This window comes from Ranitomeya variabilis, chromosome 1 (assembly GCF_051348905.1).
Source record: "Ranitomeya variabilis isolate aRanVar5 chromosome 1, aRanVar5.hap1, whole genome shotgun sequence".
NCBI lineage: Eukaryota > Metazoa > Chordata > Amphibia > Anura > Dendrobatidae > Ranitomeya > Ranitomeya variabilis.
The window spans coordinates 756,244,103-756,388,281 of record NC_135232.1 but is presented as its reverse complement, the minus strand read 5'-3'; the positions used below and the strand labels follow the sequence as shown (position 1 = coordinate 756,388,281).

Here is a 144,179-nt window from a genome sequence, read left to right as displayed (position 1 = left end):
ACACACACACACACACACACACACACACACACACACACACGGACGACAATGGGGTACAAGAGGAATCATTATAATAATAAGAGGTGATAAAAAAAGAAAAACAATATGAAAAAATATACAAGAAAAATGCGAGGATATTATGCAAAAGTAATAGCAAGAAGGTAACAAAAAAGGATGATAATCTATATATATTTTATTTTCTTTTTTTCAAAGATGTTATTATTGTTTAACAGTGTCCTATTTGACAAATATACACTACCTACGAGGAAAGAAAAACCAGATTAATGTTATAACCAAAAATATAAAATAAAATAAAAATGTCTTCTTGTTGCAACAGCTGTTTTTATTATTATAATTTAGACATGACAGGTGAGTATACAATGAATAAATAATTGTATAAAGATACATGAATAACAATATTAAGAATGAACGTCAATGCAAAAAGAGATCCGTCCAGCACCCGAAGGGCTGCATGGTTTAATGAATGAAAAGGTTAACACGCACCTTTGCCACCTAGGGTCCATAAAGTACAAAGAGGGGATAACAAATACGCCCCAAGAAAAAGGCCCAATGGAGGGCTGGAGCTAGAAAAATGGGTCTGGAACTGAAAAGAGAAGGTCATAAAGGGCCTTCAGAGATGTGCTGCTATGATGAAAAGACTATATTTTCAAACACAAATGTGCCTAACCAATTGAGAACAAGGAAACAGGCCTCCCACAATGGTCAATGCCATGGCATACAGGTACAGTCAAAAAAGATGTAACACTATTCTGCTCCAATCAACAGTAAATTAGAGAGACCTGCAAGATAACCCGGTGTATGTGCCACAGCCCAATTTCCATAGCCTATTTGAGGATACAAAGACCAAAATTAAGCAAACCAATTCTAATTCCTCCTATGCTTGGGTTCAGATATCCCCTGGGCACATAATTTTCAAAGTTTGAATCCAAAAACAAAATGTCCGTCTGAACATCAGTATGCCCCCTTCCAAAATTCCACAATGCAATGCTGCAAAACACATGTTGCAACTGTATCGGCGCGTGCTGCAGTTACATGCTGCGGCAGAGCAGGGAGAATCGATCTCCCTGCTCTGCTGCCCAGCCCCTATGGGGCCCCTGAGCAGGCGGGGGGGCCCGCTGCCAGCAGTGGGCCCCCCACTGTCATCGGAAGATCAGCTGTAACAGCATTTAGCTGATACAGCTGATCGCATTGATGGGAGGAGCGCTATGCTCCTTCTCCCATCATCCCCCTCTTGGTGTCGTCGACTGACAGCAGGCGCGATTACGTCACTGTCAGGAGATCAGCAGGAGCAGCGCAGGAACCAGGAAGAAGAGAGGTGAGTATTTATTTTTTATGGGTGCTGCTGCCTTATTACAGGCAGGGCCGGCGTCAGCACCCAGGCAAGTGCTGGGGCCCTGAGCAGGCAGGGGGCCCACTCACCTTCGGGGACACTGGCGTGCTATAGTGCCGGCCCCCGTGAGTGGACCCCCTGCCTGCTCCGGGCCCCGACACTTGCAATACTTACCTCTCCTGGTTCCAGCGCTGCAGCGTCTTCCATCCTCTGTGACGTTTAGGTCAGAGGGCGCGATGATGTCACCAGTGCGTGCCCTCTGCCTGAGCATTCGCAGCACAGAGAGCAGGAAGACGCCGATGGTGAGGAGTCCAGAGCAGAGCAGCGTCAAGCAACAAGAGGTGAGTATTTCATTTTTTTTTTTAATATTTGGAGCAATATATGGGGACCATCAGAAGGGGCCCATATATGGAGCATTATATGGGGCTAATTCTATATGGAGTATCTTATGGGGCCAATAATATAGGGAGCATCTTATGAAGCCAATTCTATAGGGAGCATTATATGGGGCCAATTTAATATGGAGCCAATTTAATGTGGAGCATCTTATGGGGCCAATTCAATATGGAGCAGTATATGGGGCCAATTACATATGGAGCAGTATATGGGGCCGATAATATATGAAGCATCTTATGGGACTAATTATATATGGAGCATTTTATATGGCCAATTATATATGGAGCATTATATGGGGCCCATTATACATGGAGCATCTTATGGGGCCAATTATTTTTGGAGCATTATATGGGACCCATTCTGTAAGGAGTATTATATGGGGACCATTCTGTAAGGAGCATAATATGGGGCCCATTCTGTATGGAGCATCATATGGGGCCCATTCTGTATGGAGCAATATATGGGACTCCGTATACTGTATGGACCATTATATGAGGCCCATTATATATGAAGCAATAGATGGGGCTCATCATATACTGTATGGAGAATTATACGTGGCTCACTATACTGTATGGAGCATTATATGGGGTCAATTCCATATGGAGCAATATATGCGGCTCATTCTGTATGGAGCACTCTGTGGTGCCCATTATACTGTATGGAGCATTATATGAGGCTCATTATTCTGTATGGAGCATAATATGGGGCTCATTATTCTGTTTGGAGAAATATATGGGGCTCATTATTCTGTATAGAGGACTATACTGTCCAGTTTCTGAGCTAATGTAGAATGTACAATAGATATCACTCATGTAATGTAAGAACTAAGTGAAATCTTTTGCATTGTACTATACCTATATTTCTCTGCCGTATCGGTGCATTATGAATTGTGGTATGTGTTAAAGTGGCCCACTGGGACTCTTTCGCCCAGGGCCCATGAAAACCTGGAGCCGGCCCTGATTACAGGGGCTGCCTTATTACAGGGTCTGACTATGGGGTGCTGCCTTATTGCAGGGTCTGACTATGGGGGCTGCCTTATTACAGGGTCTGACTATGGGGGCTGCCTTATTACAGGGTCTGCCAATGGGGATCTGCTGCCTTATTACAGGGTCTGCCTGTGGGGGGGCTGCCTTATTACAGGGTCTGACTATGGGTGCTGCCTTATTACAGGGTCTGACTATAGGGGTGCTGCCTTATTACAGGGTCTGACTATAGGGGTGCTGCCTCATTACAGGGTCTGACTATGGGGGTGCTGCCTCATTACAGGGTCTGACTATGGGGGTGCTGCCTTATTACAGGGTCTGACTATAGGAGTGCATCCTCATTACAGAGTCTGGCTATGGGGGTGCTGCCTCATTACAGGGTCTGACTATAGGGGTGCTGCCTCATTACAGGGTCTGACTATGGGGGTGCTGCCTCTTTACAGGGTCTGACTATAGGGGTGCTGCCTCATTACACAGTCTGCCTAAAGGGGTGCTGCCTTATTACAGGGCCTGACTATGGGGGCTGCCTTATTACAGGGTCTGCCTATAGGGGTGCTGCCTTATTACAGGGTCTGACTATGGGGGTGCTGCCTTATTAAAGGGTCAGACTATGGGGGTGCTGCCTTATTTCGGGGTCTGACTATGGGGGCTGCCTTATTACAGGGTCTTACTATAGGGGTGCTGCCTCATTACACGGTCTGCCTATAGGGGTGCTGCCTTATTACAGGGTCTGTGTTGTGAATTCCGCTCTTGGGCTCCCTCCGGTGGTTGTAAGTAGCACTTTTGTGAGTTCTGCTCTTGGGCTCCCTCCGGTGGTTTTGAGTGGTATGGCTGCTTCTTGGATTTAGCATCAGCAGCTGCTTCCACTGATCGTCTTTCTGGCTCGGCTATTTTAGTCTGGCCTTATCCCTCAATCAATGCCAGTTGTCAATTGTTCCTGCTTGGAGTCACGGCTCTTTTGGATTTCCCTGACACTCTGACCTGTTCAGCAAAGATAAGTCCTTGCTTGTCCTTTTGCAGTCCTCTTGTTGTGGACTTTATTGTTCAGCACATTCTATGTTTTGCTCATTTGTCCAGCTTATCAGTATGGATCTATTCAGCTAAGCTGGAAGCTCTGGGCAGCAGATTTTGCCCTCCACACCTTTAGTCAGGTGTGGAGATTTTTGCATTTCTCTGCGGTGGATTTTTTCTAGTTTTTATTACTGACCGCACAGTGTTCTATCCTGTACTATCTATCTAGCTAGAAGTGGCCTCCTTTGCTAAATCTTGTTTCATTCTATGTATATCATTTCCTTCTCCACTCACAGTCATTATTTGTGGGGGGCTGTCTATCCTTTGGGGATTCTCTCTGAGGCAAGATAGCTTTCCTGTTTCTACCTTTAGGGGTAGCTAGTTCTCCGGCTGTGACGAGGTGTCCAGGGAGTGACAGGAACATCCCACGGCTACTTCTAGTGTTGTGTTAAGATCAGGAACTGCGGTCCGTATAGTTACCACCTGCTCAGAGCTAGTCGCATGTCGTTCCTAAATCACCAGTCCATAACAGTACAACTGGCCAAAAATGAGTTGAATGCATCTCAAAAGAAGGAAAAGAAAAAGAGTTCTGAGCCATTTTTTTTTCTTTAGTCTGTTTTGTCTTTTTCCTTCCTCTTAATCTCTGGGTGGTTCAGGATTTGGGCGCAGGCATGGATGTTCAGGGTTTGTTTTCTCGTGTGGATCAGCTTGCTGCAAGAGTACAGAGTATCCAAGATTATGTTGTTCAGACTCCGGTTTTAGAGCCTAGAATTCCTACTCCAGATTTGTTTTATGGGGATAGATCCAAGTTTTTGAACTTTAAAAATAACTGCAAATTGTTTTTTGCTCTGAAACCCCGTTCCTCTGGTGATCCCATTCAGCAAGTTAAAATAGTTATTTCTTTGCTGCGTGGTGACCCTCAGGACTTGGCATTCTCCCTTGAGTCAGGGGATCCGGCATTGCTTAATGTAGATGCATTTTTTCAAGCGCTCGGATTATTGTATGACGAACCTAACTCTGTGGATCATGCGGAAAAAACCTTGTTGGCCCTGTGTCAGGGTCAGGAAGCGGCAGAATTATACTGCCAGAAATTTAGAAAATGGTCTATGCTCACTAAATGGAATGAAGACGCTCTGGCAGCAATTTTCAGAAAGGGTCTTTCTGAAGCCCTTAAAGATGTTATGGTGGGGTTCCCCACGCCGGTTGCTTTGAGCGAATCTATGTCTCTAGCCATTCAGATTGATCGGCGCCTGCGCGAGTGCAAAGTGGTGCACCATATGGCAGTGTCCTCTGAACAGAGTCCTGAGCCTATGCAATGTGATAGGATTTTGACTAGAGCAGAACAGAGGGGATACAGACGTCAGAATGGGCTGTTTTTACTGTGGTGATTCTGCTCATGCTATTTCTGTTTGCCCTAAGCGTATTAAGAGGGTAGCTAGATCTGTTACCATCAGTACTGTACAGCCTAAATTTCTCCTGTCTGTGACCCTGATTTGCTCATTGCAGTAGCGTAGCTACCGGGGGGGCAGAGGGGGCGGTCGCCCCGGGCCCCGCGCTCTGAGGGGGCCCACCCGGAGCTACGCTACTGTAACTGTATCGGCGCTCGCAGCGCGCCAATACAGTTACATTCTGCGGCAGAGCAGGGAGAATCGATCCCCTGCTCTGCCGCTATGGGGCCCCTGAGCAGGCGGGGGGGGGGCCCGGTGCCAGCAGTGGGCCCCCTGCCCGTCATTGCACGGTGAGCTGTATCGGCATCTATCCAATACAGCTCACCGCAGTGATGAGGGAAGGAGCGCTGCGCTGCGCTCCTCCCATCATCCCCCACACCGTCTGACAGCGGGCGCGATGACGTCACCGCACAGCGCCCGCTGTCAGATGAGCAGGGAGCGCCGCTGGAACAAAGAGGAAGAGAGGTGAGTATTTATTTACTGTGTTTTATATGGGGGCTGCTTGATCTGCCTGGGGGGGTGCCTTATTCTACAGTATCTGCCTATAGGGGGAGTGCTGCCTTATACACAGGATCTGCCTGTAGGGGGGGAAGTGCTGCCTTATACACACGATCTGCCTATAGGGGGGAGTGCTGCCTTATATACAGGATCTGCCTATAGGGGGGGAGTGCTGCCTTATACACAGGATCTGCCTATAGGGGGGAGTGCTGCCTTATATACAGGATCTGCCTATAGGGGGGAGTGCTGCCTTATATACAGGATCTGCCTATAGGGGGGAGTGCTGCCTTATACACAGGATCTGCCTGTAGGGGGGGAGTGCTGCCTTATACACAGGATCTGCCTATAGGGGGGAGTGCTGCCTTATATACAGGATCTGCCTATAGGGGGGGAGTGCTGCCTTATACACAGGATCTGCCTATAGGGGGGGAGTGCTGCCTTATATACAGGATCTGCCTATAGGGGGGAGTGCTGCCTTATACACAGGATCTACCTATAGGGGGGGGAGTGCTGCCTTATATACAGGATCTGCCTATAGGGGGGAGTGCTGCCTTATACACAGGATCTACCTATAGGGGGGGAGTGCTGCCTTATATACAGGATCTGCCTATAGGGGGGAGTGCTGCCTATAGGGGGGGAGTGCTGCCTTATATACAGGATCTGCCTATAGGGGGGAGTGCTGCCTTATACACAGGATCTGCCTATGGGGGGGGAGTGCTGCCTTATATACAGGATCTGCCTATAGGGGGGAGTGCTGCCTTATACACAGGATCTGCCTATAGGGGGGGGAGTGCTGCCTTATATACAGGATCTGCCTATGGGGGGGGAGTGCTGCCTAATACACAGGATCTGCCTATGGGGGGGAGGGCTGCCTTATATACAGGATCTGCCTATGGGGGGAGTGCTGCCTTATTCTACAGTATCTGCCTATAGGGGGGGAGTGCTGCCTTATATACAGGATCTGCCTATAGGGGGGGAGTGCTGCCTTATATACAGGATCTGCCTATAAGGGGGGGAGTGCTGCCTTATACACAGGATCTGCCTATGGGGGGGAGTGCTGCCTTATATACAGGATCTGAGTATAAGGGGGGAGTGCTGCCTTATTCTGCTGTATCTGCCTATGGGGGGGGAGTTCTGCCTTATACACAGGATCTGCCTATAGGGGGGAGTGCTGCCTTATTCTACAGGATCTGCCTATGGGGGGGGGAGTGCTGCCTTATTCTACAGGATCTGCCTATGGGGGAGTGCTGCCTTATTCTACAGGATCTGCCTATGGGGGGAGTGCTGCCTTATTCTACAGGATCTGCCTTTGGGGGGTGCTGCCGTATTCTACCGGATCTGCCCATGGGGGGTGCTGCCTTATACTACAGGGTCTGCCTATGGGGGTGCTGCCTTGTGCTATATTGAGGACTATCTGGCACATTATACTATATGGAGGTTATCTATGGGGCCATCATACAGTGTGGGGATTACAGTGTTGGAGCCATCAAACAGTTTGAAGGCTACTAACGGGTCAGTATACTGTGTGGGTGGTACTATACAGTTAGGGGGCATTATACTGTGTATAGGGGAGCTGTACAGGGGGGAGACTCAGGACATTATTAAATGTAAAGTGGGCAGTTATTGTAATATAGGAACTCAGGTTACTGTGACTATCAAAAGGGCACACAGAGGGCATTATTATTTTCTAGGGGGCAAAATGTGGGCTCTGTTTTCTACGGCACTTGCACCCGGCATTACTATATTATAGAGGGGTGCTTTAGAATTTAGAGGGTACAGAGAACCACAGAGTAGGTGCAGTAATAGGGTCACATACGGCAGCAGAGGCTCAGTATTGGGGTATCAGGGGCAGTAATAGGGACACATACGGCAGCAGTGGCTCAGTATTGGGGTATCAGGGGCAGTAATAGGGACACATACGGCAGCAGTGGCTCAGTATTGGGGTATCAGGAGCAGTAATAGGGACACATACGACAGCAGCGGCTCAGTATTGGGGTATCAGGTGCAGTAATAGGGACACATACGGCAGCAGCGGCTCAGTATTGGGGTATCAGGTGTAGTAATAGGGACACATACGGCAGCAGCAGCTCAGTATTGGTGTATCAGGGGCAGTAATAGGGTCACATACGGCAGCAGCGGCACAGTAATGGGGTATCAGGTGCAGTAATAAGGACACATACGGCAGCAGCAGCTTAGTATTGGGGCATCAGGGGCAGTAAGGGACACATACGGCAGCAGCGGCTCAGTATTGGGGTATCAGGTGCAGTAATAAGGACACATACGGCAGCAGCAGCTCAGTATTGGTGTATCAGGGGCAGTAATAGGGTCACATACGGCAGCAGCGGCTCAGTAATGGGGTATCAGGTGCAGTAATAAGGACACATACGGCAGCAGCAGCTCAATATTGGGGTATCAGGTGCAGTAATAGGGTCACATACGGCAGCAGAGGCTCAGTATTGGGGTATCAGGGGCAGTAATAGGGACACATACGGCAGCAGCGGCTCAGTATTGGGGTATCAGGGGCAGTAATAGGGACACATACGGCAGCAGCAGCTCAGTATTGGGGTATCAGGGGCAGTAATAGGGACACATACGGCAGCAGCGGCTCCGTATTGGGGTATCAGGGGCAGTAATAGGGACACATACGGCAGCAGCGGCTCAGTATTGGGGTATCAGGGGCAGTAATAGGGACACATACGGCAGCAGCAGCTCAGTATCTGGGTATCAGGGGCAGTAATAGGGACACATACGGCAGCAGCAGCTCAGTATCTGGGTATCAGGGGCAGTAATAGGGACACATACGGCAGCAGCAGCTCAGTGTTGGGGTATCAGCAGGATGAGGAGTTTGTGCAGGTTGGGAATAGATGGTGATGGCTAGAATGTGAGAAGAGAAATGTGTCTTTGTTGTATTCCCTGCAGCTGAGTCCTTGCCGGAAGAAGTTGTCATGTCGGTCTGGGCCAGATGGAAAAGATGGGAAAAGTGACGATTCCATCATAAAGAACGTCAACGGTAAGTCACCATCTGTAACTGTGGTGTGATCTCTTATATGTTCTGTAGGGCTGGTATTTACCACTGATCATATGGCGGTAATATCCATGTTGGTCGTTATATAGAGATTATCTTCAGTAATAGCGCGGTCATCTGCTGAGGTTCTCCTCCACTATTAGGGTGCGTCACCGAGTTGTAATCAAGGTTACCTGGTTAGGGGCCCACTCAGAAGCTTCGCCCCCCCTGGACCAAATCCCTAGCTACGCCTCTGGCTCATTGTCATCCTTTTCTGTCATGGCATTTGTGGATTCAGGTGCTGCCCTTAACTTAATGGACTTAGAATTCGCCAGACGCTGTGGTTTTTCTTTGCATCCTTTGCAGAGCCCTATTCCTTTGAGGGGTATTGATGCTACACCGTTGGCCAAGAATAAACCTCAGTATTGGTCACAGCTGACTATGTGCATGGCTCCAGCACATCAGGAAGATTGCCGTTTTCTGGTGTTGCATAATTTACATGATGTTGTTGTATTGGGTTTTCCATGGTTACAAGTACACAATCTAGTGCTGAATTGGAAATCTATGTCTGTGACTAGTTGGGGTTGTCAAGGGGTACATAGTGACGTTCCTTTGATGTCAATTTCCTCTTCCCCCTCTTCTGATGTTCCTGAATTTTTGTCAGATTTCCAGGATGTATTCGATGAGCCCAAGTCCAGTTCCCTTCCTCCACATAGGGACTGTGATTGTGCTATTGAATTGATTCCTGGCTGTAAGTTCCCTAAGGGCCGACTTTTCAATCTATCTGTGCCAGAGCATGCTGCCTGTTGTGGATTCTGTTTGTGGGCTCCCTCTGGTGGTTACTGCTGGTACTGGGTGACTTTGGTGGGTTGCGGCCTTTGGTTTCCACCTGTCCATCAGAGGCTGGGTGTTTCCTATTTTACCTGGCCTTTCTGTCATTCCCTTGCCGGCTATCAATGTATTCAGATGTGCTCTGTTTGGTTCCTGCCTACCTGCTCCCAGATCTTTCAGGATAAGCTAAGTGCTGATTTTCAGTTGTTGGTTTTTTTGTCCAGCTTGCTTATTATGTCTCTATGCTAGCTGGTAGCTCTAGTGGACTGAGGTTCTCCCCATGTGCCATGAGTTGGCACATGGGTTCTTGTAATCTCAGGATGGTTTTTTGATTAGGGTTTTTTGCTGACCGCTCAGACCCCTTTTGTATCGTTCTGCTTTCTAGTTTACAGCGGGCCTCAATTTGCTGCACCTATATATATCATCTCTATGTGTGTGCCTTCCTCTCATTTCACCGTCAATACATGTGGGGGGCAACTATACCTTTTGGGGTTCATTCCTCTGGAGGCAAGTGAGGTCTTTATTTTCTCTGCAGTACTAGTTAGCTCTTAGGCTGGTGCGTGGCATCTAGAACCAACGTAGGCACGCTCCCTGGCTATCTCTAGTTGCGTTTGTCAGGCGTAGGGCAGCGGTCAGCCCAGGTTCCATCACCCTAGAGCTCGTCCGATATTTTGTATTACTTTGCTTGTCCCTTGCTATCCCTAGCCATTGGGATTCATGACAGTATAGCCGGCCCACAAAGTGTTAATTGTTTGGGCTGAAGCAGGAGAAAAAGAAGTGTTTAAGGGAAATTTTTTTTTTTTTTTTTTCCTTCAGAGTTTTGCTGCCTAGCCCTTAATTGCTGTCTAGCTGCTTCTTACCTCCTCTTAACCCTTGAATGGCTCTGATATTAGCTGTTTAACATGGATGTCCAGAGTTTGGCTTCCAGCCTGAGTAATCTCGCAGCAAAAGTTCAAAACATACAGGATTTTGTTGTTCACACTCCCATGTCTGAACCTAGAATTCCTATTCCAGAGTTCTTTTCTGGAGATAGATCTACCTTCCTGAATTTCAGGAACAATTGTAAATTGTTTCTTTCTTTAAAATCTCGCTCCTCTGGAGACCCTGCTCAACAGGTCAAGATTGTAATATCTTTCCTGCGAGGCGACCCTCAGAATTGGGCATTTGCATTGGCACCAGGGGATCCTGCATTGCTCAATGTGGATGCGTTTTTTCTGGCATTGGGATTGCTCTATGAGGAACCCAACCTGGAGATTCAGGCTGAAAAGGCTTTATTAGCCCTCTCTCAGGGGTATGATGAAGCGGAAATATATTGTCAAAAATTTCGGAAATGGTCGGTGCTTACTCAGTGGAATGAGTGCGCCCTGGCTGCAAACTTCAGAAATGGTCTTTCCGAGGCCATTAAGGATATTATGGTGGGGTTCCCTACGCCTACAGGTCTGAATGAGTCGATGGCTATGGCCATTCAGATTGATCGGCGTTTACGGGAGCGCAAACCCGTGCACCAGTTGGCGGTGTCTTTTGAACAGGCACCTGAGACTATGCAATGTGATAGAATTCAGTCCAGAAGTGAACGGCAAAATTATAGGCGGAAAAATGGATTGTGTTTTTATTGTGGTGATTCAGCTCATGTTATATCAGCATGCTCTAAACGCACAAAAAGGGTTGATAAATCTTTTGCCATTGGTACTCTGCAGCCTAAGTTCATTTTGTCTGTGACTCTGATTTTTTCACTGTCTTCCATTTCCGTCGATGCCTATGTGGATTCGGGCGCTGCCCTGAGTCTTATGGATTGGTCATTTGCTAAACGCTGCGGTTTTAGTCTGGAACCTCTGGAAGTTCCTATTCCTCTGAAGGGAATTGACTCTACACCATTGGCTATGAATAAACCGCAGTATTGGACACAAGTGACCATGCGCATGACTCCCGTTCATCAGGAGGTGATTCGCTTCCTTGTACTGTATAATTTACATGATGTACTAGTGCTTGGTCTGCCATGGTTACAAACTCATAATCCTGTCCTGGACTGGAAAACAATGTCTGTGTTAAGCTGGGGATGTCAGGGGGTTCATGATTATGCACCTCCGATTTCAATCGCTTCATCTACTCCTTCTGAGATCCCTGCGTTTTTGTCTGACTATAGGGATGTTTTTGAGGAGCCTAAGCTCAATTCGCTCCCTCCGCATAGAGATTGTGACTGTGCTATAGAATTGATTCCTGGCAGTAAGTTCCCTAAGGGTCGTTTATTTAATCTGTCACTGCCAGAGCATACTGCTATGCGGAATTATATTAAGGAGTCCTTGGAAAAGGGACATATTCGTCCATCTTCGTCCCCTCTGGGAGCAGGTTTTTTTTTCGTGGCAAAAAAAGATGGTTCCCTGAGGCCTTGTATAGATTATCGCCTTCTGAATAAGATTACAGTCAAGTATCAGTATCCATTGCCATTATTGACTGATTTGTTTGCTCGCATTAAGGGGGCTAGGTGGTTCACTAAGATAGATCTTCGCGGTGCGTATAATCTGGTGCGGATAAAACAGGGTGATGAGTGGAAAACCGCCTTTAATACGCCTGAGGGCCATTTTGAGTATTTGGTAATGCCTTTTGGACTCTCCAATGCTCCGTCAGTCTTTCAGTCCTTTATGCACAATATTTTCCGTGAATATCTGGATAAGTTTATGATTGTGAATTTGGATGATATTTTGGTGTTTTCTGATGACTGGGAGTCTCATGTTCTACAGGTCAGGAAGGTGTTTCAGGTTCTGCGGGCCAATTCTCTGTTTGTGAAGGGCTCAAAGTGTCTCTTCGGAGTCCAGAAGATTTCTTTTTTGGGGTACATTTTTTCTCCTTCTACTATTGAGATGGATCCCGTCAAGGTTCAGGCGATTTGTGACTGGACACAACCTACATCTGTTAAGAGCCTTCAGAAGTTCTTGGGGTTTGCTAATTTTTATCGTCGGTTCATTGCTAATTTTTCCAGTATTGTTAAACCTTTGACTGATTTGACTAAAAAGGGTGCTGATGTTGCTGATTGGTCTCCTGCGGCCGTGGAGGCCTTTCAGGAACTTAAGCGCCAGTTTTCTTCTGCTCCTGTGTTGTGTCAACCAGATGTTTCACTTCCTTTTCAGGTTGAGGTTGATGCTTCCGAGATTGGAGCGGGGGCGGTTTTGTCACAGAGAAGTTCTAATGGCTCGGTGATGAAGCCATGTGCATTCTTCTCTAGAAAATTCTCGCCCGCCGAGCGCAATTATGATGTGGGTAATCGGGAGCTTTTGGCCATGAAGTGGGCATTTGAGGAGTGGCGTCATTGGCTTGAGGGTGCTAAACATCGTGTGGTGGTCTTGACTGATCACAAGAATCTCATTTACCTTGAGTCTGCCAGGCGTTTGAATCCTAGACAGGCTCGTTGGTCGTTGTTTTTTTCTCGTTTCAATTTCGTGGTTTCATACCTGCCAGGTTCAAAGAATGTGAAGGCAGATGCTCTTTCCAGGAGTTTTGTGCCTGACTCTCCTGGAGACTCTGGGCCTACTGGTATCCTTAGGGATGGGGTAATATTGTCCGCCGTATCCCCAGACTTGCGACGTGCATTGCAGGAGTTTCAGGTGGATAAACCGGATCGTTGTCCACCAGAAAGACTGTTTGTTCCGGATGATTGGACCAGTAGAGTCATCTCCGAGGTCCATTCTTCTGTGTTGGCTGGTCATCCTGGAATATTTGGTACTAGAGACTTGGTGGCCAGGTCTTTTTGGTGGCCTTCCTTGTCTAGGGATGTGCGTACCTTTGTGCAGTCTTGTGAAGTGTGTGCTCGAGCTAAGCCTTGCTGTTCTCGGGCCAGTGGGTTGTTGTTATCCTTGCCCATCTCGAAGAGGCCTTGGACGCACATTTCCATGGATTTTATTTCTGATCTCCCGGTTTCACAGAAAATGTCCGTTATCTGGGTTGTGTGTGACCGCTTTTCTAAGATGGTTCATTTGGTGCCCTTGCCTAAGTTGCCTTCCTCCTCTGAGTTGGTCCCTTTATTTTTTCAGAACGTGGTTCGTTTGCATGGGATTCCGGAGAATATCGTTTCTGACAGGGGATCCCAGTTTGTGTCTAGATTTTGGCGGACGTTTTGTGCCAAGATGGGCATTGATTTGTCTTTCTCATCTGCATTCCATCCTCAGACGAATGGCCAGACGGAGCGAACTAATCAGACCTTGGAAACTTATTTGAGGTGTTTTGTTTCTGCTGATCAAGATGACTGGGTTGCTTTTTTGCCACTGGCCGAATTTGCTCTTAATAATCGGGCTAGTTCTGCCACGTTGGTCTCTCCTTTTTTTTGTAATTCGGGGTTTCATCCTCGTTTTTCCTCTGGTCAGGTGGAGTCTTCGGATTGTCCTGGAGTGGACGTGGTGGTGGACAGGCTGCATCAGATTTGGAACCAGGTGGTGGACAATTTGAAGTTATCTCAGGAGAAGACTCAGCAGTTTGCTAATCGCCGTCGCCGCATGGGTCCCCGACTTCTTGTTGGGGATTTGGTGTGGTTGTCTTCTCGTTTTGTCCCTATGAAGGTCTCTTCTCCTAAGTTCAAGCCTCGGTTCATCGGTCCTTATAGGATCTCGGAGATTCTTAACCCTGTATCTTTTCGTTTGGATCTCCCAGCATCATTTGCTATTCATAATGTGTTCCATCGGTCGTTGTTGCGGAGGTATGAGGTGCCCGTTGTTCCTTCGGTTGAGCCTCCTGCTCCGGTGCTGGTGGAGGGAGAATTGGAGTATGTTGTTGAGAAGATCTTGGATTCTCGTGTTTCCAGACGCAAACTCCAGTATTTGGTTAAGTGGAAGGGTTATGGTCAGGAGGATAATTCCTGGGTGGTCGCCTCCGATGTTCATGCGACTGATTTGGTCCGCGCCTTCCATAGAGCTCACCCTGATCGCCCTGGGGGTTCTCGTGAGGGTTCGGTGACCCCTCCTCAAGGGGGGGTACTGTTGTGGATTCTGTTTGTGGGCTCCCTCTGGTGGTTACTGCTGGTACTGGGTGACTTTGGTGGGTTGCGGCCTTTGGTTTCCACCTGTCCATCAGAGGCTGGGTGTTTCCTATTTTACCTGGCCTTTCTGTCATTCCCTTGCCGGCTATCAATGTATTCAGATGTGCTCTGTTTGGTTCCTGCCTACCTGCTCCCAGATCTTTCAGGATAAGCTAAGTGCTGATTTTCAGTTGTTGGTTTTTTTGTCCAGCTTGCTTATTATGTCTCTATGCTAGCTGGTAGCTCTAGTGGACTGAGGTTCTCCCCATGTGCCATGAGTTGGCACATGGGTTCTTGTAATCTCAGGATGGTTTTTTGATTAGGGTTTTTTGCTGACCGCTCAGACCCCTTTTGTATCGTTCTGCTTTCTAGTTTACAGCGGGCCTCAATTTGCTGAACCTATATATATCATCTCTATGTGTGTGCCTTCCTCTCATTTCACCGTCAATACATGTGGGGGGCAACTATACCTTTTGGGGTTCATTCCTCTGGAGGCAAGTGAGGTCTTTATTTTCTCTGCAGTACTAGTTAGCTCTTAGGCTGGTGCGTGGCGTCTAGAACCAACGTAGGCACGCTCCCTGGCTATCTCTAGTTGCGTTTGTCAGGCGTAGGGCAGCGGTCAGCCCAGGTTCCATCACCCTAGAGCTCGTCCGATATTTTGTATTACTTTGCTTGTCCCTTGCTATCCCTAGCCATTGGGATTCATGACAGCTGCCATGCGGAGCTATGTGAAGGAGACTTTGGAGAAGGGGCATATTCGGCCGTCTTCGTCACCATTGGGAGCGGGATTCTTTTTTGTTGCCAAGAAGGATGGCTCCTTGAGACCCTGTATTGATTATCGCCTTCTTAATAAGATCACGGTCAAATTCCAATACCGTTTACCTTTGCTTTCAGATTTGTTTGCTCGGATTAACGGGGCTAGTTGGTTTACCAAGATTGACCTTCGAGGGGCATATAATCTTGTTCGTATTAAACAGGGTGACGAATGGAAAACTGCATTTAATACGCCCGAAGGCCATTTTGAATACCTTGTGATGCCTTTCGGGCTTTCTAATGCTCCTTCTGTATTTCAGTCCTTCATGCATGATATTTTCCGCAATTATCTTGATAAATTCTTGATTGTGTATTTGGATGATATTTTGATTTTTTTCTGATGATTGGGAGTCTCATGTGAAGCAGGTCAGGATGGTATTCCAGATCCTTCGTGATAATGCCCTATTTGTGAAGGGGTCTAAGTGCCTATTTGGAGTTCAGAAGGACTCTTTTTTGGGGTTTATTTTTTCTCCTTCATCTATAGAAATGGATCCTGTTAAGGTCCAAGCCATTCATGACTGGATTCAGCCCACATCTGTGAAGAGCCTTCAGAAATTTCTGGGCTTTGCTAATTTTTATCGCCGTTTCATTGCCAACTTCTCCAGTGTGGTTAAACCCCTGACTGATTTGACGAAGAAAGGCGCTGAGGTGACGAATTGGTCCTCTGCGGCTGTTGAGGCCTTTCAGGAGCTTAAACGCCTATTTACTTCTGCCCCTGTGTTGCGTCAGCCGGATGTTTCTCTTCCTTTTCAGGTTGAAGTTGGCGCTTCTGAGATTGGGACAGGGGCCGTTTTGTCACAGAGGAATTCTGATGGTTCCTTGATGAAACCATGTGCCTTCTTTTCCCGAAAGTTTTCGCCTGCGGAACGCAATTATGATGTCGGTAATCAGGAGTTGCTGGCTATGAAGTAGGCATTTGAGGAGTGGCGACATTGGCTTGAGGGAGCCAGGCACCGCGTTGTGGTCTTGACCGATCATAAGAATCTGATTTACCTCGAGTCGGCCAAGCGGCTGAACCCTAGACAGGCTCGATGGTCCCTGTTTTTCTCCCGTTTCGATTTTGTGGTCTCATATCTTCCAGGATCTAAGAATGTTAAGGCGGATGCCCTCTCTAGGAGTTTTTTGCCTGATTCTCCTGGAGTTCTTGAGCCGTTTGGCATTCTTAGGGAAGGGGTGGTTCTTTCTGCCATCTCCCCTGATTTACGGCGGGTGCTTCAGGAATTTCAGGCTGATAAACCTGACCGCTGTCCTATGGGGAAGCTGTTTGTTCCTGATAGATGGACAAGTAAGGTAATTTCTGAGGTCCATTGTTCGGTGTTGGCCGGTCATCCTGGGATTTTTGGTACCAGAGATTTGGTTGCTAGGTCCTTTTGGTGGCCTTCCTTGTCGCGGGATGTGCGTTCTTTTGTGCAGTCCTGTGGGACTTGTGCCCGGGCTAAGCCTTGCTGTTCCCGCGCTAGTGGGTTGCTTTTGCCTTTGCCTGTCCCTGAGAGGCCCTGGACGCATATTTCCATGGATTTTATTTCGGATCTTCCTGTGTCCCAGAGGATGTCTGTTATCTGGGTGGTTTGTGACCGGTTCTCTAAAATGGTCCATTTGGTACCTTTGCCTAAATTGCCTTCCTCCTCTGATTTGGTTCCATTGTTCTTTCAGCATGCGGTTCGTTTGCATGGCATTCCGGAAAATATTGTGTCTGACAGAGGTTCCCAGTTTGTTTCCAGGTTTTGGCGGGCCTTTTGTGCTAGGATGGGCAATAATTTGTCTTTTTCTTCGGCATTCCATCCTCAGACAAATGGCCAAACTGAGCGAACTAATCAAACCTTGGAAACCTATTTGAGATGCTTTGTGTCTGCTGATCAGGATGATTGGGTGGCTTTCTTGCCGTTGGCCGAGTTTGCCCTTAATAATCGGTCCAGTTCGGCTACTTTGGTTTCGCCTTTTTTTTGTAATTTTGGTTTCCATCCTCGTTTTTCTTCAGGGCAGGTTGAGCCCTTCTGATTGTCCTGGTGTAGATTCTGTGATGGACAGGTTACAGCAAATTTGGACTCATGTGGTAGACAATTTGACGTTGTCTCAGGAAAAGGCTCAGCGTTTTGCTAACCGCCGTCGGTGTGTTGGTCCTCGGCTTCGGGTGGGGGATTTAGTTTGGTTATCTTCTTGTCATGTTCCTATGAAGGTTTCTTCCCCTAAGTTCAAGCCTCGGTTTATTGGTCCTTATAAGATTTCTGAGATTATCAATCCAGTGTCTTTTCGTTTGGCCCTTCCAGCCTCTTTTGCCATCCACAATGTTTTCCATAGATCTTTGTTGCGGAGATATGTGGTACCCGTTGTTCCCTCTGTTGATCCTCCTGCCCCGGTGTTGGTTGAGGGGGAGTTGGAATATGTGGTTGAGAAAATATTGGATTCTAATTTTTCGAGGCGGAGGCTTCAGTATCTTGTCAAGTGGAAGGGTTATGGCCAGGAGGATAATTCTTGGGTGGTTGCCTCCGATGCTCATGCCGCCGATTTGGTTCGTGCTTTTCACTTGGCTTGTCCTGATCGGCCTGGGGGCTCTGGTGAGGGTTCGGTGACCCCTCCTCAAGGGGGGGGTACTGTTGTGAATTCCGCTCTTGGGCTCCCTCCGGTGGTTGTAAGTAGCACTTTTGTGAGTTCTGCTCTTGGGCTCCCTCCGGTGGTTTTGAGTGGTATGGCTGCTTCTTGGATTTAGCATCAGCAGCTGCTTCCACTGATCGTCTTTCTGGCTCGGCTATTTTAGTCTGGCCTTATCCCTCAATCAATGCCAGTTGTCAATTGTTCCTGCTTGGAGTCACGGCTCTTTTGGATTTCCCTGACACTCTGACCTGTTCAGCAAAGATAAGTCCTTGCTTGTCCTTTTGCAGTCCTCTTGTTGTGGACTTTATTGTTCAGCACATTCTATGTTTTGCTCATTTGTCCAGCTTATCAGTATGGATCTATTCAGCTAAGCTGTAAGCTCTGGGCAGCAGATTTTGCCCTCCACACCTTTAGTCAGGTGTGGAGATTTTTGCATTTCTCTGCGGTGGACTTTTTCTAGTTTTTATTACTGAACGCACAGTGTTCTATCCTGTACTATCTATCTAGCTAGAAGTGGCCTCCTTTGCTAAATCTTGTTTCATTCTATGTATGTCATTTCCTTCTCCACTCACAGTCATTATTTGTGGGGGGCTGTCTATCCTTTGGGGATTCTCTCTGAGGCAAGATAGCTTTCCTGTTTCTACCTTTAGGGGTAGCTAGTTCTCCGGCTGTGACGAGGTGTCCAGGGAGTGACAGGAACATCCCACGGCTACTTCTAGTGTTGTGTTAAGATCAGGAACTGCGGTCTGCATAGTTACCACCTGCTCAGAGCTAGTCGCATGTCATTCCTAAATCACCAGTCCATAACAGGTCTGACTATGGGGGCTGCCTTATTACAGGGTCTGCCTAGAGGGGGTGCTGCCTTATTACAGGGTCTGACTAGAGGGGTGCTGCCTCATTACAGTGTCTGACTATGGGGGTGCTGCCTCATTACAGGGTCTGACTATAGGGGTGCTGCCTCATTACACGGTCTGCCTATAGGGGTGCTGCCTTATTACAGGGTCTGACTATGGGGGCTGCCTTATTACAGGGTCTGCCTAGAGGGGTGCTGCCTTATTACACGGTCTGACTATGGGGGTGCTGCCTTATTACAGGGTCTGACTATGGGGGCTGCCTTATTACAGGGTCTAACTATAGGGGTGCTGCCTCATTGCACGGTCTGCCTATAGGGGTGCTGCCTTATTAAAGGGTCTGACTATGGGGGCTGCCTTATTACAGGGTCTAACTATAGGGGTGCTGCCTCATTACACGGTCTGCCTATAGGGGTGCTGCCTTATTTCAGGGTCTGACTATGGGTGCTGCCTTATTACAGGATCTGAATATGGCTGTCAGCGCTATGTTACCCTGTAATGTACCGAAAACCAGGAAATAATCCAAATGGGTGAAATGTTAAAAATAGATTGATACAGTTGATATTTGAATTTTGCTTTTATGACTTTCAGTATGCAATAAAAATGACCTGGCAATATGATTCTTCAGGTCTGTATAATTAAGGAGATATCAAAAGTATACTCATCTCTAAGATCCTACCCCAATATGTAGTAGGTATAATAATAATATTAGCAAATGCCTCCAATTAGAAATGTAGTATAGTTCTTCTAATTTGTTATGTCGCTTACCCCCTGTTCAGGGCATTACAGTAGGTTAGGCATAGCTCCCAACCGTCCCGTCATACTGCGGGACTGTCCCGATTTTGAGGCTGTGCCCTGCAGTCCTGCACAGGACTCTTCTTCTCCTGTACAGCCAGCAGGAGAAGCAACCGACACGCCCCCTTGTATTAGGCCATGCCCCCTCCGTATCTTCTGCGCTGGTTCAGAGAGGGAGAGAGGACATACTGAGGTAGGTGTGTTTGAGTGTGTGTGTGTGTTGCAGCTGGCTCTGCTGTGCTTACAGTACCAGGCATTATAATGAGGAGTAGTGACAGCAGTTAGAGCAATCCAGTGCAGGCTGTTAGTCATAGGCACAGCATATATATATGTATCCCTTATATACTACAGCAGTTATGGAGTGGAGTCAGTAGATAGTGGTGTTGTCTGATTGCATGCAGAGTTCACAGAGCTGGGTTACATTGCGATGTGCAGGATCTGTGAGGCAGCAGTGTGGACCGCGGCAGGTAGTGAAATCTTTGCCTGCATTGTAAGCAGAGCTGCTGGGACACATCTACAGCCCTGACTGTACACTGGCATCGTCATGTGAAGCCATTATACAGTATGGAGCACTGTGTGGCCATTATACAGTATTGAGCATCATGTGGGGCCATTATACAGCATGGAGCACTGTGTTGCTATTATACAGTATTGAGCATCATGTGTGGTCATTATACAGTATGGAGCACTGTGTGACCATTATACAGTATGTAGCATCATGTGTCAGTGGCCCATATACTGTACGCAGCATCATGTGGGGCCATTATACTGTATGCAGCATCATGTGGGGCCATTATACAGTATGGAGCATTGTGTGGCTATTATACAGTATTGAGCATCATGTGGGGCCATTATACAGTATGGAGCACTGTGTTGCTATTATACAGTATTGAGCATCATGTGTGGCCATTATACAGTATGGAGCACTGTGTTGCTATTATACAGTATTGAGCATCATGTGTGGCCATTATACCATATGGAGCACTGTGTGACCATTATACAGTATGTAGCATCATGTGTCAGTGGCCAATATACTGTACGCAGCATCATGTGGGGCCATTATACAGTATGGAGTACTGTGTGGCCATTATACCGTATGGAGCACTGTGTGGCCATTATACAGTATGGAGCATCATGTGTGGCCATTATACAGTATTGAGCATCATGTGGGGCCATTATACTGTACGCAGCATCATGTGGGGCCATTATACAGTATGGAGCATCATGTGTGGCCATTATACAGTATGGAGCACTGTGTGGCCATTATACAGTATTGAGCATCATGTGTGGCCATTATACAGTATGGAGCACTGTGAGGCCATTATACAGTATTGATCATCATGTGTGGCCATTATACAGTATGGAGCACTGTCTGGCCATTATACAGTATTGAGCATCACGTGGGGCCATTATACTGTACGCAGCATCATGTGGCACCATTATACAGTATGGAGCATCATGTGTGGCCGTTATACAGTATTGAGTGTCATGTGGGGCCATTATAAAGTATGGAGCACGGTGTGGCCATTATACAGTAGGGAGCATCATGTGGGGCCTTTGTACATTATGGAGAACTGTGTGGCCATTATACAGTATTGAGCATCATGTGTGGCCATTTTACAGTATGGAGCATCATGTGTGGCCATTATACAGTATGGAGCATCATGTGTGGCCATTATACAGTATGGAGCACTGTGTGGCCATTATACAGTATTGAGCATCATGTGTGGCCATTATACAGAATGGAGCATCAAGATTCACCATTTTTAAAATTATTAAACATAATAATAATAAAAATATTTATTTATATAGCGCCAACATATTCAGCAGCGCTTTACAATTAAACAGTTTCAAACACACAGTCATAAGTAACAGCGTTAACAATAATATAATGATTAAAGCTCGTGAGAGCTTACAATCTACAATGAGGTGGGGGAGATACAAAGTACAGGTGTGCATTTACAATTATGTATTAGCAATGAAGGTCCAGCCATCTTCAGGGGATGGGGGATAGGTGGAGATAGTGAATGGGCTACATACGCACACTTACACGTAAAATGACTTTGATTAGGGAAAGTGATAGGCCGCTCTGAACAAATGTGTTTTGAGAGAGCACCTAAAACTGTGCAAGTTATGGCTGGTCCTAATTTCTTGGGATAGCGCATTCCAGAGTATTGGCGCAATGCGGGAGACGTCTTGGAGTCGGGAGTGGGAGGTACGGATTAGTTCAGAGGTTAGTCGAAAGTCGTTAGCAGAGCGCAGCGATCGGCTAGGTCGATAGAAATAAGGGAGGAGCTGTAAGGGGGTGCCGCACTGTGGAGAGCTTTGTGGGTGAGAACAAGTACTTTGAATTGAATCCTATAATGAATGGGCAGCCAGTGTAACGACTGGCGAAGAGCGGACACGTCTGAATACCGATTAGCCAGGTGGATGACCCTGGCTGCTGCATTAGGGATAGACTGGAGGGGGAAGTCGAGTGAGAGGGAGGCCAATTAATAGAGCGTTACAGTAGTCCAGGCAGGCGGGAGTGGATCAGGGCGACAGAGACGGTTTTTATTGTTTCCATGGTGAGAGAAGGGCGGATTCTAGAGATGTTCTTTAGATGTAAGCGGCAAGAGGGGAAAGAGATTATATATGGGAGGTGAAGGAGAGATTGGTGTCAAATATAACACCCAGACAGCGTGCCTGCTGCCAGGGTGTTATTATGGTGCCACCCACGGAGAGGGAAACGTCAGATTTAGGGGGGTTAGTAGACAGCGGGAGTAGAAGAAGTTCGGTTTTGAAAAAGGTTGAGTTTCAGATAGAGAGCGGACATGATGTTGGAGACTGCGGACAGACAGTCACTGCCCTTATGTAGTACAGTGGGGGTAAGGTCAGGGGTTGACGTGTATAGTTGTGTGTGATCGGCATAAAGATGGTACTGAAAGCCAAATCTACTGATGGTCTGTCCATGCGTAGTAAACTGCCATCCCGCACTCAATACGCATGTGATTAGGAAGATAATTCAGTTTTACCACATCTAATGAAAGTCTATAGGTAATTTATGCATAAATTGACTTGCTGTGGTCTGGAAAGACGCGCCGCATGTCCGTCTCTGTGGATGAGCCACAGGCATCGGTCACGCATAGTGGGCATGGGATTTCTTGAAATCCCATCCACTATGCTGTAACAGCTGGTCGCTGCAGGTTGGACGCTGCGGTGTACGCAGCGTCCAACCCGCAGCGTTTACTGATCGTGGGAACAAGCCCCAATATATCTGCCAATAGGAAATCACTTTCTTTTTTCCTTCCCAGAAGCCAACTTTCAATTAGCTTTATTTTAAGTGACAAAAAAAACACATGCAATGAAAAAATGCATCAAAAACACATGCGGAAAAAAACCGCATCAAAAGCGCATGTAAAAAATGCAATAAAAAACGCAGGTGACCTGGCAGTGACCTCAGATGCAGATTTAGTGCAGATTTCACCTGTGTCAAATGCTGAACAAACACTGAGCCATTCATGATCGTGTGCACATACCTTAACCCCTTCACGACATGCGCCGTAATAGTACAGCGCATGTCGTGTCTCCCCCTTTGATGTGGGCTCCGGCGGTGAGCCCACATCAAAGTCGCGACATGTCAGCTGTTTTGTACAGCCGACATGCGCGCGCAATAGCGGCGGGTGAAATCGCGATTCACCCACCGCTATTAACCTGTTAAATGCCGTTGACAGCGGCATTTAACTACCGCTTCCGGCGTCACATGATCGGGGGTCGGCGATGCATCAGGATGGTAACCATAGAGGTCCTTGAGACCCCTATGGTTACTGATGCAGGCCTGCTGTGAGCGCCATCCTGTGGTCGGCGCTTATAGCAAGCCTGCATTTCAGCTACTTAGCAGCGATCTGATGATCGCTGCTATGTAGCAGAGCCGATCGAGTGGTGCCAGCTTCCAGCCTCCCATGGAGGCTATTGAAGCATGGCAAAGGTAAAAAAAAAATGTTATAAAAAATAAAAAAAATATAAAAGTTTAAATCACCCCCCCTTTCGCCCCATCCAAAATAAAACAATAAAAAAAAAAATCAAACCTACACATATTTAGTATCGCCGCATTCAGAATCGCCCAATCTATCAATAAAAAAAGAGTATTAACCTGATCGCTAAATGGCGTAGCGAGAAAAAAATTTGAAACGCCAGAATTACTTTTTTTGGTCGCCGCGACATTGCATTAAAATGCAATAACGGGCGATCAAAAGAATGTATCTGCACAATAGTGGTATCATTAAAAACGCCATCTCGGCACGCAAAAAATAAGCCCTCACCTGACCCCAGATCACGAAAAATGGAGACGCTACGGGTATCGGAAAATGGCGCTTTTTTCTTTTTTTTTTTTTTTTAGCAAAGTTTTGAATTTTTTTTCACCACTTAGATAAAAAATAACCTAGACATGTTAGGTGTCTATGAACTCATAATGACCTGGAGAATCATAATTTCAGGTCAGTTTTAGCATTTAGTGAAGCTAGCAAAAAAGCCAGACAAAAAACAACAGTGGGATTGCACTTTTTTTGCAATTTCACCGCAGTTGGAATTTTTTTCCCGTTTTCTAGTACAAGACATTGTAAAAACCAATCATGTCGTTCAAAAGTACAACTCGTCCCACAAAAAATAACCTCTCACATGACCATATTGACGGAAAAATAAAAAAGTTATGGCTCTGGGAAGGAGGGGAGCGAAAGACGAAAACACAAAAACGAAAAAGGGCCGCGGCGGGAAGGGGCTATCAGTATTCCAAGCATCGATAGAGAGTTAAAGGGGTTGTCTGATGAAAACAAATTATCACCTACCCGCAGTATTGGTGATCTATGGTGGTCCGACCACTGGAACCCTCAGCGATCAGAACTAGGAACTTTTATCCCTATTAGGCCGGGGTCACACTTGCGAGTGTGATGCGAGAAACTCGCATGAGTCTCTCACATCAATTCCTGGCACTGCCGACCGACAGTCGGGACCGGAGCGTTCGGCTGCATAGAAATACATGCAGTCGCACGCTCCGGTCCCCAGTGCCTGCGGCAGTACCATGTATTGATGTGAGAGACTCATGCGAGTTTCTCGCATCACACTCGCAAGTGTGACCCCAGCCTTAGAATGGAGCTGCAGTGCACTAAATTGTTCGACCTATGCTCTATTCTTTCTCTACATTGCTTCCATGACTGGACCAAGGACCAAGGCTTAGCAAAAACTAATACCCTAAGAAAATAACTTTTATTAAACGGATTAACCCCTTAGTGACCAAGCCAATTTTGACCATAATGAGCATGCCAATTTTTAGACTTCTGACCACTGTCATTTTATGAGTCTAGAACTCTGGAATGCTTCATCGGATTCCACTGATTCTGAGATTGTTTTTTTTTGTGACATATTGTACTTCATGCTAGTGGTAAAATTTCTCTGATATGACTTGCGTTTATTTATGAATAAAACGGAAATTTGGCAAAAAATTTTAAAATTTTACAATTTTCAAACTTTTAATTTATGTGCCTTTAAATCAAAGAGTTGTGTCACAAGAAAGTCTTTCACTACTTAACATTAGTGACCTTTTCACAACGGTGGTGTGCCCAGTCTTGGGAATCTTCCTCACCACTCGGTAGGATACCGCCTCCCAACGATGATCCAGCTTATTCCCGGCTTGTTTGACCCGCATCAATGCACGGCCCTCTGGCTGAAGTTGCCAACCTGACATTGGGGATCTACTTGAATGTTCCACTACCCGAAACTTCTACTCAACCTTACCGTCTGAAGTCAGTGTCTTTGCTCTCAGATCCAGGCACTTGGATTACTGCCCAGGCAGGAGTCCTCCGAATCCAGTTCAGTAATCTCTCGGCCCCTTCACCCAAACATCAGCATATAAGGTGTGTAACCGGTAGTCGCATGGACTCTATTATAAACCCACACCAACTCAGACGTGAATTTGGGCTTCTTCTTCTTGTCCTCTTCACAGGGTCCGCAACATTTGCAACAAGGTTCGGTTGAAGCGTCATAGGCCCCATTCCCCTGTGGATGACATGGCATGGTTGGGGATTTGTCGATTCCATAGACATAATACAGTTCGTTCATCACTGGAAGCAGGCCCCTTGGTTGGAGTGAATTCAAGTCCTAGCAGATAGCTCTGGCTGCAGCTTCGGCTGTCTGATCCCGGGTAGGGGTCACACTGTGAACTTGGGTGAAATGATCAGTCACCACCAAACAATTCCCGTAGACATTGTATGAAGTACCGATCATCAGATAGTCCATCATCAGGACCTCCAAAGGCATAGAGGTTCGGATAACCTGAATGGGAGACCTCTGTTTCGGGGTTTGTTCAGCTCACACTGTCGACATCTTTGGCAAACTCCTTTGATCACTTGACGCAGTTGAGGCCGGTACCCCAGTCGTTGCAGCCATCAAAAGGTCTTCTCTACACCGAAGTGGGCACCCTTCTCGTGAGCTTCTTTAGCTAACTGCACGATTGGCGCTTCTGGAGCCTCTACTTGCCAGGTAATATCGAACTCTCAAGTGAGTTGAATCCTTCGGGCACACCAGGACATCTTTCAAGAAGAGCCTTTCCCACAGGCCCAAGATCTGCAGGGCACTTGGGAGTAAAGCAGGAGTAGCTTCCTGATCAGGCCTTTGATCGGACTGATGCAGGTGTATCCACTCATCCCTTGAATGGCCAAGAATTTGGGTGGGTCTGTGCTCTTCTCTATATTCCTGAGCGGTTCCTACAGCCACAGCAAACTGCCTAAAATCAGGGCTCTCATCACCCTCAAGCTCTTCATCTACGTCTGTCTTCGGTCCGGCTTGGGTGGCAGGGCGTCTGCATGCGTATTCTGTGACTTAAACCGATAGGAGATCTTGTACTGGTATTTAGACATTCTTGCAACCCATAGCTGTTCTAGCACTCCCAGCTTCACATTTTCTAGGTGGTCCAGGAGGTTGTTGTCTGCCCACGTGTATTTCTGACCCCGACAAATACTCTGCAAGTTTCCCAGTCATGATCCATACCAGCGCCAGCAACGCCAGTTTTAATGAACTGTAATTATCCGGATTCTTCTCCGTGTCTTTCAGTGACCTAATGGCATACGCGATCACCCGCTCTCTTCCTTCTCGTACCTGAGCCAATACTGCCCCAGTCCGTATAGGCTTCCATCGGTGCACAGCGCAAAGGGCTACCAGAAGTCAGCATAGGCCAAGATTGGGGTATCCGTCAAAGACATCTTCAATGCCTGAAATGCTTCTTCTTGCCATGGGCCCCATTGAATGGGTGGATGTTTGGCTCCCCCAGCCATGTCCTGCAACAACTCGTTGAGTGGTACCGCAATCTTGGCGAAGTCCCTTATGAACCTGCCGTAGTATCCTGCTAGCCCTAGGATCACTCTCAGTTCTCTCAAGTCAGTAAGTGTGGGCCACTTCAGTACTGCAGCCACCTTCTCTGCAGTGGGATAAACTAGACACAGTGTGTCCCAGACTTGCACAGTGCAGGGTGCAGATTCCGTCTCCGACCAGTGAAAGCCGTACTCGGGAATATTTTCTGGGGGGATCCGGACCTTGCCAGGTGGTTACCGGCAACTGGATGACGCAGACTCTCCACTGAGGCCTGTCACATTGGTCTCAGCAGTGTCTCTGGAGCGCGTCTGCCCTGCTGTCTTCCCTGGTGCGAAATCTCCTTGTGGTTGGGCGCGCAGGGCTATTATATCAGGGAAATTCATCCTGAGTGTTGCTGGATCCGGTCCAGCACACAAGGTCTTTTCCCCTGCAAATCTTCCAGCACACTTTGGTTCGGGTTGATTTCGGCTGGCCTGCAGATGGCAGTATCTCCTCATTAATGACACAACAAAGCTCTCATAGAAAACAAAACACCACACCAAACGCAATAGGGTCTTTCTGATGGACAAAATTGCATAGGTGAGATGTAAACTGCTCACCTTTTGGGGTTGTTAAACCAACAACCAAGGATTCAAGGAATGACAGCTGCTGCAGTACTCTCAGGTAGAGAGATCCCATTGTAAATGGCAAGTAGTGGGAGGATAGAAGTAGTAATCTGTGCTGCTGATGTAATTCAAGAATTCAGAATTTGCTACATCAGGATAATCACAATACTGTGGTACTCTTGATGAAGAACAACAACCTACAAAAACACAGGAGTATAAGCCATACATAAAAGACAAATCTTTATTGAACACATTTGAAAACAATTAAAAAAGTTTAAAAGAAGAGTATCAGACATAGGCAAAGTCACACAAAAGCCTCAAATTACAGCCAACAAAAGTCAGTAAGTATTACTAACTTTATGTGTGAAGGAAGTATATCGCGAGACTGCTAAGTCATCTGGGTAATTTCACAATGCATCCTGGGAACGGAAGATGGCGACAGCCGCACGCATAGGGACAGCATCGCTGGATCCCAGGGGTGAGTATATAACTATTTTTTGTTTTAATTACCTTTTTTAACACGGATATGTGCCCACACTGCTATATTCTACGTGGACAGTGTTATATAGCATGTGGGCTGCGTTACATACAGCGTGGCTGCTATTTACTACTTGGCCAGTGTTATATACCGCATGGCTGCTATATACTACGTGGGCAGTTTTATATAGCGCGTGGGCTGCGTTATATACAGCGTGGCTGCTATATACTACTTGGCCAGTGTTATATACCACGTGGGCAGTGTTATATACCGCGTGGGCTGCTATATACTACTTGGCCAGTGTTATATACCGCGTGGACAGTGTTATATACCGCGTGGCTGCTATATACTACGTGGGCAGTTTTATATAGCGCGTGGGCTGCATTATATACAGCGTGGCTGCTATATACTACTTGGCCAGTGTTATATACCACGTGGGCAGTGTTATATACCGCGTGGGCTGCTATATACTACTTTTCCAGTGTTATATACCGCGTGGACAGTGTTATATACCGCGTGGGCAGTGTTATATACCACGTGGCTGCTATATACTACAGTATGTGGGCTGTGTTATGTACTGCGTGGCCTGTGCTATATATTACGTGGCCACCTGTGTTATATACTACGTGGCTGCTATATACTGCATGGCCTGTGTTATATAGTACGTGGGCTGTTATATACTGTTTGGGCTGTTATATACTGCGTGGCCACTGTTATATATTGCGTGGCCTGTATTAACGCATCGGGTATTCTACAATATGTATGTATATAGCAGCCACATACTATATAGCACAGGCCACATACTATTTGTCTGCTATATACCACATGGATACTATATACTACATGGCCTGTGCTATATACTATGTGGCTGCTATATACATACATATTCTAGAATACTCGATGCGTTAGAATCGGGCCACCATCTAGTCTATATATATAATTGTCTATGGGTTTTTCTGTCTGTCTGTCTGTCCTGGAAATCCCACGTCTCTGATTGGTCAAGGCCGCCTGGGCCTCGACCAATCAGCGACGGGCACAGTATCGACGTAGAAATCCCTCGTCTCTGATTGGTCGAGGCCGCCAGGCACAGTATCGACGTAGATGTCATAATGGTTGCCATGGCGACGATGATGTCATAAAGGTTGCCTCGACCAATCAGCGACGGGCACAGTCTGCCGCGAATTCTGGAATCATCATTGTCCATATACTACGGGGACATGCATATTCTAGAATACCCGATGCGTTAGAATCGGGCCACAATCTAGTAGTTTTATAATTGCATATAGAAAGGAGTGGTTAGGGGTGGTTAATTACCATATTGTCTAGCTCCTCTGTTATTGGTTATCTAAATATATATGGAATATTGTGATTAATGCACATATGGATGCTGATTAAGCAACTAAAATGTAGCTCTCTGCATCTAGGACAGAGTTGAGACATCTGATCAGCACTTAATATATCTGGCGTTGTTCCGCTTTTGCCTGGAAAAGCCCCAGTCTGTCTGGCTTTTATCAGTTTATGTCAGCCATTTTAAGCCATTGATTATAAACTAGCTGAGTAATATATTAGCTGTGGATATATGAGTATATATGATTATAGAGGAGTATACATGCAAGTGAGATCTACATGATATATATATTTCTATCACAAGCCCCTCTTAGATATCACTTGCCCTTATCCTAGCCTCCTGTCCCAAAGCGCTGCAACTCTTTTGTGCTGCCAGTGAACTGACGCGTGCCTTCCGCACACGCCCCACTCCGTACAGACTTTTCGCAAATGGGCGGTCAGGAGATCTGTCCCTAACGGGGGTTCGTTGCAATCAGTCTCTTAGTCAACAGCATGTGTAGTGAGTGGTGGGTATTCTTTATCAGGTATGTCATCTATTCGGTCAGGCAGGGCATCCACAACATTCTGGCTTGGGTGTCATCTTCTGATAGGGGAGCTTTCTTGCAATGCGATGAGTGGATCCAAGTGGGTCTTTCCTCCAGTTTCACAGAGGTTGGTGTCGTCAGCAGCACTTGAACAGGACCATCAAATCTGGGATCGAGTGGTGTTCTCCTTACAAACTTTTTTCACCAACACCCAGTCTCCTGGCTTCAAGGAGTGCGTACCGGACACTGAATCTGGAAATGAAGATAAAAACTCGAGAATGGATGTTAGCAAGTTTCTTGGTGAGTTCAATAACATAAGCAGACAAAGTATCATATTGCATAGTCAGCTGCTGAGGGAAAGAATACCCCTAACCTGGGACTAGACCCAAACAAAATTTCATATGGTGACAGCTTTTCTGGGCCTCTGGAAGTGTGCCTTACACTAAGTAGTGTGATTGGGAGTGTCTCCTGCCAGGGTTTGCTTGTCTCTTGGGCAACTTTCGACATCCTGTTCTTAAGTGTCCCATTCAGTCTTTCCACTTTCTCGCTACTCTGGGGATTGTAAGGAGTGTGTAGGCCTAAGTCTGACCCTACTGCTGACCAGATCTCCCGTGTGAGATTTGCTGTGAATGCGGGTCCCTTGTCACTCTCTATCACTTCTGGGACCCCATATCTGCATATCTCATCTCTGAGAGTAGCTTCTTTGCAGTAGTCTTTGCTGACTGGTTCCTCACTGGGAAAGCTTCTGGCCATCCTGAGAACACGTCCACGACCACAAGGGCATATTCAAATCCCCCACTTGACGGCGTCTGGATGTGGTCTATCTGGATCCTCTGGAAGGGGGTACAGTGGTCTGACAAGATGTGTGGGAACTTTCTCCATTCTTCCAGGGTTGCATTTGCCACAAGTCAAACAGCTGGTAGTGAACTTGGCTGTAAGGGTGGAGATCCCTGGAGTAAACCAGTAAGCACCAATCAGATCATTCATCTGTGTCTTTGATCTGTGTGTGGGCCCATGTGCCCAAGGGAACACCATAGGGTACATGCTTCAGGGTAAACAGGGTTTGTAGTCCATTGCGTATACCCTTCCCTCTACATGTGTTGCTTCCTTCCGCATCCAGCATTCCTTCTTGTCCTTTGGGGCTTGCTCTTGCAGCTTTTTGAGCAGATCCCAGGACGTCACTTGGTCAGGTTTCTTATCTTCAGTCATCATATAGTAGCCGTCTGGCTCTACGACCTCTCCCACTTCTCCATATTGTCTTCCTTTGACTGCTTCTTTGGCTGCCATATCCGCCATGTTGTTGCCTCGCGCCTCTACTGTGTTTAGTTTTCCAAAAGTGGTGGCAGTACTAAAAGTCAAAGCGCATGGAAGTTGAAGTGCGTTCAGCAGGTCCTTAATGGCTCCATGATGCTTCACGGTTATTCCACTTGCTGTGATGAAGTCCCTTGCAGCCCAGATGGGTCCAAAGTCGTGTGCTATGCCATGTGAGTACCTCGAATCGGTATACATTTTCGCAGTCTTGTCTTCTGCCATCTGGTCTTCGTCAGCGCTATCAGTTCTGCTTCCTGGGCTGACAGACTAGGCAGCAGACTTCTGAACCACAGGATCTATAGATTGCTGGTCACTGCACATCCCGTGTGGAATCTTCCTTCATCTGCAAATCTGGAGCCATCCACATAGATGATCAACTCTGGGTTGGTCAGTGGCTCTTCTGCCACCTTGGGTAGTCCTGCTGTTTCCTGATGCTGAAGCAATCATGGTCACCTGTCCGGAGCAAATCCAGATCCCTACGGAAGGTATCGTGCAGATTTTGATCAGAATTTTGATCTGAGGGTCCATATCTGTATCCCCCCTTGGGAGTGGGACGTGAAGAAGATCGAGAAGTTCCACAGTCAGCTGATGCGACTAATGGTAGCGAAGGAATCCCGCAGCTCCGCCATGGAAACTAACTGACTGTCTGACCCGGAAGACGTGAAAAGAGAATCGGTTATCAGAATTTTTTTTTTCTTTTTTTTGTTCACCAGGAAAGAGAATTTTGATCTGAGGGTCCATATCTGTATCCCCCTTGGGAGTGTGAGTAGAGTGGACAGGTTGAGGACTGTGCATCTGGAGATGGTGACATTGTTGGGCAGGAGTAGAGAGCACTGGAGGTGAAGATGCCTGGCAGTGGAGAGATGTTTTGGCTGGGTTTGGTTGAGGACTGCTGAGATGTCATGCGGAGCCAGGATTTCCAATGGTTTTTCCAATGATGTCAGCAGTCCTGTCCAGGAGGACGTGTGCTGCAACTGCTGCTCTCATGCGGGAGGTAGAGGCTCCCCTTGCAACTGGATCCAGGCGAGCTGAAAAGTAGTCTAAAGGTCTCTGCTTTCCCCCCTGAAACTGCGTCAGGACTCCAGTAGCAAGGCCTTCTTTTTCCATCAGGTAGAGACAGAATGGCTTCTCGTAGTCAGGTAGGCCTAGTGCTGGCGCTGAGACTACAGAGCCTTTTAACTTCTTGAACGAGCTGAAGGCTGCATCTGTCAGGAGGAACGGGGTTACGTTGACGCAATCATACAGGACTGAGGCATCAGGGACCCAGGTTCTGCAATACGAAACTAGACCAAGGAAGGCCTGTAGCACCTTTGGAGTTGTTGGAGGAACCAAATTCTCCACTGTGGTCTTCTGGTCATCTGTCAGGTGTTTCGCCTGGTGAGCAATACAGTGTCTCTGGAACGTAACTCGCTTCAGACACCACTGGACTTTGTTCTTTGAGACCTTGCAGTGCTGCTCCGCCAGGTAGAGTAGAAGAGACAAGAAATGGGCTTTACACATGTCAAAGCCAACTGCACAAAGGAGTAGATCGTCCACGTATTGTAGCAGGGTTACTTCTGCATGTTCTGTGACCCAGTTGGTGAACCATGAAGGGATGTTCCGGGCCCGCTGTGGCATCACTGTCCATATGTGCTGTGCCCCCTGGTGCGTTAAGGCAAACAGGAACTGGTCTTCCGGATGAAGGGGAACACTGGAGAAAGCATTAGCCAGGTCAGTCACTGTGAACACTTTTGCTGTGGAAGGCACATTTGAGAGCAGAGTGTGCGGATTCGGCATAATTGCAGTTTCAAACACCGTGGCGTCATTCACAGCTCTCAGGTCATGTACCATTCTGAACTTGGCTGGCTCTCCTTTTACAGTCTTTTTCTTGACCGAGAAAAGCAGGGTATTGCAAGGCGATGTGCAAGGAACAATGATTCCTATTTCCAGGTAGACCTTCATTTGGTCAGAGGCAGCTTGACTCTAGGCCTGGCCTCGCTTGAGTGACACCCGCACTGGGGCAACTTGAGGTTTTCCCACGTCCTGGGGTCCCCTAGACCAGTGATTTTCAACCAGTGTTCCGCGGCACACTAGTGTGCCGCGACACATGGTCGGGTGTGCCGCGGGGAAAGTTCCCCAAACTATGGTGCCCCCTTTGTTTTGTTCCCCGGCAATGCGCAGCGATGCACAGCGATGCGCAGTCACGGAATAACACATGCGCGAGCTTTGAACGCTCGCGCGACTTAATGACGTCACCATGACTCTCATCCTGAGAGCGGAGAGACTCTCGCATTTGCCCGCCGCCAAGGTAATGCCCACCAATAATGCTGTGTATAATCATTAAGTCAGCCACAGCTCATTAACCCCTTCCCGACCTTTGACGCCACGTAGGCGTCATGAAAGTCGGTGCCAATCCGACCCATGACGCCTATGTGGCGTCATGGAATGATCGCGTCCCTGCAGATCAGGTGAAAGGGTTAACTCCAATTTCACCCGATCTGCAGGGACAGGGGGAGTGGTACTTCACCCCCTCGTGGCTACGATCGCTCTGATTGGCTGTTGAAAGTGAAACTGCCAATCAGAGCGATTTGTAATATTTCACCTAAAAAACTGGTGAAATATTACAATCCAGCCATGGCCGATGTGCAATATCATCGGCCATGGCTGGAAGCACTTATGTACCCCCCAACCACCACCGATCTCCTCTCCGGTCCTCCGTCCGGTGCTCCGCTCCCCTCCGTCATCCTGTCCGCTCCCCCGTCCTCCTGCCCGCTCCCCCCGTGCTCTGATGCCATTCCCCCGTCCTCCGATCCACCCCCCATGCTCAGATCCCCCCCCTCATACTTACCAAGGCTCCCGGTGTCCGTCCGTCTTCTCCATGGGCGCCGCCATCTTCCAAAATGGCGGGCGCATGAGCAGTGCGCCCGTCGAATCTGCCGGCTGGCAGATTCGTTCCAGGTATATTTTGATCACTAAGATATAACCTATCACAGTGATCAAAATAAAAAAAATAGTAAATGACCCCCCCCCCCTTATCACCCCCATAGGTAGGGACAATAATAAAAAAAAAGAAAATATTTTTTTTTCTTTTTCCACTAGGGTTAGGGTTAGAACTAGGGTTAGAACTAGGGTTAGGGGTAGGGTTAGGGGTAGGGTTAGGGCATGTGCACAAAAAAAAACTAAAAACAGGGAGAGACTGAGAACTGTTGAGGAAGAGCTTCGTGTGTGTCTTTCCACCATTCCTGCCAGGATATCCCTTTTGTGCTTATCGAAACAGGCCCAGGTTTCACACTGAGTGAGTATAAATACATTTAGAATCTTTATTATTAACTATATGTAGAATATGTACTGTTTTAGTGTCATTTTGTGCCATTTTGGTTGGTGGTGTGCCCCGGGATTTTTTAAGTATAAAAAGTGTGCCGCGGCTCAAAAAAGGTTGAAAATCACTGCCTTAGACCATAGACTTTCTGGTACTACGTCCAGTACCTCCTTGGGTAGGCCTCCGTTGGTTGTTTGAGGTTCCTGTAGGGCTGCCAGCATGACTTTTATTGGGTCAGGGATGAAGAAAGTGTCACGGTCCCATCTTCCTGGAACACTGTGGTCGCCTTCAGCTTCTGCAGTAGGTCTGTCCCCAGTAGGTTGAGTGGGCAGGTTCTTGACACCACAAACTAGAACAGGATAGTGTCCTGGCTGAGTGCACATGCTCAGAGGCCCTGTGGGCTGGGAATGTCTGACTTGACCATCAATGCTCACGCAATACACAGAGGATTCTGATAGGCAGGCGGGATCGGGGAGTTCCACAGGTCTCATCACACTTCTGGCTGCACCGGTGTGCAGAAGAAAAGATCTGACAACGCCATCCACTTTCAGGGTAATTTGAGGTATTGGTCCTGCAGATGGCGTTTTACATGTCAGGAGCGTAGTGTCTTGCAGACCTGGCTTGCTTGCCCCTGTCCTTTGGACGGGGTACTTCACTGCTTTCTGTACTTCTTCCTTGACCGGTTTCTCTGGACCAACTCTTGGGTTGCATGGGTGCTCTGCACTAGTTCCAGAAATGGCCAAACTTGCCACAGTTGCAACACTTGACACTTCTGTCTTTGTAGGGTGGTTGCGCTTCCAGGTCAGTGGTCACCATGAGAGGGGCTGTCTTCTGCACCCCTGGTTGGGACTCAATACCTTTAACTACTGTGGACAACGGCATGATGGGCACTGTAGCAGCAGTGGGGTCCGGCCTGCTGATTGAAGCTGCGGTGGTAAGATGGGGCCTGCAGGTGCATCCAAGGCAAGGCCTGGGGGTGCCATGAGACCGGCGGCTGCATCCAACCTGAGGTCTTGGGGCATTACAGGGGCTGCGGCTGCATCTGCCATCACTTCTCCCCTTTGCTAACCTTATTGAGGTCGGTGACAATTGGCAATAAACAGTCTCCTAGGCGCACATAAACCATTTTGGTCAGTCCACTGCCATTGACCTGTTCTCAGGCCTAGCCACTATCAGTGGTTTCCTGATTGGCTGTCTTAGTCCATGCACAAAGGCCTGTGCCAACATTTGCCTGTGTTTCTGGTCATGAATGGTGAAGCCCAAGTCTTGGAATACTTGCATTACTCTGCCATGAAACTTCTTTACAGACTGTCTTGTCTTGGCTCATGTCATGTAAGCTGAGGGCTTGTCCTGCCAATCTGCCTTTGGCCCACTCTCTGAGCTGTTCAATTAGCTGTGGCCCTGACTCCCAAGCGTGTACATCTAATTCTGCTGGAAGTTTGAATTGTTCCTTCATGACTGGCCAGAGTGCATCACCTGCTTTTATTTCTATTTATAGCCCAGAGATCATTCCAGGTGGCTGCATGTTTGCTGGTTCTGCTACATTCTTCGGTAAAATGGCATGGGATGCATCCCTGGGTCTGGAGGATTGTCACCTGACTTGAAGTGCACATAGTGTAATGGTGGTGCCTCTCTGCCCCTGCATTCTTGGTGCCTGTGGGTTTCTTTTCCTAGTACTGGACAGCATGTATGATGTTCCCTCTTCATCAGAGGAATAGTTGTGATAGCGTGTACTGGGGTCATACACTGGCTGATATTGGACTTAGAAGTTGCCTTTTTATGTGAGGATGTCTCCCCCTTGCTGAAGCTGTGATGGATTAGGCTTATAGCTCTATGTTGGTGTGAATGTAGGCAGCTCTGACTGATGCTGAAGTTGTACATTATCAACAGATGGTGATGTCAGTCCTCCCCCCTCTGCACCCAGGGCTGAGCTGTCTGATGTGTCTGGGGGTTGCCTACTGCATTGTTTGAATTGGGCGTTGGCCTAGCAGAAGGAGGGGTTGATGAAAGGTGTAAAGGAGGAGGTGAGGAGTGAGAAGGAGGAGGTGAGGAGTGAGAAGGAACAGAAGGAGGAGAGAGAGAATGTGAAGATGAGTGAAGGAGGAAAGAGGAGATAGAAAGGTGTGGTGAAGAGAAAGGAGGAGAATCAGGGTGTGCAGAAGGAGGTGGAGGAGTGGAGAAGGATGAGAGAGAGAGAGTGTGAGTGAAAAAGGAGGAAAGAGGTGTGGAGAAGGAGGAGTAGAGAGGATGTGGGGGAGAGAGAGAGAAGAAAAGTGTGGAGAAAGAGGAGAGGAAAGGAGAGAGAGAGTTGAGAAAGAGTGACAGAGAAAAAGGAGGATAGAGAAGAGAATTCCTCCCCCGTGTGCAGTCTGAGATGGCTTGGTTGGAATAATAATGCCCTCTCCCTGTAGGGAGGGATGGGGCACACCACATACTGAGCAAAAAAAATCCCTATACCATGGATTCTGTTGAGAGCAGACTGCACATGCACAATATATGGGGAGGCACTGATGGCTTAATACCTTTCCCCATATTATACACACAAAAATCACTTCCTGGTTTGCTCACATATCTTTCTGTACCACCTAAACGATGTAAGCTCTGCTGCTACTTTATACCATGTATTAGTATTCAGCAATTTAACATCAGCTAACTTCCCTTATTTTCCTTTCTACGTCATGCCATTCCGCAGCTTGAAGTCTGCCATTCTTATGGATTTCACATACTTTATACCTTCTAAAATTCTTCACATACTTAACACCTTCGTGTTCTGCCATTATCCGGGGGGGCGTTTTCTCATCAGAAAGTAAAAGACCCTCCTGTTGCTTGGCCACCTTATACCCCATGGCAAAAACCAAAATGAAAAAAACAAAAAAGGAAAAAAAACAGCAAAAAACTTCATAAAGATATATAAAAACACAAAAAGAAAACCTTTAAAAAGTTGGTACAAGAAGTTAAAACCAAAAGAAAAGAAAACCATCAAAACCTTGGTACACAACCAAAACCTTAAAATTTTGATACAAAAGGAAAATCTTTAAAAAAAAGTAGACAGAAAGGAAAACTTTTGAAAACTTAAAAAACTAAAGAAAAACTTTAAAATGTAAAAAGACAGAAGAAAAACCTCCAAAAGAGTAAAAAGTTAAAACTGCTTCTTTTTCCCCCCCCCCCCCAAACTCTCTGTGCTCAAACGCAGTCAGACACACACTTCCCTTTTTCTTATGCTGCTATCTCCAATGTCACTAAAATCACGTATCTGAAAACAAGTATGTCACAGCAAAAATGATAGATACCACTTAGTTTCACTTCTTCAAAAATGGCTACACCATAGCCAGCACTGCAGAAACAGGAAGCTTAGCAAAAAAAGGAAAAAACAGATGTGACAGTGTGATTTACAATGCATATATCTCTACCAGCAGCAGAAGGGGAAATGAAAAAAAAACACTTCTCTATACAGTTGTATGCATTTAAAGCAGCAATACGTGACACAAACAGAACAGATAGACGTCTGGGAGATACCCTTTTTATTGTTCTGTGACACGTGCAGGCCGTTCTGGGAACAGACAACTATCAATCGCACTGGGCACACATATGCCCGGGAAATTCTACCACCCTCCGCTCCAGTCGTCCTGACTGGCCGCCGGCTACGGGAATCTGTGGCAGCCCTCTAAGCTATCACCATCCGAGCCTGGAACATGGGACTACCTGTCCCTCCTGCTGCACGGGAATCTGTGATAGCTTATCGAGCGATTTGACCTCCTGCCGTCTGTTACCCAGCCACCACAAACAATCCAACTGTCTCCCGGATCTACACAAACACAAAACACATACACGGCACACAGCAGACACCTTGACTTATATCCCAGGGTTTGTTGGATACAGGCTTAGACTTTTTACACTACCTGGGAATGCAGTGGTGACCACACCGGACCGGCAAGAGCTATAGACCCGGACTGGGCACAGGGGACTTTCAGGTAAGATAACATTTTCTTACCTTACTTATGGAGCTGCGCAGTCTCCGTCCCGTGAACCAAGGCCATGGCCAACACCTCAGTCTCTCCGGTCAGCAGGGCCCCGTGTGTTTCGTCCACGCCTCGCGGTAGGTGCCAGTTATGGAAATTTGGTTTGGATAAATTTATCCCTGTGTGTGCTGCGGCTGTTCCCAGTAAGACTGAGTATTTTGAGCGCTCATCAAGAATGGACTGTACACTATTGTGACAGAAAAACATTCCATCAATACTGATCATTTATTGTAGTTTTATAATTGCATATAGAAAGGAGTGGTTAGGGGTGGTTAGTTAATTACCATATTGTCTAGCTCCTGTTATTGGTTATCTTAATATATATGGAATATTGTGATTAATGCACATATGGATGCTGATTAAGCAACTAAAATGTAGCTCTCTGCATCGAGGACAGAGTTGAGACATCTGATCAGCACTTAATACATCTGGCGTTGTTCCGGTTTTGCCTGGAAAACCCCCATAGTTTGGCTTATATCAGTTTATGTCAGCCATTTTAAGCCATTGATTATAAACTAGCTGAGTAATATATTAGCTGTGGATATAGGAGTATATATGATTATAGAGTATACATGCAAGTGAGAACTACATGATATATATATTTCTATCACACCGGAAAGCAGGACTGCCGGCCACCATGCAGTGCTGGCACCACAGACTCCTGCTCGCTCGTGGCAGAGACCCCCATCAGGCCCCCCACGGAGCTTCCAGAAACACCGGCCGAAGCAGAGTTGGTGCCCTGCTACCGACTGGCTTAGGCTCCATCTTCATTCTTCAGTATTGCCGCCATCAGGAAAAGGCTCCGCCCAACAAGGGCAGGAAACCACTGATGTGGAGAGAGGAGCTGCCCTTTTCATCTTAAAGGTCCCTTGTCCCTGTGGGGCGGATCCCTTCTCTCGTTGGTGCCGTCATGGGTGCTTGTTAAAAGGTAGTGGTGGAAGCATGGAACCATTAAATAGAAAGCTGGCCAAGGTAAGATGATTTACGAGAATTACAGGCAAAGAAATGGAAGGACAAAAAAAAGTGTTAACTGAGCGAGTTCAGCAGTCGACAGCATCAGCTGAACTTTGCACTAGTAGCAGTTGCAACGACAACGGCAGTGATGAGGGCGAAGAGCATTTCAGTCCCAAGAAACGAAAGTCGTTAACATCTGTCAAGATTGCGACTCTGGAAGTTGCTGCAGCTCTATAGAACTAATACCAGTGATAGAAAACCGACCTACCTGCTTGCTGCTGCTGTTTCTCAGTCTCTTGGCCATGATCCAGTCTCACATTGAATAGGAAATCTATAAGACTGGCTCATAACGTTCATTGAAAGACTGCAGTCAATGCCATCAAACCTTTCTTGATAACAGTGGTCCACTAACTGTACACTGGGACAGGAAAAGGTTTGCAAGCCAGACCTCACAATGAAACTGCCAGGAAGAGGAATTGAGAAGTTGGTGTCAGTCCCAGAGATGCCCAACAGCACAGGAGCCTCAAGCTTTTTTGTCAGTGAGGTTCCACCCGCAAAGAAGGTTGAGATGGTACCGGCCCTGCAGAAGGAAGGCAACGATGTCTGCTCAACTCACGTGAAGCTTGCTGAAGACCTTGTGTCACAAGAATCTTCATCACTTTGACGTCCAACACACACACACAAAAAAAAACCCAACTTGTTACACTGGAAATAAATCAAGATTTTCTTCATAAAGATCCATTGTGGCAAACTAAAGCAAGTTACATCGATGCATTCTCAAAAGTCATCGGATTGAAAATCATGAATGATGCCACAGAACACTCCAGTGCATGAGTACATTCAATTTGTTAAGGAGAACTCAAGACGACCAGAAATAGCTTATTCTCCAGTGTGTGGAAAAGCATCGCCATAACTATCCTGTACCACATAAACTGTTTCGTTAACAAAAGTGAAACTACTGTAAAATTGTACATTTACTTTGCTGCAAGATATTACAAATAATTGTTAGTTTTGTGATGATTGAACCACCAGTAAATAATGTTGCAATCTTATGAAATTTTGTGTATGTTACGCAGTTGTGGAAATTTTTTTTAAAATAAAGCTGCTTTTTGTTATTTGATAAAAAAAACCCTGAATGAACAAAAGACAAGTCAAAATTTTGGCGTAACCATTCTTTGCTTTGAGAAAACCGTTGATTCTTTTAACTACGCTTGCACACAGTTTTTGAAGAAACTCGGCAAGGAGGTTGTTCTAAACATGTTGCAGGACAAACCACAATACTGTGGCTTGCTCAAATCAGTCTCTCTTCAATTCCAGACCGACATTTGATTGGAAACAGTTAACACTGTTCTCAATGCTCCATTGTACAATACCATCAGGGAGGAGTCTAGCCCAAATCTATTTTGTAGAAGGACATGAACCCCAAGAATACAGCCAGTATCATTAAAATCTACCAACATAAAAAAGAACAAGGAATGATGATGTAGCCCCACAGAGCCCAGATTTCAACATTGAGTCTGTGTAGGATTGCATGAAGAGACAGAAAGATTTGCACACGCCTACATCCATACACAGAGGATAAGCAGTTAGTTCTCCAAGATGTTTGGAACAACCTCCCTGTCAAGTTCCTTCAAACACTGTGTGCAAGTGTACCTAGAATAATTCATGCTTAGAAGGTAAAATATGGACATGAAATATTGATTTGATTTATCTTTTGCAGCATTTTTTTTCTCACCTAAAACTTTTGCACTGATATACAAGTCATGTTGATCACACAGGTACTGCCTCTGTTAGCTATAGCGGGGCTCATTTAGAAATGCCATAAATGTGAGATGGGGACACAACTTTCCAAAATAATCTGTTGTCTGTATTCCATAGTTCTATAAAACATCAAGAATCTGGTTTGTATACTCTAAGAACGAAGAGTTGCAGTTTGTCAAGACCATGGTGAAAGAAACACATGATGATATGGCTCTGTTCACACTATCACAACTGATAATGACAAGAACCGCGGTTAAACAAAACAAAAGAAAGGTACTGTATCCATTAGAAGACTGGGGGGGGGGGGGGGAATGATGATAATACCAAAATTAGATTATCCTGTGAAATGTAGGTAGAGCCTTTTAAATTGTATCATATGAGAATGGGGTATGTGAAGATTAAATAGTTATTTGTTGGTTCCTTGGCTTTTCTTTCGTTCAGAATTTGTTTAAGAGGTAAACGTGAAAGTCTCTTAAAAAGAAAGACACCACAAGCTACACTCCAAAAGGATTTTTTCTTTATTCAAACCAGGAGGTATTCACCAGTTAGTGCAAAGTGCACTGCAAACCTTCAGTCTGAGGAATTTACATTGAGATGGCTCCTTTACCCCAGATTATCAGCAAAAGGGATGCGACAGGCATGGGGCCTAAAACAAGTCTCTACATTGGTGACTTCGGAGCAGGTGGCTGTTCCCTGAACTCTGCCTCATGTCAAGTAACAAAATTAAGAACTACACTCAGTAGGAACTCATTGGGTAACCTGGAGATGCTGACTTATTGCACTCAACAACCCACAACCCCAAAATAAAATTAAGGAAAATATATTCAGAAGCAAGGAGTTAAAATTTTTCTGAACTCCAGTGTCACCGGAAAACCCTGCAATTAAATTAAAAAATAAACCTGCATACATAGTAGAAAATTTTCATTTAAAAAATTCACAATCTTTAAATGTATATATTTTTATATCTTTAAACATAAAAGTTTACAATTTATGGTAAAACAAAGGCTCAGAAAAAAAATATTTCCCCCTCCCCCCAACAAAAAAAGGAAAACAAAAAATGAACCAATAAACCTGAAGAGTTCTGTTAAAGCTGCAGATGTTTTCAAAACCCTGTTTGGAACCAGTGACTCATTGGCTTTATTTGTGCTGATGGGTCAAAAAAAGATGTAAAAACTTTAGTCCAAACACCCACAGCTTCTCCTTCAAACGTACAACCTCCCAAAGTCTCTAGCAGGATGTGTCTTCACCAGGTGATTGTCACAAGTTCAGAGGTGGATGTACCCTCTAGTCTCCTCTGTGCATACGCTTCCCTGATGTTAACGTCTGTAGGGGTGGAATTGCACATTGTGATTCTGCCCTCGTCCCGCGCCACTTCCCCCAGCGGCCGGGCCTGCCGATGCTGGTGCAGTGGGTCCTGTTGTATAAGATGGGGGCTGTTGGCTGAGGTCCGAGAAACTCTGTCCAAACCCACTCATGTCCTGTCCATATCCTACAATGAATAAAGGACAGTAATAGGTTACATATGACAAGTATAACTTGTGCTCCTTTACAGACACAGGAAATTTAGCGCTTGAAACAAACAAAAAAAAAATTAAAAAAACACATATACTTCATATTATTCATTTTACTAAGGTCATTTATAAACAGCAAAAAAATACCCTGCGTCCCATAGCCTAGAATGGGAAAACGTAAAATAGAAAGGCAGATGCTATTAGGAGGCAGTCAGGTTTACTGCCCTCACAAATGCCAGCATGAGAGAGCCTGGAAATTTAGGAGGAATTTTAGGATGCATATTTTTTGGTCTACATACTACCCAAGGGCATTTTGTTGGTAGGAGGCACCTAGCTACTAGTAACTGCACCAACAGCGGTTCACATAGGGGTTGTACTTCACACAGATATTGTAGAAGCTATTTTTTGTATTAATTGGCAAATGTAGTCATACAGACTACTGCGCATATAATATCCAGCTATCCCAGTGTTAAACGCCAAATGGGGCTCCAATTAAAAAAAAAAAAAAAAAAAAAGGAGGGGAGCCACCAGTTTTCCAAAGCTCTGGAATAGCAAATCTGGTCACTGAATAGCAAATCTGGTCACTGAAGTGACAATCCTTTCTTACGTTGCAACATAATTGGGCAGATGTGTCTTTAAATGCTTTGGAAAACCAAAGTGGGCATGTAATTTACTCACCATTGTCCTGATACCATATGTATGTATACATCAAGCATGGCCTCCCTCACATCTCTGCAGAACCTACTGCTCACCTTTCCCAGAATGATGCATTTTAATCTGCACAGGGATAATACCCCATGTATTGCCATCATAATATGCTGCCCAGCGTACAGGAAAACTGGGTGACAAGACAACTAATTTTGCCTTCACAAACAAAGCTGCAATTTTTAAATAAAAGCAGGGATTTCATTTCTTTTTCTTAACAGCCCTGAAAATGTATTTATACGGATTGTTCACTACATATTTTTGTATTAAAATGGATCAGCAAGTAGACTGCTGTTGCTCCTCCACATCACTGACTATCACCTGCCAGTTTCCTCACTTCCTTATATGGTGGTGAGATCATGTGACCTTGGCAATCAATCAGCGGCCAGTGATTAGCTGCAGCCTTCAGGTTCCATCTGAGCTGGAAGGATCTCTTTCGGGACACACAGAACGCCAAGGCTGCCTGGTGACAGTGCACTTTCAACATTTTCATGTCACACCGAGCATTAGCATGACAATAAAACAGTTCATATCAAGTTAAGGGATAGGACTTTTCATCGATGCAGCCAGGCTTACAAGATACTGTTTTGTTACTGTACAAAATGGTATGTGTGCACCTATAGTGTTTTAGGGGCCAATTTCCTCCATCAGTATGTAGAAATGTGGGAGTGTCCAGAAACTACAATTTAGTAATCAACTGTAAAATGGAGTTGATGCCGGATGATAATGTGTTCAAAGAAATCAGCAGATCAACACTTACAAATGGATTCACAAAATATACACAATTACACGTGTCCATTCTCAACCACACGTTCGTTGTGTAATGTAATACAATTTATCAGTGCCAATTCAAAGTCTGGTGCCATCCAGTAAAAAGAAACAGGACACTAACGTGGCATCCTTCTGCTACAGATAGACAGACTGATAGATATTTCATTATGCTCACTTATGTAGCGGTCCTCTAAGGGAATTTAGATTGTGAACCTTAAGCAGTAGGTCATTGGAGTGTGGGAGGAAATCCACACAAACACGGGAAGAACGTACAAACACCTTACAGATGTTGTCCTTGATGGGAATTTAACTCAGGATCGCAGTAAAGCAACAGTGCTAACCACTGAGCCACCATGCTACCAAACCTAATAGATGGCAAGTCAGGTATCCATGCATCCATCCTGAAAAAAAAAAAGATCTTAAAGGGAACCTGACTCCAGGTTGTTACTATACTGAGAGCTGCATAATGTAGGGATAAAGACCTGGGTTCCAGCAATGAGTCACTTTCATACCATCACTGTTTTATCTGCAGCAGATCTACCGGAGGTCTGAATGTAACGGATTGGCAGCTTTTTGTGTATGCTGTACATGGGCAAAAAACTGCCAATCAGCGGTGGGGTGGGGAAGGGGTTATACAGCACCCATATACATGCTTGACTACTTGGCAGACTGTTTACTAGTCCTCTAATGATAATTACTGATAAATCACAGATTTTATGGAAACTACAGTAAGTGACATCACTGGAATCAGAATCTGTTACTACGTCATGCTGCTCACATTAGGTGGCAAAACCCTGGTAACAAATTCCCTTTTAAAGTCAAAAACAATGTTTTTCAGCATGGAAGACTATGGGGCAATGTATGGCATTTTTTCCATGTATGTTTAAAGGGAAGGTGCCATCAAAAAATTTTTTTTACAGCAATTGTAAAAATGTAAAGAATTAATGTTTATATTTTCCTAAAAAATATTATCATTTGTTTATAATTTAGTAAAATATGAAAAATAATTTGAAAAGTTTTGGAATTTCCACTTTTAAACACTAGGGGGAGCAGCTGCTGAAATTTCAGAAAAACCTAGTGTACAACTAGCTCACATTACTGCACTGCAGTAATTATGGGCGGAGTCTGCTGACGTGTGTGATGTCTCCTCTCCTCCCCTTCTGGGTGTTTGCTAAGGGATAAGAGGATGATATTCAGGAACCCAGTGAGCAGCCATTTTGTTGGTGACTTCAGAGTAAAGGTACCTTCACACGAAACGACATCGCTAGCGATCCGTGACGTTGCAGCGTCCTGGCTAGCGATATCGTTTCGTTTGACACGCAGCAGCGATCAGGATCCTGCTGTGATGTCGCTGAATAAAGTCCAGAACTTTATTTGGTCGTCCGATCGCTGTGTATCGTTGTGTTTGAAAGCAAACGCAACGATACCAGCGATGTTTTACACTGGTAACCAGGGTAAACATCGGGTTACCAAGCGCAGGGCTGCGCTTAGTAACCCGATGTTTACCCTGGTTACCAGTGTAAAAGTAAAAAAAACAAACAGTACATACTCACCTGCGCGTCCCCCAGCGTCTGCTTCCTGACACTTACTGAGCGCCGGCCCTAAAGTGAAAGTGAAAGCACAGCGGTGACGTCACCGCTCTGCTGTTAGGGCCGGAGCTCAGTCAGTGTCAGGAAGCAGACGCTGGGGGACGCGCAGGTGAGCATGTACTGTTTGTTTTTTTTACTTTTACGCTGGTAACCAGGGTAAACATCGGGTTACTAAGCGCGGCCCTGCGCTTAGCAACCCGATGTTTACCCTGGTTACCCGGGGACCTCGGCATCGTTGGTCGCTGGAGAGCGGTCTGTGTGACAGCTCTCCAGCGATCAAACAGCGACGCTGCAGCGATCGGCATCGTTGTCGCTATCGCTGCAGCGTCGCTTCGTGTGAAGGTACCTTAAGGCTGCCGTCGCACTAGCAGTATTTGGTCAGTATTTTACCTCAGTATTTGTAAGCCAAAACCAGGAATGGAACAATTGGAGGAAAAGTATAACAGAAGCATATGCACCACTTCTGCATTTATCACCCACTCCTGGTTTTGGCTTACAAATACGGAGGTAAAATACTGACCAAATACTGCTAGTGTGACGGCAGCCTTAGGCTACTTTCACACTAGCGTTGTTGGCTGTACATTGCAATGCGTCATTCAGGAGAAAAAACACATCCTGCAAAGTTGTCTGCAGGATGCGTTTTTTCCCCATAGACTAACATTACCGACGCATTGCGATGTATTGCCACACGTTGCAACCGTTGTGCGAAGGTTGCGTCGTGTTTTGGCAAACCGCCGCCACAAAAAAAGTTACATGTAACTTTTTTTGTGCGTCGAGTCCGCCATTTTCGACCGCGCATGCACAGCCAAAACTCCGCCCCCTCCTCCCCAGACTTTGCAATGGGGCAGCAGAAGCGCTGTAAGGGTACTGTCACACAGTACCATTTTGATCGCTACGACGGTACGATTCGTGACGTTCTAGCGATATCGTTACGATATCGCAGTGTCTGACACGCAGCAGCGATCAGGGATCCTGCTGAGAATCGTACGTCGTAGCAGATCGTGTGGAACTTTCTTTCGTCGCTTGATCACCCGCTGACATCGCTGGATCCTTGTGTGTGACAGCGATCCAGCGATGTGTTCGCTTATAACCAGGGTAAACATCGGGTAACTAAGCGCAGGGCCGCGCTTAGTAACCCGATGTTTACCGTGGTTACCAGCATAAACGTAAAAAAAACAAACAGTACATACTTACATTCCGGTGTCTGTCCTCCAGCGTCTCAGCTTCTCTCCACTGTGTGAGCGTCTGCCAGCCGGAAAGCGAGCACAGCGGTGACGTCTGACGTCACCGCTGTGCTTGCCGGCTATGGCGCTTACACAGTGGAGAGAAGCAGAACGCCGGGGACAGACACCGGAATGTGAGTATGTACTGTTTGTTTTTTTTACGTTTACGCTGGTAACCACGGTAAACATCGGGTTACTAAGCGCGGCCCTGCGCTTAGTTACCCGATGTTTACCCTGGTTACCGGGGACTTCGGCATCGCTCCAGCGCCGTGATTGCAACGTGTGACCGCAGTCTACGACGCTGGAGCGATAATCATACGATCGCTGCGACGTCACGGATCGTGCCGTCGTAGCGATCAAAATGGTACTGTGTGACAGTACCCTAAGACTGCTTCTGCTGCCCACGTCGGGCATTTCTTTCACAGCATGCGTCGGTGCGTCGGTACGTCGGCCCGACGCACTGCGACGGGCCCGTACCGACGCTAGTGTGAAAGCAGCCTTATACTGACAAGTAGACAGTCACCGAGGATGGCAGGCAGCAAGGATTCTGGGAGATATATGGTGGAGGGAGCAGGTCTATGGGAGCACCCTGTTTGGTGCACGGAGCAGCCATGGATTTACACAGAGCGCTGTCTTTTATACACATGGATGGACCGTCTGCTTGTCTGCTCCACAGAAATCCAAGAAACATTTCTGCGGATTGATGGCCTGTTCTTTTCCAGACTTTGCATGCAGACCCCATTCCCCTCCTCAGATGCTGTCTTCTCCATCCTGTCCTGGCGATGTGTGAAAGCGAGGCGACAGGCGCAGTACGGGGTGACGCTGGGAAGGAAATCTAGCCATATAGTAACGATAAAAATGAGACCCCTCTCTTCAGCTGCCTCACCAGCCTTCCCCTGACTGCACCTAACTGGAGGTCATGCTGCCCCCTCTATTACCCCAGAGCCGTGTGCAGCTGCTCAGCCAGGACCACCCTAGAGTGGGTCCCCTTTCTGAAGATAATACTGCCATATAGTGTTCTCACATAATACCGCCATATAGATCACACACAATACTATCAAATAGATCACACAATACTGTCATACAGTTCTCAAATACCACCATATAGATCACACATAATACCGCCAGTGTTCTCACATACCGCCATATAGATCACACATAATACTGCCAAAGTGTTCTCACATAATACCGCCATATAGATCACACATAATGCTGCCAGTGTTCTTACATAATACTGCCATGTAGATCACACAATACCACCATATAGATCACACACAATACCACCATATAGATCACACACAATACTATCAAATAGATCACACAATACTGTCATACAGTTCTCAAATACCACCATATAGATCACACAATACCGCCAGTGTTCTCACATACCGCCATATAGATCACACATAATACTGCCAAAGTGTTCTCACATAATACCGCCATATAATTCTCACAATACTGATCAAGCATAATACCACCATACAGATCTCACATAATGCCATAATACAGCATGACCCCTGCAGCTCCTGTTATTGCACACACAACTCGATGCGTGCGATGGGGAAAGACATGCAGGGGGGAGAGGAGTGCATAGGAGAGGATTAGATACACGGTTCACCAGACAGTATCACACAGGATAGGATTAGATACATGGCTCAGACCGCATCACACAGGATAGGATTAGATACATGGCTCAGCAGTCAGTATCACACAGGAGAGGATTATTAGATACATGTCTCAGAAGACAGTATCACACAGGAGCGGATTAGATACACAGCTCAGGCTACTTTCACACTTTAGTCTTTAGGGATACATCACAATGCGTCGTGTTGGAGAAAAAAACGCATCCTGCAAAGTTGCTCGCAGGATGCGTTTTTTCCCCATAGACTTACATTAGCGACGCATTGCGACGTATGGCCACACGTCGCATCCGTTGTGCGACGGACGCGTCATGTTTTGGCAGCCACGACGCACAAAAAAAACGTTCAATGTGACGTTTTTTTGTCAGTCAGTTCCGCTTTTTCCGACCGTGCATGCGCAGCCGGAACTCCACCCCCTCCTCCCCGCTCATCACACTGGGCAGTGGATGCGTCGTAAGACTGCATCTGCTGCCCACGTTGTGCTAAATTTAGCACAACGTCCGTCGGGCCGACGGTTTGCAACGGCCCCGTACCGACGGAAGTGTGAAAGTAGCCTCAGCAGTCAGTATCACACAGGAGAGGATTACTAGATACATGTCTCAGCAGACAGTATCACACAGGATAGGATTAGATACACGGCTCAGCACAGTATCACACAGGATAGGATTAGGTACACGGCACAGCAGACAGTATCACACAGGAGAGGATTAGATACACGGCTCAGCACAGTATAGTGATAGATACATGGTCTGATGTCCTGTGAGGAGCTGCAGTGAGAGGCAGGGTCAGAGCAGCACAGAGATTCTCCCCCTCCCCCCTCTGTTACCTCTCTGCAGCTCCTGAGGACATCAGACCACAGCACTTCACCCTCTCCAGCGATTCTAGAGATCACAGCCACACACCAGGCAGCAGAGGACAGGGAACGGCCGGCTGCTGACAGTGTGAAAGGGGAGACAGCTGGAGCTGTCCCTCCTATAACAGCGCAGCTTGCAGCTCTCAAGTCACAGTGGAGCTCACACACTGTGGGCTGAAGAAAGATGGCGCCGACCTCCTGCCTCTGCTGTGATGTGGAGACAGCCCAGGGGGCGTGGCCACATCAGAGCAGGGAGCAGCACAATGGTAGGTATGGGGTCGGACGCCGACCGCAGCCTCCTATGCCCAGGGCTGCCGTATTTGCAGAGTGTAAGTGTCGTGCAGCTACACAAACTCCTGCAAAGCAAAATGGTGGCGCCCAGTGGCTGCAAAAATAATTAATAAAAAAAGATATTAAACTTAAAAAAAATAATTTTGTATTAAAAATAATTGTTTATATAAACAATCATTTTTAATACAAAAACAAAATTGTGGCACCTTCCCTTTAAACCTCTAGGTTAAAAAAAAAAAAAAAAAAAAAGCCACAAATTTTAAAATTTCACAAGTTAAAGGGAACCTGTCACCCCGTTTTTTGAAGATGAGCTAAAAATAGCGTTAAATAGGGGCAGAGCTGGGCGTTACATTAGTGTCTTTTGTGTGCCTTTATTACCCACCTATGCTGCTGAAATACCTTTGTAAAGTCGCCGTTTTCTGCTGTCACTCACGCTGGTCTGGTCCTATGGGCGTGGTGACAGCGCTGTTTCTCCCCAGATCAGGCACATCATTCCGTTGGTGGCGTAGTGGTGTGCGCATGTCCAACAGAATATCCACTGCCCAGGAAATGAAAAAGAGCACGATCTGCGCTATTCAGCCGTTCACCGGTGGGCGCGGCCATCTTTTTGTGGCCGCGCGTGCACAGATGGAGCACTCTGCTGCCCGGGGCTTCAGGAAAATGGCCGCCGCGATCTCCATCTGCGCACGCGCGGAATCCCGCGGCCATTTTCCTGAAGCCCCGGGCAGCAGAGCGCTCCATCTGCGCACGCGCGGCCACAGGAAAGATGGCCGCGCCCACTGGTAAACGGCTGAATAGCGCAGATCGCGCTCTTTTTCATCTCCTGGGCAGTGGATTATCTGTTGGACATGCGCACACCACTACGCCACCAACAGAATGATGAGCCTGATCTGGGGGAGAAACAGCGCTGTCACCACGCCCATAGGACCAGACCAGCGTGAGTGACAGCAGAAAACGGCGACTTTACAAAGGTATTTCAGCAGCATAGGTGGGTAATAAAGGCACACAAAAGACACCAATGTAACACCCAGCTCTGCCCCTATTTAACGTTTTTTTTAGCTCATCTTCAAAAAACGGGGTGACAGGTTCCCTTTAACAGGAGACATGGACCCACAAATTTATTCAATTTCTCTTGAGTACGCAGATACACCATTTTCATGAACATGTTTTAGCCTCATACTTGTAATTTTCACAATAGATAATAGGTGAAAACAGAACCCATAATTTGTTATGCAATTTCTCATGAACGCGAGAATACCCTATGTGTGGTAAAAAACTTCTGCTTAGGCACGTGGCAGAGCTAGGAAAGGAAACCACTCCATTTGCCTGGGATAGATTATGCCATGTCGCATTTGGAGAGCTACTGACATGTGAAAACAGAGGAAACCCACACAAGTCACCCCATTTTGGAAACTAGACCCATCAAGGAATTCATATAGGGGTGAAATGAGCATTTTTAACCTGCAGGTGATTCGTGAAAATTTCTCCCGAAAGTGGTAGTACCCCACATATGTGGTTGAACACTTATTTGAGCACAACAGGGATCGGATGAGGAGGAGCATTAGTTTGCTTTAAGAATTCATATTCCGTTTAATGATTTTGGGCCCAATTAGCTGCGCTTATAAGCTGCATGGCTCACAACATGGCAACAGCACTGAAGACAAACTACAGTCGAGCAAGAGAGGTTTTAACACCACTTTGTACATCAGCCGAATTGTGGGAGTGTGTGAGGGAATTCTTCATAGCTGTCAAATGACGATTGGGCTATATATATATATATATATATATATATATATATATATATTTATATTTGTCTAGCACAACCCTTTCTCCCTCCTCACATTTGGTCCCGTTAAAACAAAAACACATACCCACCCCCTGATGCCGTCACTATTTCAGTAGTGTTGGTACTCGCGTTCCCGGGGCTCATGTGAGGTTGTTACGTCACATTAGCCCAGCACCCAATCAGCACCAAAGTCACAGCCCCCGCCTTTGGATGTATTGAAGAACAGTAAGTAAGGGCTGCGGCTGCTCTGACTTCCTCGTGATGTTCGATTTGTCCCAAGGTGAGGACAGTGATGCCAGTGCCGTTGGGCTCACGTGACATACCCTCACAAGAGCCTCAGGAATGAGAGAGCTGCTGAGGCAGCGACAGCATTGGAGGTGGGTATAAGTATTTTTATTTTAATGGGGCCTGTCACGGATCCCTACTCAGTGGTGCCACTAATTCGTCAAGTGCCTGCTTTCACACGTGACTTGGGGTTGCGCCTGCAAGGGTTATCCATCTCCCCTCTCTCAGTCCAGAATTCAACCTCTGTCCTATGCTGTAATGGGAGCATAAATCACACACTGACCCAGGCCACACACCCGCTCATAGACGCTGCCACCACTCACCGAACACACGGGCGATGAGTCCCGGACTACTACTAATAATATTATTATTAATAATAATATTGTCCATCACTTACAAGGCTCACACACCTTAGGCTATGGATTCTTTTAGAACATTCAAGGTTCATCTTGTTAAAGTTTTATACTTTAATAACAAAAGGGTCAGTGCTTACAATAAGAAAAAGGTATAAAAATCTGATAAAAAAAACATACAACTTATGCAAAACAGTATAAAAATAAAGAGGAGAAACTTACAGAAATTATCTAACTGGTAGTTGCTTTCTGCTCCCTGAGGGTAAGACGAATGTAGATTGGATCTCACCAGCTCGGCTGCCCCCATTATGTGAACACTATTCTCTGGATACAGGCCTAATTTATAACTTGTTAATAACATAATTGCTGGCTGTTTGTGCCACGGCCGTGCTACTAATGAATATATTAGTTTTCTCTTGAGACACCCTGTGTAAAGGTTCTCATGGATAGATACCCTCAGGCCGCAATTAACATCTCCCCTCCAAGACCCAGGAGGTGCCAAATGTTACCTTTCTTCTTGGCCCTAGCTAGACCTCCTGGTGAGATTTGGAGACAGTCTACTTGTCCCAGGGAAGTACATATTAACACCTGGGTAGGATTTACAGCTTTCAAGACAGATGTTACATTTGCCAGCAACAAAATAAGTCTACACATAGTCCACTGCGCGCACACACACATATATATTACATATACATATATATATATATATATATATATATACACACACACACATATATACATACATACACACATATACACACACACACACACACACACACACACATACATACATACATACATACATACATATATATACACATATATATATATATATATATATATATATATATACATATACACACACACACACACACACACACACACACACACACACACACACACACACACACACATATATTTCACCACAGGGCCAAACATGAGGAGGAAGGGCTATCCAAGTGGTGGACAACCCATTTAACTGCACGATCCTATTTGTCCCAGGAAGATAACCTGCCACCAGTTGCCAGCTTACTCCCCTACTTCTATGGAAAGTTCATTTGGCCTACAGCCATCTGATATGTATAGCCGGCCTTAGCAAATTACATTTAAACAAGCAGAACAGTTAAAATCTAGTGTATGAGCACTTCTCAGCCCTTCTAACTAACAGGCATCAATCTTCTTGACTATTATTTAATAACACATGTATAAAGCAGACATATATACATTATTCACAGACAATCAGCATCCATGGATAAATTAAAGGATTATTCAGAGCTCAGATGTAAAGAAATACATAAATATACTATAATCACAATTCATACTGGTTCATTTCATTTGGAGCTCTAGTCAAACCATGATATACATGCGATTCGCTTAAAGGGAATCTCACCACATTTGACCTCTCTAAACTATTAATATGGGCATAAAAGTGTATAGACTGCTGGGGAGAGTGATACCTGTATGCCTCATATCAGATGCCTTGTTGTGGAGAACTCATCTTTTATTACTATGCGAACGACCTTTTCCAGGCTCTGGGGAGGATGGTGCCTGGAAGGTAATTCTGCCTCCAGAGTTTATTTTACATGACGAGGGATTACCAATGTGATGTGTAATGGCCGCTCTTTGCTCTCCCGGCAGAGCTATGTGTGGTTATACCTGACATCGGCAGACTTCTCTCAGCTTCAGCTTCGAGTTCACAGGCAGACAGGGCTGCAATGCAGCAGAGCTCAGAGAGGAGCAAAAATGTGTGTGCAAGAAGACAAATTTAATTTCTCCTGTTCTGTGTTAGCTACATGTGTCACACTGGTAGTTCCCCATCATGTAAAATAATCTCTGGAGGCAGAGTTGTCTTAGGCAGCATCCTCCCCAGAGCCTGGAAGACGTAATTCACATAGTAATAAGTTTATCAACAACAAGGCATCTGATATGAGGCATACAGGTATCACTCTCCACACCAGTCTACACACCTGTATGCCCTTATTAGTAGTTTACACAGGTCAAAGGTGGTGACAGATTACCTTTAAAGACATTACAGAGTTTGGGCAGCAGTTCTGAGGCCTTCTACTTGAGAAAACAATTGCACTGATCACCAAAGAGGTGTGGAGGGTCTGTTGTACTGAGGTGGACCAATGTTATAAAGGGAACCTGTTACCCCTCCTTCCAAACTCAAATTTGACTATTTAGGGGACTTGGCCCAAAAAAAAAAAAAAAAATTATAATTATACTGTAGATTTTAGTAAATTAGTTTTATAGAAAAACAGTTTTATCAAATACGTAAATGAAGGGGCTTTGATGCTCCCTTGGCCTGGCTAATGGCCCGATGCACCTTTCCACCCTCTCATGTACAATATTCCCTTCATGGTGATTGACCGCGTTTGCTTTGGGGCGCTGCCTGATTTAACTCCCCAGCCCTATTCACACAGACATTGCAGGGACCAAGTTCTCATCACCATCTTTGTGTAGCAGCCGCTAGTACCACAGATCACACAGCAACGGGTGGCCGATGCCAACAGGAGAAGGATGAGAACAAGCATTGTTAATGTGTGCGCATTCTCACCTGCCTCTCCCGTATAGTGTGTGTGTGCTACTGTGTGATCCTATGTGCAGCGAGTGGCCACTACACAGTAGTGGGAGATTAACGTGTATGCACACACTGACTGACAAGCAGGAGGCGAGCACGTGAACACACTGACACTGTGCTCATTCTCATCTCCCTCACAGCTGCAGAGGGTGCACAGAAGCCCCTTCACATAGGCTATGTGCACACGTAGGAAAAGTGGTGCAGAATTTTCTGCACAAAATCTGCATCTCCTGGCAGAATCTGCAGCTGCGGCTTTGCCGCGGTTTTTATGCAGATTTGCCGCGGAATTGATGCAGATTTTGTGCGGTTTTTGCCACTGCGGATTTCTATCGTTGAGGGGTGCAGAAACGCTGCAGATCCGCACAAAAGTAGTGACATGCACTTCTTTTAAATCCGCAGCAATTCCACACTGATTTTTCTGCACCATGTGCACAATTTTTTTTTTTTACACTGATTTACATGGTACTGTAAATCACAGTGCGGATCTGCAGCGTTCTGCACGGAAAAATCCGCTGCGGATCCGCAGCAAATCAGCATCGTGTGTACATAGCCTTAAACTGTTTATCTACAAAACAAATTTACTTAAAAAAAAAAATAATCTACTGTATCACTATATAAAAGCCTATACAGTTCAATTTCAGTTGAGGATGACATATTCCCTTAAAAAACTTGCTATTAAAAAAAAAACCTTGCAAAAATCCTTAAACTCCCCACACACCCGTGATACTACAGCTTTAGGAGGTGTTGCTCCATTGCAAAGATATTCTCATTTGTTTTTGGAGCGAAATATGTGAAATCTCTGCCTATAGTCCAGCTGGGCATTTCTTCACCATCTTCTCTAGGGGCATGTAATTTTACATCTCCCTACCAGACACTGCCAGTCACAGGTCAGAATCTCATTTTGCAGTCTAGCAGTGTCATATGCTGCAGAGTTATGATTAGCTGAGCCTGGGGGGGTGGGGGGGAAGGTGTGACACTGCACTCTTCCAGAGAAAACTGTGAAAAAATGCCCAGTTGCACTACTTTTTTCACATATTGTGCTCCGAAAGCAATAAATGTGAGTATCTCTGGGGCGACGGAGACTGAAAAGGAAAAAAGCAGCAGGATCAGGGGAGAATAGGGTTGTACAAGGCATTTAACGTTTGTTTGTGCAAGTGACAGGTTCTCTTAAAAGTTTAGGTTCAGTTTAAACATCCCTGAAGTGGCAGTTAACGCTTCAAAACTCGACCTCTGAGCAAAGGACAAAAGCTATATAAGCCATCAAGTAATAAAAGTAATAGCGGCCATTTATTAGAAGTAATTTTAAGTTGAACCTAAACTTAAAGAGGTCATGGGAAGATGTCAATATCAAAAACTGACTGGATCCCCATAGTCAGATCTGTTGTAGGGCAGGCTATTTTTTTTTTCCATGCATGTGCATCCAATGGGCCTCCAAAATTGAGATGGAGGATCTAACGCTACCTACCATTTCTTACCTTTTTATGTCCTTCATAGTGAGCTCAGATCCACTCGGACAATTTCACAAAGCAGGCATTTCCTGGAAAGAGTGATTTCTTCAGGCTTTTTAAGTGGGAGGGTTAAGGCATGCACTACAACCCCAACCTGACATCCCGCCCAGCCAGGTAATAGGCTTTTTGTGCATGGCAAAGTCAGACATGGAGAGGTCCACTCTGAAGTTTGGGTGGGACATGGGTGTCTTGATTTTATATGAAGATGCAAGGAGATTACTAATACTTTTGCAAAGACATTGAACACAGTCAGCAGGTCAGTGGGACATATTTCAAGAGACTTTGAAACCCACCCTCAAATGACATAGTGGGACAAAACTTTCACATGGACACCACTTACCAAACTGGCTAAAAGCAAAGTCTTGCTGACCACCAGGGGGTTTACTGAGATCCTGAGCTGACTGCCCTGGTGGTGGAGGGTACGCCAGTGGCGCTGCTCCTGGAGTACCAGATGGTGCTGGAACTCCTGATGTGACGTACTGATCAGGAGGGGGAGGGGGTGGGCCATAGCCATAGCCTGCAATAACACATCAAAATATATAGGGATAGCTGGGGATTAGTTCTAGAAGAAGAGCCTGAATGAAACAGGACAAAATGAAACTACGTCTTACCATAAGGAGGTGGTGTTGCATATCCCGGTGGAAAGCCTTGTGCAGGAAATCCTCCTTGTGGTGTTGACACTAGGAAGGGGAAAGATGGAGGTGGGGGAGCAGCACCCCGGGCTGCAGGAGGACCATACCCGCCTGTGGAGAAGACTGCATTAGGAAGAACCAAAAGGTAGGAGAGATTGATGTGAATTGCCCGAGTGAGAGAGTAACTACAAAGACATATGTCCAGTTACTTACCAATTGCTTGTCCAGTTGGCATCCACATACCTAAAGACAAAATGGTTTATGAATGTTAGGCCTAGAAATAAACCATCATACACATAAAAAAAACAGGTATTAAATACATTAAAAGCAAATGTCAATTTTATTTTCTGCAGACGCCCCAAATACAGGTCCTTCTCAAAAAATTAGCATATAGTGTTAAATTTCATTATTTACCATAATGTAATGATTACAATTAAACTTTCATATATTATAGATTCATTATCCACCAACTGAAATTTGTCAGGTCTTTTATTGTTTTAATACTGATGATTTTGGCATACAACTCCTGATAACCCAAAAAACCTGTCTCAATAAATTAGCATATCAAGAAAAGGTTCTCTAAATGACCTATTACCCTAATCTTCTGAATCAACTAATTAACTCTAAACACATGCAAAAGATACCTGAGGCTTTTAAAAACTCCCTGCCTGGTTCATTACTCAAAACCCCCATCATGGGTAAGACTAGCGACCTGACAGATGTCAAGAAGGCCATCATTGGGGAACCTGAGGAAGCAGGGGACTGAGTCTGGTGTGGAAACATCCAGAGCCACCGTGCACAGGCGTGTGCAGGAAATGGGCTACAGGTGCCGCATTTCCCAGGTAAAGCCACTTTTGAACCATAAACAGCGGCAGAAGCGCCTGACCTGGGCTACAGAGAAGCAGCACTGGACTGTTGCTAAGTGGTCCCAAGTACTTTTTTCTGATGAAAGCAAATTTTGCATGTCATTCGGAAATCAAGGTGCCAGAGTCTGGAGGAAGACTGGGGAGAAGGAAATGCCAAAATGCCTGAAGTCCAGTGTCAAGTACCCACAGTCAGTGATGGTGTGGGGTGCCATGTCAGCTGCTGGTGTTGGTCCACTGTGTTTCATCAAGGGCAGGGTCAATGCAGCTAGCTATCAGGAGATTTTGGAGCACTTCATGCTTCCATCGGCTGAAATGCTTTATGGAGATGAAGATTTCATTTTTCAGCACAACCTGGCACCTGCTCACAGTGCCAAAACCACTGGTAAATGGTTTACTGACCATGGTATTACTGTGCTCAATTGGCCTGCCAACTCTCCTGACCTGAACCCCATAGAGAATCTGTGGGATATTGTGAAGAGAAAGTTGAGAGACGCAAGACCCAACACTCTGGATGAGCTTAAGGCCGCTATTGAAGCATCCTGGGCCTCCATAACATCTCAGCAGTGTCACAGGCTGATTGCCTCCATGCCACGCCGCATTGAAGCAGTCATTTCTGCCAAAGGATTCCCGACCAAGTATTGAGTGCATAACTGAACATTATTATTTGATGGTTTTTTTGTTTGGTATTAAAAAACACTTTTATTTGATTGGTCGGGTGAAATATGCTAATTTATTGAGACAGGTTTTTTGGGTTATCAGGAGTTGTATGCCAAAATCATCAGTATTAAAACAATAAAAGACCTGACAAATTTCAGTTGGTGGATAATGAATCTATAATATATGAAAGTTTAATTGTAATCATTACATTATGGTAAATAATGAAATTTAACACTATATGCTAATTTTTTGAGAAGGACCTGTAAATGGGAAAGATGACGACCTGGATGTGATTATGGAACAAATGCACACGCTGAACAAAAAATGATTGCTCTGCCCTCAGAAAGCTAAACACTGGACATGTCCTGGTTTTCAATACTACAGTGCAAGTTCCAATTTTAAGTTGCCATGGAAGGAGCTACAATTCAATGAACCAGGATAGGGATTAAACAAACATTCCACAAAGTAGACATGATCATTCAGTGGAATACAACCTAGAGAATATTAATTTTACTAATTAGCAAACTGCAGTACCATGTAGCCTGTGTCAAGCACTCCTGTGTTCTCTGAGAAAGCCTGCGCAAGACATATCTATGGTAGATCAATGTGATTGGCAGCCCGATAAGACAGATCGATATTTTCCCCAACAATAAATTGTCCAGGGCTCCCATACACAACTGTAGGCTGAACCCACTGATATTGGCAGGTTCAGCCAATATTTCTCTCATGTGTGTGCAGTTTAACTCTTTAGAGGGATCTTTTCAAATAAGACAATGAGGAAATTATTTATGCAAATCCTGGAGACAGGTTCCAGGGCAATGCTATCACACAATTCTGAATTAATGCCTAATCTCCCTATAGTTACCATGATTTTGCGTGATATATACAATGTTGAAAAGAGATTATCCAATATGGGTCACATGCTGGATGTGGCTTCCCAGTTTGTGGCCGTTTATTATGACATATTGCAGAAGTGTTGATAAAAATTGGATTTTTATTTTGAAAGTACAATAGTAAATTGCTGTAGAACATATTCTGCACGAGTTAAACATCTTTTTAGATTAGTTTTGTACTATGATGCATTACTAAAAATAAACAAAAAGATTGCCTTCAAATCAAGGTGTCGAAAGGTCAATACGATTTGAATACTTGTGGTCACTTGACCTCTCACTCGCAATGGGAGTAGAGGGAAATCGTGACAGAGGCCAGAAAACACCTTCATGGGTATGTCCACATGATGGTTGTTTTATTCAGGTGTGTTTGGAGCAAGTTCACTCCGAAACCAACGTGAAAATGCACCAACAAAGCATTCAAAAAACTAACATTCATTTCTATGTGAAAACTAATTGCAGCGCTTATGTTCAAGCTTTTAGGCATCTTAACTGCTTCAGATTTCCAAAGATGCCAACCATTTGAAGATGTGGCCTTAACTGTGCTATACAAGTTACAGGGAAGGCTCAAAAGATGGTCAGGAGTCATTTTGAGCATTTTTGCTTAAAAAATTTGTTAGTGGTTTTATCATTGTTAGGGTCGGTGTATACTGCCATATTATTGGTCAGAGTATGATATGACAAAACATCAGATCGCATCCAGACCAGTCAGTCTATAGGGCCATACACATGTCCGATTTTTTCCTCAGTGTCAGTGTAAGGGGGGGGGGGGGGATAAGGTGCATGAATGTCCAAGTCTGATCCATCGATCCACTGTACGGATTGCACTTGGCCATGTAAGTCAATCAGTGTGTGGAAATTGAAATTATCGGACTGCACTTGGATCATTTTTGAATTCAGTCCAATTTCCACACACCAACAACGGAGAGGATGGAGAAATGTTGCTCTCCATCTTCTCTTCAGTGTGCTGTGATTTTCTATTCCAAATGACATTTGCAGAATCTGCCAGATTCTCTTGGATGAAAGAATCTACAGCCATCTGCATGAACCCTTATACCCTTCATCCCAGAGCAGAGTTTTCCAGACCTGGCCAAATTATACAATTCTTACCAGTGTTATTGTATGAGGTACCGTAATAACTCTGGAACACTTCAATGTATACCAGTGATTCTGAAGCTGTTTTTTCACGACACATTATACTTCACGTTGATGATAAATTTAAGACTACATTTCTTACATTTGTGAAAATAACGCAATTTTCAAACTTCTAATTTTTATACCCTTAATCCAGACCATTATATCACAGAAAACAGATCAATCAAATTTCCCACATGTCTACTTTGAATAAGCATCAATTTTTAAACATAATATTTTTTATTAGGAAGTAGAAGGGTTAAAAGTTGATCAGCAATATCTCAACTGTCCAACAAAATTTACAAAACCGATAGGTTGTGTACAAATAGGTAGAGACACATCCTATTTGAAGTGACTGAGGGGTCTATTTGACAGAAAACAGCCGTGCCACCATTTAAAAAACTGCACCATTCAAAGTTCTCAAAACTATATTCAAGAAGTTTATTAACCCTTCACAGGAATTAAAGCAATGTGAAAGGAAAACAAATGTAAACTTTTTTATTTTTTTCCTCAAAATGTTGATTTATCCCCAAATTATTCATTTTCACAAGGGTAACAGGAGAAAATGAACCATACAATTTGTTTGTTTTGGAATGCAAAATTAGCTAGAATAGTGGATGCCATGTTGCCTAAACAGTGGAAACCCCCCACAAGTGACCCAATTTTGGAAACTAGAATCATCAATTAACTTATCAAGAGGAGTGTTGAGCACCTTAACCCACAGGTGGTTCACGTGATTGTATATTGTGGAACTGTGAAAATGAAAAAAATATATTTTTCCAGCAAAAATGTTGGTTTTGTTACAAATTTTTCATTTTTACAATGATAACAGGAGAAAATGGACCATAAAGGAAACTGCACAAACAAATTGTAAGTACACAGATAGCCAATATGCGGTGGAAAATTATGGTTTGGGCGCAAGATAGGGCTTGCAAGGGAAGGAGCACCATTTGCAAAATTGGCTGGAATAGACGCCATGTCGCGTTTTGAGAGCCTCTGATGTGGCTCAACAGTAGAAACCCCCCACAAATGACCACATTTTGAAAATTACACCTCTTGAGGAATTCATCTAGGGGTGTAATGAACATTTTTAATCTTTAGGCGATTCACAAATGGCTGAGAAAATAAATTAACATTTTTTCCACCAAAATGTTGCTTTGGCGCCAAGTTTTTAAATTTCAAAAAGGGGAAATGGGAGAAAATTAATGGTACAAATTTGTTACGCAATTTCTCCTGAGTACGCCAATACGCCATATGTGGTCAAAAACTACTTTTGAGGCACCACGCAAAGCTCAGAAGTGAAGAGAGCAATACTGGAGTTCAGATTTTGCTAGACTGGTTTGAGGGTGCAATATCACATCAGAGCCCCTGAAGAACCAAAGCAGCAGAACCTCCCCATAAGTGACCCCATTTTACAAATTACACCCCCACTTAATTCATCTAGGGGTGTAGTGAAAATGATGACACCACGTGTGCCCCACAGAATTTTATACCATTGGGCAGTGAAGAATGAATAATTACATTTTTACCAGTAAAATGTTGATTTAGCCTCAAGTTTTTAATATTTATAACAGCTAAAAGGAAAAAAAAAATGGACCTCAGTTTCTGGTGCAATTTCTCCTGAGTGTGCCAATAACCTACATAAAATTGTGAAATTCTTTTCAGGCACAGTGAAAAGCTCAGAAGGGAAGGAGCGCTATATTGTAGTGTAGATTGTGTTGCTGTTTGAATTTGTGAGAGTAGAATGTGCTCTGCTCAACCAGCTGTTGTCAAGAGGCAGATGATAGCTGAATAATTCAGTCATCTGCTGGGAAAGGTGTGGGCTCGCACACCTAAGTCAGGGACCCAACATACATGACGTAACTATACGTCATATGTTGGGAGAGGGTTAAAGCATTTGGACCAAGTTTATCCAAAAGAGTAGTTGTAACTTAGTGATTGCTGGAATTGTCCAACTGCTGAAACCTACTCCAAGCAAAATAAGCTGTACAGAGCCCCATGTCAATGGAGTGCAGGTTGAGAGGGCACACCTACCCTCTATTCATGGTCTGCAGGATATATTAGCACAATTTACTGCATTATCTAGCGGTAAGATAAAAAAATATTATGTAAACAGTCTGCAGAAGAGCTGGGGGATTCATGATATATAGCTCAAGTGGTCTTCATGATTGCAACATTTATTTGCACGTAATAGTCTCACCTTGTGGACTGTAGCTCTGTGGCCATGTGGCAGGAGGCTGGCCCGTCCACCCATTAGCTGCATTTTGCATTCCTCTACTTCCCCACTGATTAGAACCTGCAGATCCAAGATTTTGGCTTTTGCCATCACGGGGCTCAGCGCGTTTTACTTCCACCTAAACAAAGACAGAGACTGGTCAGAAAATAGCTCAATGGTTACTGCCCACTCCCCACCCACTACACCCAAAATTATACTTATAAGCTTAGCATTCTAATACTTAATTTATCTTATTATTAAAGGACTCTATATGGGTCTCTGAGAAGCTTAACATACACAGTATAAAGCAAATATATATCTTACTCTATGTGGAAAACTAGGGATTATTAATATAGCTCTAAAAAGAAAACACTCTCATCCGGACTGTAGGGCCGTGTCGGGACTGGACTTCGCTTCATGTGAATAGTAGTCTGGGCTCTGCTCACATCAGAGAACCTCATGGGGCTGGGATACTGCTAGGGAGGCTGATTGGCTGCATCAAAAATAGCTAATGGAAGATAAAGACTTACCTTCCCCAGGCTAACGCTTTAAGAATCTCAATTTAATTAACTCGCAAATAATGTCAGAGGGAATGGATGTGGTAAGAGAATCTTACACTATATCTAACAAAAAAAGTAAACAAAACATGCAAGTAATACAAAATGGACAGTTTGGTCAATAAGAAGCATATTCTTCATACTGTGTTGTTAAGTTACATAACACTAGCAACAATCCATCGCTTTGGTTTCACCCACATTTTTTTTTTGTTTGCAAGAGTAGATTGGGGACCTGTCCAGATCTTTTATTTGGACTACTGTGTGCTACCAACATACTATAGATATAAATTATGGTGTAGGAGACACCACCATAAAAAAGTAATCAGCAGCTGGAAACTGCATTACATGAGGTCTTTAAAGCTTTCCCTTGTACTAGACAACTGAATTTTCATTTACGGTCCTCTATTATTCAGACTGTATAGCAATCCATGGATAGAATATAAGAGGATGAAAGAGGCCCAGAAACGTTTTCTTCTCTCTCCTCATACTAACTAGTGTGTCCTCCATCAAATGAGTAGACCAACTAGCCAGTCTAAACAGAAAGTACTATTTTTCAGGAAGTTTTATAAGTTAGTTGTGAAAATAGTGCATCTCTAAAGAAATGTATCTTGTGCTATTTTATAAACATCCACCCTGGTGTGGCACTATTACACTGGTCAACAGCATTTTTGGTGCCAAAGATATTTCATTGAATTTAGGGTATTTTTGGGGTGCTGATTCTGAATATGTCATCAGTTTTGCCAGATTGGCTCAAGTTTTTGAGATTTTTGGTATCTTATTTATAGCACTTGTTGGTAAATGCGACGCATCATCTCATTAATTTCTTTGGATTAGTACTTGAACTGAGCAGTTCTCAATATAGTTTTGTGTTAATTAGTGTTCTAAAAGTTTGTTCATAGCTTGATTTTTGCACTAACTTTATGTTGTTGTCTGTTTTCCAGTGAAAAGCATGAACTCATCAAGAAGAAGTTGTCTTAACGATCCAGACTCATTCTGTTACATTTGTGGTGAATACACACTGCCAAAACATAGAAGAAACATAACAGACTTCGTAAAAAAAGTGTATTTTGCCTATTTTGGGGTTATGCTTGGGGACCAAGACAAGTTTTGGGCACCACACATAGTGTGCAAAGCATGTATCGAATTATTACGAAAATGGAGCAAAGGACAAAGAAAAAGCTTCAAATTTGGTGTTCCAATGGTGTGGAGAGAGCCAAAAAATCATCATGATGACTGTTATTTATGGTAAACACAGGTACAGGCACATCTTCACAATGAGGGACAGCCTTCTTGCAGATTCCATGTTACTCCCATTTTCGTTTCTTATGCTTATTGAATCCTTGCACTTGCACTGCACAGAAATAACAGTCATCCTGATGATTTTTTGGCTCTCTCCACACCATTGGAACACCAAATTTGAAGCTTTTTCTTTGTCCTTTGCTCCATTTTCGTAATAATTCGATACATGCTTTGCACACTATGTGTGGTGCCCAAAACTTGTCTTGGTCCCCAAGCATAACCCCAAAATAGGCAAAATACACTTTTTTTACGAAGTCTGTTATGTTTCTTCTATGTTTTGGCAGTGTGTATTCACCACAAATGTAACAGAATGAGTCTGGATCGTTAAGACAACTTCTTCTTGATGAGTTCATGCTTTTCACTGGAAAACAGACAACATCAAGTTAGTGCAAAAATCAAGCTATGAACAAACTTTTAGAACACTAATTAACACAAAACTATATTGAGAACTGCTCAGTTCAAGTACTAATCCAAAGAAATTAATGAGATGATGCGTCGCATTTACCAACAAGTGCTATAAATAAGATACCAAAAATCTCAAAAACTTGAGCCAATCTGGCAAAACTGATGACATATTCAGAATCAGCACCCCAAAAATACCCTAAATTCATTAAAATATTTTGGACACCAGAAAAAAAAATTTTTTTTGTTGACCTGTGTTATCTGTGCATCACCCATAACCTCAATGGTCATTTCTCCTACGCAGACTTCTCTGGCCACTGAATAAATTATGGGGAACCTACATATAAGCCTACACCGCTATCGCTAACCCCTAACGTTAGCGATTCAAGTAGACCTCCCAGACATGACAACACAGTATGAACAGTTCAATTTACTGCAGAATGGTTAAACTACTGAGAACATGGCTTTTGTACCAAAGTTTCACAGTAAGTGACCCAGTAATGAAACAGTAACAGCATCCAGTCCTTCATGAAGTCTTCCATTTGCCAAATACTCTTTTTCCTGTCCCTGTTGCATAATGAATTTGAAACCCGTGACTTCAGAAGGAGTGGCATCAAGCCAAACCTTAGGCAGCAGAGATGTCCTTGAGGGCTCCATGACTTAGGAGCACAAAGAATACAACTAACAATCACTGAATTTAATGGAGAATCCTTCCAATTTTTTGTTTAATTGGAAACATTCCCTCTTCCTACTGGAACTATAAATTACTCACCTCCCCAACTTTTTTTTCCCCTTATATTATAAAAACAAACAAAACACCAATCTGCCAAGGACATTGACTGCACCCCAAGACTTGGCTTCGTCTTAAGGTAAAATAAAACTACAACTACACACTTTTTTGGTCATGATGTCGTGAAAATGCATGTTGACAGCCTGGTCCACTGATTGTTCGTCCTCGAAAGTTATAAATCCAAAACCTAGCCAACGACGAAGAGTGAATCAAGGTAGCAGGGTGTTGTGACACAAAACAGGATGATGAACAGTATTAGGAGCAAAACCAAGACCTTAGCAGCAGGATCAGCATATAGCAACTGCAGCCATAGTGAAACAGCAGAATTAATCTAACCACTGAAAGACAATCTGGTTACAAACGGATACAATGTCAGTAAAAGATCATTAGTCAAACCTGGACAAAACGTCAAGGGATGGGAGCCAGAAACAAAACATTTTGTAAGGTACCTAATTAGCACCCGTGTCATCTTGTTGCGAATGGTATTGATGGCATCAGAGTGTACTTAGAAACTAACACGGGCTGTGAAGTTGCTTGCAACCCTGCTGCTTCCTTCTTGGTGGCATTTTGCTTTGCAGCTAGTGCTGACAGCAGCCATACATATTTCTTAAGCGTTAAACAGAGATACAATATCTATAACAGCTAAGGACTACCAAAGCTTTCCCAACACTGTTGGAAAAGCCCAGAGTCTAAACTGGAGAGAAAGCTATATGAATACACAAAGATACAGGCCAAGCTGAGATCCAGCAGGACAATTGTAAAATATTCTAAAAGTTTGCATTTCCCACACTACGGTGAGTGAGGTGTAAACAAAGTATCAGTAGATGGTCAAATAATCCCTGTGTAGATCATTCATCCAACACTGCTAATACTGGTATTGAAGCAAAAACCTTTTCACTCAAATGAAGATCATGTCAACACTACTGTAATACAGGTGCCTTTCTGTTTCTGAATTACAGCCCCAAATCTTGGCGTGACCACAATTCTGGTTATCATCACAAGGACCAAGAAATATCTTAGTTCGGATGATGAGACCCATATTCAGTATTAATAGAAATTGGCTTTAGATGGAACATTATCTGGGACATCCAATCCACACGAGTATAAAGGAAGAAGTCTTATGGCTCTCTAGTGAGGGGCAAAAGGATATAAAGAAACAGTACTAAACGTTTTGCAAAAAGGTGTATGAAATGTATAAAAGCCAACAAATAAAATGTCCACAAATATGTATTAAACTCGTCCATTCTTATCCTACATTCACACCACCGTATATTTGATCCAAGTGCTTTCTGTGAGCAAGCTGGCAGCACTTGGACCAATTTCATTCAGTTTTTTTTGTCCTCCAAGAACAATTTGCAGCACGCACTAGTCTCAAAAATTAGATCCCAAATAGAACAACCGTATAGCATCAGAATTTTACAGATATATTGTATTTCTTTATCCCCTTTACGCCATTTACTGTAGTTATGGCATATGCCATGTTCCTGCCTTTGATATGGGCTTGCAAGCAGAGCCGCATATTTCCCTGCAGATGATGGTCGATTTTGGTCAAACAGATGCGGGTGGAGCAGAAATCTACCTTCAACTGTTAACATGTTAAATGCCAATGTCAATCTCTGGTGTTATATCTGACAGTGTCAGATAACACACACCGGCAGGGGGCGCGTCATCCCAGGCACCTATAGGCACGTCCGTGACGTGATCACTGGGCACCAATGTGCTGCCATGACAGTCGGGCGTCATTACTATACTGAAAGCCAATGCTTAGCTGGAGTTCATAGAAGATTGTGATCTTAGCTATACAAAGCAGTGCTATTCCACTACTGTGTAAAGTACACACAATCAATAGCAGCTTCAAGTCCTCCAAGATAAAAAATACAGTAAAAAAAAAAAAAAAATGGAAAAAAAAAGTTTTTAAAAACATGAAATTCAAAAGTTCGAGTAAAAAAACAAACAAAAAAACAAAACAAACAAAAAAAAAAAACACCACCACACATTTGGTATCTCTGCATTCAGAAATGTCCGATCTGTTAACATGTAAAATAAATTAATCCGATTGGTAAACGGTGTAACAGGAGAATCGAAACGCCAGAATTCAGTTTTTTAGCCGCCACAACATTATTGCGATAAAATGCAATAAGAACATCGTATCTACCCCAAAATGGTATCAGTAAAAACGTCAGGTCATAGAGCAAAATATAAGTCCTCACACTGCCCCCTATAGCAACATTTTAAAACGCTACAAGTTTCTGGGTGAAAAATGCAAAAAAAAAAATTAATATTTTTTTCGACCACCACTAGAAAAACCAAAAAAAAACAAAAAACACTATACATTGTTGCATATTTGTTTAAATCATGCTGACAGTACACCGTATAGTGAATATAGCCAATAAAAAAAACAATTGTGGAACTGTACTTTTTTTTGCAACTCCAATGCACTTGGAATTTTTCCCCCACTTTCCCGTGCATCACATGATAAAATGAATGATGCCATTCAAGAGTACCACTCATCCAGGAAAAAAAAATAAACCTTCATACGGCTACGTGGATAGAAAAATTAAGTTAGTCATGAAGGGGTTAACAAAACTATTTGTTCTTGTAAATTTTAATAACTGTTGATGCATAAAAAACGGATGCTATACAGATTGCAAGTGTATGAAAAAACATGTTTTTGCTAAGTGAAAATTTGCAACATTTTGAATGCTCTCATCTGACCTTTGCCTTCGAAGACTTCACATGTCAGCTACTATGTAAAGAGGGGGAAAGTTCTGCCTAAGGCTTCTTTCACACTAGCGTCGGGCTAGCCCCGACGCTAGCGTTGTCCCCGCCGCACAACGGGGGCAGCGGATGCATTTTTCCAGCGCATTCACTGCCCCATTGTGAGGTGCGAGGAAGTGCGGGGAGGTGGGGGCGGAGTTCCGGCCGCGCATGCGCGGTCGGAAAAAGCGGACCGTCGGGAGCAAAAAACGTTAACATGTAACGTTTTTTGCTCCCGACGGTCCGCCACAGCAGGGCGCAACAGTCGCAGGACGTGTCATTGCGTCGCAAATGCGTCGCTAATGTTAGTCAATGCAGAAAAAAACGCATCCTGCAAGCACTTTTGCAGGATGCGTTTTTTCGGCAAAACGACGCATTTGCGACGTAATGCAGTTAACGCTAGTGTGAAAGTAGCCTAAGTGTCACAGAATTAAACAGTTAAAGTTTAAAGCACACAAAAGCCCTAAACATACAAAAATAGTACTGACACTTCATTTACACCCCAAACATACAGCAGCACCCCCAGCGTATCTAACTAGACTGGCCTGTACCTGAGTGATAGAGCTTAAACACCTAGAGAAAAGAAAGCTAGAGAGATAACATTAATCACAGTCAAACAACAAACAGTTTAACAATACTTTACAGTAACTTAAAATGGATAGGAATGGGAAAAACAAATTAAAATATGCCTTAGCTTAAAATGGAAAGGAACACTACTATATATATATATGGTCTTAATGATGAGGTGAATAGTAGGACATTCAGATGGCAAACAATTTTGACAGCATGTATGAAGCGGGTAATGGATGTTCTGTGGCCAGCACCAGCACGTGACCTGGGCTCTGGAGAGGAACACTGAATTGGACAACAGGACACAATGCATCTGGCACACAATACAGAACACCCAGGATTCTGATTGGTGCACTGCATTATTTCAGTAGGACCATACACGTGTAACAAAGGAAAAGTAAGAATGGCAGTTTGAAAAAAATACAGTTCATGTAAAAGTGAAACATGTCAGATGTCTGAGACACAAACGTCACAGCTTGCAAATGGCCCAACATGCAGCACAAAGTAGGCTGCTGATTGTTTTAATTTTCTTTGGGAGTGAGGGAAAAATTAAGATATTCAAGCTCAATTTACAAATACGAACACATTTTCAATGCGGTATGGAGCAAGCATTAACCCCTAAGAAGTGAAGACAGGTAATGTGTGAAGCTCGGTCACTCGGAAAACTGTTTGCCATCTAAATGAGGAGAAGTATGAAAGATTGGAAAATAAGATGGATCAGCGTTTATTTACCTCTCGGCCTCTGCTTCTCTGCATCATAAATCATCACAACTTCAGTAACCTGGAAACCAGACACATTCCTTTAATTATATAACATACTCTTTATGAAACGGCGCAAATGCAGGTAGTAATTGGTATATAAAGAGAAGTGTCTCCTCCATAAGATCACATACAGTTGTGTTTAAAGCGTTTGCCCCTTCCTGATTTCCTATTATTCTGTATGTTTGTCACACTTAAATGTTTGAGATCACCAAACTAATGTAAATATTAGACAGAGATAACACAAGTAAGCACAAAATGCAGTTTATAAATAAAGGTCTTTATTATTAAGGGAAAAAGAAATCCAAACCTACAGGATCCTGTGTGGAAAAATGATTGCCTCTAAGGCTATGTGCACACGTCAGGATTTCGGGCAGAAATTTTCCTGACAAAAACCGGACATTTCTGCCAGAAATCCGCATGCGTTTTTACCGCGTTTTTTTCCAAATGCATAGAATCGCGGGAAAAACGCGGAAAATCCGCAAAATGAATGAACATGCTGCTTTTTTTTTACCGCAATGCGTTTTTTTCGCGGAAAAAAACGCACCATGTGCACAAAACATGCAGAATGCATTCTAAATGATAGAATGCATAATGTATGCATTTTTAATGAGTTTTTATAGTGTTTTTTCGCGGGAAAAAATGCGAAAAAACCTGAACGTGTGCACATACTCTAAACCTAATAACTGGTTGGGCCACCCTTAGCAGCAACAACTGCAATCAAGCGTTTGCGATAACTGGCAATGAGTCTTTTACAACGCTCTGAGAAATTTTGGCTTATGCATCTTTCTAGAGTTGTTGTAATTCTGCCACATTAGAGGGTTTCCGAGCATGAACTGCCTTTTTAAGGTCATGCCACAACATCTCAATTGGATTAAAGGTCAGGACTTTATTAGGCCAATCCAAATACTTCATTTTGTTATTCTTAAGCCATTCAGAGGTGGACTTGCTATGTTTTATGTCACTGTCCTGCTGCATGACTCAAGTGCGCTTACACTAACAGACGGCCGGACATTCTCTTGCAGAATTTTTTGATAGACAGCAGAATTCATGGTTCCATTTACCACAGCAAGTCTTCCGGGTCCTAAAGTAGCAAAACAGACCCAGACGCATCACACTACTACCACATTTTACTGTTCGTATGATGTTCCTTTACTGAAATGCTGTGTTACTTCTACGCCAAATGTCATGGAACATACATCTTCAAAAAGGTAAACTTTTGTCAGTCCACAGAGTGTTCTCCCAAAAGCCTTGCGGCTCATTAACCCCTTCCCGACCTTTGACGCCACGTAGGCGTCATGAAAGTCGGTGCCAATCCGACCCATGACGCCTATGTGGCGTCATGGAATGATCGCGTCCCTGCAGATCGGGTGAAAGGGTTAACTCCTATTTCACCCGATCTGCAGGGAGAGGGGGAGTTGTACTTCAGCCCAGGGGGGGGGGGGGGGGTGGCTTTGCCCCCACGTGGCTACGATCGCTCTGATTGGCTGTTGAAAGTGCAACAGCCAATCAGAGCAATTTGCAATATTTCACCTATGAAAATGGTGAAATATTGCAATCCAGCCATGGCCGATGCTGCAAAAGCATCTGCCATGGCTGGAAATCATGTTCAACCCCCCCCCCACCGCCCCCGATCTCCTCCCCAGTCCTCCGTTCTGTCCGGTACCCCCCTCCGTCCCCATGCTCCTGTCTGCTCCCCCCGTCCTCCGATCCCCCCCCCCCCGTGCTCCGATCCACCCCCCCACCACCCCCTCATACTTACCGAGCCTCCCGAAGTCGGTCCGTCTTCTCCCTGGGCGCCACCATCTTCCAAAATGGCGGGCGCATGCGCAGTGCGCCCGCCGAATCTGCCGGCCGGCAGATGCGTTCCATGTACATTTTGATCACTGTGGTAAACTTATCACAGTGATCAAAATAAAAAAATAGTAAATGACCCCCCCCTTTATCACCCCCATAGGTAGGGACAATAATAAAATAAAGAAAATATTTTTTTTTTCCACTAGGGTTAGAACTAGGGTTAGGGTTAGAACTAGGGTTAGGGGTAGGGTTAGAACTAGGGTTAGCGTTAGAATTAGGCTATGTGCACACGGTGCGGATTTGGCTGCGGATCCGCAGCGGATTGGCCGCTGCGGATTCATAGCAGTGTTCCATCAGGTTTACAGTACCATGTAAACCTATGGAAAACCAAATCCGCTGTGCCCATGGTGCGGAAAATACCGCGTGGAAATGCTGCGCTGTATTTTCCGCAGCATGTCAATTCTTTGTGCGGATTTCGCAGCGTTTTACAGCTGTTCCTCAATAGGAATCCGCAGGTGAAATCCGCATGAAAAACACTGGAAATCCGCGGTAAATCCGCAGGTAAAACGCAGTGCCTTTTACCTGCGGATTTTTCAAAAATGGTGCGGAAAAATCTCACACGAATCCGCAACGTGGGCACATAGCCTTAGGGTTAGGGTTGGAATTAGAGTTAGGGTTGGAATTAGGGCTAGGGTTGGAAATAGGATTAAGTATAGGCTTGTGGTTAGGGTTATGGTTAGGGGTGTGTTGGGGTTAAAGTTGTGGTTAGGGTTGTGGTTAGGGGTGTGTTGGGGTTGGGTTGTGATTAGGGTTATGGCTAGAGTTGGGATTAGGGTTAGGGGTGTGTTGGGGTTAGTGTTGGAGTTAGAATTGAGGGGTTTCCACTGTTTAGGCACATCAGGGGTCTCCAAACGCAACGTGGCGCCACCATTGATTCCAGCCAATCTTGCGTTCAAAAAGTCAAATGGTGCTCCCTCCCTTCCGAGCCCCGACGTGTGCCCAAACAGTGGTTTACCCCCACATATGGGGTACCAGCATACTCAGGACAAACTGGGCAACAATTATTGGGGTCCAATTTCTCCTGTTACCCTTGCGAAAATAAAACATTGCTTGCTAAAACATAATTTTAGAGGAATGAAAAATGTTTTTTTTTTTTTTCACGGCTCTGCGTTGTAAACTTCTGTGAAGCACTTGGGGGTTCAAAGTGCTCACCACATATCTAGATAAGTTTCTTGGGGGGTCTAGTTTCCAAAATGGGGTCACTTGTGGGGGGTTTCTACTGTTTAGGCACATCAGGGGCTCTGCAAATGGAATGTGACGCACGCAGAACACTCCATCAAAGCCTGCATTTCAAAACGTCACTACCTCCCTTCCGAGCCCTGACTTGTGCCCAAACAGTGGTTTACCCCCACATATGGGGTATCAGCGTACTCAGGAAAAACTGGACAACAACTTTTGGGGTCCAATTTCTCATGTTACCGTTGGGAAAATAAAAAATTCTGGGCTAAAAATCATTTTTGAGGAAAGAAAAATTATTTTTTATTTTCACGGCTCTGCGGTATAAACGTCTGTGAAGCACTTGGGGGTTCAAAGTGCTCACCACACATCTAGATTAGTTCCTTGGGAGGTCTAGTTTCCAAAATGGGGTCACTTGTGGGGGAGCTCCAATGTTTAGGCACACAGGGGCTCTCCAAACGCGACATGGTGTCCGCTAACGATTGGAGCTAATTTTCCATTCAAAAAGTCAAATGGCGCTCCTTCCCTTCCGAGCCTTACCATGTGCCCAAACAGTGGTTTACCCCCACATGTGAGGTATCGGTGTACTCAGGAGAAATTGACCAACAAAATTTAGGATCCATTTTATCCTGTTGCCCATGTGAAAATGAAAAAATTGAGGCCAAAATAATTTTTTTGTGAAAAAAAAGTACTTTTTCATTTTTACGGATCAATTTGTGAAGCACCTGGGGGTTTAAAGTGCTCACTATGCTTCTAGATAAGTTCCTTGGGGGGGTCTAGTTTCCAAAATGGGGTCACTTGTGGGGGAGCTCCAATGTTTAGGTACACGGGGGCTCTCCAAACGCGACATGGTGTCCGCTAAAGATTGGAGCCAATTTTTCATTCAAAAAGTCAAATGGCGCTCCTTCCCTTCCGAGCGCCCAAACAGTGGTTTACCCCCACATATGGGGTATCAGCGTACTCAGGACAAATTGGACAACAACGTCCGTGGTCCAGTTTCTCCTTTTACCCTTGGGAAAATAAAAAAATTGTTGCTAAAAGATCATTTTTGTGACTAAAGTTAAATGTTCATTTTTTACTTCCATGTTGCTTCTGCTGCTGTGAAACACCCGAAGGGTTAATAAACTTCTTGAATGTGGTTTTGAGCACCTTGAGGGGTGCAGTTTTTAGAATGGTGTCACTTTTGGGTATTTTCAGCCATATAGAACCCTCAAAATGACCAAAATGACTTCAAATGTGAGGTGGTCCCTAAAAAAAATGGTTTTGTAAATTTTGTTGTAAAAATGAGAAATCACTGGTCAAATTTTAACCCTTATAACTTCCTAGCAAAAAAAAAATTTGTTTCCAAAATTGTGCTGATGTAAAGTAGACATGTGGGAAACGTTATTTATTAACTATTTTGTGTCACATAACTCTCTGGTTTAACAGAATAAAAATTCAAAATGTGAAAATTGCAAAATTTTCAAAATTTTCGCCAAATTTCCGTTTTTTTCACAAATAAACTCAGAAATTATCGACCTAAATTTACCACTAACATGAAGCCCAATATGTCACGAAAAAACAATCTCAGAATCGCTAGGATCCGTTGAAGCGTTCCTGAGTTATTACCTCATAAAGGGACACTGGTCAGAATTGCAAAAAACGGCAAAGTCATTAAGGCCAAAATAGGCTGGGTCATGAAGGGGTTAAGATGTTTTCTGGCAAAACTAAGAAGAGCCTTAGTGTTCTTATTGCTCAGCAGTGGTTTTCGTCTTGGAATTCTGCCATGCAGGCCATTTTTGCCCAGTCTCTTACAGTGGCATCATGAACACTACCTTAACTGAAGCAAGTGAGGCCTGCAGTTCTTTGGATGTTGTTGTGGGTTTTTGTGTGACATCCTGGATGAGTCTGTTGTGCTCTTGGGGTAAATTTGGTTGTTCGGCCAGTCCTGGAAAGCTTCACCACTGTTCCATGTTTTGCCATTTGTGGATAATGGCTCTCACGGTGGTTCGTGGCATCCCCAAGCTTAAGGCTATGTGCACACATTGCGGATTTGCCTGTGGAACTTTCCGTGCGGATTCTGCATCTCTTCGCAGAAAACGCAGGTAAAAATCTGAGCGTTTTTTATGTGGATTTTGTGGGTTTTTCCTGCAAATTTCATGCGTTTTTACCCCTGCGTTTTCTGATAATGGAATGGGTGCAGAAACACACAAAGAATTGACATGGTCCTTTTTTAATCCGCTGCGGATTCCGTGTGGAATTTTCCGCATTATTTGCACAGCATTTTTATTTTCCCATTGATTTATATTGTACTGTAAATCACATGCGGTTCTGCACGGAAAAAAGCAGCGGATCCGCAGTAAATCCACAACGTGTGCACATAGCCTTAGAAATGGCAATATAACATTTTACACTGATAGATCTCAGTTTGTTTCTCATTTGTTCCAGAATTTCTTTGGATGGCAGCACGTTGTCTCGCTTTTGAAGCTTCCTTTAGTCTACTTCACTTTGTCAGACAGGTCACATTTACATGATTTCTTGATTGAGAACAGGTATGGCAGTAATCAGAACTGGGAGTGGCTAGGGAATTTGAACACCACTTCCCAAGGATCTGATTAAGCAAAAATTACCATATATATATACTTGAGTATAAGCCGAGGCACCAAATATTGCCATGGAAAACTGGGTAAGCTTATTGACTCGAGTATAAGCCGGGTATGCATTGTGTACCCCCCCGTTGCTGCCCTGCTATGCGTGGCTCCCCCCCCCATCGCTATCCTGCTATGCTTGGCTCCCCCCCCATCGCTGTCCTGCTATGCGTGGCTCCCCCCCCCCCCTGCTATGCGTGGCTCCCCCCCCCCGTCGCTGTCCTGCTATGCGTGGCTCCCCCCGTCGCTGTCCTGCTATGCGTGGCTCCCCCATTCACTGTCCTGCTATGCGTGGCTCCCCCGTTCTGTTCTGGTGTGTGCTGCTCCCCCCCCCACCATCCACGTCTTGTCCTGGTATGTGTGGCTCCCCCTGTTGTATGCATGGCTCACCCCCCAGTCCCATCGTTGTAAGCATGGCTCACTACCCCACCCGCCATCCTACTCACCCTCCTGGCGCCGTCGCTGCATCTAAGTTGTCCCAGCGTGGCAGCTCTCCTGTGCCAAGCGGTCACTACCGCTCATTAAGGTAATGCATATGCGCTCCACGCCTATGGGAGTGGAGATGCATGCATATTCATTACATTAATGAGTGGTGCCACGTAACCGCTCAGCACAGGAAGAGCAGCCGGGACGGAGATGCATCGACGGCGCCAGGAGGGCAAGTATGATGTCTTCTGTTAGCCGACTCCTGCCGCTGCTCCCCCGCCAGCTTTCTAGACAATGACTTGTGTATAAGCCGAGGGGGAGTTTTCAGCACAAAAAATGTGCTGAAAATCTCAGCTTATATGCAAGTATATACGGTAACTGTTTGAGTGTACTGGGGTCAGGGGGAGGCAATCACTTTTTCACACAGGGGTCTGTAGGTTTGGATTTCTTTTTCCCTTAAAGGGAACCTGTCACCCCCAAAATCGAAGATGAGCTAAGCCCACCAGCATCAGGGGCTTATCTACAGCATCCTGTAATGCTGTAGATAAGCCCCCGATGTAACCTGAAAGATGAGAAAAAGAGGTTAGATTATACTCACCCAGGGGTGGTCCCGCTGCGGTCCGGGGCCTCCCATCTTCTTACGATGACATCCTCTTCTTGTCTTCACGCTCCGGCGCAGGCGTACTTTGTCTGCACTGTTGAGGGCAGAGCAAAGTACTGCAGTGCGCAGGGAAAGGTCAGAGAGGCCCGGCACCTGCACACTGCAGTACTTTGCTCTGCCTTCAACAGTGCAGACAAAGTACGCCTGCGCCGGAGCGTGAAGACAAGAGGATGTCATCGTAAGAAGATGGGAGGCCCCGGACCGGACCGCGATGCTCATCGGACCGGACCGCAGCGGGACCACCCCTGGGTGAGTATAATCTAACCTCTTTTTCTCATCTTTTAGGATACATCGGGGGCTTATCTACAGCATTACAGAATGCTGTAGATAAGCCCCTGATGCTGGTAGGCTTAGCTCATCTTCGATTTTAGGGGTGAGAGGTTCCCTTTAATAAAATACCTTAATTTAACCCCTTAGGGTACCGTCACACATTGAAATTTTCATCGCTGCGACGGCACGATTCGTGACGTCGCAGCGATCGTATGATTATCGCTCCAGCGTCGTAGACTGCGGTCACACGGTGCAATCACGGCGCTGGAGCGATGCCGAAGTCCCCGGGTAACCAGGGTAAACATCGGGTAACTAAGCGCAGGGCCGCGCTTAGTAACCCGATGTTTACCCTGGTTACCAGCGTAAACGTAAAAAAACAAACCGTACATACTCACCCGTCGGTGTCCTTCAGGTCCCTTGCCGTCTGCTTCCTGCTCTGAGTGCAGCCGTACAGTGAGAGCAGATCGCAGCACCGCTGCGCTCTGCTCTCACTTTCCGGCCGGCACTCAGAGCAGGAAGCAGACGGCAAGGGACCTGAAGGACACCGACGGGTGAGTATGTACTGTTTGTTTTTTTACGTTTACGCTTGTAACCAGGGTAAACATCGGGTTACTAAGCGCGGCCCTGCGCTTAGTTACCCGATGTTTACCCTGGTTACAAGCGAAGACATCGCTGGATCGCTGTCACACACAACGATCCAGCGATGTCAGCGGGTGATCAAGCGACGAAAGAAAGTTCCAAACGATCTGCTACGACGTACGATTCTCAGCAGGGTGTCTGATCGCAGTAGCGTGTCAGACACAGCGATATCGTAACGATATCGCTAGAACGTCACGAATCGTAACGTCGTAGCGATGGAAATTTCAATGTGTGACGGTACCCTTAGAGACGGTGCCAATTTTGAACTTAATGATCAGGCCAGTTTTTTTAAATCCGACCAGTGTCGCTTTATGTGATATCTCTGGAACCCTTCAAGGGTTCCCAGCGATTCTGAGACTGTTTTACTTAAAAAAAAAAAAAAAAAAAAAAAAAAAATTTTCAGGAACATGTTTTAGCCTTAAAATTGTAATTTTCACAATTAATAGGTGAAAACAGAATCCATAATTTGTTATGCAATTTCTCATGAACGCGAGGATACTTTAGGTGTGGTCAAAAACTTCTGCTTAGACACGTGGCAGGGCTAGGAAAGGAAACAGCTCCATTTGCCTGGGATAGATTGTGAATGATATGTCACATTTGGAGAGCTACCGGACATGCGAAAACAGCAGAAACCCCCCCCCCAAACAATTGACCCCATTTTGGAAACTATACTCCTCAAAGAATTCATCTAGGGGTGTACTGAGCATTTTTTTTTACCTACTTTTAGCACCAGATTTATAATTTACACAAGGGTGAATAGGAGAAATTGTACCCCACAATTTGTTATGCAATGCCTCTCGAATGTGGCAGTACCCCATATGTGGTTGAACACTACTGTTTGAGCACATGGGGGGAATCAGATGGGAAGGAGCTCTGCTTGTCTTTAAGGCTACTTTCACACTAGCGTCGTGCACTGCACGTCGCTATGCGTCGTTTTGTTGAAAAAACGCATCCTGCAAAAGTGCTTGCAGGATGCGTTTTTTCTCCATTGACTTGCATTAGCGACGCATTGCCACACGTCGCAACCGTCATGCGACGGTTGCGTCGGACCGTCGCCACCAAAAAACGTTGCATGTAACGTTTATTAGTGCGTCGTATCCAGCATTTCCAACCGCGCATGCGCGGCCGGAACTCCGCCCCTCTCCTCCCCGCACCTCACAATGGGGCAGAGGATGTGTGGAAAAACAGCATCCGCTGCCCCCGTTGTGCGGCGCTTGCACAGCATGCGTCGGTGCGCCGCAACGTCGCATTGCGACGTGCAGTGCATGACGCTAATGTGAAAGTAGCCTTAGAATGAAGATCTCATTTATATAGATTGTGGTCTCCATTAGCCGAGACCCTGAGGTGCCAGAACAGCAGAACCCCACCCCACACACACACACGTCCCATAATGGAAACTTCACTGCCCAAGGATTCATCTAGTGGTGTAATGAGTATTGTGAACCCCTTGAGGCCTCACAGAACTTCGTAAAGTGGAGAATATTACATTTTAGTGGTAAAAATGTAATTATTGTATTTGCTGCAGCCTTTCAGGTACACAAGGGTTGATAGGTGAAACTGAACTCAATTTATTGAGCAATTTCTCCCGAACATGGTGATGCCCCACATTTTGTCAGAAATTACTGTTAGGCCGCAGTCACACTTGCGTGTGCAATGCAAGAAACTCGCTCGAGTCTCTCACATCAATACCCGGCACTGCCGCCGGCACTCAGGAACGGAGCATTCAGCTGCATGTATTTCTATGCAGCCGCATGCTCCAGTCCCGAGTGCCGGCTATTGATGCACGAGTTCCTCGCATTGCGCACGCAAGTGTGACCCTGGCCTTAGGCCACATGTCAGGGCTGAGAAGGAAGGAGCTCCATTTGTCTTTTGAAGCAAAGATTTTGCTAGAATAGTTTGCGGGCAACTTTTGCGGAGCCCTGAAGGTGACAGAACAGCAGAAAAACCACAAAGGTGACCACATTGTAGAAGCTGCACCTCTCAATGAACTCATTAAGGCTGCAGTGACTTTTTTTTTTTTTTTAATTCGTTTATTTATCAAGCATAAAATAAAATTACAGCATACATATTTGTCCTAGTCATTGGTCTGCATGGTTATATTTACAGGGACTGAAAAAGACAGAGCATACATATGCCAATCATTTCACATAGAGAAAACATATGTGCTAAGTTATGAAACAATCAGAACATAAGGTTCTTAAACTACAAACAAACTAAGCCTCCAGAACTACTAAGCCTACACTTAACAAAAGTGGAGTACATTATTTTTATTTTTCCCCTCCACCTCCCATTGCGCAATATTTGCAGAATAAAGGACCAGGTGAACCACATTTCTCTCAATTAGTCAGGTCACAGAGTGAGATGAGAGGCGTTCCATCTATCCCAGATTTTGTTGAACTTACACGGGCAACCCCTGTTTTGATAAAGAGTGCGCTCATAGGGGACAACTGCATTCACCAACTCAATCCAGGACCTAACGGAGGGGGGTGAGTTCCCCATCCACCGCAAAGCCAACAACTTCCTTGCCAAAAAAAGTGTTTCTCGCAGAAAAATCCCCGTATAATGTTCCCAGGCCTCCTCGTCCCACACTCCAAACAGGCAAATTAAGGGTTCAAGAGGAATCGGAATCGACAGTATTGAAGTTAATAGTGACGTTACCTCCCTCCAATAGTGAGAAACAATGGGGCACTGCCATATATGTATAAAATCAGCATCAGGTGAGTGGCAACGCAAACATTCCGATGTCGAGCATCGACCCATCCGAAAAAGTCTCAATGGAGTCAAGTATGACTGGTGGATTATATATAATTGGGTCATATTATTGACCGATGGGGAGACTTTGAGGGGGGAATTCCAAAATATCCTCCCATTCCTCGTTTTGCATATCAGGGATAAGCCCCTCCCATTTGCCTCTCACCGAATCCACAACAGAGTTCGTCCCCGCTGATAACAGATACGTGTATAGGGACGAGAAAAGACCCTGAGGTCCCTGTGACTTAAGAATACCTATCAGAGGCAAAGATGAGATGTTACGGTTCATCCCCTCATTCCTGACAAATGACTGAATGGCAGATCTGAGCTGCAGGTATCGAAAAAATTGAGACCTTGGAAGATCATATTTATTTTGTAGTTGCTCAAAGGACATAAAAACCCCCTGATCATATAAGTCTCCCATCAAAAGAACCCCGTAGGAAACCCAAAATTTTGTAGATGGGTGATTCACCAGCGTCGGGAAATAACCATTATCCCATAGAGGCATCTCGGCTACAATGTCCCCAAATCCAGTAACTTTTTTAATTTTCTTCCAAGTGGATCGTGCCAATCGAATCATAGGCAATAGACGGGGAGCGCTTATTTTTTCCGATTCCAGAAGACCCAGAGGACATTTAGCACCAACAGAGCTAACCAAGTGACTTTCAGAATTAGGGAGATAGTTATGAGGCATCCATTTACATAGTGCTTTAGCCTGTCCCGCCAAATATAAAAAAAAAATCTGGCAATGCCGCTCCTCCCCTCTGTTTAGGTCTTTGCAAAGTAGTCAGTTTAAGCTTGGGCCTGCTTTTCCCCCACACGAATGAGGTAACATGAGAATTTAAGTTGGTGAAGAAGAATTTTGGTACAGTTACTGCACTATGTTGAAGACAACAGTTGAATTTAGGGAGCAAAATCATTTTTATGAGATTAATGCGGCCTGCTACATACAGTGGAAGTTTACCCCAAGATGTAAATTTCGATTTGGCGTATTCCAGCAGGGGGAGAACATTGAGCTGTAGATCCGACCCACTGTGCTGGGACATATAAATACCCAAGTACTTAAATTTAGACACTATGGGCAATGAAGAGAGAGTATTAAGATTGGGTGCTGGGAGTTGAGATAGAGGCAATAGGGCAGATTTATCCCAATATATAGGCCTGAGAACCCACTAAATTTATCTATGGTAGCAATTATCCTTGGCAACGTTTCTTCTGCCCTATCCATGAATAAAATCATATCATCAGCATATAAACCAATGATGTCGGTGCGGTCTGCTATTTTAATACCATCAATACCAGGGGTTGAGCGTAAACGTACAGCCAATGCCTCTATTGCTAGAGCAAATAGGGCTGGGGAGAGGGGGGCACCCTTGACGGGTTCCCCTATACAGTGAAAATGGTTCAGAAATGGAGCCATTAACAACTATACAGGCCTTAGGTTTCAAATACAACACACCAACCCATTTCAAAAATTTCTCCCCAAAGCCATATTTCTGCAGACAAGCAGACAAAAAGGGCCATTCAAGAGAGTCGAACGCCTTGGCTGCGTCTAACGACGCCAATGCCCAGCTATTATCTGGCAATAAAGAGCTATATTGAATCACCGACTGGACCCGTCTAATATTTATAGAGGTGCTCTTACCAGGCATAAAGCCAGTTTGCTCTGGATGTACAATATCCAATATGATGGAGTTCAGCCTGGTAGCCAGTATCTTAGCAAAGATCTTATAATCCACGTTTACCAGGGATATGGGACGATAGGATCCGCATTCCAAAGGATCTTTCCCCTCCTTTTTAAGTACAATAATATGTGCCTCATAAAAAGTATCAGGTAGACACCCTCCCTTCCATATCTCTTTAAATACTTTCAATAAAAGCGGAGCCAGTATCTCCCGGTATCTCCTATACAACTCTACAGGAAAGCCATCCGGCCCAGGGGCCCTCCCAGAGGCCATATCTGTTATAGCTTGCTCCACTTCTTCCAGGGTAAATTCAGCGTCCATAAAGGCCTGCTGGGTGGAACTCAGTGTAGGGAATGTTATATCGGACAAATATCCTAAACAATCGGAAACACTGAAACCGCTCTTAGATTCATACAACCCTTTATAATAGTTATAAAAACATTGAAGTATTTCTTCAGTGGTAGAGTTTAGTGAGCCGTCTGGTGAGCGAATTTGTATTATGTTGGATGTGTTGTGTTGACGCACCAAGTAGGCCAGAAATTTTCCCGCCTGGTTCCCCATTTCAAAGTACGATTGTCGCGTGAAAAACAACTTACGCTTAGACTTTGGTGTCCAAGTGTTGGGTGTACAGTCTTTGCAGAGTCAACCACTCAACCCTATTGTCATTAGTCTGGTCAGCTGTATATGTTGCCTCAGCATTTCTCAAACGTTGCTCAATCTCATCGTCCTCCCTTGATGTTACCCTTTTGATATATGAGATTGTAGATGACAGACAGCCCCTTAGATATGCCTTAAGTGTAACCCAAAATAAATTAATATTCTGAAGTTCTGAGTGGGACTGAATGAAGCAGTTCAGCTGGTCAACCGTCCTATCATCTGAATCCATTAGTTTAAGCCAAAAGGGATTCAATTTCCACACTCTACCATTATTTAATTTTCCCAAACACGAGTCTAAGCGTAATCGGACTGTGGTCTGAGGTTCCTCTATTACCGTGTTTCACACTATCCACCCACCGCACCAAGTCACCGGACCCGAAGATATAATCTATGCGAGAGAGGGAACCCTTAGTGGATGAGTGGCAGGTATATCCCCTCTCCCCAGGGCGATGCATCCTCCATAGGTCTATCCAGCCGCTATTTTCCATAAATAGTGCCAACTGAGTCGGGGTCGAGGAAGGAGGAGGAGACAAAGGTTCCCCAGGCGACCCATCTCCCAGTCGCATTCTATCAAGACCACTGTCCATAACTAAGTTGAAGTCACCCATACAGATAACATCTTAAGTATTGAAGTATTAGCCGGAGGGCGTTATATATGCATAATATGACATTCGCGGGAGTTAATTAGTGCATGGACAAAAACAAAACGTCCCTCTATATCCCGCCGAGTCATCCGGGCCTCCCATCGGACATCTTTGTGTATTAATAATGATACCCCTCTCGAGTAACTAGTGTGAAACGCGTGAGCATGCCATTGTACCCAAGGTTTCTGTACACCTCTGGCTGTATCCCTGGTCAGATGCGTCTCCACCAGGGCCACAATATGAGGATGATATCGCCTGATTTGAGAAAACACCTAAATTTTCTTCCGGGGTGATTTAATACCCCGTATGTTCCATGTCATACATATCAGCTCAGACCCCATACTCAGCCATCAAAGACATGGTATGCACCGATGGTGAGAGAAGTCCACTGATTATGCATAGGAAGTTATAATGGCTTTGGAGGCGGCTCTTACCCAAATACCTACTAAAACTAGTTAAATCTAACAAGAAAAAAAAACTTAACAAGAACTGAACAATCCAGGAGCATAGATCAATACTCCCGTCTTCAAATAAACCTGGGGATACCCCCGCTGATTCCAGCGTCCGGTATTGTTGGCACGTTGAGCGCTCGCAGGGAGAGCTCCAATTCAACAATTAAGTAACTGTAGATTAGCCGAGAACACATCAGAGTTCTGTTCCATTAGACATCCCACGGGAATGCAACCAATCAGCTGCCTCTGACGGGTCAGTGAAGAACAGGGAGGAGCCGTTGCTGACAACCCGGAGACGCGCCGGGTATATCATGGAGTAGATAATGTTCTTATCTCTGAGTTGCTTCTTAACATCCACAAATCTTGCCCGCTGTTTCTGGAGCTCAACGGAGAAGTCTGGAAATATCGAGATTGTGGCATCGTTGAACTTGATGGGACTCTTGTCGTGCCAATCGTAGGATAGCATCTCTGTCCTTACAATTAAGGATACGTGCCAGGAAAGGTCTGGGTGGAGCTCCAGGAGGAAGAGACTTGGTGGGGACTCTATGGGCTCTTTCCACCGAGAACATTGGAGAAAATGTATCTCCCAGTGATGATTTAAGCCAATCCTCCAGGAATTTTTCAGGCTGCGGGTCTTCTGTACGTTCCGGCAGGCCTATGATGCGAATGTTGTTTCGACGCATTCTGTTTTCAAGGTCATCAGCCTTTTGTTTCCAGGCGTTCGTGGAGCCAGCAACTTTTGCCAATTTGGCCTCCATAGGTTTAATGGTGTCTTCCACCTGAGACACCCTTGTCTCCACTTCCGCCATACATCCCTTCATAGCTTGCATGTCTTGCCTCAGACGCCCCACCTCAGTGTGTACGTCTTCTATTTGTTCAGAGAGGGACGTTCTAGTCAGAGATATAGCTTGCATTAATTGTGCAGATGCTTGCTTAAGAGTCAGTTCATCTTGCTCACCCTCATCGATATTATCAGAAAGACGATTTCTCCCCCGCTGAGCTTGTGAGGAGTTATTTCTAAGAGATCTTGCACTGTCCTGAGCATCACTCCTAGCAAACTCTTTTAGCTTGTCAGCTACAGACGTATTTTTTGCACGTTGCATGATTAACAGGTAAATGATGCAGCAAGGTGGTCTAAATCAGATCTACAGCAGTGTCCCGCGGTCACACCAGGGCTGTTGTATATAGTATACGGCGTTGTTGTTTAGGGCCTCTATGTAAAGGAGGTGCACCAGTGTACTACCAGGAAGTGTAGGCTGAGGGTTTAATGGCAGTCCCTGCAGTAGGGAATGTCCTGGGTAGTGGTGATAGCAGCAAGGGGACCTATGTAATCTCCAATTGGAGACACAGCTGGCCGAGTTATGGCTGATATTGGAGCGCGGGGCTCAATCTTTCAGAGCTCACACCGCGCTGCCCCTTAGTCTGTGGAGCGCAGGTATTTGTTTCTCAGCCGCGCTGTAATGAGGAGCTGCGCCACGTCCTCTGCTGCAGGAGCGCGCGCTTCAGTAATGGCCGCCGCTCACAGCCGCCCCCACTGCCAGTATGCGTCCTTCTCCTCCCGTCGGGCCAGGGTCCCGCAGCTCTCACCTGCAGGCGCCCAGTGCTTCCCGGAGATCAGGAAGGAACTTCAGCCGCAGTTGTTCGCAGCACCCCGCAGCCTGTGAGTAAAGCGTCCTCCTGGAAGATGGCTGCCGCCACATGCAGGGCCCACCGCCTCGCCGATCTTCCTCTTCCTCCCTCGCCGGCACCTCCCTGTCACCGCCTCAGTCCTCTCCAGGAGCCGGCAGCCTCTATACCTCCAGGGGTCTCGGCAGCAGTAGAATATAGGTTATAATGGGGTCCAATAGGCAGGATGGTGAAAGGATATTAGGGAGCTCTCCCAGAACGCGTCTTTCTCCTCTTACTCCAAAGCCACGCCCCCTGCAGTGACTATTTTGTAACATCTACGCCAGGTTTTTTCTGGAGAATTGCAAATATGCCAGTTTAGTGCCCATACATTGTGTCCCCATACAGTGTAGTGCCCCAATACATGGTGCCCAGCTTGAGCTTCTGGTGAAAGGCACCTGTAAATTAAGTGATCTCCCCCCAGTACAATAATGCCAAACATGTGGCTGCGTACTGTGGTTTAGGCACAGTGGGGCTCAGAAGGAGGGGGGCATTTGGATTTGGGAGTGCAGAATTCACTGGATTTTATTTGAAGGAGTGTCGGTTTTCCAGGGTCTTTATTCTAACAATAATTTGGGAACCCTCTATAATTCCAGTGACATGACGCACCTGAGGGGGGGTGTCTGTTTTTTTGAGGGATAAATTAGGGGTTTTATTGGGAACATAATATATCACATTCTTGTGTTCAATGCTGAGCAATTCCGTCCAGGTTTCCATGTAAATTCCATAAAAACACGATTCAGGCAACAACCCAAATGAAGCTATCCAGCATATTGAGGCAGATGGAGACACATTGTACTCAGTTTGGCTTCTGCTCCGTTGGTATCCATCTTTTTAGTTGTGCACAGATCTGTGGTTGACCACACTTGTGCGCTAAAAAGATGCCAAAAAGGATGTGATACTGCCGGTACACAGACCATTCCAAAGTGGCTCCATCTGGCTCATAAGTGAGTGGTTCTGTCGAGGGTTTTGACTGAATCTGTTTTGGTGAATTTACACGGAAACCTCGACTTAAGCACTCAGCAGAGAGCGCAGGATAAGTGTGAGCCGAGCCTTATTACAATTTTTTTTGGGGGTAGAATGAACAAATAGACCGCAGTACAAGAATAGTTTAATTGCGTTGCGCTGTTCACTGTGTGATGTAAGTGGCAAGGTGGATTTATTCTTCGGGTCGGTGAGATTACCAGGTTTTAGGGATTTGTTTTGGTTTTGCTACCATCACACAGTAAAAACTTTAATAAAAACATTTTTTCACCATATTCTGAGAGCTGTAACTTATTTACGGGCAAACAGAGCTGTATGAGAGCTTATTTTTTGCGGGATGAGTTGCAGATTTTTTTGATAAGTCCAATTTGTTCGTCGGGTCGGTACAATTACAGCGATACTTATTTTTTAATGCTTTTTTTTCCCCCCACACACTAAAAACAATATTTTACAAAAATGAATTTGTTTTTGCATAGTCATTCCGAGAGCCGTAACAATTTTTTTTTACGAATAAGCCATGTTAGGGCTTGTTGATGTGGAAAGTGTTGGCGATTTCATTCATACCACTTTTTTTTTTTTTTTTTTACATACGACTTTTTGATTGCTTTTTATTCACTTTGTTGTAAATCAGTATCGTGAAAAAGCGACATTTTTGTCTTTTTTTTTTTTTTTTTACACGGCGTTCACCAAACTGAATAACATGCCAGTTTTATAGAGCGCATCATTCTGGTAGCAGCAATAGCAATTAGGTATACATTTTTTTGGTTTATTTTTGTTTAACACAAAGTCTGTTTTGAGTGACAGTTTTTCGTGATTTGTGTGCACTGTGTCTTATTTTTTTTTTACATTTTTAATTTTACTTTTTTTTCCCAGACTTTTCACTGAGTGACATGTGTAATTTTTACTTTGATCACTGGTCTCATACACTGCAGTACTCATGTACAGCAGTGCATGAGACTGTCAGTGTCTCACTGACACAGCTTATTGCTGGATCTCAAAGGCCACCATGGTAACCATTGGGACCCACGATTCTTATAGCAGGGGGTCCAATGGTCTGGTGACCCCATTGCAACAACAAATACCGCTGTCGCAATTCATAGCGGTATTTAAACGGTTAATCAGCCCCAATCGGTTGCAAAACCGGCCGTGTAAGATACGGCAAGATGTCAGGCGACGTGTACAGCTGACACCTGTGGGAATAGGAGCCATTTTAAAACGGCAATGAGAAAATAAGGCCCCTTAATGACCTCTGTTTTAAAGCATATTGGCGGTCGATAAGGGGTTAAAAAGAGCATTTTGTGTCTACTGGTGTCATCTTTGTCTAATATTTAAATTAGCTTGGTAATTTGAAACACAGAAGTGTGACAAACATGCAAAATAATAGGAAATCAGAAAGGGGGCAAACACTTTTCACACAACTGTACATTACACAAAGACATACTGAAGGATTGCTGGACTTACCACTCCAAAACGCTTGAAGTAATCTCTCAGTTCAGCTTCCCCACAGTTATGTGGAATTCCACCCACAAATATCTTGTTAGATTTATTGCTTTCAGTTCTAGGGCTCTTCTGCTGCTGTAGTAAAAAGGAAGACATACTGAGGGTCAACACCATGTCCGGCTCCACAATTGGATTGTGCATATTGATTCTTTAAGAATCCTTTATTTCACTAACAAATGGACCATCGCCACCTTAATGCTGTCTTCTCAGAGGGTGCACAAAAAAGTTGCAAGGTGCACTCTTGCACTCGGAGTCCTTGGTGTTCAGAAACTGGAAGCCTAATATCCAGTCTCGGATCATTCCATATCAAGTGAACCAATGATTTTTACCACTATATTTTTAATTCTTTTGAGATTTTGTTATTTGGTAATAGTGTGTCAGAGAATGCAAAATGTGAAGAAGAAAAAATTCTAGATATTTTTTTTATTTTTTATTGATTTTCAAAGTTCGGAAAAAGTGCGAATTTCGGTGTTGCCTGCCTTTACATTTCTCCCCATAACTCAGGCTAGAAAAGAGAGAAATAAAATAAACACCATTCTACTCGGAACAGTACAGGCTTTCACCAGGTATGTCACAAGAGTATCTTTGATAATATTTTAGCTATGCGAACGCAAGCGCAAAACTTTAAAACGCATTTCCAAAAAAAAACGTTTAATTTAAAAATTTCAAAAACTACACATGTGCCTGCTATGCTCCTAGCCACATCTGTACCAAAATACAAGCTGGGATCGCGATGGGATCATATTTTAAAAAATAAAACTATTACAGTGTCAGTTCAAAAATCTTGATTTCAGATCTGTTCAGCCTGTGGTCTAACAGTGTGGGGTCTAGATTTACCAAATAATCCATGATTGTTAGATATTACTGTATTATTTTATTATGTTACCACTTAGAAGCAGGAGAGGACAGAGGAGAAGCTTTGTTAGGGCTGAGGATGACCAGGGGTAGACAGTGAATGCAGAGCAGACGACAGGCCGGCAGCTTGGGCCTCCACAGACCGTATTCACACCAAATCTTATCATCCATGCCACTCCTCAAATGTAGGGAGAAAAATACTCTTAACATCCAGTTCATGTATTGTACAAACCAGGACTACGAAGAGGAGGAGAGTTTGTGAAAACATCGGTTACAGGAAGCAGAACCCTTCAGAGGGACTCAGCAATACCGGACTGTCATCCCATGTAGTGGAAATAAAGACAGTGACGTCCATGAAGTGGTAGAAGGCGGCACAAGATCGGCAATGGATGACACAACTGGCTATGTGACCTGTGAATATGATCAGCGCTGACGGCTACTGGACTCTCCAAAGATTGTGAAAATGAAGACGTAGAAAGGACTTTTCTGCACCGTCTGGTCCAGCGCCATCCTTTGTGTATCCAAGAAAATCAGACATTGTAAAAGTGAACAAAAATCAGATATAACTCAGGTGGAGCCGAGCACCATGAAAGCCGCACATACTCTGACACAGAAGACGGCCATTGCTAGTGAGCGCTTATGGGCAAGATGACATTTCACCCACTAGAAGGGACACATTGATGACAACAGGCCAGTGTAAAAACCTACTATTGTTTGATTAGTTCATATTTTATAGAACGAGGATCTAACTACGGTAATATTCTCAAACACTTCATAAATGACATGTTTAGTGATATAGTAGAAAAAAAATTGTTCCATGTATAAATAGGTGGTAAAAATATTGGTTCTTTTAATCTTGTTTTTAACATATAATTAGGATCAGACTGTATTTAGAAAACCACACTTGAGGATGTGATCACCTTTTATCTTTTGGCTTGTTCAATGAATTCAGGTTGAAAATGCTGAGCAAGTTGTGTTATGATGATTAAGATGTATTTATTCTGGCACTTCAGTATTTGTTTTTTGTGTTTCTTTATTGTTACATATAAATGTTGAATGCAATAAGTTGTAATTTGAAAAGAAAAAGGGAAGAAACTCACACAAACATAAAATCAGATGATTCAAGGCTTAAAAAAAAAAAATACAAATTTGATAGGTCCCAAGTTGAATCCTTGTACAAATATAAACAAGGACACAAGTAACACACATGCATGTTTTCACAATTTTAAAACATACGTTTTTTTCAGAATTGCGCATGAAAATTTTTAATTTGATTTCTCCAAAACAAAATATAAAGAAACAGTCTTGTGACATATCAAATGAAAGCCGGTACCGTTCTGAGAAAAATGATGCCTCTCCCACCTCTATATCTTAATTCTAGCCCGAGATATGATAAAAAATGTAAAGCCATACCAGGCCAAAATCCGCGCTTTTTCAAAACTTTAAAAATCTGTAAAAAATTAACTGATGAAGAAAAAAATTCTAAACTTTTAATTTGTAATTAACTAAAGTTTTACTTCATAAAAACAAAAAATAAAAAAAATCTAAAGACGTAAGGTAAAAAAAAAATTCATATTTGGATCACTTGATATGGAATGACCCAGATCTGAAATCCAGCTGCTGATTCCAACTTCTCTCTAGTATAGTGTAAGGAGAAAGCTGTCCATCAGCATGGTGGGGAGGGAGGCCTTGGCTTGTGAAGAGGCAGGATTCCTTCCCAGCGTGATGCAATAGCTGCAACTGACAGTGCAGATTTCCCAAGAGCTTCACAGCAAGCACATAATAAACACTAAAAATCATGTATCTTATGAAACACAAAGGGGGGTTCCCATTTCCTTTCATTTCTAAGTCCCACACTGGAATTATTCACCCATTCAAACATTCATATCACGGGTCCTTACCCATCCTTCTCTCGGCCTGGTCCTTTCCGGTTGCATTCCACGAGGTGTGCATGGCTTTGGATCAATCTGAAACAGGACAGTGCAATGAATAGATACACACTTCCTTCTTAAAGGGTACCTGTTACATCTCTTCCTATAGTCCCCAGCTGGCTCTTCAAAAGTATGTTTGTTTCTTTTCTCTAAAATACCAGAGCATTACAGAGAAAGACGTATCTAGCTGCAAGCGTGCAGCCAGACTAATTCACGCAGTATAAATTGAGTGACATGTTCTCTAACAATTTAAAGAGAACCTGTCACCATGAAAATGCTATCCAATCTGCAGGCACCATGTTACAGACCAGCAGTAGTGGAGTAGATTGATAGCTTTGTGAGAAAAGATTCAGTATAACCTGATTTTAATTATTTAAACCTTTCCTTTTTCCAGGATTTTCGGTCCAGTGGGCAGTCTTATCAGTGACAGCTTTCCTTGTACAAGTGTGCAAGCAGAGATGGCTGTCAGTCACTGGACCGAAAAGCCTGGATAGAGTTGAGAATGAATGAATGAATGAAGATACTGAATATTTTTTCAGAAACCTATATATCAATCTACTCAGCTTCCCCTGCTTTATAAAATGGTGTCTGCAGATTGGCTCCATGAAAATGCAGTCCAATTTCCCTTTAAATGCCAGTGCATCAACAAGAGCAGAAAAAAAAAATTAGAATATATCAATTCACAAGGGCAAAGAAGTATGCCAGCGCACACTGTGGATGACGTAGGATGCGTCACCTACACGAAGCACAAAAGGAGGACGGCATCGAAAGAAGGGAGGCACGGAGCAAGACCAGTGACACCCATCGGACCCGTCTGCCCCACAGGGGAGTATAATAACAGGTTTTTTTCTTTTGCAGCAGGCTGGATCGGGGGCATACACGCAGCATATCAGAATGCTGTATATGAGGGCTGAAAAGTGGTGGCCGTATTTCACATGGTGCAAACCTGGTGACAGGTTCCCTTTAACACAAACATCTGATTTAAACAATAGGACATTATATGAGAATACCTTCCCTTTAAGAGTCATCATGGAGTTAAATCACAAAATATTTTTAAGGCTGTAATTTTTGTACCACAGCAAATATGGTAAAAAGTTTACTTACATTTCTGCCATCCAGTGTGTGAGGTCTACTGGTCAGCACTGTGCCAACACAGTTTGGATCTTGAAATTTTACAAAACCAAATCCTCTTGATTGATTTGTTGTTTTGTCCTTCATTATCACACAATCGACAACTTCCCCATACTGGGAAAAGTAACCTCGCAGGGTCTCTGTAGAAAGTACAAGTATGTACAATACATGTGAGGTTGTAAGTTGTAAGTAACAACAGTTGTTGTCTATAGCAAACACCAGGGGGAAAAAAAGAGAAATGTCTAATTAATATTAAGGCTACGTCCCCACGATCAGGAAGTAGCAGCATTTTGGACGTCGCGTTCTAATCAAGCAGTTAAATCCGCGTGTGTTCAGTGAACCATGTGGATTAACCGCATGCAATGACTGGCTATGGGTGGAACTATGTAGCAGAGATGTGCGTCTCCGCTGCAATCATGAACATGCTCAGAAACCCGCGCAACGGGTGAGTTCACGCAGCGTTAAATAGAAGCACAGTGGGCATGGGATTACTATAAAACCCATCTACCGTGCTTCTAATGTAGAACGCAGCCTTTTGGATGCAGCGCAGGTGAGCTAGGTCCAAAACGCTGCTTATTCCTGATCGCAGGCATGTACCCTTATGCTTAGAAAGGTCACTAGATCTATTCTACTGCAAAGAGAGTTTATGGAAATCTGTCATAAAAATCAACCCCGTCCAAAAACTGCTTATATTTGTCATGGTGATCATCCTCACCCTAAGGGTACGTTCACACAGGACTTTTTTGCTGCGTATCTTTGCTGCTTTTTTTATGCTAATTTTCAGCTGCTTTTTATACAGTACCAGCAAAGCCTATGAGATTTCAGAAATCTCATGCACACACATTGGGTTTTTGTTTGATCAGTATTTTCTGCTTTGCTGCGATTTTTGGACATAGGGCATGTCACTTCTTTCAGCGTTTTTGCAGCGTTTTTTCACCCATTGACTTGAATGGGTGATGGAAAAAACGCTGCAAAAACGCATGTAGCATTATTTGCTGCGTTTTTTGTGCAGAAAAATCATGGCCAGCAGGAAGTGATCTCACAGCCAAGAGCTTAGGGGTGTGGTTAGTGAGGTGTGAAGAGCCAGCCATTGTGAGGTGTCCTGATTGTGATCTATTGTGAGGGAGTTCCTGGTAGTGAGGTGTGAAGAGCCATTGTGAGGTGTCCTGATTGTGATCTATTGTGAGGGAGTTCCTGATAGTGAGGTGTGAAGAGCCATTGTGAGGTGTCCTGATTGTGATCTATTGTGAGGGAGTTCCTGGTAGTGAGGTGTGAAGAGCCATTGTGAGGTGTCCTGATTGTGATCTATTGGGAGGGAGTTCCTGAAGTGAGGTGTGAAGAGCCATTGTGAGGTGTCCTGATTGTGATCTATTGTGAGGGAGTTCCTGGTAGTGAGGTGTGAAGAGCCATTGTGAGGTGTCCTGATTGTGATCTATTGTGAGGGAGTTCCTGGTAGTGAGGTGTGAAGAGCCATTGTGAGGTGTCCTGATTGTGATCTATTGTGAGGGAGTTCCTGGTAGTGAGGTGTGAAGAGCCATTGTGAGGTGTCCTGATTGTGATCTATTGGGAGGGAGTTCCTGAAGTGAGGTGTGAAGAGCCATTGTGAGGTGTCCTGATTGTGATCTATTGTGAGGGAGTTCCTGGTAGTGAGGTGTTAAGGCCCCGTCTCACTTAGCGAGATCGCTAGCGAGATCGCTGCTGAGTCACAAGTTTTGTGACGCAACAGCGACCTCAGTAGCGATCTCGCTATGTGTGACACGTACCAGCGACCCGGCCCCTGCTGCGAGATCGCTGGTCGTGTCGGAATGGCCTGGGCCGTTTTTTGATCGTTGAGGTCCTGCTGACATCGCTGAATCGGTGTGTGTGACACCGATCCAGCGATGTCTTCACTGGTAACCAGGGTAAACATCGGGTTACTAAGCGCAGGGCCGCGCTTAGTAACCCGATGTTTACCCTGGTTACCAGCGTAAATGTAAAAAAAAACAAACACTACATACTAACCATCTGATGTCCATCAGGTCCCTTGCCGTCTGCTTCCCACACTGACTGAGCGCCGCAAAGTGAAAGTACAGCACAGCGGTGACGTCACCGCTGCACTCTGCTCTCACTGTACGGCGGCACTCAGTCAGAGCAGGAAGCAGACGGCAAGGGACCTGACGGACATCAGATGGTGAGTATGTAGTGTTTTTTTTTTTTTACATTTACGCTGGTAACCAGGGTAAACATCGGGTTACTAAGCGCGGCCCTGCGCTTAGTAACCCGATATTTACCCTGGTTACCCGGGTGCTGCAGGGGGACTTCGGCATCGTTGAAGACAGTTTCAATGATGCCGAAGTCGTTCCCCTGATCGTTGGTCGCTGGAGAGAGCTGTCTGTGTGACAGCTCCCCAGCGACCACACAACGACTTACCAACGATCACGGCCAGGTCGTATCACTGGTCGTGATCATTGGTAAATCGCTATGTGTGACGGGGCCTTTAGCCATGTCTTGGTATAGGAGGATGAGCATTAATGTTTCCCAACTAATCATGGAGGTAATATTTTTTTTTAATTTGTGATATATCTATCTATCCGATTGTTTGCAGTGGTACACTTTGCGATGCTCATGTGCTGTTATGTACATGGTCATGTGTTCTGCATGTGTATGTTTGTATCTTCCTTGTCATGAATGTTGGCTTCATTTCATCTTGCATTTGGTAATTACTTTTTCATTTATTTTTCCAAGGTGGAAGCAATGCCTGTAATTTGGGATGTAGCTTGCCCAAACTACAGTGACCGTCAAAAAAAGGCCGATGCATGGCATGTAATTCGCCGTAAATTGTTCCTCCGCTGGGATGAAGGCGATGCTAAGCTCCACTGGGGTCACTCAACTTTATTATCATGCACAAATAGACAAAAAAACGCACCAAAACCGCACAAAACACGCATCTGTAAGCAGCTGAAAATTGGCATAAAATACGCAGCAAAAATACGCAGCAAAAAAGTCCTGTGTGAACTTACCCTAACAGTTTAAATTGTCATGTAGCTCTTTGAAAGATGAGACAATTTATACCGTTATTTATAAATGTTGTCACTATAAACCATATGCAAATGAGGCTGAAGAGCTCTGGGCATGTTTGGAGCACTTCTGCTTCACTAGCATTTGACTGGAGGTGTAAATAAACCAGTGAGCTGCCAATCAAGCAGAAGATGGTCACTAGGCAAGGAATAGAATTTCAACCTCATTTGACTAAGGATTAAAAAAGGTTGATTTTCAGTTATTGAGTAGCACATTATTTAGGAACAAAAATGTATATATTGGCCCATCTTTCCAGGGACTGACAAAATAAGTGGTTCGGGGGAATACTAATGAATAATAGTCATGACAGATTCCCTGTAAATAAGGAATAACTTTTTGACTGCGTGTATAAAGCACCAGAGGAACCAAACATTTATCACACACTTATCACTGAAGTCAATTAATAAACTGCAGGCAGCTAGTGATGGCTGCAGTCTGGAGATTAATTTGAGGGTTATTCCAATGTGATAAAAGGGAAGACATAGCTCTAGTATAAGCCATTACCTCTGTGCCCCAAAAATTGTGAAAATGAAGGTGATGAAGCGCTGTGTCTTCAAAGTTCTCCATAACCTCACACCTAGCCACAAACCCATGAATACAGGGAGCGGCCACACAATTCTATTCACTGCAATAGGACAGTGCTACAGTCCCCTGCAAAGCCATGGAATAAGTATTTAACTAAATAAAGGAACTTTAGGCAATCCAAACCAACACTTCCATCCCTCCATTCTCAGGGCTATTGGGTTCATAGGAGGTCAAACGTCTACTGGCCATAAAATGATCCTGGAAATATACCATCGTTTTATCAGACAGGAATAACCTTTCAACTCTACGCATGGAGGAGTCTAACAACTCCGCATTCAATCGCCTTTAGAAACAAATACAAAAGCATTTCACAACTATAGCTTTTGCTCCAGCAACTGATTTTTTGTAATATATGGAAACTTTCAGTTTTATGGGTGGAAACGATCTAAGTAAAGGTAGAAAATTTAACAGCTCAGAACACAGAAGCCCAAATATATGCTGAAACAATATTGACAGTGCACTCATCTATGAAAGACCTATGGGGAAAAATTACAAAGGATCAGGTCATGGCGACATGGTGTATTATTGTAGTGTGGCAGGATGTCAATGTGTTCACATCTGCAATGCTAAAAGAATCTAACACGAAAAGCAGTCCTGCCTTACATAATGTGTAGACATAGCACAATGTAATTATCTCTGAACTCCCTTTCACTCCCCTGCAACCTCACTCTCTCAATTATACATACACACACAACCCCTATAGATCTATATAGTAGTAGTGTGCAAAAGTTTTAGGCAAGTGAAGAACTGCTGTAACGTTAAAATGCTTTCAAGACTAGAACCGTTCCTTTATTTTTATTAATTATCAAAATGCAATGTGAATAAATAAAAAATCTAGATCACATCCATATTTCGAAACAGCATTAATTCTTCTAGGTATACTTGCACAAAGTCAGTGGTTTTGCAGGATTATAACCAATAACAATATGCAGGTATATTGCATAGCACAAGTCTGTCAAGACTTTAGTCTGCAGTGTGTATCCTATAAGTGTGTATCCTATAAGTGTGTATCATACAAGTGTGAAGATCAGAATTAATTCCATTGAACCAGAAGGGAACTGAAGGGAACTGGATACAGTCACTGTAAACAATGTTTGTTTGTTTTCACTCTCACCCCTAAAATCCTTTACTATTAACCCCCCAATCCCTACACCTAGTAAGGAACTGTTCATCTCTTCCTCCATCCTCCCCATCCATCTCACCTCCTCCTCTGAACTGTTCCTCAACATACAATCCTCTGTCTCCAAATACAGACATCCACCTCATGCCCTTTTCTGCTCCCATCTGCTAACACTTTCCCTGCTCCTTCTCATTGCTGGTGATATTGCTCCAAATCCTGGTCCTCCTCACCACATCCCCACAGTCATTTGTACCTCCCATCCACTCTCTTTCACAAATTTCCGTAACCCCTCTAACCTTATACCCATTCGCCCAGCCCCCGCTTCCCCAGTCCCACTAACAGGAGCTCTATAGAACGCTCGCTCTGTCTGCAACAAGCTTTCCTACATCCATGATCTTTTCATTACTCACAAACTTTCCTTCCTCGCCATCACTGAAACCTGGCTCACCCCTTCTGACACAGCCTCCCCTGCTGCACTTTTGTATGGTGGATTGCACCTTTCCCACACACCCCGCCCCAGCAGCAAGCATTGTGGAGGAGTTGGTTTTCTCCTGTCAGATAACTGCTCCATCACCCACATCCCACTGCCACCCTCTGTTACCCTCCCTTCCTTTGAGGTGCACTCTGTGCACATCTACTCCCCCTCCAACTGGCTGTCATTTACTGTCCCCCAGGGCCAGCCACCACCTTCTTTGACCACTTCACCACCTGGCTACTTCATTTCCTTTCTGTGGACATCCCCACTATCATCATGGGCGACTTCAACATTCCCGTTGACACTTCCCTCTCAGCTGCCTCTAAACTTCTATCCCTCACTTCCTCCTTCGGCCTCACTAAATGGTCTTCTGCAGCAACCCACAAAGATGGCCACAAACTGGACCTCATCTTCACCATCCTCTGCTCCCTATCTAACCTCTCTAACTCACCTCTTCCTCTTTCTGACCACAACCTACTCACATTCTCTTCCCTCTCCACTCTTTGTCTACAATCCCCAACCCACAAACTTGCACACCCTCGCAGAAATCTTTAACATCTTGATCTACACTCACTCTCTGAATCCCTTCTCCCTCTTACAGACATACGGTAAGTTCGATACACAATGCGGATGCTGCTGCCGCTCTATATAACACCACAATAGCTGTAGCTTTGAAATCTGTTGCCCCTCCAACACATACCAAAACTCACAAAATCAACAGACAGCCCTGGCACACCAGCCTGACCAAAGAACTGAGGCGAGCTTCCAGGGCTGCTGAGCGGAGATGGAAAAGATCCCACTCCCAAAGAGCACTTCATTGCATTCAAACAGTCCCTCACTACTTTCAAGGCCACACTCGCCACAGCTAAACAAACCTACTTCTCATCTCTCATATCCTCCCTGTCTCACAACCCTAAACAGTTATTCAACACCTTCAATTCTTTCCTCCGTCCCCCCAGCACCTCCTCCCTCCCCACTCATCTCAGCTGAAGACTTTGCCTCATTTTTCAAGCAGAAGATTGATAACCTCAGAGACAGTTTTGGTCGACAACCCCCAGAGCTCTTCCTCCCAACTGCCCAGCCCTCCACCTCCAAAACCAACTTCACCACCATTACAGAAGATCGCATCTCACCACCACCTGTGCACTTGACCTGATCCCATCTCACTTCATCCCATACCTCGTCACAGTCTTCATCCTAACCCTAACCCATCTCTTCAACCTATCACTAACTGGTGTTTTCCCCTCAAGCTTTAAACATGCCTCAATCACACCTAACCTCAAAAAGCCCTCTCTTGACCCATCCTCTGTATCTAGCTATATCTCAAAACTACTGGTACAGCACGTCCATCTTGAACTGTCCTCCCATCTCTCTTCCTGCTTCTTCTTCGACCGCTTACAATTTGGCTTCTCCATCACTCCACTGAAACTGCCCTAACTATGGTCACCAATGACCTATTAACCACCAACAGCAAGCGACACTACTCTGTCCTCCTCCTCCTGGACCTGTCATCTGCCTTTGACACAGTGGACCATTCCCTGTTACTACAGACCCTCTCATCCCTTGGCATCACAGACTTGGCCCTATCCTGGATTTCGTCGTACTTAGACCAGACATTCAGCGTCTCCCACTCACACACCACCTCCTCACCTCGCCCTCTATCTGTCGGAGTCCCGCAAGGTTCAGTCCTAGGGCCCCGGCTCTTCATTTACACCTTCGGCCTGGGACAGCTTATAGAATCTTTTTCAGTATCATCTCTATGCTGATGACACACAGATCTACATCTCTGGACCAGATATCACCTCCCTACTAACCATAATCCCTCTATGTCTGTCCGCTACTTCATCCTTCTTCTCCGCTAGATTTCTAAACCTTATCATGGACACAGCAGAATTCATCATCTTTCCCCCCATCTCACGCGACCCCCCCCCCCCCTTCCCAACAGACCTATCCATTACAGTAAACGGCTGCCCACTGCCCACTCTCCCTAGTCCCACAAGCTCGCTGCCTCGGAGTAATCCTCGACACTGATCTCTCTTTCAAACCACATATCCAAGCACTTTCCACTTCCTGCTGACTTCAACTCAAAAATATTTCACGAATCCTTACATTCCTAAACCAAGAATCTGCAAAAACCCTAGTCCATGCCCTCATCATCTCCTGCCTTGACTACTGCAACCTCCTGCTCTGTGACCTCCCCTCGAACACTCTCGCACCCCTCCAGTCTATTCTAAACTCTGCTGCCCGACTAAACCACCTGTCCCCCCAGCTACTACCCGGCCTCTCCCCTCTGTCAATCCCTTCACTGGCTCCCCATTGCCCAGATACTCCAGTACAAAACCCTAACAATGACATACAAAGCCATCCACAACCCGTCTCCTCCATACAACTGTGACCTCATTTCCCGGTACTTACCTGCACGCAACCTCCGATCCTCACAAGATCTCCTTCTCTACTCATCTCCTCTTCCCACAATCGCATACAAGATTTTTCTGGCGCATCACCCCTACTCTGGAACGCTCTACCACAACATATCAGACTCTCGTCTACCATTAAAACCTTCAAAAAGAACCTGAAGACCTACCTTTTCCGACAAGCCTACAACCTGCAGTAACCACCAATCAACCAAACCGCTGCACGACCAGCTCTACCCTCACCTATTGTATCCTCACCCATCCCTTGTATATTGTGAGCCCTTGCACGCAGGGTCCTCTCTCCTACTGTACCAGTCGTGACCTGTATTGTTTAAGATTATTGTACTTGTTTTTACTATATATACACCACTCCTCACATGTAAAGCGCATGGAATAAAAGGCGTAATAATAATAATAATGCAAGTGATTATCATTTTTATATGAAGGTTGAAACAGTCAAAGAAACGGCTGTGTAAAAGGCTTAAAATTGGGTCTGCATCAACAAGCAAGGTGTTTCCCGTCCAAAGATGTCAATAGGGACTAGGGGTTTCAAGTTGAGCAGTTCAAGCATCACAAACGGGCAACGTGAAGAACCATAGAGGCAACGGTCAGCCAAGGAAACTAAGGCTATGTGCATAAATTGTGGATTTGCCTGTGGAATTGTCTGCGCGGATTCTTCCTCTCTTGGCAGAAAACGCAGTTGAAAATCCGAGCAGATTTGATGCGGATTTTCATGCAGATTTGTATGAGTTTTTGTAGGCTAAATAAAGATCTATCATTTAAATTAAAAAAATGTGATGTCATTTCCTTGACCAACCTCTTTTTTTACATACTCCATTGAAGAATAATGTTTACACACAGATTCATAGATAGATAGATAGATAGATATGGAGATAGATAATACACAAGATAAATACCAAAATGTTATGATTTTTGGAAAATGGCGACATCCCAAAAGCTTTTTTTCTTCCCATCAATAAAAAAAAAAAAAATTTTGGTATCGCTGTAACTGTGCTGATGAGCAGAATCATATTGCAAAGTCATTTTTACCACAAAATGTACGCCGTAAAAACAAATTTTTGAAAAAAAAAACGGTCAGAATTGTGAATTTTGCTTTTTTTTTTTCACAATTCCACAACACTTGGGATTCCCCCAATTTCAAATGCACTATGCAGTAAAATGAATGATGCCATTAGGACAGCAACAACAAGAAAAAAACAACAAGAAAAAACAAAAGCAAAATTGGCCACTTCAGGAAGGGGTTAAGGGTGATAAGGGAACTCAGTGTCATATACCTTTAATGGTTTCCTAAAAAAGACATCAATATAAAAGGACCCAGAAAACAGCCTTATGTGCATGACATGGCCAGCGGCTTACACAGGGGCAGGTGAGAAGGCCTAGACATATCAAATACTCAAGGATTAATTTGCCCTTCTCTGCTTATATTCATTATATACAAAGGTCATTTGGCATCAACTTACCCTGCGTTGTACTCCAATCAAGGCCACCAACAAAGAGTTTACTGTAAAAAGAAAAATGTACTTTAGACACACCAAAAGTATAAAAAAAATGCACCCCAACATGCTGTGTTACATTTACATATAGATACTAAAGCTTGCGATACGATTGAGAGACTAGTCTGTAGGGAACGGTGGAGCTGCGTGCAATACCATCTGGAAGAAAGCACTTCATGTTACCGTCATCTCTTCCCACTCCCCTAGCACCGTCCCTAATGAACGCCAGGGAATATACAAACATTTATTCCTGTTATCACCCCACTTGGTAGTAATGCCTGTATGCCACGTTCGGAGGGGCCCAGAGAACCTTTTTCCGCTCTACTAAAACACCGTATAAACTCGAGTAGAAGCCGACCCGAGTATAAGCCGAGACCCCTAACTTTGCCACAAAAAAATGGGAAAAGTTAATGACTAGAGTATAAGCCTAGGGTGGAAAATGCAGCAGCTACCGGTAAATGTCAAAAATAAAAATAGGTACCAATAAAAGTAAAATTAATTGAGACATCAGTAGGTTAAGCGTTTTTTAATATCCATATTGAATCAGGAGCCCCATATAATGCTCCATACAGTTCATGATGGGCCCCATAAGATGCTCCATATTAAAATATGACCCATATAATGCTGTACAAACGTTAATAATGGCCCTATAAGATGCTCCAGAGACACATTTTCCCCATACAGTGCTGCATAAAGGTTAATAAGGGCCCCATAAGATGCTCCAGAGACATTTGCCCCATATAATGCTGCTCAAATGTTGATTATGGCCCCATAAGATGCTCCATAGAGATATTTCCCCCATATAATGCTGCACAAATGTTGATTATGGCCCCATAAGATGCTCCATAGAGAAATTTGCACCATATAATGCTGCACAAATGCTGATTATGGCCCCATTAGATGCTCCATAGAGATATGTGCCCCATATAATGCTGCATAACTGCTGATTATGGCCCCATACAGATATTTGCCCCATATAATGCTACACAAATGCTGATTCTGGCCCCATAAGATGCCCCATAGAGATATTTGCCCCATATAATGCTGCACAAATGCTGATTATGGCCCCATAAGATGCCCCATAGAGATATTTGCCCCATATGCTGTGATTAAAAAAAAATTAAAAAAAGGCATACTCACCTCTCGCTCAGGCCCCCAGCACTTGCAATATTCACCTGTCCTCGTTCCACCGCCGGGCACCGCTGTGTCTTCCGCGTCCTCTGCACCGACGCTCAGGCAGAGGGCCAGACCAACTACGTCATCGCGCCCTCTGACCTGAGCGTCACAGCAGAGGACGCGGAATACGGCAGTGGATCGAGGACAGGTGAATATCGCGCAGTGCTGCTCCCCCTTCCCATTATACACAACTGCTCCCGGGGCGGTCCCTGGCAGCTTCCCTGACGCTGACAGATTCTTCCAGCGTTGAGCAGTCACCGGTACCGGTCATTACAGTAATGAATATGCAGCTCCACCCCTATGGGAGTGGAGTCGTGTCCATATTCATTACTGTAATGAGTGGTACCATGTGACTGCTCAACGCTGGAAGAAGCTGTCAGTGCCCGGAGACCATCGGAGATGCAGGGACCACGCCAGGAGCAGGTATGTCAGAGCCGCCACTCCCCCTCCGACCCCCCTGGGACAATGACTTGAGTATTAGCCGAGAGGAGCACTTTCAGCCTAAAAAAATGGGCTGAAAATCTCGGCTTATACTCGAGTATATACGGTAAGTAAAGATGTACAGCCTGCAGCTCATGAGGACATCTGTGACTGTAGCATGTGGAAGATGTAGATTGGGCCTTTTACTTCCGGTGAGAAGTGCAGTGAGAATGGCCATTGCACTTACAGCTCTCCTGCCTCAGTGACAGTCAGAGGAGGCAGTGGTTTGGGAAAAGGGAGAGAAGCAGGGGAGCTCTAAAGGTACCTTCACACGAAGCGACGCTGCAGCGATAGCGACAACGATGCCGATCGCTGCAGCGTCGCTGTTTGATCGCTGGAGAGCTGTCACACAGACCGCTCTCCAGCGACCAACGATGCCGAGGTCCCCGGGTAACCAGGGTAAACATCGGGTTGCTAAGCGCAGGGCCGCGCTTAGTAACCCGATGTTTACCCTGGTTACCAGTGTAAACGTAAAAAAACCAAACACTACATGCTCACCTGCGCGTCCCTCGCCGTCCGCTTCCTGACACTGACTGAGCTCCGGCCCTAACAGCACAGCGGTGACGTCACCGCTGTGCTTTCACTTTCACTTTAGGGCCGGCGCTCAGTCAGTGTCAGGAAGCAGACGCTGGGGGACGCGCAGGTGAGCATGTACTGTTTGTTTTTTTTACTTTTACGCTGGTAACCAGGGTAAACATCGGGTTACTAAGTGCGGCCCTGCGCTTGGTAACCCGATGTTTACCCTGGTTACCAGTGTAAAACATCGCTGGTATCGTTGCTTTTGCTTTCAAACACAACGATACACAGCGATCGGACGACCAAATAAAGTTCTGGACTTTATTCAGCGACCAGCGACATCACAGCAGGATCCTGATCGCTGCTGCGTGTCAAACTAAACGATATCGCTAGCGAGGACGCTGCAACGTCACGGATCGCTAGCGATATCGTTTCGTGTGAAGGTACCTTAAGTGAAGGGCCCACCCACTGTACTTGCATCTCATTAGCCTACAATTTCAACTATGGATCTGTACAAGAAAAGTAAGGTTTATACAACATTAAAGCCCATTTATAAATGTGCCATTAGTCAGCCGATTGCCCTGTGTGTCTGTGCTATGCACTGAAGTGCTGATGTCACTGAGTACACAGGACAATCAGCTGACAAGGCAGATGGAGCCATGTGCCACACACAACCATCAGCTGACAGAGCAGAAGACTAAAGTAAACCGGCAAGCACTCACAATGCATGGCATTCAGGCAGGAGTGTGCACGTCGTGTAGGCTTCGCCCTGACCCTTAGAGAACCGTATTTACTGTCTGTGGGACCGAATACAGATTTACCGGACAAACAACAGATTGTCTGGTTCAGAAACAGCATACTGTAGGAACGATCTTCTAGAATGTTTTGAAAAGCTTTCAGTTGGATTTCATTTATAAGGTATATTTAAAAGTTTATTAAAATCACTTCCTCTATATTATTAAATGAAAATGACAGTTACGCTTTAAAGGGGTATTCCCATCTCAAACATCCTATCCCAATATGTAAAGATAATGATAATCGATTATACCTCCAATGACAAATGTAGTATAGTTTTTCTGGTTCAGGCATTGCAGCAGCTTAGGTATCTATGATTACAACCATTCATTACAATTAGCTAGTTGCTAGTGGTCGTAACCATGGATACCTAAGCCACTACAATGCCTACACATGATGAAAGATAGCAAATCAGAAGAACTATACTAAATTTCTAATTGGAGGTATTTGCTAATATTACTACTTACTTGACGATGGGAATACCCCTTTAAGACAAGCAAACCATTCCCACCTATACTTTAAAAGTGATATTCTACTTAATAGTGCATCAGTAGAGTCAACGGCCCTTTCAGCTCAATGTTCAGATCATATTTCAGGGCTTCAGACTAAAATCCCTATGAAGCCACTGACAAGTGTATGAAACATGATGTCAACATAGCCTTACATGAATGATGCTGTCTTATGGCTAAGAACAGAGTTAAGTGTAATTAACAGTTTCACTTCCATTATAAAACCATTATAACTGACAGCTCTGTCACAGAGTCAGGACATCACATTGGGGGATGCTGTACACATCTAGACCCATTCAGTTCTGATCGGACCCTCTTCACACATTCCTGATAAAATAATACACGTATTCAATGAAATACACAAATAAGGATGATTAGCCTTAAAGTTGTTTACTGTTGGAATGATGCTTGCAGAACAATACTATTGTTCATTTCTGGTGTGAAGGCTGGGTAGTACCTTCTTTTCCTGGCAGTGATTTACTAGCAAGCAATAACAGGGAGCCCCTATATACTGGTGAGGCCCATGGGAGCATGGAATGAATGTCTGACACCTGAGGCCGGGATCACACATGCGAGAAATACGTCCGAGTCTCGCATGGTAATACCTAGCATTGCCGCTGTCACTCAGGAGCGGAGAGAGCGGCCGTATAGCAACACACGCGGCCGCACACTCCGCTCCAGAGAGATGGCGGCAATGCCGGGTATTACCATGCGAGACTCGGACGTATTTCTCGCTTGTGTGATCCCGGCCTAACAGATATTTGCTAAAAAGCTTGTTAGTCAGGTAAAATTTCATTTCGCCACTCAATGCCTGCAGCACAATGTGTATTACTTCTTTGATTGTTTGAGCCAACTCAGTGTAGCATGCATCTTATACCATGTTCAGGATCTGTAAGCCAAAACAAGCAGAGGAACAATCAGAGGAAAGTATAAAAGAGACACGTCACCACTTCAGGATTTATCACCCTCTGCTGGTTTTGGTTTACAGATACGGAGGTAAAATACTGGCCCATGAGGGATAATGTGTACAAGCAATACCATGTATAACTTAGCACAGTAGACTGCCTATTACTAAGGCCCCCTTCACATGTCTGTGTAAAACACATACACGAAAACCTGTACCGTTGTCATCCATCAATGTTTTCTACCAGTTTGTCCGTATTTACCATCAGTGTATTTCCGGTATGGATAAAGACAAATGACAAAGCTTCTTCCATACCTTGTGATGGTAAACACGGACAGCACACAGATTGTCCGCTGATGCCAGCCGTGTGCTGAACGTGCTTTTCACAGACTTGTATTGGCCCATGTCATCCGTGCTGCCGGAACAAAACGGACCTGTACATAGCACCATAGGTTACAATGGGTACCTTTGGTAACCGTGTTAAAAAACAACAAAAAAAAACACATACGGGAAACATGGATGTGTGAAGGATGTCTTAACATGCATGGCTAGCTTCAGAGAAAGGTCTTCGACCTGTACATTTTGTCAAGTGTGGGACAGAAAATTGTTTTGACGGCAGGATCAATCCTGTAACTCATTTGTTAGGTGGGGGTTTAATAATATTTAAGCAAAGATAATGTAAATGACAAATGAGAACGAACAATGATATTTATGCGTTGTTTTTTTTTTTTTAAATTAAACTCTGACAATATCTTCAGTAGCAACTGCACTAAAATCTGCAGGGAAATCCACACTAACACGTGCAGGTAGTTTTGGTGATTTGCAACAGGACAGTTGAATAAACACTATACTAATACTACTACTGTATAAATACTCGCCTCCAATGGCAATTCCATGACTCTCTTAGCAGGTCATCTGCCAGTCTCCTGTCTTGTCCCAGGCGGAGACCCACAGAAATCTCAAGGGTAGTGATTATAGTTTCAGGTCCTTTAATTTTCAACTGCAAAATGTTTTTTTCCCTCAGGAATTTTAGATTTTACTGGTAATAAGTGGGGCTTGCCAAAGATTTTGATTTTCGCATTGTACTCCATGATGAGAATCCACAAATGATCTGCACCAGAATTTAACCCTGCAGAACAATTCAGGTCTATTTAACCTGAAACAATAATTTGTAAATCTGCAGATTTATTACGAGGATCTGCAAATCCTGGTCAGGAGAGTTTGTTAATGGAAGGGTGTTGTTATTATGAGGTTGTTGTTTTTTTTAATTTTTGTATGAAATAATGATTGTTCCCCATGTACTGTTCAGGTCAATATGAGCTGACTGTATTTTATACAGACCACCCACCATATTTTCAGTCACATAAATTACTTATAGTATCCTTGTGGACTATTTTAACTACTTTTGTTTATAGATTTCACCAGTTAGGCACATCCCCACTGTCAGTAATCGGCAGCACATGTCCACTCCGTCCAAAGCGCTGCCGGCTTTTGTACGCGTGGCGATTCCACATATGTTCATTGAACCATGCGGAACCACCACGTCCTATACATTGTATGGGTGACATTTATCTTGCGGAGACTGAGCGTCTCAGCAAGATAAACAGACATGCTACGGTCTGGATGTACGCAGTGTCCAACTCGCAGCATTTACTGACCGTGGGAACATACCTTTACTGCAGATTTGTGCGCTCGATACATTTGCAAGTTACTGCATGTGGATGGGCTTTCAGGACAGAACTGTTTTGCTGTAAAATATAAACTCCTATTGTTGCTATACTGGTTAGTGTTTGCTGCAATTTTATTATTTATGTATATTGTGCCATTTTATTCTACAACGCCAATTTTACCCAGTGAAATTCGCGAGTATTCATTATTACAGAAAATTGTCCTCCGCCAACAGATAATTCTCTAATAACTAGCTGCTATTAGATAAGTTTGGAATAAATGGATAGAGAGATTCTTCCAAAATTACACTGGTGAAAATGTCACTGTGGATGCACAACTTGTGGCGTTCTGAGGTAGGTGCCCATTCAAAGAATATACAGAGTAACCAGCAAAGTATGGCATCGAGATATGGACACTTTGTGACATCAGCAGTTCATATACTCTAAATGCTCGGGTACATACAGGAACAAAGCCTGGAGAAAAACCTGAAAAGAGTCAGAGAATGCAAATAGTTTCAGACTATGTGATATGTAAATGAGCTGTTAAGAACTACGGGCTGCACATAGCGCTCCCCGAGAATCTGCCTCCGGAGCTCATCTTAAATGAAAGGGGGCATTACTAGCGTGAGACACATAGATCAGGGGAACAGACTTCCCATCATTACATTGGTAACTCCCCCATTCATTTAAAATAATCTCTGGAGGCAGAGTCTCAGGGGGATCAGTGTCCGGCCCATAGATCTTTAAAGCTCATTTTCATATTAAAAACAGATTTTTCAGGATCAAGACATTGGATTACGGACATCAAACCATCCTTTTTCTCAGCTTCGTATGACCTACAGGCCCATATAAATGACTTATCCTACTGACAGATGCCCTAAATGATGGCCAATCAATAAATATTTAACACGTGGCGGTCGTTTAATAGCCTGTTTATGCAGGCACATCACATTAATGCACACTGAACGATCTATAATACAGTTCAGTACACATATGCTGCCATTGTTTATGGCAATACGAGTCCTGTTTACACAGGACGATACACGGCTGAGAACAATGATCTTTTGTGCAGCACAAAAGATCATTTCACGAAATCAATGAACATTTTCCTCAATCGTCAGGTGATCAGCAGCCTGTTTACACTGTCCTATTGTAGTGAATGAGCGCACATTTCACAATAATCTTGCAGTGTAAATGAACATTAATAAGATGTAATGCAAGTAACAGATTCTAGGTGTAGACATGGATCAGCAAGGATTTCTGCTCCAAAGTGGCATACAGATTGGAGACGTGTTGGATGAACAGGCTCTCCAGACTCCTCCACACATACTCCGCTCACCGCAGTTTATCTGCCCAAAGAACAATAGGATCAGGCATGTGACTGCAGACAACCTAATCCTTATTTAGCCTGGCATCACCGACTGGGGGACAGCCGGGAGGAGCCCATACACATCGGCTGGCTCATCTAGTGCCGTCCACAGGTGCTCATTTCCACATGGTGAGCTTTGGCGATATCATTACCACCCACACACCTGCCAAGACGCAGGCACAAGCGGCAGGTATTGTGTGCGGGGGGCACATACACCGGCTGATGGCGCGGGGGGGGGGCACATACACCGGCTGATGGCACCGGGGGCACATACACCGGCTGATGGCGCGGGGGGGGGGGGGGGCACATACACCGGCTGATGGCGCAGGGGGGGCACATACACCGGCTGATGGCGCAGGGGGGGGCGCATACACCGGCTGATGGCGCAGGGGGGGGAAAACATACACCGGCTGATGGCGCAGGGGGGGGGGGGGGGGAACGTACTCCGGCTGATGGCGCGGGGGGGGGGGGGGGGGAAACATACACCGGCTGATGGCGCAGGGGGGGGGGGGGGAACATACACCGGCTGATGGCGCAGGGGGGGGGGGGGGACATACACCGGCTGATGGCGCAGGGGGGGGGGAGGAACATACACCGGCTGATGGCGCAGGGGGGGGGGAGGAACATACACCGGCTGATGGCGCAGGGGGGGGAACATACACCGGCTGATGGCGCAGGGGGGGGAACATACACCGGCTGATGGCGCAGGGGGGGGGGGGGAACATACACCGGCTGATGGCGCAGGGGGGGGGGGGGGAACATACACCGGCTGATTGTTCTGGGCAGCACATCCTTTTTACATAACACGATGTGCTGCCGACAAAGATGGCTTTAAGCAAGTAGGATCTAAGGTGGAACACATACTTTTGACGTTTTCCTTCACGAAGCGCAGACCCCTCAGACACCGCGATGACCATTCATCATCTGAAGAGGAAGGCTCCTACTACAGAGCGGTGCCCTACATTACACCCATCCGGAGATCAGCCAGCTACCAGCACTAGTGATCGCAGGTACAGCATACATGCAGAGGGCGGCCAGCATCTGCAGCACCGCCTCTGGTCACCGGGGAGCACAAGCCCTGCCAGAAATACTAGCACCCTCGGGATACCACGACCCCCCGGGGCCGCAGGAGCATCATGTGCGCAGATACCTGCAGCTAATCCCAGCGATAAGCAGCTGCTGCGCGCAGCAATTAGCACACAAAGCACCAACCTGCCCGACCGGTTCTCAGCCCACAGCACACGGCTCGGGCCAGCAGCTGCGGAGCAGGGGCCTCACACACCGGGGGCTCAGCTCCATGGCCGCCAGGCTGCACAGAGCATGTGCGGACACCCGAGCACCGCACCATGCAGGCTGCTTGGCGGGAGCGCACACGTCCCGGGGCTTCCTCACACGCCCAGGCCTTCGAGTCTCTCACGTTGTCAGGGTCACCTCACTTCCTTCCTCTCGGCACTACCTCATGTAACCCGCCACCCGCTCCGGCCTCTCACCCGATCTCATCCCCGCCCTGGTTGTTCATTTCTCTGCGGCAGATCTCGTGCCTCCGCCGCCTCTCTCAGCACCTCCAACCGACGAGTAGGTAACACAGCGCGAGGCTACGGGGTTTCCAGGCAGGGGGCAGCGCCAGCGTCACTACGCACGGATTACTTTGGACACTAGAGGCAAGGTCATGAGTATACGGAAAGACGCCATTTTGCTGGAGTCATGTCTGAGGGGAAGGACCATGCATTGCAGCAGACATTTCTGGTGCGTTCTGAGCGCGGTAGTGTGGGGCCGACTGGCGGTCCGTTCTCTGACCTCTACTCCCTCTTCTCCGCTGTACAGAGCCACGAATTCTCACTCCAGGCTAGTGAGGCTTCACACGTGTGGGGGAAGCGGCAGCATTGCCTCACCTCACCGCCTTATCGGCGCGCAAGGACCTTACCCCATGTTACATAAGGCAGAAACAGATTAGCTGCTGCTGCAAACTAGGAAATCTCCTCTATGGCTCCCATATTCCCATAGCCAGCATCCACATACTGCAGGCTAGGAAGGCGCACATACAGGTGCTTCTCACTAAATTAGAACATCATCAAGAAGTTAATTTAGTTCAGTTCTTCAATGCAAAAAGTGAAACTCATATGTTAGATAGAGTCATTACAGAGTGATCTAGTTCAAGTGTTTATTTCTGTTAATGTTGATGACTATAGCTTACAGCCAATGAAAACTGCCACCTGAGGAAGACGGAGCTATTCCATTGAAACGCTTTGTGGAAACTAATAGATGAAGATTTTATAACAACTCACCGTCTCGCATACGGTCCTATGACCGTTTTTTTGTCCCTTCATCAAAGCAACCTGGGCTTCCATAACCCCTCAGCAGTGCCACAGGCTGATTGCCTCCATGCCACACCACATTGATGCAGTAATTGATGTAAAAGGAGCCCCAAGTATTGAGTGCATTTACTGAACATACATTTCAGTAGGCCAACATTTCGGATTTCAAAATCTTTTTTCAAGCTGGTGTTATAAAGTATTCTAATTTACTGAGATAATGACTTTTGGGTTTTCATTGGCTGTAAGCCATAATCATCAACATTAACAGAAATAAACACTTGAAATACATCACTCTGTTTGTATTGACTCTATGTTATATACTAGATGGTGGCCCAATTCTAACGCATCGGGTATTCTAGAATATGCATGTCCGCATAGTATATTGCACAGCCCACGTAGTATATTGCCCAGCTACATAGTATATTGCCCAGCCACGTAGTATATTGGCCAGCCACGTAGTATATTGGCCAGCCACGTAGTATATTGCCCAGCGACGTAGTATATTGCCCAGTGACGTAGTATACAGCACAGAGCCACGTAGTATATTGCCCAGCCACGTAGTATACAGCACAGGGCAACGTAGTATATTGCCCAGTTACGTAGTATATTGCCCAGCCACGTAGTATATTGCCCAGCGACGTAGTATATTGCCCAGTGACGTAGTATATTGCCCAGTGACGTAGTATACAGCACAGAGCCACGTAGTATATTGCCCAGCCACCTAGTATACAGCACAGGGCAACGTAGTATATTGCCCAGTTACGTAGTATATTGCCCAGTTACGTAGTATATTGCCCAGTGACGTAGTATATTGCCCAGCCACATAGTATATTGCCCAGTGATGTAGTATATTGCCCAGTGACGTAGTATATTGCCCAGTGACGTAGTGTATTGCCCAGCGACGTAGTGTATTGCTCAGCCATGTAGTATATTGCCCAGCGACATAGTATATTGCCCAGCCATTGGAGAAAAAGACCCAATCACCTTACCTACAGATCACCAGAAAGTAACCACAGCAAGGAATTATATTAAAAATATACTTTTATTCACCATATACGGCAACAACAGTAATTATAACAATTCATGAAATTATATCATATAAAATAAATAACTGTAGGCAGCACAGGACAAATAGTAATATGTAATCTGACGGCTACCCCACTATTGCATAAAAGGATCCCTGCCAGGAACAGGCTATATTAATTTCACTGCTCCTATTAAAAATGTGTAAAAATATAAAAATTACTCAAAGTGCAAAAAGTGCTGAGGAAATCCAATATTATAAATCACAAAATTAATAAAGCACCGTGCAATGTGCTAGGACTGCACTTAGCAACAATTGCTAAAAGTGCAGTAGTGCTAAAGAAATATATGTGTATTAAAACATCATACAAAAAGTGCAATGTGCTAAGACTGCACTCAGGCAGCCACTCTATGTCTCACCTATATCAATTTAAAATATGGAAACTACAAGGGATATAAATCCTACAATAAACAGATGCTTTAATCACATCATTCAATACAATGCATATATTATACCTAAATTTTAGCCATATCTATCCACCCTTGACATTATAACTATATAAACATACCCATATATAGCAACCTATAGTATACAGGAACCTTCCAAATATTCTAACACACATTATATACCATACAAAAAACTAGCAATGTAATAATATTCAAATTATACAATAGTCGCTATGGGGACACTTGGTGTATAAAACCTTCCAAATGACTAAACATATGTGGATGACAATATTGGAACACTCTGATATTTCATCATTTTTTCTTTTTTTCCCGCAATTTACGGTTAACATACAAATACGACAGGGATGTAATGGAGTTTTTGGATGTGAGCATACATAGGAATGATGAGAATTGCTTACATACTAAGGTCTTTAGGAAGACCACAGCGGTAAACTCACTGCTGCATGCAACATCATCACATCCTCCCACAATGATCAACTCCATTCCTACCGGCCAATTTTTGCGTTTGCGGAGAATCTGTTCAGAAGATACTGAATTTGAAAGACAGGCCTCTGAGTTGAAGGAGAGATTCTTTGAAAGGGGATATAGTCATCGATCAGTAAAAAAAGGCTATAATCGGGCAAAGAATATTTCTAGGCACCAAGCACTTTATGGAAGTAAACCAAGTAAAACAAATCAGGTTGTAAGATATATAACACGATACCATGGGCAAAGTGAAATGGTGAGGTCCCAACTTAACAAATTTTGGGGAATTTTAAAAGCAGATCCGATCCTGTCAAACTATGTAGGTGAAAAGCCAAATATTGCATATAGGAGGCCAAGGAATCTTAGGGATCACCTAGTAAAAAGCCATTACATGCATGAGTTGACTCCTCCTTAGTTTTTTGGACAAATGTAAACGTACATTGGGCTGTAGACCATGTGGAAAATGTGTGGCGTGCCCAAATATAGCAAGGGAACATACATTTTGTAACTCAAATGGTACTAATACCTTTCAAATTAGGCATAATATAACATGCACAACAAAGGCAGTGATTTATTACGCCATATGCCCATGTTCCCTGATATATGTGGGCATGACCACAAGACAGCTCAAGGCAAGGGTCCGAGAACATGTGCTTGGGATAGAAGCTGCTAAAGAAGTACAAGATATTTCAACTTTGAAAACAATTCCCAAGCACTTTAGACTTCACCACAATAGTGACCCTTCGGGATTTAAGGTGATTGGCATTGATACCATTAAGGTTGGTGAACGTGGTGGACCAATCACTATACCATGGGCCAAAATGGAAACGAGATGGATATGGGTTTTAAATACCGTGTCACCAAGGGGTTTGAACGAAAATTTAAGTTTTGCCCCTTTTTTATAAATTAGGGTTCTTGTGTAAACCATTTTATATATATATATATATATTTTTTAATATATTTTTATATTTTAAACTGTTTTATATGTATATATATGTGCATATAGAGATATATGCATATATATGTGTGTATATTTTTATTATGGTCTGTATTTTAATTAATTTGTTTTATTTTAGTTTCACACATACCTAATGTCCGGAGTGGATGTGGGTGCTCTGCTGGAATGGATGAATCTGGACCAGGGTTTTTGCCCTCGTTGGGATATGGGCCCGGTCAGAGAACGTCAGACTCTGAAAAAGAAAAGAAACAAAGAAAAAATGATGAAATATCAGAGTGTTCCAATATTGTCATCCACATATGTTTAGTCATTTGGAAGGTTTTATACACCAAGTGTCCCCATAGCGACTATTGTATAATTTGAATATTATTACATTGCTAGTTTTTTGTATGGTATATAATGTGTGTTAGAATATTTGGAAGGTTCCTGTATACTATAGGTTGCTATATATGGGTATGTTTATATAGTTATAATGTCAAGGGTGGATAAATATGGCTAAAATGTAGGTATAGTATATGCATTGTATTGAATGATGTGATTAAAGCATCTGTTTATTGTAGGATTTATATCCCTTGTAGTTTCCATATTTTAAATTGATATAGGTGAGACATAGAGGTGGGAGATTATATTGGTAGGTGGCAATTGGCATCTGACAGTTACCTGTATTACAGAGCCATTGGTAGTGTGGATTCCCCCTATACTTCGCTCCTGGTGGTGCGCATGCGTGGTCTGCGATCCGAGGTCCGTGATTCGGCGTCCTAGTGGCCTTGGCAACGTCGGGACTTCGTCCTGTGCGTCCGGTCACGTGGGGCGGGATTGCGGACTTCCGGGTCCTCCTGACTGCGCATGCGCCGGACAAACTATGGGCGATAGGGATAGGAGGACGTATAGTATAAATAATCTTTTTGGACCAGCTTATATGACCCCCTGACGAAGGAAATAGTCCGAAACGCGCGTTGGGGTGCGGCACCACAGGACACGGCTATCCCAAGGTATATACCCGCATATATTTTATATACATGGTCCCTTCCGGTTTCCTGCACAGTGTTGTACTTTAAGCACGGAAGTTGGCTGCCTGAGTGCAGTCTTAGCACATTGCACTTTTTATATGATGTTTTAATACACATATATTTCTTTAGCACTACTGCACTTTTAGCAATTGTTGCTAAGTGCAGTCCTAGCACATTGCACGGTGCTTTATTAATTTTGTGATTTATAATATTGGATTTCCTCAGCACTTTTTGCACTTTGAGTAATTTTTATATTTTTACACATTTTTAATAGGAGCAGTGAAATTAATAAAGCCTGTTCCTGGCAGGGATCCTTTTATGCAATAGTGGGGTAGCCGTCAGATTATATATTACTATTTGTCCTGTGCTGCGTACAGTTATTTATTTTATATGATATAATTTTATGAATTGTTATAATTATTGTTGTTACCGTATATTGTGAATAAAAGTATATTTTTAATATAATTCCTTGCTGTGGTTACTTTCTGGTGATGTGTAGGTAAGGTGATTGGGTCTTTTTCTCCACTTGGTGGCGGTAGTCACTATTTTACATAGCGTACCATGAATTGGTGAATTATGAGATTGGGAATAATGGTAGAGATATATTATTATATCCTCTGCATCTGTGGTATCGCTGTGTTCTAATACTATATATTGCCCAGCCATGTAGTATATTGCCCAGCCACGTAGTATATTGCCCAGTGACGTAGCATACAGCACAGAGCCACGCAGTATATTGCCCAGCCACATAGTATATTGCCCAGCCACGTATGTCACAGGTTAAAAAATAAACAAACTCACCTTCCGATCCGAGGGCCCCTTGTAGTTCTAACATACCATACTTGTAGTTCTGTCGCCTGTGCGAGGTACAGGCGGCAGCTTCCGGTCCCAGGCTGCTCGCGCAGGCGCGCAGTGCCTGTGATGACGTCGCGGTCACATGACCGTGACGTCATGGCAGGTCCTTCTGCCAGACCATCCGTGCCAACGGAACGTGGCGGTTGCATCTCGAGGAGCGGGAAAGGTGGCGTAGGTGAGTATATAATCATTTTTTATTTTTTTTAATTATCTTTATCATTAGATGTTTTTACTATTGGCGCTGCATAGGCTGCGTCAATAGTAAAAACTTGGTCACACAGGGTTAATAGCAGTGGTAACGGAGTGCGTTACCCGCGGCATAACGCGGTCCGTTACCGCCGGTATTAACCCTGTGTGAGCGGAGGGGTGTATGCGGGCGCCGGGCAGTGAGTGCGGGGAGTAAGGAGCGGCCATTTTCTTCCGGACTGATTGGTCGCGGCAGCCATGACAGGCAGCTGGCGAGACCAATCAGCGAACAAATAACCGTTACAGACAGAAAGATGGAAGTGACCCTTAGACAATTATATAGTAGATGGGTTTCACTTTTTGTATAGAAGAACTTAAATAAATTAACTTTTTGGTGATATTCTAATTTTGTGAGAATCACCTGTGTTGTGAACTCTGTTTTTGGGCTCCCTCTTGTGGTCACAACTGGTACTGTGTGAGTGCTGTCTTTGGGCTCCCTCTGGTGGTTCTTTGTGTCATTCTGCAGGTCTGAGGCAGGATCAGCTGTCTCGTTATCTCTTAGCTGGTTTCCTATTTAGTTCACCTGGACTCTCAGTTGTTGCCTGCTGTCAATGTCTTCAGTGCTATTTTGGAGCTCTCCTGCAGTCCTTCGTTATCAGTCTCTTCAAGAGAAGCTAAGTTTTGCTTGATTCATTTTTTGACCATCAGTGGTCATATGTTTCTTGGTTTATTTTTGTTTTCATGTCTAGCTTGCTAATTTGTGATTTCCTTGCTTGCTGGTAGCTCTAGGGGGCTGAGTTTCTCCCCCCACACCGTTAGTTGGTGTGGGGGTTCTTGTTTTCTCAGCGTGGATATTTTGCATAGGGTTTTTTACTGACCGCACAGTTCACTATCTGTCTTCTGCTATCTAGTATTAGCGGGCCTCATTTGCTGAATCTGTTTTCATTTCTACGTTTGTATTTTCCCCTTACCTCACCGTTATTATTTGTTGGGGGCTTCCTATATCTTTGGGGTGATTTCTCTTGAGGCAAGCGAGGTCTTACTTACCCTCCAGGAGTAGATAGTTTCTTAGGCTGCGTCGAGACGTCCAGGATTTTAGGCACGTTCACCAGCTACCTTTAGTGTGTTGGTTAGGATCAGGTTTGCGGTCAGTTCAGTTACCACCTCCCTAGAGCTCGTGTCTATGTTCATAAACTTAGCTAGTCCGTTTTGTGATCCTCAGCCACTAGGATCATAACAGTACAGCAGGCCAGAAAAGTGTTTAATGCATCGCAGAAGTGAGATAAGAGAAGCCCTGAGTACAATTTTTTTTTTTTTCTCTCTATCTTTGCTGCAGTCTGTCCAGCTTCTCTCATCCCCTTAATCTCTGGGTGGTTTTGTGTTCAGCTGCAGACATGGATATTCAGAGTCTGACTTCTAGTGTGGATCATCTTGCTGCAAGGGTGCAAAGCATTCAGGATTTTGTTGTTCATAGCCCTATGTCAGAGCCAAAAATACCTATTCCTGAGTTGTTTTCTGGAGATAGATCTAGGTTTCTGAATTTTAAGAATAATTGTAAATTATTTCTGTCTTTGAGACCTCGTTCCTCTGGTGATTCCGCTCAGCAAGTTAAAATTGTTATCTCCTTGTTACGTGGCGACCCTCAAGATTGGGCCTTCTCTCTGGTGCCAGAAGATCCTGCATTGCTGAATGTGGATGCGTTTTTTCTGGTGCTTGGACTGCTTTATGAGGAACCTAATCTTGAGAACCAGGCAGAAAAGGCCTTGCTGGCTCTTTCTCAGGGCCAGGATGAAGCTGAGGTGTATTGTCAAAAATTTCGGAAATGGTCGGTGCTTACCCAATAGAATGAGTGTGCCCTGGCTGCAAATTTCAGAGAAGGTCTTTCTGAAGCCATTAAGAATGTTATGGTGGGGTTCCCCACGCCTGCAAATCTGAATGACTCAATGGCTTTGGCCATTCAGATTGATCGGCGTTTGCGGGAGCGCAAATCTGCGCACCATCTGGCGGTGTTTTCTGAACAGAGACCTGAGTCTATGCAATGTGACCGAGTTCTGACCAGAATTGAGCGGCAAAATCATAGACGTCAAAATGGGTTGTGCTTTTACTGTGGTGATTCAACTCATGTTATCTCAGCATGCTCTAAGTGCGTTAAAAAAATCGCTAAACCTGTCACCATTGGTACTATACAGCCTAAATTCATTTTGTCTGTTACTTTAATTTGTTCTTTGTCATCCTACTCGGTTATGGCTTTTGTGGATTCAGGTGCTGCCCTGAATTTGATGGATTTGTCGTTTGCCAGGCGCTGTGGTTTTGTCCTGGAGCCTTTGGAATTCCCTATTCCACTGAGGGGAATTGATGCTACACCATTGGCTGAGAATAAGCCTCAATATTGGACTCAAGTGACCATGTGCATGACTCCTGTACATCAGGAGGTGATTCGCTTTCTTGTGCTGCATAATTTGCATGATGTTGTCGTGTTGGGTCTGCCATGGCTGCAGGCCCATAATCCAGTTCTGGATTGGAAAGCTATGTCTGTGTCAAGTTGGGGTTGCCAGGGGATTCATGGCGATGCTCCTTTGGTATCAATTGCTTCTTCCACTCCTTCTGAGGTCCCTGAGTTTTTGTCGGACTACCAGGATGTATTTGATGAGCCCAGATCCGGTGCCCTGCCTCCTCACAGGGATTGTGATTGTGCTATAAATTTGATTCCTGGTAGTAAGTTCCCTAAGGGACGACTTTTTAATTTGTCTGTACCAGAACATGCCGCAATGCGGAGCTATATAAAGGAGTCTTTAGAGAAGGGACATATTCGCCCGTCCTCCTCCCCTCTTGGTGCAGGATTCTTTTTTGTAGCCAAGAAGGATGGTTCTCTGAGACCTTGTATAGATTATCGTCTTCTAAATAAAATCACGGTCAAATTTCAGTATCCTTTGCCATTGTTGTCTGATCTGTTTGCTCGGATTAAGGGGTCCAGTTGGTTCACCAAGATAGATCTTCGTGGTGCGTATAACCTTGTGCGCATTAAGCAGGGGGATGAATGGAAAACAGCATTTAATACGCCCGAAGGCCGTTTTGAGTACTGATGATGCCTTTTGGCCTCTCTAATGCTCCTTCTGTGTTCCAGTCCTTCATGCATGACATCTTCCGAGAATATCTGGATAAATTTATGATTGTGTATCTGGATGACATTTTGGTCTTTTCTGAGGACTGGGAGTCCCATGTGAAGCAGGTCAGGATGGTATTTCAGGTCCTGCGTGCTAATGCCTTATTTGTGAAGGGCTCAAAATGTCTCTTCGGAGTACAGAAGGTTTCCTTTTTGGATTTTATTTTTTCTCCTTCTACTATTGAGATGGACCCAGTCAAGGTCCAGGCTATTCATGACTGGACTCAGCCTACATCTGTTAAGAGTCTTCAGAAGTTCTTGGGTTTTGCTAATTTTTACCGTCGCTTCATTGCTAATTTTTCTGGCGTGGTTAAACCCTTGACGAATTTGACCAAGAAGGGTTCTGATGTGACTAATTGGTCTCCTGCGGCCGTGGAAGCCTTTCGGGAGCTGAAGCGCCGGTTTTCTTCGGCTCCAGTTTTGTGTCAGCCTGATGTCTCTCTTCCTTTTCAGGTCGAGGTTGATGCTTCTGAGATTGGAGCAGGGGCTGTTTTGTCGCAGAGAAGCTCTGATTGCTCTGTGATGAAGCCTTGTGCTTTCTTTTCAAGAAAGTTTTCGCCTGCCGAGCGAAATTATGATGTTGGTAATCGGGAGTTGTTGGCTATGAAGTGGGCATTTGAGGAGTGGCGACATTGGCTTGAGGGAGCTAAGCATCGTGTAGTGGTCTTAACTGATCACAAAAATCTGATTTATCTCGAGTCTGCCAAGCGGCTGAATCCTAGACAGGCTCGTTGGTCGTTGTTTTTCTCCCGTTTCGATTTCGTGGTCTTGTACCTGCCTGGTTCGAAGAACGTGAAAGCTGATGCTCTTTCTAGGAGTTTTGTGCCTGACTCTCCGGGAGTTTCAGAGCCGGCTGGTATCCTCAGAGAGGGAGTGATTTTGTCTGCCATTTCCCCAGATTTGCGACGAGTGCTGCAGAAATTTCAGGCGGATAGACCGGACCGTTGCCCACCAGAGAGACTGTTTGTCCCAGATAGATGGACCAGCAGAGTTATTTCCGAGGTTCATTCTTCGGTGTTGGCAGGACATCCTGGGATTTTTGGTACCAGAGATTTGGTGGCTAGGTCCTTCTGGTGGCCTTCCTTGTCGCGGGATGTGCGTTCCTTTGTGCAGTCCTGCAGGATTTGTGCTCGGGCTAAGCCTTGCTGTTCTCGTGCCAGTGGTTTGCTTTTGCCTTTGCCTGTCCCGAAGAGGCCTTGGACGCACATTTCCATGGATTTTATTTCGGATCTTCCAGTCTCTCAGAGAATGTCTGTCATCTGGGTGGTGTGTGATCGTTTTTCCAAAATGGTCCATTTGGTGCCCTTGCCTAAGTTGCCTTCCTCCTCCGATTTGGTTCCTCTATTTTTTCAGAATGTGGTTCGCTTGCACGGCATCCCTAAAAATATTGTGTCTGACAGAGGATCCCAGTTTGTGTCCAGATTTTGGCGGATCTTTTGTGCTAAGATGGGCATTGATTTGTCTTTTTCGTCGGCCTTCCATCCTCAGACGAATGGTCAAACCGAGCGAACTAATCAGACCTTGGAAACTTATTTAAGATGTTTTGTTTCTGCTGATCAGGATGATTGGGTGACTTTTTTGCCATTGGCCGAGTTTGCCCTTAATAATCGGGCTAGTTCTGCTACTTTGGTTTCGCCTTTTTTCTGCAATTCTGGTTTTCATCCTCGTTTTTCCCCGGGTCAGGTTGAGCCTTCTGACTGTCCTGGGGTGGATTCTGTGGTGAATAGGTTGCAGCAGATTTGGAACCATGTGGTGGACAATTTGAAGTTGTCACAGGAGAAGCCTCAGCGCTTTGCCAACCGCCGTCGCGGTGTGGGTGCCCGACTTCTTGTTGGGGATTTGGTATGGCTGTCTTCTCGGTATGTTCCTATGAAGGTTTCCTCTCCTAAATTCAAGCCTCGCTTCATCGGTCCTTATAAGATTTTGGAAATCCTTAACCCGGTGTCATTTCGTTTGGACCTCCCAGCGTCATTTGCCATTCATAACGTGTTCCATAGGTCTTTGTTGCGGAGGTATGTGGTGCCTGTGGTTCCTTCTGTTGAACCCCCTGCTCCGGTGCTGGTTGAGGGTGAATTGGAGTACGTGGTGGAGAAGATCTTGGATTCTCGTATTTCTAGACGGAGGCTTCAGTATTTGGTTAAGTGGAAGGGCTATGGTCAGGAGGATAATTCCTGGGTTGTCGCCTCTGATGTTCATGCGGCCGATTTGGTTCATGCCTTCCATGTGGCTCATCCTGATCGCCCTGGGGGTTTTGATGAGGGTTCGGTGACCCCTCCTCAAGGGGGGGTACTGTTGTGAACTCTGTTTTTGGGCTCCCTCTTGTGGTCACAACTGGTACTGTGTGAGTGCTGTCTTTGGGCTCCCTCTGGTGGTTCTTTGTGTCATTCTGCAGGTCTGAGGCAGGATCAGCTGTCTCGTTATCTCTTAGCTGGTTTCCTATTTAGTTCACCTGGACTCTCAGTTGTAGCCTGCTGTCAATGTCTTCAGTGCTATTTTGGAGCTCTCCTGCAGTCCTTCGTTATCAGTCTCTTCAAGAGAAGCTAAGTTTTGCTTGATTCATTTTTTGACCATCAGTGGTCATATGTTTCTTGGTTTATTTTTGTTTTCTTGTCCAGCTTGCTAATTTGTGATTTCCTTGCTTGCTGGTAGCTCTAGGGGGCTGAGTTTCTCCCCCCACACCGTTAGTTGGTGTGGGGGTTCTTGTTTTCTCAGCGTGGATATTTTGCATAGGGTTTTTTACTGACCGCACAGTTCACTATCTGTCTTCTGCTATCTAGTATTAGCGGGCCTCATTTGCTGAATCTGTTTTCATTTCTACGTTTGTATTTTCCCCTTACCTCACCATTATTATTTGTTGGGGGCTTCCTATATCTTTGGGGTGATTTCTCTTGAGGCAAGCGAGGTCTTACTTTCCCTCCAGGAGTAGATAGTTTCTTAGGCTGCGTCGAGACGTCCAGGATTTTAGGCACGTTCACCAGCTACCTTTAGTGTGTTGGTTAGGATCAGGTTTGCGGTCAGTTCAGTTACCACCTCCCTAGAGCTCGTGTCTATGTTCATAAACTTAGCTAGTCCGTTTGTGATCCTCAGCCACTAGGATCATAACACACCTGTATATCTCCTCCAAAGAAAAGCAGATAGCACTCACCGGTCTTTTGTAGAAATTCCGCTCTTTAGTTGTAGTAAAAAAGCATGTTGGCCAGGGAAATGAGGACGGGAGTCTGGCAGAAGCTTGACGACGGCCGTTTTGCGCCTGCTAGCGCTTCCACGGGTCAATACCTGTATATCTCCCATATTCCCTTTGCCAGCATCCACCTACTGCTGATTTGGAAATCTCAAATTTGTTAGTTTCACAAGTGTAGCAGGAGACAATTTCTACTGAGTACACCGATGCCCAATATGTGGAGGAATACTACTAGTTGGGCTCACGGAAGGGCTCAGAAGGGAAAGAGCACCATTTGACTTTTTGCACAGAAAAACGGGCTGGCATTTAGAGCAAACACCATGTTGCGTTTGGAGAGCCCATAATGTGCCTGAACAGTGGACCCCCCCAACAAATGACCCCATTTTGGACACTACACCCCTTAAGAATTATATCCAGGGGTATAGTGAGCATTTTGAACCCACAGGTACTACACTGAATTTGATAACATTAGGTCGTCCTATTGAAAATCTTAAATTTTTTTCACAAAAATGTTGTTTTAGCCCCAAATTTGTAATTTTCACAATGGATAAAAGGAGAAAACGGATCTCATAATTTGTTGCGCAATTTGTCCCGAATGCGACTATACTCCATATATGGTCAAAAACTTCTCTTTGAGCACATAGCTAAGCCAAGGAAAGGAAAAGCGCTATTTGCCTGGGATAGATTGTGAATGCCATGTCGTACTTGAAGAGCCCCTGACATGTGAAAACAGCAGAAACCCCTCCTAAGTGACCCTATTTTGGAAACTAGACACCTCAAGGAAATCATGAAAGGGTGTAGTGAGTATTTTGAATCCATAGGTGCCTCACAAAATTTTATAACATTGAGACATAGAAATATGATATTTTAGTGGTAATATTTTTTATATCTGCTGCAAAATTATCATGTAGACAAGGGTTAATAGGTGACACTAGACCCCACAATTTATTGTGCAGTTTCTCCTGAACGTGGTGCTGCCCCATATGTTGTCAGAAATAACTGTTTAGCCATTCATCAGGACTTAGAAGGAAGGATCGCTATTTGGCTTTTGGAGCACAGATTTTGCGAGAATAGTTTACGGGGTGACATTTGTGAGCTCTGAAGGTGCCAGAACAGCATAAAAACCGCAAAAGTGACCCCATTGCAGAAACTGCACCTCTCAATTAATTCTTTAACAGCTGCAATGACTATTTTGGAACATCCATGCCAGGCTTTTTTTCTGGAGAATTTCAACCTGCCAGCCTAGTACCTATACATTGTGTCCTCATACAGTGTAAAGCCCCCATATATTGTAGTGCCCCCATACATTGTGCCCAAGTTGTGCTTCTGGTGATTCCCACCCGTAAATGAAGTGCCTTCTCTCCATTACAATAATGCCAAACATGTGGCCTCTTACTGTGGTTTAGGCACAGTGGGGCTCAGGAGGAGAGGGCATTTAGATTTGGGAGTGCAGAATGCATTGGATGTTATTTGGGGGCGGCAGCCATGTCGTTTTTCCAGAATCTTTGTTCTAGCAGTAACATGGTAACCCCCTATAGTTCCAGTGACAGATGACGGACCTGAGTGGGAACTGATTTTGTGTGTGATAAATTAGGGTTTATATTGATAACATGTCGGGGTGCATAATATTTTTTGATGGCTTCCAGAATAAGGCTGGATCACATTCTTGTGTTCTACGCTGAGTACTTAAGTGGGGGTTTGTGTGTAAATCCCATAAAAATGTGATTCAGACGAAACCCTTAATGAAACAACCCACCATGAGGCAGATGGAGACACTTCGTTTGGCGTCTGCTCCAGTGGTATCCATCGTTTTAGGCGTGCACAGATCTGTGGTCGCCCAAACGTGTGCGCTAAAAAGACTCCTAAAATGATGGAATACAGACCAGTCCAAGTGTCTCCATCTGCCTCATAATTGAGTGGTTTCGTCCGGGGTTTTGTCTGAATTGCAGTTTTAGGGAATTTACTCGGAAACCCCCATGTAAGCACTCAGCAGAGTGCGCAGGATAAATGTGAGCCAAGCCTTAGGGTATGTTTCCACTGTCAGGATGGCCGGCGGTATCGCCGCTCGGCGCTAAGCCCCGCCCCCTTTCTGGGACGCGATCATGCCGGATGTGTTAACTCTTCACATCCGGGATGATCGCTCTCTCCTATAGGGCCCTGTGATATGCCTTGCGGGGACGCTGCGTCCCCGCAAGGTGTACGGACATGCTGCGATCTGAAAAGACGCGCAGCATGTCCGTAGTCGCAGGGCCGCCGCGTGCGGGTTTCCACGCATAGTGGAGACAGGATTTCATCAAATCCCCTCCACTATGCAGGAACATCTGGACGCTGCTTGTTTGACGCTGCAGCGCTGCGCAGCGTCAAACAAGCAGCGTTTCCTGAACGTGGAAACATACCCTTATTCTGATTTTTGGGAGGTTGACTGAACACATAGACAGCAATACAAGAATAATTCTTATTTTTATTTTTGCGCTGTTCACTGTGCGGTATAAGTGATAAGTCGCATTTATTCTTCGGGTCAGTACGATTACAGCGATATCAGGTTTATATTTTTTTTTAGATTTTGCTGCTATCGCACAGTAAAAATGCTTGTTTATTTAAAAAAAAAAGTTTTTTTGTTGCCATATTGTGAGAGCTGTACCTTGTACATTTTTTGGCGAACAGAACTGTATGAGGGCTTATTTTTGGATGGACGAGTTGCTGCTTTTTTTGGTACCATTTTGGGGCACATAATATTTTGTGATCCCTTTTAATTCAGATTTTTCAGACACAAAATGAGCAAAACCTATCAATTCAGTTATTGCTTTTACTTTTTTACGCTGTTCACCGTGTGGTAAAGGTGACAGATTTGTTCGTCGGGTCGGTAAGATTACAGCGATACCAGATTTATATTGTTTTTTTATGCTTTGCTATTTTTACATATTTACACACTAAAAACAATATTTTAGCAATTATATTTTTCTTTATGCATCATCATATTCTGAGAGCTGTAACTTTTTAATTTTTTTGCCGAATGAGCCATATTTGAGCTTGTTTTTTGTGGGACGGTTTGACATTTTCATTTATACCATTTTATTTTGCATATTACTTTTTATTGCTTTTTGATCACTTTTTTGTGAGTCACTATGATGAAAAAGCGACTTTTTGGTCTTTTTTTTTTTATACGGCGTTCGCCAAACGGAATAAATAACATGTCAGTTTTAAAGAGCTGGTCGTTACACATGCGGTAATTCCAATTATGTGTAGTTTTTAGTGTTTATTTTTGTTTTATCAGAAATGCTGCGTTTTGAGTTTCGAAACGGATTTTTATGGTTGTGTGTGCTTTTTTTGTGTGTTTTTTTTACTTTTGTACATATAAAATTTTACTTTTTTCACTTTTATTACACTTTTTCACTGTGGGAAATGTATAATTTTTATCTTGATCACTGTTCTCATACAGTGCATGAGCCTGTCAGTGACTCACTGACTGTGCCGGTGACACTCAGCTTAGACCTCAGGGTACCATGGTAACCATTGGGACCCGCGATTCTCATCGTGGGGGTCCCACGGTTGCTAAGGGGGTCTTGTGACCCCTTTGTAACAACTTAAATACCGATGTTGCGATTGACAGCGGTGTTTAAGGGGTTAATCGGCCCCGATCGGTTGCAAAACCCACGCAGCACCGCTGGGCACCGGAGACACTTGCAGCACCAGCCAGCAACCACCGGACACCCCCCTCATCCCAGCCTTCGGCCTACACCCACAGTATCGGTAAGGCATGTTCGCTTTCTAAGACACACCCCCATTTTCCCCCCAAGTTTGGGGGAAAAAAAGTGCATCTTACAAAGCGAAAAATACAGTATTTGTGTACTTCCTTTCATGTCTATAGGTACTGTGAGGTAGTGAGGGGGATCATATACGAGGGTCGATATGTATCCCCTAGGATGCAGATGGAGTCATATTAAACCCGCTGGAGCGCCTTGTGTTTACATCAGTAAGCCTGTGAATCACAAAGCAAAATAAAAGAAAGTTCACCGCTGTGCTGCGCTCCTTCCCCCATCATCCCCCTGTCAGCGTCTGACGTCACTCGCAGACGCCAACACTGACAGTGGGCGCGGAGACGTCACCGCCCTGTGCCCACTGTCAGGACAAGAGCGGGAGCAGGGAGCACCGCTGGAACAAGGAGGAAGAGAGGTGAGTATTGTGTTTTGTTTTTTTTATAGGGGCTGCCTTATACACTACAGGATCTGACTATGGGGGGGGGCTGCTGCCTAATGCACTACAGGATCTGCCTATGGGGGGCTGCTGCCTTATACACTACAGGATCTAACTATGGGGGGGCTGCCTTATACACTACAGGATCTGACTATGGGGGGCTGCCTTATACACTACAGGATCTGACTATGGGGGGAGCTGCTGCCTTATACTACAGTATCTGCCTATGGGGGGGAGCTGCTGCCTTATACTACAGTATCTGCCTATGGGGGGCTGCTGCATAATACTACAGGATATGCCTATGGGGGGGCTGCTGCCTAATACTCTACAGGATCTAACTATGGGGGGGCTGCCTTATACACTACAGGATCTGACTATGGGGGGCTGCCTTATACACTACAGGATCTGACTATGGGGGGCTGCCTTATACACTACAGGATCTGACTATGGGGGGGAGCTGCTGCCTTATACTACAGTATCTGCCTATGGGGGGCTGCTGCATAATACTACAGGATATGCCTATGGGGGGGCTGCTGCCTAATACTCTACAGGATCTGACTATGGGGGAGCTGCTGCCTAATGCACTACAGAATCTGCCTATGGGGGGCTGCTGCCTAATGCACTACAGGATCTGACTATGGGGGGGCTGCTGCCTAATGCACTACAGGATCTGACTATGGGGGGCTGCTGCCTTATACACTACAGGATCTGCCTATGGGGCTGCTGCCTTATACAGTACAAGATCTGCCTATGGGAGGGTGCTGCCTTATAAAACAGGATCTGCCTATGGGGGGGCTGCTGCCTAATGCACTACAGGCTCTATGGGGGGCTGCTGTCTTATACACTACAGGATCTGACTATGGGGGGGGGTGCTGCCTTATACCACAGGATCTGCCTATGGGGGGCTTCTGCCTAATACACTACAGGATCTGACTATGGGGGCTGCTGCCTAATACACTACAGGATCTGGCTATGGGGGAGGGCTGCTGCCTAATACACTACAGGATCTGACTATGGGGGGGCTGCTGCCTTATACACTACAGGATCTGCCTATGGGGGGCTGCCTTATACACTACAGGATGTGCCTATGGGGGGATGCTGCCTTATACCACAGGGTCTGCCTATAGGGGTACTGCCTTATACTACAGGGTCTGCCTATAGGGGTACTGTCTTGTACTATATTAAGGACTATATGGCACATTATACTATATGGAGGTTATCTATGGGGCCATCATACAGTGTTGGAGCCACCAAACAGTTTGGAGTCTACTAAGGGGTCAGTACAGTGTGTGGATGGTTCTATACAGTGAGAGAGCATTATACTGTGTATAAGAGAGCATCATGCTGTGTATAGGGGAGCTGTACAGGGGGAGACTCGGGACATTAATAAATTTAAAGTGGGCACTTATTGTTATAGGGGAACTCGGGTTACTGTGACTATCAAAGGGGCACACAGGGCAATATTACTTTCTAGGGGGAAAAATATGGGCAGTGTTTTCTAGGGCACTTGCACCTGGCATTACTATATTATAGAGGGGGTGCTTTAGAATTTACACAGCAGGTGCAGTAATAGAGACACATATGGCAGCAGTTGCTCAGTATTGGGGTATCAGGTGCAGTAATAGGGACACATACGGTAGCAGCGGCTCAGTATTGGGATATCAGGTGCAGTGATAGGGACACATACGGCAGCAGCGGCTCAGTATTGGGATATCAGGTACAGTAATAGGGACACATGCAGCAGTGGCTCAGTATTGGGGTATCAGGTGCAGTAATAGGGACACATACGGCAGCAGCGGCTCAGTATTGGGGTATCAGGTACAGTAATAGGGACACATGCAGCAGCGGCTCAGTATTGGGGTATCAGGTGCAGTAATAGGGACACATACGGCAGCAGCGGCTCTGTATTGGGGTATCAGGTGCAGTAATAGGGACACATACGGCAGCAGCGGCTCAGTATTGGGGTATCAGGTGCAGTAATAGGGACACATACGGCAGCAGCGGCTCAGTATTGGGGTATCAGGTGCAGTAATAGGGTCACATAGGGCAGCAGCGGCTCAGTATTGGGGTATCAGGTGCAGTAATAGGGACACATATGGCAGCAGAGGCTCAGTATTGGGGTATCAGGTGCAGTAATAGGGACACATACGGCAGCAGCGGCTCAGTATTGGGGTATCAGGTGTAGTAATAGGGACACATACGGCAGCAGAGGCTCAGTATTGGGGTATCAGCAGGATGAGGAGTTTGTGCAGGTTGGGAATAGATGATGATGGGGCTGGAATGTGAGAAGTGAAATGTGTCTTTGTTGTATTCTCTGCACACGAGTCGTGGCTGGAAGAAGTCATCCTGTCGGTCTGGGCTAGATGGAAAAGACGGGAAAAGTGAACAACTCCATCAGAAAACATAAGCGGTAAGACATTATCTGTAACTGTGCTGTGATCTCTTATGTGTTCTGTAGGACTGTATTTACCACTGACCGTATGGTGGTAATATCTATGTTGGTTCTCCTCCACTATTAGGGTGCGTCACCGAATTGTAATAAAGGTTACCTGGTTAGGGGCCCACTCAGAAGCTTCGCCCCCCCCCTGAACCAAACCCCTAGCTACGCCTCTCCTGTAACATTATACTTTTCAAGAAAGATATCCAGTCCCCTCTTACATTTTAGTAATGAATCACTCATTACAACATCATACACCAGAGAGTTCCATAGTCTCACTGCTCTTACTGTAAAGAATCTGCATCTGTTATTATGCTTAAACCTTCTTTCCTCCAGACTTAGAGGATGCCCCCTTGTCCCTGTCTCAGGTCTATGATTAAAAAGATCATCAGAAAGGTCTTTGTACTGTCCCCTCATATATTTATACATTAAAATAAGATCACCCCTTAGCCTTCGTTTTTCCAAACTAAATAGCCCCAAGTGTAATAACCTATCTTTGTATTGCAGACCCCCCAGTCCTCTAATAACCTTGGTCACTCTTCAATGCACCGCTCTAGTTCAGCTATGTCTTTCTTATACACCGGAGACCAGAACTGTACACAGTGTGTAAGTGTGGTCGAACTAATGACTTGTATAGAGGTAAAATTATGTTCTCCTCATGAGCATCTATGCCTCTTTTAATGCATCCCATTATTTTATTTGCCTTTGTAGCAGCTGCCTGACACTGGCCACTAAATGTGAGTTTGTCATCCACCCATACAGCCAGGTCTTTTTCATTGACAGTTTTGCCCAGAGTTTTAGAATTAAGCACATAGTTATACATCTTATTACTTCTACCCAAGTGCATGACCTTGCACTTATCCCCATTAAAGCTCATTTGCCATTTATCAGCCCAAGCTTCTAGTTTACATAAATCATCCTGTAATATAAAATTGTCCTCCTCTGTATTGATTACCCTGCAGAGTTTAGTGTCATCTGCAAATATTTAAATACTACTCTGTATGCCCCCTACAAGATCATTAATAAATATGTCAAAAAGAAGAGGGCCCAATACTGACCCCTGTGGTACCCCACTGCTAACGGCGACCCAGTCCGAGTGTGCTCCATTAATAACCACCCTTTGTTTCCTATCCCTGAGCCAGCTCTCAATCCACTTACACATATTTTCAACTATCCCCATTATTCTCATTTTATGTATCAACCTTTTGTCTGGCACTGTATCAAAAGCTTTTGAAAAATCCATATACCGTATTTTTCGGACTACAAGACGCACTTTTTCCCCCCCAAAAAAGGGGGGAAAATGGGGGGTGCGTCTAATAGTCGCAATGCAGGCTTACCGTGCGGTGGCAGAGGTGCGGCTGCAGAGGTGTGGCAGCAGAGGTACGGAGATGAGGAGGTGCAGTGAGCGGGGTCCCTTTTCCCGGTGAGGTGATGCAGCAGCCCGGTAAGGCAGCAGAGCCGGGTGAATCCTGATGTTATCGGTGGGCGCGGCCATCTTCCTGAGGCCGCGCGTTCGCAGATGGAGCTCTGCTGCCCGGGGCTTCAGGAAAATGGCCGCGGGATGCCGCGCGTGCGCAGATGGGGATCGCGGCGGCCATTTTCCTGAAGCCCCGGGCAGCAGAGCTCCATCTGCGAATGCGCGGCCTCAGGAAGATGGCCGCGCCCACCGATATCAACAGGATTCACCCGGCTCTGCTGCATTACCGGGCTGCTGCAGCTGCATCACCTCACCGGGACTTTGGACTCTGTATACTCCATCCTTTTGCTTCCCAGGATGGGTGCAGCAAGGTTCAGGAAGGATCTCGTGGGCACATGGACTGGAGATGATGGAGGTAGTGGTGTACATTGTGAAGCGAGTATTCCACAGGCGCTCAGATGTCGTCCTTGCCGCTTCCCGGCGCTCCTCAGCACCGCATGGCACGGCCGGCTCTCCGCCTCCAGCAGGGCTCGCAGCAGTACAGAGGCGCTTTTCCCGCAGTGTCCGGTCATGGCGGCTGTGTCTCGGTAGCGGAGCTCCTCACTTATTACCGGCTTCTGAAATAATTATTGCGCTGAGGAGTGCCGGGAAGCGGCAAGGACTCAGACATATGAGCTCCTGTGGAATACTCGCTTCACAATGTACACCACTACCTCCATCATCTCCAGTCCATGTGCCCACGAGATCCTTCCATCACCTCACCGGGGAAAGGGACCCTGCCCACGCCATAACTCTCACTGTGCCTCCTCATCCCAGCTCCTGTCAGTAACCACTGCTGCCACCCTCCCATGGACACCAGGCCGTGGCGTCGCCCACCTAAGCAGGAAGGGACCCTGCTCAGGTGCACGCCGTACCGCATCACCCCACCTCTGCCGCCACCATGCCTCCTGTGACCCTGCTCTGCCACCACCAGCCCTCAGGTAAGATACTGTAAATTCGGACAATAAGACGGACCGCCATCTTATAAAAAATCTTTTTTTCTGCAATTTTCACCCCAAATTTGGGGTGCGCCTTATGGTCCGGTGCGTCTTATAGTCCGCGAAATACGGTACATTACGTCCACTGCGTTCCCTTGGTCCAGTCCGGAACTTACCTCTTCATAGAAATTGATCAGATTTGTCTGACAGGAACGGTCCCTCGTAAACCCATGTTGATATTGGGTCATGAGGTAATTCCTCTTCAGATACTCCAGCATAGCATCTCTTAGAATGCCCTCCAGGATTTTACCCACAGTAGAGGTTAAACTTACTGGCCTATAATTTCCGAGTTCAGTTTTTGTCCCCTTTTTGAATATTGGCACCACATTTGCTATACGCCAGTCCTGTGGTACAGACCCTGTTATTATGGAGTCTTTAAAGATTAAAAATAATGGTCTATCAATGACTGTACTTAATTCCTGCAGTACTCGGGGGTGTATCCCATCCGGGCCCGAAGATTTGTCAATTTTAGTGATTTTTAGATGCCGCCGTACTTCCTGCTGGGTTAAGCAGGTGACATTTATTGGGGAATTTTTGTTATCACTGATCATATTGTCTGCCATGGGATTTTCTTGTGTAAATACTGATGAAAAAAAGTCATTTAGCATATTGGCTTTTTCCTCATCCTCATCCACCATTTCCCCCAGACTATTTTTAAGGGGGCCAACGCTATCATTTTTTAGTTTCTTACTATTTATGTAGTTAAAGAATATTTTGGGATTATTTTTACTCTCTGGCAATGAGTCTCTCTGTCTCAATCTTTGCTGCCTTGATTTGCTTTTTACAGAATTTATTTAATTTTCTATATTTATTTAATGCTTCATATGTCTACTTTACATCAGCATAATTTTGGAACCAACATTTTTTTTTTTTTGTTAGGAACCAATATTTTTTTGTGTTTGGAAGTATAAAGGTTAAAACTTGACCAGGGATTTTTCATTTTTCTAACAAAATTTACAAAACTATTTTTCTAGAGACCACATGACATTTGAAGTCACTTTGAGGGGTCTATATGATAAAAGATAACCAAAAGTTACACCACTCTAAAAACTGTAGCCCTCAACATGCTCACAACCACGTTCAAGAAGTTTATTAACCCTTCAGGTGCTTCACAGGAATTTTTGGAATGTGGAAAAATATTAACATTTAACTTTTTTTCACAAAAATTTACTTCAGACCCAATTTTTTTTATTTTGACAAGGGTAACAGGAAAAAATGGACCCCAAAATTTGTTGTGTAATGTTTCCTGAGTATGCCGTTACCCCATATGAGGGAGAAAACCACTGTTTGGGCGCACGGCAGAGCTCGGAAGGGAAGGAGTGCCATTTGACTTTTTGAATGAACAATTTGCTCGAATAATTGGCGGATGCCATGTTGTGTTTGGAGAGCCTCTGATGTACCTAAACAGTGAAAATCCCCCAAAGTGACCACATTTTGGAAACTAGACCCCCTCAAGGAATGTATTTAGATGCGTGGTGAGCACCTTGAACCCCCCTGGTTCTTCACTGAAGTTTATAACGTTAAGCTATGAAGATAATACAATCACATTTCCTCACAAAAATGTTATTTTAGCCCCAAATTTAGCATTTTTATAAAGATAACACGAGAATTTGCGCCATATAATTTGTAGTGCAATTTCTCCTGAGTACGCCAATGCCCCAAAAATGTTGTTTTAGCCCCAAGTTTTTAAATTTTCTAAGGGCTAATAGGAATTTTTCTTTAGGTCCATTTTTTTGTGAGTGCGCCAATACCCTACATGTAATCAGGAAATATTTTTCAGGCACAGTTCAACGCTCAGAAGGCAAGGAGCCCCAGATTTTACTGTTATGGTTTTCAGGTACCATGACCCACTGGGAAAGCCCAGGAGATGCCAGAACAAGAGAAACCCCCATAAGTGACCCCATTTTACAAACTACACCTCTCAATGAATTCATCTAGGGGTGCAGTGATCATACTGACACCACGGGTGTGTCACAGAATTTTATAACATTAGGCAGTGGAAAAAAATAACTACATTTTTACCACCAAAAGTTTGCTTTAGCCCCAGATTTTACATTTTCACACAAGGGTAAAAATTGCACAAAAATTTGTCCCACAATTTCTACTGAATGGGACATTGCACCACATGTGGCTGTACAGTACCACTTAGCCATACGGAGAGACTCGGGAGGAACGAAGCGCTAATTGCCTCCTGGAGCACAGATGTTCCTAGAACAGTTTGTAGACTCCATATACAGATCCCCTAATTGCTAGAAGAGCAGAATACCCCCTCAAGTGACCATATTTTGGAAACTATATCCCTTGTGGAATTTATCTACAGGTGTAGTGACAGTTTTGACTCCATGGGTATTTTCCAGAAACAAGCAGCAATGAATGTTGCCGAGTGAAAATTGCAAACTTCCGTTGTAGTGACCAGTACGTTGCAGTCAACAGTACGTTATGCCCTGCCCGTCTTTCTGAAGGCATGCACCCGTAAGGCTGGTTTCACATTTGCGTTTTTTGCCACTGCGTTTTAGCGCAAAAAAAGCATGCGTTTTTTTTCCCCTATATTTAACATTAAAAACGCATGCGTTTTTTTGGTATGCGTTTTGCCGCGTTTTACGACGCATGCGTCGTTTCTATGCTTGTGTTTTGTTGCAGAAACGCAACATGTAGTGATTTCTAGAGGCGTTTTTTTGCCGCAAAAAAAACATATTGCTGTCTATGTAAACGCATGCGTTTTTTAGCACATGCGTTTTGTTGTGTTTTTGAACGCATGCGTTTCCATTAAGATAACAATGTCTAGACACTGATAAGCCACCCCCGACCATCAAGGTGATAAAAGGGAGGGTGTGGACAGTTGCAGGTCACTTGTCACCAGACTCTGAAGCCGAAGACACCCTGACAGGCCACATCTTGGAGGAAAAGACTCTGAACAATGTGAGTATATTGTAGCCAATGCCTTTATTTTTTATTTTCTGTCTCTACATGTCCTAATTTCTGCCATTTTTTTCTTTCTACATGCATCAGAATGTCATCTTCGGATTCTTCATCTGGTGAGGAGTTTCAGCCACGCCAGTCGGAAGTGGAGCATGTCAGTGAGGTGAGTATTTGCCTCGTCAGATTGGTAAGTATTCACTGTCACATCTACACATGTGACAATTTGATTATTCCTTTTTTTTAGAGCTCTTCTACTGCGGCAGAGACAGGGCCGGAGCAGCGGTGTCAAGGTCCGGTGGAAAGGCGGCAGCGGGTACGTATACAAGGCTGACTGTCCTCAGTGTAATATTCTTGAATCTTCCTTTCTTTCCACTCGTATTTCTAAACTTTTTCCTTCTGGAATCCTTTTGTACCTTGACTTTCCTATTCATGCCATTTCTCAGCATCTTTTTTTCTTTCTTTTCCTTATGTAATTGAGCAAACTTTAATGACTTTCTTTATCTTTTAGGTTTCACAACGGGACCATAACCTGATAGACAATGACCTACTCATCACCCTGGTCCAGGAGCGAGTCCCGTTGTGGGACAGCCGGGATCCACTGCACTCGAACAACACCACGATCCGGCGGTTGTGGATTGAGGTGGCCCAAGCGATGTGGGATGGCTGGGACAACGCCACGACACGGGTCCGAAATGCATTTGGTAAGTATTGCACTGCAGTGTGAAGCAGCAGAGACCTTGGTCGTGCTCACTCAACTCTGTGTGATGAAAGAAACTCTACGGAGTTTCTCTCATTACACACAGTTGGATGAGCACGGCAAAAAGTCAATTTTCTTACCATAACGGGTTTTTTTTAACAGTGGACAAAGTAAAAACACGTTGGCGTTCGATGAAGGACCGCTTCAACAAGGACCTGCGTGAAGAGAGTCGTGTTCCCAGTGGTTCAGGAGCAAGGATCAGACGATACAAATACCATCGAGTATTGGCATTTCTAAGACCGGTCCTTGCCCAGAGAACGTAAGTATTTATCACGTGTATTAGGTTGTGTTGTATTGCCATAATCTGTATTTTTAAATTCCACAGGATTTTGTGTCTGGTTAATTTTTGGTATTAATTTTCTTTTTCCTTTTTTCACAGCACATACAGCACGACTGTCGGCCCAGGTTCTGGAGCGGTCCTTCATCCGACAGCCACAGACCCAACCCAGCCATCCAGCAGCGCAGCAGCAGGTGGGCCTTCCACACTAACTGGAGACCAGGGAGCTGGTCCATCATGTCTTCCCCTTTCGCAGTCCTCTTCCACTGCCCCTTTTTTTTGGGCACATCCCGGCAGCGGCAGAGGGCTTCGGACAGGTCACTCATGCCCGAGTTTTTGCACTTGAGCTCGGTTTTACACAAAGCAATCAAGGCTTTAGGTGACCGAATGGATGTTTCACATAACCTCTTGAATGCCCGTATCCAGGAGGTCACCAAAAGCCTTGATCAAGTGAAAGCCGACCTCCAGAGGCCAGCTCATAATTTTTTTAACCAAATTGAGCAGGGCATGTCAGAAAACCTTACTCCTGATCTCCAGCTGAGTGTCATGCAGGCCTGCAATGCTGCTTACGTGCAGGCTATGCAGCAGAGTCGGTATTTCCAGCAGACAGTGGCGGCATATCCAACTGTGCCTTCACTGTCACAATTGTCCTCAATGCCGACCGCTGCTGCATCCCACTGCACGGCCACCTCAATTCCTTCCACAGCCGGACACCACTACAGCACCACCACCATGCCGAGTGCAGTTGGACATCCCACCACCACCACCATGACATCCGCCGCTCCTGCTTGGACCTCCTCCACTGACTCCACTATGCAGCAGGACCCTGGCATGGCTTTCCGGACCGCCCCCACCACAATGCAGCAGGACCCTGGCATGGCTTTCCGGACCGCCCCCACCACGATGCAGCAGGACCCTGGCATGGCTTTCCGGACCGCCCCCACCACGATGCAGCAGGACCGTGGCATGGCTTTCCAGATCGCCCCCACCACGATACAGCAGGACCGTGGCATGGCTTTCCAGACCGCCCCCACCACGATGCAGCAGGACCCTGGCATGGCTTTCCGGACCGCCCCCACCACGTTGCAGCAGGACCCTGGCATGCCTTTACGTACCGCCCCCACCACGATGCAGCAGGACCGTGGCATGGCTTTCCAGACCGCCCCCACCACGACGCAGCAGGACCGTGGCATGGCTTTCCAGACCGCCCCCACCACGATGCAGCAGGACCCTGGCATGGCTTTCCGGACCACCCCCACCACGATGCAGCAGGACCCTGGCATGCCTTTACGTACCGCCCCCACCACGATGCAGCAGGACCCTGGCATGCCATTACGTACCGCCCCCACCACGATGCAGCAGGACCCTGGCATGGCCGTCCGCTCGCCAATCGCTATGGACTGTGACACAGTGCAGCCGGACCCTGACAGGTCACCCGCCACCACGCCACAGCATATGAGCCCACCAAGACGTCCCACAACCAGGCAAACCCAAAAAAAAACCCAGTAAAAAAAAAACAGAGGACTCTTAGCATTCCTCCCCCTTCACCTACCAATGTGTCTGTAATGTCAGTTTTGTTTCACCCTTCCAGTGCATCTCAAGCCTCTCATGTGTCCAGCCCCATCCCCGAACTTCCAGACCCTTCTAGTTTCATTGCCCCTTCTCCTGCCACCTCTGCGTCGTCCACGGTTAGCCAGGCCTCAGTTCTTCACACCCCCCGTTTACATCACTCTACCCCAAGCCGGCGCAGTAAAAAATAATTTTTTTCAGTTGTTAAATAAATAAAAAAAGTTTGATTTGCCACAATTATGTTTGGTCTGTGTGTGTATGTAGAGATGAGTGGTCGTGTGTGTGTGCGTGCATAGCACTGCGAGGGAATGTACAGAGAGGTGAATGGTGCTGTGTGTGTCTGTGTGTGTGTGTAGGTGGAGGGGAGGGCAATGATGGGGGTGATGGGGGAGAAGGCAATGATGGGGAGAAGGCAATAATGGAGGTGGTGGAAAGGACAATAAAGGGGTGGTGGGTGAGAAAGCAATTATGGGGGTGGTGGGGAGAAAGCAATGATGGAGGTTGTGGAAAGGACAATGATGGGGTGGTGGAAAGGGTAGTAATGGGGTGGTGGGGTGGAGGAAATGATGGAGGTGGTGGAATGTGTAATGATGAGGTGGTGGGGAAAAGGCAATGGTGGTGGTGGAAAAGACAATGATGGTGGTGGTGGAAAGGGCAATGATGGGAATTGTGGGAAAGGAGGAAATGATGGAGGTGGTGGAATGGGCAATGTGGGGGTGGTGGGGGAGAAAGCAATAATGGAGGTGGTAGAAAGGACAATGATGGGGTAGTGGGGGAGAAAACAATGATGGAGGTGGTGGAATGGGCAGTGATGGGGTGGTGGGGAAAAGGCAATGATGGTAGTGGAAAGGGCAATAATGGGGGCTGGGGGGAGGAGGAAATGATGGAGGTGGTGGAATGGGCAATAATAGGGGTGGTGGGGAAAAGGCAATGATGGTGCCAGTGGAAATAACAATGATGGAGGTGGTGGGGAAGAGAGCAATGATGGGGTGGTGGGGAAAAAGCAATGATGGAGGTGGTGGGGAAAATCAATGATGAACGTGGTGGAAAGGACAATGATGGGGGTGCTTGGGGAGAAATCAATGATGGAGGTAGTGGAATGGGCAATGATGGGGTGGTGGGGAAAAGGCAATGATGATGGTGGTGGGAAGGACAATGATGGTCGTGGTGGAAAGGGCAATAATGGGGGTGGTGGGTAGGAGGAAATGATGGAGGTGGTTGAACGGGCAATGTGGTAGTGGTGGGGGAGAAAGCAATGATGGAGGTGGTGGAAAGGACAATGATGGGGGTGGTGGGGGAGGAGGAAAGAATGGAGGTGGTGGAATGGGCAATAATGAAGAGGTGGGGGAAAAGGCAATGATGGTTGTAGTGGAAAGGACAATGATGGTGAAAAGGGCATTAATGGGGGTGGTGGGGGAGGAGGAAATGATGGAGGTGGTGGAGGAAAAGGCAATGATGGTGGTAGTGGAAAGGACAATGATGGGGTGGTGAGGGGAGAATGCTATGATGGAGGTGGTGGAATGGGCAATGATGGGGTGGTGGGGTAGAAAACAATGATAGAGGTGGTGGAAAGGGCAATGATGGGGGTGGTGGGGAGAAGGCAATGATGGAGGTGGTGAAGAGGGCAATGATTGGGGTGGAGTAGAGGACAATAGTGGGATATGGGGAGGAGGACAATGAGGGGTGTGGGGGATTGGGATGGGAGGAAGGGGAATTTATAATGGATTTAGGAACAGGGGGAGGTGGAGGAAGACGTTATTATCACTTATTATGTTTAACATAGTCCCTTAGTATAGAGTGTACTCACTTATTATGTATAGCACAGCCCCTTAGTAGCACAGCCCCTTAGTATATAGTGCACTCACTTATTATCCTGCTCCATAAAGGTTGATGGCACCATAACATGCTCCATAGCATAATATTCCCCATATGCTGCTCCATAAAGATTGATGGCTCCATAAGGTGCTCTGTAGCATATGCCCCACATGCTGCTCCATAAAAGTTGATGGCCCCATAAGATGCTCCATAACATAATATGCCCCATAAGATGCTCCATAGCATAATATGCCCCATGTGCTGCTCCATAAAGGTTGATGGCTCCATAAGATGCTCCATAACATAATATGCTCCATATGCTGCTCCATAAAGGTTGATGGTCCCATAAGATGCTCCATAGCATAATATGCCCCATATGCTGCCCCATAAAGGTTGATGGCCCCATAAGATGCTCCATAGCATAATATGCCCCATATGCTGCTCCATAAAGGTTGATGGCCCCATAAGATGCTCCATAGCATAATATGCCCCATATGCTGCTCCATAAAGGTTGATGGCCACATAAGATGCGCCATAGCATAATATGCCCCATATGCTGCTCCATAAAGGTTGATGGCTCCATAAGATGCTCCATAGCTTAATATGCCCCATATGCTGCTTCATAAAAGTTTATGGCCCCATTAAGATGCTCCATAGCATAATATGCCCCATAAGATGCTCCATAGCATAATATGCCCCATGTGCTGCTCCATAAAGGTTGATGGCCCCATAAGATGCTCCATAACATAATATGCCCCATATGCTGCTCCATAAAGGTTGATGGCCCCATAAGATGATCCATAGCATAATATGCCCCATATGCTGCTCCATAAAAGTTGATGGCCCCATTAAGATGCTCCATAGCATAATATGCCCCATAAGATGCTCCATAGCATAATATGCCCCATGTGCTGCTCAATAAAGGTTGATGGCCCCATAAGATGCTCCATAACATAATATGCCCCATATGCTGCTCCATAAAGGTTGATGGCCCCATAAGATGCTCCATAGCATAATATGCCCCATATGCTGCTCCATAAAGGTTGATGGCCCCATAAGAGGCTCCATAACATAATATGCCCCATAAGATGCTCCATAGCATATATGCTGCTCCATAAAGATTGATGGCCCCATAAGATGCTCCATAGCATAATATGCCCCATATGCTGCTCCATAAAGGTTGATGGCCCCATAAGATGCTCCATAGCATAATATGCCCCATAAGATGCTCCATAAAGGTTGATGGCCCCATAAGAGGCTCCATAACATAATATGCCCCATAAGATGCTCCATAGCATATATGCTGCTCCATAAAGATTGATGGCCCCATAAGATGCTCCATAGCATAATATGCCCCATATGCTGCTCCATAAAGGTTGATGGCCCCATAAGATGTTCCATAGCATAATATGCCCCATAAGATGCTCCATAGCATAATATGCCCCATATGCTGCTCCATAAAGGTTGATGGCCCCATAAGATGCTCCATAGCATAATATGCCCCATATGCTGCTCCATAAAGGTTGATGGCCCCATAAGAGGCTCCATAACATAATATGCCCCATAAGATGCTCCATAGCATATATGCTGCTCCATAAAGATTGATGGCCCCATAAGATGCTCCATAGCATAATATGCCCCATATGCTGCTCCATAAAGGTTGATGGCCCCATAAGATGCTCCATAGCATAATATGCCCCATAAGATGCTCCATAGCATAATATGCCCCATATGCTGCTCCATAAAGGTTGATGGCCCCGTAAGATGCTCCATAGCATAATATGCCCCATATGCTGCTGCTGCGATTAAAAAAAATGACATACTCACCTCTCATCGCTGGGCGCCGAGTCCGGTGTCCTTAGCAGACGGGGACACCGGTGCGCTATGGGGGTCAGGTGCCGGTATCGCCGCTAGCTCAGGCCCCCGGCACTAGCGATATTCACCTGTCCCTGTTCTGCCGAAACGTGCCGCTGTGTCTTCCGGGTCTCTGCAGTGACTATTCAGGCAGAGGACGGGCACTAAACTCGTCATCGCGCCCTCTGACCTGAACGTCACACCCAGAGGATGCGGAAGACAGAGCCCGGCAGTGGAACGGGGACAGGTGAATGTTGCTCACCCTCCCCCATCATACTCACCCTCCTGGCGTGGTCCCTGCTTCTCCGATGGTCTCCGGCGCGCCGGCAGCTTGTTCCTGTGTTCAGCGGTCACATGGTACCGCTCATTAAAGTAATGAATTTGCGTGCCACGCCTATGGGAGTGGAGTTGCGTCCATATTCATTACTTTAATGAGCGGTACCATGTGACCGCTGAACACAGGAAGAGCTGCAGGCGCTAGAGACCATCTGAAAAGCAGGGACGTGCAGAGACCACGCCGGGAGCAGGTGAGTATGATGTGACAGCCACCACTCCTGCCGCTCCCCCGCCGACCCCCTTGGATAATGACTTGAGTATAAGTCGAGAGGGGCACTTTCAGCCTAAAAAAAATGGACTGAAAATCTCGGCCTATACGGTAAATATTTTTCCTCATGTTCAAAAGCCATTTTGCTATTCATATTTCATGTATTTCATATTGACATGCTTTGGCACGATAGAGTGCAACTTTTTTGTATATCGTATATGGAGTGTTGTGAACTCTGTTTTCAGGCTCCCTCTTGTGGTCACTGGTGGTATGGTGTGACTTTTGCTTTGGGCTCCCCCTGGTGGCTTTGTTTGTTATCCTGCTGGTCTCTGGCTATCAGCTGGTTCGTTATCCTCTGGGAGGTTCCTATTTAGCTCTGTTTTACTTCCACTTGTTGCCGGCTGTCGATGTAATCAGTGCTACTCAGATTCCTTCTGACTACCTTGCTCCCAGTCCATCCAGGACAAGCTAAGTTTTGTTTGCTCATTTTTTGATCAGCAGTGTTTATCATGTTGTCTTGTCCAGCTTGCTAAAATGTGATTCCCTCGCTTGCTGGATGCTCTAGTGGACTGAGTTTCTCCCCACACACCATGAGTTGGTGCGTGGGTTCTTGAAATCTCAGGATGGATATTTTGTAAGGGTTTTTTATTGATCGCATAGACCCCTGCTCTATTTTCTGCTTTCTAGTACTAGTGGGCCTCTTTTGCTGAATCTGATTTCATCCCTACGTATGTGCCTTCTTCTTACTTCACCGTTAATATTTGTTGGGGGCTTCTATATCTTTGGGGATTATTTCTCTGGAGGCAAGCGAGGTCTCTCTTTCTCTTTAGGGGTAGCTAGTTCCTCAGGCTGGCTCGAGGCGTCTAGGAAATTTTTAGGCACGTTCACCGGCTACCTCTAGTTGTGTTGCATAGGTTCAGATTTGCGATCAGTCCAGTTACCATCTCCCTAGAGCTTGTCCTTAGTTTATTTTCTTGCTGGTCTATTTGTGATCCTCAGCCACTAAGGATCATAACAGTACAGCCGGCCCCTAAAGTGTTAATTGCATGGCAGAAGCAGGAGAAAAGAAGTCTTGAGAAATTATTATTATTTTTTTTTTTTTGCCGTGTGTCTAGCTGCTGTGGCTAGCTTCTCTCCTCCTCTTAATCTTGGTGTGGCTCTGAGTTCAGCTGCTGACATGGATGTCCAGAGCTTGGCTTCCAGTCTGGATCATCTTGCTGCTAGGGTTCAAAGTGTTCAGGATTTTGTTGTTCACAGTCCTATGTCAGAGCCTAGAATACCTATTCCGGAGTTGTTTTCTGGAGATAGATCTAGGTTCCTGAATTTTAAGAACAATTGTAAATTGTTTCTTTCTTTGAAACCTCGTTCCTCTGGTGATTCCGTTCAGCAAGTTAAGATTATTATTTCTTTCTTGCGTGGCGACCCTCAAGATTGGGCCTTCGCATTGGCGCCAGGGGATCCTGCATTGCTTAGTGTAGAGGCGTTTTTTCTAGCCCTTGGATTGCTCTATGAGGAACCTAATCTTGAGAACCAGGCTGAAAAAACGTTATTGGCCCTCTCGCAGGGGCAAGATGAAGCAGAGGTGTACTGCCAGAAATTTCGGAAGTGGTCGGTGCTTACTCAGTGGAATGAGTGTGCCCTGGCTGCAAATTTCAGAGAAGTTCTTTCTGAAGCCATTAAGAATGTCATGGTGGGGTTCCCTACGCCTGCAGGTCTGAATGAGTCAATGACTCTGGCCATTCAGATTGATCGGCGTTTGCGGGAGCGCAAACCTGTGCACCATTTGGCGGTGTCTTCTGAACAGACACCTGAATCTATGCAATGTGACAGAATTCTGACCAGAAGTGAACGGCAAAATTATAGACGGCAAAATGGGTTGTGCTTTTACTGTGGTGACTCACCTCATGTTATCTCAGCATGCTCTAAGCGGAAAAAAAAAGGTTGATAAATCTGTCACCATTGGTACTTTACAGCCTAAGTTCATTTTGTCTGTTACCCTGATTTGTTCCCTGTCATGTTACCCGGTTAATGCTTTTGTAGATTCAGGTGCTGCCCTGAGTCTGATGGATTGGTCATTTGCCAGGCGCTGTGGTTTTGATTTGGAGCCTTTAAAATTCCCTATTCCACTAAGGGGAATTGATTCTACACCAATGGCTACGAATAGACCTCAGTACTGGACACAAGTGACCATGTGCATGACTCCTGTTCATCAGGAGGTGATTCGCTTTCTGGTACTGCATAATTTGCATGATGTCGTCGTGTTGGGTCTACCATGGTTGCAGACTCATAATCCAGTCCTGGATTGGAAAGCTATGTCGGTGTCAAGTTGGGGTTGTCAGGGAATTCATGGTGACGCTCCTGTGGTGTCAATTGCTTCGTCCACTCCTTCTGAAGTCCCTACGTTTTTGTCAGACTACCAGGATGTATTTGAGGAGCCCAAACTCAATTCTCTACCTCCTCATAGGGACTGTGATTGTGCTATAAATTTGATTCCTGGTAGTAAGTTTCCTAAGGGACGACTTTTCAATTTATCTGTGCCAGAGCATGCTGCCATGCGGAGTTATATAAAGGAGTCTTTAGAGAAGGGACATATTCGCCCGTACTCATCCCCTCTTGGTGCAGGATTCTTTTTTGTGGCTAAAAAGGATGGTTCCCTGAGACCCTGTATTGATTATCGCCTTTTGAATAAAATCACGGTCAAATTTCAGTATCCTTTGCCATTGTTAACTGATTTGTTTGCTCGCATTAGGGGGTCTAGTTGGTTCACCAAGATAGATCTTCGTGGTGCGTATAACCTTGTGCGTATAAAACAGGGTGATGAATGGAAAACTGCATTTAATACGCCTGAAGGCCATTTTGAGTACTTGGTGATGCCTTTTGGACTTTCTAATGCTCCTTCAGTCTTTCAGTCCTTTATGCATGACATCTTCCGTGAATATCTGGATAAGTTTATGATTGTGTATCTGGATGATATTCTGTTTTTTTCGGATGATTGGGAGTCTCATGTTAAGCAGGTCAGGATGGTCTTTCAGGTCCTGCGTGACAATGCTTTATTTGTGAAGGGCTCAAAATGTCTTTTTGGAGTCCAGAAGATTTCTTTTTTGGGTTTCATTTTTTCTCCTTCTACTATTGAGATGGACCCAGTCAAGGTTCAGGCTATTCATGACTGGACGCAGCCTACATCTGTTAAGAGTCTTCAGAAGTTCTTGGGTTTTGCTAATTTTTACCGTCGCTTCATAGCTAATTTTTCTGGCGTTGTTAAGCCTTTGACGGATTTGACCAAGAAGGGTTCTGATGTGACTAATTGGTCTTCTGCGGCTGTGGAGGCTTTTCGGGAGCTGAAGCGTCGGTTTTCTTCGGCTCCGGTCTTATGTCAGCCAGATGTCTCACTTCCCTTCCAGGTGGA

General features: G+C 45.1%; 1 protein-coding gene across 7 annotated transcripts; it reads right to left on the bottom strand.

The window, feature by feature from the left end:
- Positions 1-41,713: 41,713 nt before the first annotated feature.
- DAZAP1 (DAZ associated protein 1) lies at positions 41,714-110,323 on the bottom strand. 7 transcript variants are annotated; one of them, XM_077271137.1, is made up of 13 exons: positions 109,820-110,127; positions 100,881-100,921; positions 91,722-91,888; positions 90,588-90,653; positions 87,793-87,906; positions 69,811-69,859; positions 65,856-65,938; positions 62,689-62,842; positions 57,155-57,184; positions 56,921-57,052; positions 56,650-56,826; positions 56,277-56,338; positions 41,714-42,702 (listed from the first exon to the last, which is right to left on the bottom strand). In XM_077271137.1, the coding sequence occupies exons 1-12, from the start codon at positions 109,846-109,848 to the stop codon at positions 56,301-56,303; spliced, it is 1,080 nt and encodes a 359-aa protein (XP_077127252.1). In that variant the 5' UTR covers positions 109,849-110,127; the 3' UTR covers positions 41,714-42,702; positions 56,277-56,300. The 7 variants fall into 7 exon arrangements, with proteins under 7 accessions (XP_077127252.1, XP_077127243.1, XP_077127236.1 ...); XM_077271128.1 differs by having other exon boundaries at positions 56,921-57,064; positions 109,820-109,975; XM_077271121.1 differs by lacking the exon at positions 56,277-56,338 and having other exon boundaries at positions 109,820-110,323.
- Positions 110,324-144,179: the final 33,856 nt, after the last annotated feature.

Bases quoted from the DNA above. Each gene is read 5' to 3' on its own strand.
- DAZAP1 (XM_077271113.1), bottom strand. From the start codon at position 109,848: ATGAACAACCAGGGCGGGGATGAGATCGG. The intron at 87,907-90,587 runs GTAAGGACCCGT...TTTTTACTACAG, and splicing joins CCAGGCCGAGAGAAGGATGG to CAGCAGAAGAGCCCTAGAAC. The intron at 69,860-87,792 runs GTAAGTCCAGCA...TCTGGTTTCCAG, and splicing joins ACTTCAAGCGTTTTGGAGTG to GTTACTGAAGTTGTGATGAT.